The sequence below is a fragment of the Rhynchophorus ferrugineus genome, unplaced genomic scaffold, assembly GCF_030347505.1.
Source record: "Rhynchophorus ferrugineus isolate W39M unplaced genomic scaffold, kcgeb_rfMv2 rfM2, whole genome shotgun sequence".
Taxonomy (NCBI): Eukaryota; Metazoa; Arthropoda; class Insecta; order Coleoptera; family Curculionidae; genus Rhynchophorus; species Rhynchophorus ferrugineus.
The window spans coordinates 40,881,905-41,012,722 of NW_027472581.1; the positions used below are offsets into that span (position 1 = coordinate 40,881,905).

At 32.4% G+C, this 130,818-nt stretch overlaps 1 protein-coding gene and 47 non-coding genes across 48 annotated transcripts; 45 read left to right on the top strand and 3 right to left on the bottom strand.

The window, feature by feature from the left end:
* Positions 1–19,077: 19,077 nt before the first annotated feature.
* LOC143192074 (venom serine carboxypeptidase) lies at positions 19,078–20,628 on the top strand. Its single transcript, XM_076397562.1, has 2 exons — positions 19,078–19,142; positions 19,199–20,628. Coding segments are annotated over exons 1-2 (1,365 nt in total). The 5' UTR covers positions 19,078–19,141; the 3' UTR covers positions 20,563–20,628.
* Positions 20,629–23,132: 2,504 nt separating this feature from the next.
* TRNAE-UUC (transfer RNA glutamic acid (anticodon UUC)) lies at positions 23,133–23,204 on the top strand. Its single transcript has one exon. It is a non-coding gene; the product is annotated as a tRNA-Glu (tRNA).
* A 27,380-nt stretch (positions 23,205–50,584) lies between these two features.
* On the bottom strand, positions 50,585–50,656 carry TRNAE-CUC (transfer RNA glutamic acid (anticodon CUC)). Its single transcript has one exon. It is a non-coding gene; the product is annotated as a tRNA-Glu (tRNA).
* Positions 50,657–50,947: 291 nt separating this feature from the next.
* TRNAE-UUC (transfer RNA glutamic acid (anticodon UUC)) lies at positions 50,948–51,019 on the bottom strand. Its single transcript has one exon. It is a non-coding gene; the product is annotated as a tRNA-Glu (tRNA).
* A 14,717-nt stretch (positions 51,020–65,736) lies between these two features.
* TRNAE-UUC (transfer RNA glutamic acid (anticodon UUC)) lies at positions 65,737–65,808 on the top strand. Its single transcript has one exon. It is a non-coding gene; the product is annotated as a tRNA-Glu (tRNA).
* A 1,208-nt stretch (positions 65,809–67,016) lies between these two features.
* On the top strand, positions 67,017–67,088 carry TRNAE-UUC (transfer RNA glutamic acid (anticodon UUC)). The gene has a single exon. It is a non-coding gene; the product is annotated as a tRNA-Glu (tRNA).
* Positions 67,089–81,117: 14,029 nt separating this feature from the next.
* On the bottom strand, positions 81,118–81,189 carry TRNAE-UUC (transfer RNA glutamic acid (anticodon UUC)). Its single transcript has one exon. It is a non-coding gene; the product is annotated as a tRNA-Glu (tRNA).
* Positions 81,190–82,289: 1,100 nt separating this feature from the next.
* On the top strand, positions 82,290–82,361 carry TRNAE-UUC (transfer RNA glutamic acid (anticodon UUC)). Its single transcript has one exon. It is a non-coding gene; the product is annotated as a tRNA-Glu (tRNA).
* A 399-nt stretch (positions 82,362–82,760) lies between these two features.
* Positions 82,761–82,832, top strand: TRNAE-CUC (transfer RNA glutamic acid (anticodon CUC)). The gene has a single exon. It is a non-coding gene; the product is annotated as a tRNA-Glu (tRNA).
* A 162-nt stretch (positions 82,833–82,994) lies between these two features.
* Positions 82,995–83,066, top strand: TRNAE-CUC (transfer RNA glutamic acid (anticodon CUC)). The gene has a single exon. It is a non-coding gene; the product is annotated as a tRNA-Glu (tRNA).
* A 624-nt stretch (positions 83,067–83,690) lies between these two features.
* Positions 83,691–83,762, top strand: TRNAE-CUC (transfer RNA glutamic acid (anticodon CUC)). Its single transcript has one exon. It is a non-coding gene; the product is annotated as a tRNA-Glu (tRNA).
* Positions 83,763–83,924: 162 nt separating this feature from the next.
* TRNAE-CUC (transfer RNA glutamic acid (anticodon CUC)) lies at positions 83,925–83,996 on the top strand. Its single transcript has one exon. It is a non-coding gene; the product is annotated as a tRNA-Glu (tRNA).
* A 632-nt stretch (positions 83,997–84,628) lies between these two features.
* On the top strand, positions 84,629–84,700 carry TRNAE-UUC (transfer RNA glutamic acid (anticodon UUC)). Its single transcript has one exon. It is a non-coding gene; the product is annotated as a tRNA-Glu (tRNA).
* A 165-nt stretch (positions 84,701–84,865) lies between these two features.
* Positions 84,866–84,937, top strand: TRNAE-CUC (transfer RNA glutamic acid (anticodon CUC)). The gene has a single exon. It is a non-coding gene; the product is annotated as a tRNA-Glu (tRNA).
* Positions 84,938–85,099: 162 nt separating this feature from the next.
* Positions 85,100–85,171, top strand: TRNAE-CUC (transfer RNA glutamic acid (anticodon CUC)). Its single transcript has one exon. It is a non-coding gene; the product is annotated as a tRNA-Glu (tRNA).
* A 162-nt stretch (positions 85,172–85,333) lies between these two features.
* TRNAE-CUC (transfer RNA glutamic acid (anticodon CUC)) lies at positions 85,334–85,405 on the top strand. Its single transcript has one exon. It is a non-coding gene; the product is annotated as a tRNA-Glu (tRNA).
* Positions 85,406–86,029: 624 nt separating this feature from the next.
* TRNAE-CUC (transfer RNA glutamic acid (anticodon CUC)) lies at positions 86,030–86,101 on the top strand. The gene has a single exon. It is a non-coding gene; the product is annotated as a tRNA-Glu (tRNA).
* Positions 86,102–86,263: 162 nt separating this feature from the next.
* On the top strand, positions 86,264–86,335 carry TRNAE-CUC (transfer RNA glutamic acid (anticodon CUC)). Its single transcript has one exon. It is a non-coding gene; the product is annotated as a tRNA-Glu (tRNA).
* A 558-nt stretch (positions 86,336–86,893) lies between these two features.
* Positions 86,894–86,965, top strand: TRNAE-CUC (transfer RNA glutamic acid (anticodon CUC)). The gene has a single exon. It is a non-coding gene; the product is annotated as a tRNA-Glu (tRNA).
* Positions 86,966–87,366: 401 nt separating this feature from the next.
* TRNAE-CUC (transfer RNA glutamic acid (anticodon CUC)) lies at positions 87,367–87,438 on the top strand. Its single transcript has one exon. It is a non-coding gene; the product is annotated as a tRNA-Glu (tRNA).
* Positions 87,439–87,600: 162 nt separating this feature from the next.
* TRNAE-UUC (transfer RNA glutamic acid (anticodon UUC)) lies at positions 87,601–87,672 on the top strand. Its single transcript has one exon. It is a non-coding gene; the product is annotated as a tRNA-Glu (tRNA).
* A 165-nt stretch (positions 87,673–87,837) lies between these two features.
* TRNAE-UUC (transfer RNA glutamic acid (anticodon UUC)) lies at positions 87,838–87,909 on the top strand. Its single transcript has one exon. It is a non-coding gene; the product is annotated as a tRNA-Glu (tRNA).
* A 165-nt stretch (positions 87,910–88,074) lies between these two features.
* On the top strand, positions 88,075–88,146 carry TRNAE-CUC (transfer RNA glutamic acid (anticodon CUC)). Its single transcript has one exon. It is a non-coding gene; the product is annotated as a tRNA-Glu (tRNA).
* A 401-nt stretch (positions 88,147–88,547) lies between these two features.
* Positions 88,548–88,619, top strand: TRNAE-CUC (transfer RNA glutamic acid (anticodon CUC)). Its single transcript has one exon. It is a non-coding gene; the product is annotated as a tRNA-Glu (tRNA).
* A 165-nt stretch (positions 88,620–88,784) lies between these two features.
* TRNAE-CUC (transfer RNA glutamic acid (anticodon CUC)) lies at positions 88,785–88,856 on the top strand. The gene has a single exon. It is a non-coding gene; the product is annotated as a tRNA-Glu (tRNA).
* Positions 88,857–89,020: 164 nt separating this feature from the next.
* Positions 89,021–89,092, top strand: TRNAE-CUC (transfer RNA glutamic acid (anticodon CUC)). Its single transcript has one exon. It is a non-coding gene; the product is annotated as a tRNA-Glu (tRNA).
* Positions 89,093–89,254: 162 nt separating this feature from the next.
* On the top strand, positions 89,255–89,326 carry TRNAE-UUC (transfer RNA glutamic acid (anticodon UUC)). Its single transcript has one exon. It is a non-coding gene; the product is annotated as a tRNA-Glu (tRNA).
* A 165-nt stretch (positions 89,327–89,491) lies between these two features.
* Positions 89,492–89,563, top strand: TRNAE-UUC (transfer RNA glutamic acid (anticodon UUC)). The gene has a single exon. It is a non-coding gene; the product is annotated as a tRNA-Glu (tRNA).
* Positions 89,564–89,725: 162 nt separating this feature from the next.
* TRNAE-UUC (transfer RNA glutamic acid (anticodon UUC)) lies at positions 89,726–89,797 on the top strand. Its single transcript has one exon. It is a non-coding gene; the product is annotated as a tRNA-Glu (tRNA).
* Positions 89,798–89,962: 165 nt separating this feature from the next.
* Positions 89,963–90,034, top strand: TRNAE-UUC (transfer RNA glutamic acid (anticodon UUC)). The gene has a single exon. It is a non-coding gene; the product is annotated as a tRNA-Glu (tRNA).
* Positions 90,035–90,199: 165 nt separating this feature from the next.
* Positions 90,200–90,271, top strand: TRNAE-CUC (transfer RNA glutamic acid (anticodon CUC)). The gene has a single exon. It is a non-coding gene; the product is annotated as a tRNA-Glu (tRNA).
* A 401-nt stretch (positions 90,272–90,672) lies between these two features.
* Positions 90,673–90,744, top strand: TRNAE-CUC (transfer RNA glutamic acid (anticodon CUC)). Its single transcript has one exon. It is a non-coding gene; the product is annotated as a tRNA-Glu (tRNA).
* Positions 90,745–90,909: 165 nt separating this feature from the next.
* TRNAE-CUC (transfer RNA glutamic acid (anticodon CUC)) lies at positions 90,910–90,981 on the top strand. The gene has a single exon. It is a non-coding gene; the product is annotated as a tRNA-Glu (tRNA).
* Positions 90,982–91,143: 162 nt separating this feature from the next.
* TRNAE-UUC (transfer RNA glutamic acid (anticodon UUC)) lies at positions 91,144–91,215 on the top strand. Its single transcript has one exon. It is a non-coding gene; the product is annotated as a tRNA-Glu (tRNA).
* Positions 91,216–91,377: 162 nt separating this feature from the next.
* On the top strand, positions 91,378–91,449 carry TRNAE-UUC (transfer RNA glutamic acid (anticodon UUC)). Its single transcript has one exon. It is a non-coding gene; the product is annotated as a tRNA-Glu (tRNA).
* Positions 91,450–91,614: 165 nt separating this feature from the next.
* TRNAE-CUC (transfer RNA glutamic acid (anticodon CUC)) lies at positions 91,615–91,686 on the top strand. The gene has a single exon. It is a non-coding gene; the product is annotated as a tRNA-Glu (tRNA).
* An 868-nt stretch (positions 91,687–92,554) lies between these two features.
* On the top strand, positions 92,555–92,626 carry TRNAE-UUC (transfer RNA glutamic acid (anticodon UUC)). Its single transcript has one exon. It is a non-coding gene; the product is annotated as a tRNA-Glu (tRNA).
* Positions 92,627–93,260: 634 nt separating this feature from the next.
* On the top strand, positions 93,261–93,332 carry TRNAE-UUC (transfer RNA glutamic acid (anticodon UUC)). Its single transcript has one exon. It is a non-coding gene; the product is annotated as a tRNA-Glu (tRNA).
* Positions 93,333–93,497: 165 nt separating this feature from the next.
* On the top strand, positions 93,498–93,569 carry TRNAE-CUC (transfer RNA glutamic acid (anticodon CUC)). The gene has a single exon. It is a non-coding gene; the product is annotated as a tRNA-Glu (tRNA).
* A 396-nt stretch (positions 93,570–93,965) lies between these two features.
* On the top strand, positions 93,966–94,037 carry TRNAE-UUC (transfer RNA glutamic acid (anticodon UUC)). The gene has a single exon. It is a non-coding gene; the product is annotated as a tRNA-Glu (tRNA).
* A 396-nt stretch (positions 94,038–94,433) lies between these two features.
* TRNAE-UUC (transfer RNA glutamic acid (anticodon UUC)) lies at positions 94,434–94,505 on the top strand. The gene has a single exon. It is a non-coding gene; the product is annotated as a tRNA-Glu (tRNA).
* A 1,104-nt stretch (positions 94,506–95,609) lies between these two features.
* TRNAE-UUC (transfer RNA glutamic acid (anticodon UUC)) lies at positions 95,610–95,681 on the top strand. Its single transcript has one exon. It is a non-coding gene; the product is annotated as a tRNA-Glu (tRNA).
* A 402-nt stretch (positions 95,682–96,083) lies between these two features.
* TRNAE-UUC (transfer RNA glutamic acid (anticodon UUC)) lies at positions 96,084–96,155 on the top strand. The gene has a single exon. It is a non-coding gene; the product is annotated as a tRNA-Glu (tRNA).
* Positions 96,156–96,557: 402 nt separating this feature from the next.
* TRNAE-UUC (transfer RNA glutamic acid (anticodon UUC)) lies at positions 96,558–96,629 on the top strand. Its single transcript has one exon. It is a non-coding gene; the product is annotated as a tRNA-Glu (tRNA).
* A 399-nt stretch (positions 96,630–97,028) lies between these two features.
* TRNAE-UUC (transfer RNA glutamic acid (anticodon UUC)) lies at positions 97,029–97,100 on the top strand. Its single transcript has one exon. It is a non-coding gene; the product is annotated as a tRNA-Glu (tRNA).
* A 402-nt stretch (positions 97,101–97,502) lies between these two features.
* TRNAE-UUC (transfer RNA glutamic acid (anticodon UUC)) lies at positions 97,503–97,574 on the top strand. Its single transcript has one exon. It is a non-coding gene; the product is annotated as a tRNA-Glu (tRNA).
* Positions 97,575–98,202: 628 nt separating this feature from the next.
* Positions 98,203–98,274, top strand: TRNAE-UUC (transfer RNA glutamic acid (anticodon UUC)). The gene has a single exon. It is a non-coding gene; the product is annotated as a tRNA-Glu (tRNA).
* A 392-nt stretch (positions 98,275–98,666) lies between these two features.
* On the top strand, positions 98,667–98,738 carry TRNAE-CUC (transfer RNA glutamic acid (anticodon CUC)). Its single transcript has one exon. It is a non-coding gene; the product is annotated as a tRNA-Glu (tRNA).
* The last annotated feature ends 32,080 nt before the right edge of the window (positions 98,739–130,818 follow it).

The following is a 130,818-nucleotide window of genomic DNA, read 5'->3' on the forward strand; positions in this document are numbered from 1 at the left end:
ATGAACATATATTTATGTATAATATAATATTGTTTCCTATCTACTACTTATTTTGATTAATAAAACACTTGTTATTTATATATTTATACCAAGATAATAATGTTGAGTTCGATGCAATATTTTTTGGTTTGAGAGGCGCTCGATTCTACTACGGTTTTGTCAGTTTAATAGTTTATACTTTTTGATTTGAATAACATCAACATTAATTTAAGATCGGTTACGGGATGATTCAGATGTTTTTGTTTCAGAAAAATTGGACCTCTCACATATTCCTCTCCTCCTGCATACTCTATTGTTGTCCATAACTTCATAATACTGATACATATAGTATGTGATCAAGCTCGGTTATTGCTTGAATTCAATGAATAGAAATAAATCTAGCGTTAACTTAACATTTACAAAAATTCCTTGAAATCTACAAAATCAAAATTAATTTAAAAAACGTTATTAAGTTTTGTAGATTCAATACTTCAGAATAAATTGAAAATTTTCCAAAAGGAAGGTGACTAAAAATATCAAAAAGAGTTATGTGGAAGAAAGCGGAAAAAATATGGAAATATAACGCAGTAAATATCTCGATGATGTAGATGATTTGATGTGTAATGAGTGGAGCTTTTTCGAATTTTAAACGGATTATTTACATTTCCAGATCACCTAAGTCATCCCCCAACACAAATAGTAACTGTTTAATTAAAAAGTCCCCGGATTGACGCATAGATGACGCTACTAGAATTAAATCCATATGTTTTTTAGTTAACCGTAATCCTCAGAAGATGCGTGTATAAATTTGACAGCTGTCGGATCATTGGATTGTAAATTACTGTTATTATGAAAAAAGGGATAAAAAAGAATTTAGCTTGTTGATAAAATATTGCTTTTTGAAGGAAAAAATTACAGTTGAAACAAAAAGTTGGCTTGATGCCAGTTTCTGGACATTGTCTCAGGAAAATCAACCATCAGGTATTGGTAATTGAATGAAATAGCAGACATTCTAAACATATTAACTGAACGTAGATATCATATCATTTACGAAATATTCGTATGATATGATAGAGCTCTGTGCTCTGTACCGCGCGAACTCACTTTTGACCAAAAACAACGACGAGTTGATGATTCAGTACAGTGTTTGAAGATGATCAAGCGTAATAAACCCGAGTTTTTGAAACATGACTCCATCATTTCACTCCGAAGTTTAATCGAAAGTCATCCGAGTGGACAGCACGCGATGAACCCGCTCCAAAGCGTGGGAAAACACAACACTCGGATGACAAGGTTATGGCGTCTTTATTTTAGGATGTCCATGGAATAATTTTCACAGCGAATATTACATAGCGTTATTGGACTGATTGAAGAACGAAATCGCCGAAAAACGGCCGCATTTGAAGAAAAAGACAGTGCTGCTTCACCAAGACAAAAGCACTCTCTCACAAGTCAGTGAAAACGATGGCCAAAAACCATGAATAGAGCTTTGAATTGCTTCCTCATCGACAGTATTCTTCAGATCTGGCCCCCAGCTGGTATTTCCTGTTCTCAGATTTCAAAAAAATGCTCGCTGGGAAGAAATGTTCGTCGAATGAAGAGGTGCCCACTGAAACTGATGCCTATTTTAAAGCAAAGGACAAATCGTACTACAAAAATGGTGTCGAAAAGTTAGCGGGTCGCTATAATCAGTGTATCACCCTTGATGGAGATTATGTCGAATAAAAAAAACTAATTTTGGCAAAAAAAATGTGTTTTACTATGGTAGGCCGGGGACTTTTCAATTTACGTCTTATATGGTGCTTTCAGAATGATATGAATCGTTAATGCCTGATAAATATATGGTGATGAACCAACGCCTTTTGACAAAACGATGTGTAGTACTCTAAATAATATTGCTTGTTTAATTTGAAGAAATGAATTTTTGATGATAATAAGATTTCTTCAAAATTACCTTAATATATATTCGATAATAAATAGGTTATCAACAATACTTTTAAGTAATACTCTTGAACTAATCTCTTATTTAATGCAGCAATAATATAAATTATATATAAAAAGGTAGTTTGATTATTTGCAACATTTTACTTTAAAAACGTATAAAACTAAAAAAATATTGCAGTTTTGCATTTAGGATGTTGAAGAGGTGAGTAATACAATCATAAGACAAAGTTCCACGAATATTTAAACCGGAACACGTAAAAAGAACTCTTGATATGATGATGCGGCTTTGTCTTTAATATATGACCATGATTTCTATATATATAGATTTTTTAATTATCAGTGATGTAACTGTATTGTCATTTTATTGCTTAAAAGAAAGAGAAATGTCATAACCTTCTCAGGTGTATTTTTTTATTTTTTCCGACATTATCGTTTTGAACACGATATTCCCCGTAGCAAGATGCTTCCTGTTTTAGGTACAATACCATTTGTGACGGAATTTATATTCTTGTAATATAATAAAAAGAATCTCGTTGAAAATGTATTCAATAATCCGTAAAATGTACGTCGATTAAGATAGTGTTTATTTTATGCAAACTAGAATATTATTATAAAATAAAACTCATTTTTTCGAGATTATAAATGCATTGAGGCAATTTTGGCATTCATTTAAATAAAGTAAGACTTAAGGGCATTCTACATCAACCACATACAGAGAATAGCTAGACTTCTTCTATACGGCGAGTAGAATGTTAATTATTTCGCAATATGAAACTGAGCGTTATGTTATTTCTATTGTTAACGTCTTATATTTGTTGTCTAATTAGAGTTTTTTCTCAAAATACAACACACCCTTTTCATTCCACCTATTCAATTGCAATTTACTGCTCATTTCACGTCACCAGACACCAGACAAATAAATATCTTAAAGTATCCACTACCCTATTAATCACGATATATAACACCACTTATCTTAAACAAAGGAATATACGTGGTCATTAGTCCGCACAGTTTACTATTATGATCAAGTTATATGTAAATATCGCCTGTAAGTTCGCTCGCCAATTTGCATTTAATAATACTCTGAATAACACTGCTTTTGCCCAAATATCCATGGTATCGCCTGTATGGAATAATTTTCCAACTTTTAGCGTCTTTCAACCCCGATAATCTATGGTTAAGCAATTGAGTTACTGCAATCTTTTGTGGCGACAGCCACGACCCTTTAGGCCACCACGAATTCCTCAACAAGTACAAAGGTTGGCAACGCCGGTGGATTGGTACCATGCAGTTCCAGGCGATAAAAGACCATCACGGCGACGTCTCGCTCTCTTTTCTTTTCTCCATCCCCTTGTAATAGTACCACTTCCACAGCGCCTTACTGCCTTACCTAATATCCTTTCAATTCTCCCGTCGACCACATGTATCATTTAACATTGAAATAAACAGTATTTCTTCAACCAGTGTTTTCAGTTCTCGTGCAAATTCCTTCCAAAAATAGTAGTGAGTGTTCTGACAAATAATCGCAGCGGCAGCCACACATTTTGACCGACTGACCGACCCGACGAACATTCCTACACTTTCTGTGGTGGTCATTCTGAACTGTAAGATCCTATCCTCAGACTGTGTAACTTCATAGCAACTTTCCTTACCTTTTTCGGTGGCCTTTTGGTACCTGAACACCCTGAATGGCGTACCAAGAACCCACAAACGACTAGAATACTTTGAATGTCTTCAATCTACTTTTCTTGACCTTATATATATATATATTATTATTAACATTATATATAGACTATACTCTAAAAAAATATCATTGTAAAAATTATATTATTGTATTATAATTATAAATTGTATTATATATATATATATATATATATATATATATATATATATATATATATATATATATATATATATATAATTACGCAATGTTTACAATGATATTTCTTTTAGACTATAGTCTAAATATAATGTTTGAAGGAAATGAAGAGAAAGAGAAAGAAATCCTTGACAGCTTTTTATAACCAAACGAATTCTATATTACCTTAGGCTCAATAAAGTCAATAAAGAATCAAGTAAGACCACATCGTCACTCGACTCAATACAAAGCACAAAAAATATTTATAGAATGTTAATCGAAATATATCCACTGGCTTATAGTTAGTTAAATAGTTATCGGCTTGATGGGGTGTATAGAATCGATTACCACGCAATTTATTTTAAATATTCATAAATTACACTATAAAACCCAAGATCATTTTTGTATATATTCAATGTCCAAGTAAATTAATATTTGGGTCAAATGTATTTATATATTACAAATACTAAGCTTAAGGAAATAATAAGTAATATAATATATCTTATTTAAGTTTCAATTAAGCAATATGCTGCATTTTTATTTGGTTACATAGATTTAAGCTTAGTATTGCAGTTTACTATATATGCGATAATAGTCACTTCATCGGTATAATTGATGCTTTACTAAAAATATTTATTCCTTCTAAAAGACTCTAGATAAAAGTAATATGTCTGATGCAATGTATATGTATCTATTTAGTCTCTCTATTATATAAATGAGTAATAGCAGAATGAAGAGATGCTCAGTAATAGAAACTAAATATTTTCGGTAAATGTTGTTTGAATATGAATGTTATCAGAATATGGCTCAAGGTCATAATATGAAATTATGCTTAAATTTTAATGATCATTTAAGTTTACGAAAAATAAATTATTATATTATAAATATTGTTAGAAATTAATTGCTTTAAATTATCACTTATTGCATTTAATGATTTCATGAACTGAATTAACCAAGTCGTCGGTCGTATAAACTTTACATTTTGTTAAAAACACATCTGAGTCATTTTATCCGAAAACATCACGTTAAACAAAAAACAGAGCAGATTAGACTCAAAATCAAAGTACTATAGGATTGTTGTATCGGAAGACACTCCTATCTTCACCTAAAACTAGCGATCTAATTAAAAGCCTACTTGCACTCATGGAGATCAAGTATAAGGTTGCAGTAAAATATCAAACCAACTAGTAATCCAACGATTCCAAACTAAAATTCTTCAATTAAATTCAAGGTATGGTCTTAAGACATGAAATAATATTACTAAATGACATAGAAGCAATACAGCTACTGGACAACACACAACAAATTAAAAGATTGAAACTACATAAACTTGTATAGTGTATTAGTGTTTAACCTTAACTTTAATTTAAATAATCTAAGTAAGTTTTATATATTTAATATGACATCAAGATGCTAGTTCCCTTGAAAAGAGTAAAATAAAATAATGAATTACTTTATGAATTACTTATTATAATGAGTACTGTTCACTTACTAACATACTTGTGTAAATCATGATAACTATAACGCAATGGAATGTTTATGCCCTACAGTCAATGGCCATTCAAACATTTTTTTTTTCAATTATCAAAAATATATACATCCACCTACGGGCGAAACATTTCTTGATCCCTATATTTTCAAATAATAATTTAAATTCATTTTTAAAAGCTATTCTAGAGCTGCTATTTAAATTCTATTCTAAAAATTCGACACCATTTTATCATGTCCTATTTCATAAAATCAAATGCACTGCACAATTATATTATATTGTATCAATATTATGTTATATATATATTGGTATTGTCGATAAAATTTCGTATATAAGGCTGTTATCTTTTGAATTGCTTCATTTAATTGAAATCAATTTACTTATCAAAAAAAAGCGGGTGTAGACAGATTGTCGTTGGATTGGAAATCGTTCCTCAGTTATTCGAAACATCCCTTGATATAGTTTAGTCGAGTTACGACAAAGCATCATAGTTCAGGCTATATATTAAAGTCGCTTTAACCAAAAAAGTTATTTAATCACTAAAGCTAGATTAGAATTGCTAAAAGTCCTTAAACATGGAACTAGCATTAGGAAATATCTATTTAATATAATATCTATGCTTTGAGAAAAAGTCGATGAATTCCTAAGGCCAAGCATTAGAGTTTAAAGTGTTATTCTTCCAAAGGCAGGCTGAAATTGTTCCGAATCATAGTAGTCTACTCGAATTTGAGCAAAATCTTACAGAAAGCAGCAGATTGTATTACCTGTTGCTCAACAGTGAACTATTGGACATTGGGAATATAGGGGGAGGGAAGGATATAAATTGGAATACAATTCCATACTGCCTATGGAAATGTACATATATTTAAATATATTATAATATTGTTTCATATCTACAAAATTAAATTCATTTTTAAAAACTGTTCTAGAGATATTAAAAATAGTGTTACTTTATTGAAAGAGGTTTTTCACCCAATCCGTCGAGCTGCAGTAGTAGAACTAAAAACGACGCCATTTTATCATGCCATATTTCATAAAATCAAATTTGGATCAACACCGCAGGAAATTGGTTGTACTAAAATAATTAAATTCTTGACAAAAAAAGGGTTTTGGAAATCAATATTCGATGCTTCTCAAGCAAATGTATCAATAACCAAAATCATCGCAAAAGTACAGGATATTCTTTTAGTAAATCATTTTAGTAGAACCTTTGGGTATATGGGCTTTGTGTAGTACTGTATGCATAATGGATGCTCCATTAGTGAATGATGAAACAACTACGCCTGCCATATTTGAAAGAAGTTTTTTTCCTGAATTACCTCTAAAATGGTAAGACGAATTTTTTTTACTACTGTAACGACAAATTGTCGCCCAAATTTGCAATGATGGTCGGCTTTGTTGGCGCAGTGGTAAAGGCGACAGAAAGGTCCTCCTACTTTTGCGATAGTCGCCGGTTCGAATCCTTCCTAGACAAAAGTGCAAAATCTGACAATGATAATTCTCCCGGTGACGCCAGTAACTAGTTTGGGTGTTTCTGGATGGACGGAAGACCGGATGTTTTCTGGGATGATTTCTAAGTTGGCCACTCTCCAGTCGGTAGGATGAAGACCATAGTTCGGAGCCCACGTTAAACTGTAGGTCCAGTCCAGATCCTTGTTCGTAAAAAGGAGATTTTAAAATATTTTTTAAGAAATTGCCATGAAACGAAGAGTGGTTACAGAGGAGTACTTCTCAACAGTTTTAACACACCGGTAGAGTTATGGAAATCATATATTTAAGGATCGTTAGGATTAATGCATTGAAGGTGAAGAAAATTGTACTAAAATATAATTAATTTAACAAATTTTATTGTAAATGACTTATCGAGGACGCCAGTGTAAATTTTATTTAAAAGGTAGTAGTATAAAACCGTTATTTGATCATATTTTTTAATATATTTTTTATTTTACTGTGTGTATCAAATGGTAAGCTATGAACAAAGTATTCCAGTTTTCTATTTTTAATTCCCATTTATTATTTATTATATCTACATTTATTTTTATCTATTTATTATTTTCTTTTCGTTATTCTCTCTTCGTTGTCCTTTACCTGTTTATTTATTTATCCATTTATATTTTATCCGCTATATATTTTATTATTTTCTATTTTATTATTTCTCCGTATCATCCTGTATTATAATACTTAAATTGTTGCAAATCAAAGGCAATAGTCATATGATTGCAACTATAAATATAAATTATGACTCTTTTATTAACCAGAAACTAACGCTTAACGAGAGTTACTAATGTGTAGTTATGATCTCTTTATAACTTGAATCATACATAACCGCCACCAAAAGTGCTTTTGCTGACTCTTGGTGACAGCGTATGGCATTTGGCTTTTTCCCTTATACGCATTGCACGTTCATGATAGCTTCTGCTGGAGAAGCGAGTGCATAATAACAACAGTATTGCTTATTTATATATTGGAATTTTAATATTTGCTCTCATTGCACGTCCATTATTGTTAGTGTTAAGACATAACGTACGTCGTGCTTTATCTTTCCTTCGTACCTGTACACCCTGTACACATGTCATATTCCATCCTAGCATAGTTTACCATTGTTATCAGTAACCGTTAATGCCTGTTTTATAATTATTGTCCATCAATGTTATTGACTACTATAGACTAATATTGTTGTTATCCATCCTGGTTATTCCATCACTACTATTTATTGCCATTTATTAGCCATTGTTATCGTCTTTTATTGAGATTATCAATGATACCCATCATCAGTATTTGTCGATACATGTATTTATCGATACAATTATTTATCAGTATTGTGATCCGCCATCATAATTAATAACCCGTACATTTGGCTGCTAGTGTATCAACTGTGAATACTATACTATCAATATTACCTGACATTAGAAGTATCTCTCGCAATAATCATCGACTATTTCATTATATTTCATGTATATTTTAATTTCAAGGGTCATTGAAAATTAGTTCAGAACTGTCCTCCGACCATCTCGTCATCAAGATCTCACACGCTTATTTGCTTTATTTATTTTGCCATTTATTGAGTAACTAGTTGTTATATCATTTATTTTGATCTCTGTCTTTATTTATTGAAGATGTTAGATTATTTTATATTGTTTTATTAAATATAATTTTTATTTTACGTCCTGGGTTTAAAAATAACCCTACAGTAGTTGGGGAATGAAACAATAAATACCAATTAAAGCTTAAACGTAGATAAATCTTTGTGAGATACGGCACAACGGACGGCTTCCTTTATAAATATTTTATACTCTATTGGAACGCCAATGGCCATTTCATTGGCTGAAAACTAGTTCATCCATAAAATGTCCTAGAGCATCCCCGGCTTGAAATGCAGTGGTCCATCTAATGCATATCGGTTCAAATTCCGATTAAGGTCAGTAGCCTGCAGTGAAGCAATATTGTTTCTCGTCTAACGGCACCGGCCGCGTAAAAACCGTCTCCTGGCCGCCAAAAAGTTGTTAACTCGAAAACGAAACGCATTGTGAAAAAAAAAAACGATCGCAAGCTGATGAAATTACAACTATAAATTAGCTCACGTACGTCCGACGCTTTTTGTAACAGTCAGCTCTCTTTCACGATGAATAGAAGTTACAGTTAACTTTTTAAGTTGGAAATAGATTGGAATATTGTCAGGAATGCCATCCGTTTTGCCTTTTGGCCAAATCAGCCGGCAAAAACAATTATTTTTTATCCCTCTCCTAGAAACGGTCATGTTCTGATCGTTCAGCGAACGTTATAATATTAACACAAAACTTAATTACATAAAAATGAACTCCCCATAAAAAACAAGCATACACAAATATCTAGTTTTGGAGAGAAAACAACAAAAGTGAAATGTGTAAAATTAGGCTATCAAATATATTCAAAAATTATTTTAGAATATAAAAAATAACTTATTAAATAAACAAAAGCTCTCAGTCGAACATTCAATAACATTCAAATTTTGTTATGGATGGATAAAATGCGCCAAGCATTTTAAAAAAATTAAATTTAGTTCATAGTTTCAGTCTCATGTATTAAGTTTTAAAGAAACATACATTTTAAAAGCTTATTTAAATAAAAAATAAATTGAATTTATTATTTAATAAAAAATAATAAAGGGAATTTTGTAATTCATTAGAATTCATTCAATTCATTAGAAGTAGATTCATTAGAATTTTGTAAAACAAAATTTTTTACAATCGTCAATATATCCTTCCAAGCCCGTTATTTTTGTAATTTTCTTCCAGAATTTCATAAACAATAGTTTAGAGATGTAATTATTTCCTTAGACAAGGATCAATACTTCCGGCTTCCTAATTTTTTCGAGATGTTATGCTCAGATCGTAGCAAAAATCTCCTCTATAGCTATTAGTCAAGTAATATTCTCTATGGCATTGGTAGTGGAAACCCATGTAAATTTTAATAAAGCTAATTGGAATATCATGCTCTGTCCACGAGCAAATATTTTATCTGATTGGAAAGAGACAAGATAGGGATCAAATGATTTGTAATTTGATTCCACTTTTTTCCATCATTCTAGCAACCATCATCATGATACACTGTGGAAATACATGTGTTAGTTTGGCAGCGATCTGGCCATATATCCAATTTTGCGTTATTCCAGAATATTTTTCCGGAAACCGTTTACTAACCAAGCCAAGCTGTATCGATATAATAAAGTAGTAATGATAATCGAAATCACAACTTTTGCAATATGTTGCCGAGCATTATCCGACTGAGCAAAATTATGCCCTTTTTAGCCATAAGTGGGTTAATTTGTTCACTTGACGTTACCAGACATCTGCAGGCTCTGCTAAACTAACCCATGACTTATTCCACCAAAATTATCATAATAGATCCACTAATCGCTACTAACTATACGCCAGAGAAAACTTTTCTTTTTTGGATTGCCAAGCAATGAAACTAGAGTGGTAAAACGGTCATCAAATGGCATTTTCAGTTACTTTATGTGGTAGTAATTTTCACTATATTTATATATTTCCCATAACATGTAAACGTCTGATATTCATCATGTATTCATGAAATGTAATACTATCTAAAAATTCCTTGCGAATTTCAGCATTGTCTTCAAATTATATGGCCATCCAGACAAAAACTCTTTGGACACACTACTTACATCAAAATTGCTACTTTTAAGTCATTTAAACCAAGATCAACAATTGAAATATGACGAACCAACATCTTCATCGGTTTTTAAAGATATTTGGTGAGCTTTAGCAGCAGATTTCTTCAATTCAAATCACATAAATAATGAATATCGAACATGCAATTTTAAACATTTCATAATTAGTGTCTTTATGTACATACAGCTTAATAACACTGATTAAAAAAGTATCACCGTCAATTGTCAAAAGTATTGAATTTAACTGTTAGTTTAGGTTGTTTGACAGTTGCTAAAATTGCATGCTAATTGCATGCATAGTTAACTGGATGTGTATAACTTCATTCATCTTTAGTGAGCTTATAACTAACTTTTTAGCTTCTTCTTATTTACTTAAAATGTGTTATGAAAAAATCACGAAGAATTAATACTGTGTAACTAGAACGACGCATAATACTAGAATAAATTTATTTGCCATCTAATGACTATACTTCATAATAGGATTACCTTGTAATAATTGTCGCTTGTTCTCGCCATTCAATTGGTCCGTTTAACCTCTCCGTTAAATATAATATAAATAAATAAAATAAATAATATTTTCAAATAAATATAAAGTTATTGTTTTCTAAACCCTTTCACATATAATAGCTTTATGTTATATGCTATTATTTTTTTAACCGACTACGAAACTTCCACCTATGTTCGGCTGTATAATTTTTCTTTCATATTTTTTATATAATATAATCAGATATTTGTGTATAATGTTATTGCCGAGCTGATATGACGGAAAATAAAAAATCGTTCAGTGCAAAAGCCATTCAGTTTTCTTTTTAAGCATCAACTGTTTCATATAAGACCTCGTAAAAATATTGTAGAGAACTGCTTCTATGTTATTGTTAAAGCGTTTAAGTCATTAAAAAAGGTCCCAGGTTCGATTACTGACAAGGACAATAACTTTTTGTTGTTGTTTAGTTAAAACATTAATGAAATCACCTAGGGTAGGTGGCAGACCCCGGAGCCCGAAGCACTCCTTATTTTCAATCATTGTTTCTTTATTCCTATTTTTCCTCATATGGGCTGCACCTTTACTTGGCCTACCTATTGTAATTTTAAATAAAACAACTGCGTAATTTATTGAGTAAATATGTAACAAAAAAAATTAATCGGCTTCAAATAACAAATAAAGAACACACTAAAAATGAAAAAATAATCAACTTACTAATTAATCAACAAAATTTACTCAATAATCGTTGTAATATCTATATAAAAATAAAGAGTCCAAAATATACAAAAATAATATTATAATTTTGTGACATACAAAGTAAAATTACAAACACAAAACATTAAATTACCAAAAATTTACAATTAATAAGCATTAAACCTAAAATTACATTACAAAACAAAGCTAAATTAATATAACTGTTTGCGTTTGGAACCGACTTCAGAGTAGTCAATTGGTAATATTTAAAATAATATTGTAAATAGATAAGTACGCTTAGGTAGGTAGTAAGGTAAATGGTGTGTATATTATGGAATATAAAATGGATGTAGTAGATAGGTTAAATAAGGTTCTTGTTTATTTTTATTTGGTTATTACAACGATTATTATGTACATATTTTTTTTTGTGTTAAAAATCTAAGTTTGGTTATTTTTTAATTTTAAGTGAGTTCCTTATATACTTTTTGAGTCGATTAAATTTATTTGTTAAAAATTATCGAATATTAGATTTTTTTAATTAAATGGTAATCACTAAGTGACTTACACTGTGTGTAACTATTAATTATCTCACTAAGTTGTTAGCTGAACTTAATTTTAATAAAATGTACAGTACTATTTGTAAAATATTTAAAGTTTCTGTAAAACTAACTTCCGCAAAATGTCATAAAACGGTCGAACAGTTGCGGTTCATAGCATTTATTAATTATCCGCTAGAATGACATAAATTGCTATGGATTAACGCTATTCACCAAACTCCGACAGTCGTAATGCACGTGGAGAATCAGTTAGGTTAAAATGGCCTTCGTTTGTAAAAAAACTACAAAACCATTATTACGCTGGCAATGTCCTTTTACACGATATAACTTATCATAACCATTATACCCTATCTATAATATTGTTTTTTTTTGTTAACAGTTAACGATATATTTCTTAAATTCTCGAAAGTATGAGATCCTATGGTATTGATTTTTATTATTTATATCCATTGTTTAAAATATTTAAAACCCTATTTATAACCCAAAATGACAGTTTTTTAAAAGTATGTATCTATATAAAGGAAAATATAGAGTTTCGTTTACTCAAAATGGAGAACCCAAGTTATGCAACATTTCAAAATATGCTTGCCTTCAGCATACCATCTTATCATTTTCAAATAAAATTTAGTGATGTCTTGGCACTAGCAAAATGAAATCTTTCATTCGAATTCAGCCGACTGAATGGTTAGCTGATTCATATAATTTTTGTATGTTTTATCGTAAAACATAACTGGATGTATAAAATTTTAAACAATTTTAATTCGGTTTTTTTTCGTTTTAGAATGTTAATACAATTTTAAAGACTTTAAATAATTTTAAACTGACAAAAGTGCCCTCCACATATCTAATGTAAATAGAATGTTAATTATAATAAAATATATGGATATGTTCATATAACTAGTCCTGCGAATGAAATATGGAAGAATCACAGTGTTTTACGAGAAGGCGAATATTGCTAAGTATTTTCTTCGATATTTTATTATGTTTAAAGTTTCATTGTTAGAATTAGTATTAAAAAAGAAGGCTACGTCGAAACCGATATATATGCCTCTTGATAGATCTTGAAAGGGATTACTTGGGTGTTTAACAAAACCGTAGATTTATCCTCCGATGTAGCTGTTAATTGCACTATTCGCTTTTGTTCTTGAAATTTACACTAGAAGATTAACACCGTTTACATTTTACTTGTTTACTTGATTTTTATTTAATATTTGAAAAATATGTAAGTATGTTAAGTCCAGAAACAGACAAAGATTACTAGCTACGGAAATTAATTAATTAATTAATCCTATAAAGGCTCCTGGAATTTATGATATTTCACCTAGATTATTGAAAGAACTACCACTAACAGCAATCATCATGTTGCCACACATATCAATGCTTATTTGAAAAAAAAAATTAAAAACCGGCAAAAAAATATATAAGTATGTTAAGTCCAGAAACAGACAAAGATTACTAGCTACGGAAATTAATTAATTAATTAATCCTATGAAGGCTGCTGGAATTTATGATATTTCACCTAAATTATTGAAAGAACTGCCACTAACAGCAATCATCATGTTGCCATACATATCAATGCTTATTTAAAAAAAAAACTTAAAAACCGGCAAAACAATTCGAATCTTATAGGTCTAATTTGCGTTGTTAAAATTATTTGAGTAACCGCTATTAAAATATATTAAAATCATTTATAGAAATACCATATTTCCAGTTTGAATTTCGAAATCACCACTCGACAAACGACCAAGTGCACAGACTAACAGCGGTTGTTGAAAAAGCATTCGAAGAAAAGAAATATTTATAATAATATTGGCCGCGTATGGCATTTGAGAAAAATGTACAAAATGAGCAAATTTCTACCGTGGAATTACTGTCGATTGCTAAAATTATATATTTTTGAGAGAAAATTATATAAAGTATCACATGAAGGGGAATTCTTAACACTTAAATCTATTTCGGCTTTCGGCTATTAAACCTATATTTGGAGTTTCACAGGGTAGTGCCTTGTGACCACTTATGCTCTATACTGCTGATATACAAACAAAAAAACAAACAGTCCTTGGAAGTACTTGAGGCGACGACACAGAAATGACAAAAGAAATATCTTAACAAGATCTACAAATGGAGCTCTAAATCTCTCTCTGTAAATTTTACGTTGCGGAAAAATGACGTAAACCTAATTATATCACTTGAGAGATGCCCGATTCCTCAAGTAAAATGAGCTAAATACCTAGGCATCCAACTTGATGGTTGGAAATAGAGCTTAATAGCTCTAAATCTCTCTCTGTAAATTTTACGTTGCGGAAAATGACGTAAACCTAATTATATCACTTGAGAGATGCCCGATTCCTCAAGTAAAATGAGCTAAATACCTAGGCATCCAACTTGATGGTTGGAAATAGAGCTTAATAGCTCTAAATCTCTCTCTGTAAATTTTACGTTGCGGAAAAATGACGTAAACCTAATTATATCACTTGACTTGAGAGATGCCCGATTCCTCAAATAAAATGAGCTAAATACCTAGGCATCCAACTTGATGGTTGTAAATAGAGCTTAATAGCTCTAAATATCTCTCTGTAAATTTTACGTTGCGGAAAATGACGTAAACCTAATTATATCACTTGAGAGATGCCCGATTCCTCAAGTAAAATGAGCTAAATACCTAGGCATCCAACTTGATGGTTGGAAATAGAGCTTAATAGCTCTAAATCTCTCTCTGTAAATTTTACGTTGCGGAAAAATGACGTAAACCTAATTATATCACTTGAGAGATGCCCGATTCCTCAAGTAAAATGAGCTAAATACCTAGGCATCCAACTTAATGGTTGGAAATAGAGCTTAATAGCTCTAAATCTCTCTCTGTAAATTTTACGTTGAGGCAAAATGACGTAAACCTAATTATATCACTTGAGAGATGCCCGATTCCTCAAGTAAAATGAGCTAAATACCTAGGCATCCAACTTGATGGTTGGAAATACAGCTTAATAGCTCTAAATCTCTCTCTGTAAATTTTACGTTGAGGCAAAATGACGTAAACCTAATTATATCACTTGAGAGATGCCCTATTCCTCAAGTAAAATCAGCTAAATACCTGATGGTTAAATTGGAAATATGATGTTAGACAAAAAGAAGGTCAAGTTAGACTCAAAGTCAAGCAACTGTACTGAAATCAAAAAGATCGGTTTATCAGTCTATAATTTGGGTCTATAGGATGCAAATATGAGGTTGCACTAAAAGATCAACTAGTAATCCAACGAAGCCGAAACAAAGTTCTACGATTAATTACCAATGCTTATTGCTACCTAACCAACAGAGAATTGAAGGATGACCTGAAAATCTGTTTTTGTATAAAATAAATTCACTGCAAATTTCGTAAAAAAATAAATAATTGTCCTAGCATATACGTATTGATAGATAGTTTTTTTATCTATACAGATGTATATCTTCTTATATAAACCCATTCAGACTTTCAGGATGACTTTATTTTAAGTAATTCATCTTAATGAAAAACTAATTATTTTTTAAGTTAATTAAAGAAGTTTATTGCAAAACAAGAATAAGAGAAAAACAATTTTACAGGCTCTCTACCTAGCAATAGCTCCTTGAGTTGTACAAAACCATTAAAAATCATTTACGAGTACTAAAATGATTTCAGAGAATCTACTAATAAAAAGATACTTTATGATCCGATTAAGAGTACAAGTTACGGGCATGAAACATCGAGAATAAAAGTTATTGTTAATTCCGTTATTTTTTTTTATTTTTTATAATACCTTGCTATCTATAATATTATTTATTGATTTCAATAGTTCCATTGATTGGAAAATAGCGGATATATACATTAACACTAAAAGCGATGAAAGCGATGCGGTTTGTAATTTAATTATTAGTTAATTAAAATATTGAAGGATCATCGAAAATAGAAAAATCAAAAAATAAATTAAATAAAAGCATTTGCCTTTATATAATTTTATACTTTGTTATTCTAGGTTATTCAATAAGCTTACAGAAATGAAACGGAAATAAAAAGAGCCGATTTATAGTTATAGAAATGACTTTATTGCTTAGTGTAACATTTATGAATTTGTTGCAACAATCCTCTAATTTATGATGCTGCCTTTAAGACTATACAGTACTGGAGATGTTTCTTGACGGATCTTCTTTGACTTGGATAGGGAATTGTGTAGGATATCCAAATGATGAGTTAAATGCCTTTATTAATTTCTGACTTATTAATTTGAGACAATTCGGGAAAGGCATACTTCTTTTAAAGATATAATTCAACCTTTCTTAATTAGTATTAGGTATACTGTTGAAAATTTTGACATGGTACTACGACAGTAGAACCAGAAGGGATTAAATTAAGCTATTATTGGTATGCAGTTCCTCTTATGAGTATTTCGGTATTGTGTTTGTGATCGATATATTTCATTGTTTCTGTCAGATCATGGGGCATCCAGATTGATATCAATTAATGAAAGTCTTATTTTTCAACATTTGCAGTTTTCTTGATCTCAGTCAGATTATAGAAAGATGGCAGTTTCATAGGCATAACACGCCTATTGTACTGTTTCCTATCTATCTATATATATATATATATATATATATATTTCAAAATTCTTTTTCACTCGTAGCCCACTTCCGAGGTGGTCCCATTGGAACCAAATCAAGGTCTCTAGGAGGGAAGCAGACAAATCGAGGGAAGCACTCAAATTTCAAAGGAACATACAAAGTTTTTACATATTTTTATTTAAAATAATGAGATATTTGGGTATAATGTTACTGTTGGGCTGATATGACAGAAAATCCGAAGTTGTTCACTGCAAAAGCCATTCAGTTTGCTTTTTAATCATTAACTATAGCATATAGGACCTAGTAGAAAAATTATAGACAACTATTTCTATGGTGTAATGGTTAAGGCGTTTAGCTCCCAGGCGGAGGTCGTGGGTTCGATTTCCAGGGTCGACATTTACTTTCTGTTGTTGTTTAGTAAAAACATTTGTCACGTCACCTGGGTGAGGTAGCGGACCCCGGGGCCTGAAGTGTTTTTTATTTTCTATCATTATTCTATCAATTTATCTGTTTATAATTCTATCTATCAGTTTTTTTATTCCTATTTTTACTCATAAGGCACATTTCATAATAATTAATAAAATAACTGAATGGTTTTTTGAGTAAATATCCAACACTAAAAAGAGAAAAATAAAATAATAGATAAATAGGTTTAAGTAGGTATTAAGCTAAATCGTGTGTATAGAGTCGAATATAAAATACGTGTAGTAGATAGGTGAAATAAGGTTTTTTTTTATTTTTATTTAGTTATCACAGCTATTATTATATACATATTTTATTTGAAAATGTTTTTTTATGTTGAAAATCTAAGTTTGATTTTTTTGTAAGATCTTTTTTTTTGAAGTGGGTTTAATTTTTTTGTTAAAAATATTTTATAGAAGTTATTATCTTAACGGATTTCTGTTTCATTCTCAATATATAATAATACAGATATTTCATATTATTATCCCCGTATATTGCCAGAAAAAAATTAAAAAATTAGCCTGAAAAGTATTTAATAGTTTATATTTAATTTAATTTTATTAGTTGTTATAATTACATCCGAATGAGCTTTCAGTATATATTCTTTTAAAATAATTCAGAGAATTTTTCCATCTAGCAAAGAAATTAGAAAAACAAACAAAACAAACAACAACAAACAAAAACAAGAGTCGAATTTTTATTTTGCAATCTAAAATTGTTGTTATAGATTTCTTGTCCTTACACATATCAAGATTTATGCCATTTGGTGCACATCCTTTTGGCCCTCTTTGTATTATTAAACTATAATTCTCTCATTGTAGAATTTTTGAGATTCCTGTACAAGAAAAACGGAACCAAGTAATTTTCATAAGCCTCTTTATAAAGACGATGTTTAAAATAACCTTCTGAAATCTCCATTTTAAAAATTTTGACTAAAATCTAAAGAAAAAACGTTTGACTAAGTAAACGTATTACGCTACTTTTATAGTATATAGGGCTCTAGGGACTATCAGGGTTTTATATCAAACACACAATGCCATATTTACACACACACACACACATATATATATATATATATATATATATATATATATATATATATATATATATATATATTTTAACCCAGTATATAATTTATTTAATACTTTTAAACCAACGTGTTATATTTATTCAATGAACTGCAAAAAATATGTTTATTTTTCGGATCTAAGAAGTGTTCATTGGAAGGTATAAAATTTTTCATGGCCGGCTTGGTGGCGCAGTGGTAAAGGCGATGGGACGGTCCTCCTACTGTTGCAATAGCCGCGGGTTCGAATCCTGCTGGGGCACGGTCGTAAATTTATGTTTGTGATTGTTTAAAATTTCTGAATGTTCTAGGCAAGAATGTAAAATCCAAAAAGGAAAATGATATCAGTCACGCCAGTAACCAGGCTGGGTAAGACCGGATGTCTTCTGGGATGATTTCTCAAGTTGGTCACTCGCCAGTCGGTAGGCTTAATGCTGAGGACCGTGGTAAGGAGCCCACGTTAAACTTTTAGGCCCAGTCCAGTTAAACCCATAGTTGGTAAAAGGAGACCTTAAAATATAAATTTAAAAAAAACTCATGATTTAACAAAATTACCATAACCATACAGAACTAAAATTCAGAATCTTAAGAAATATGAAAACAGTCAACAAGATAATTATTTTTTGTAGTTTCTGCGTAAAATAAGATTACTAACCGGTTAATTGCCACTTTAAATTGAATGTTACGTTTGTTTATTTATGTTTTATATTGTCTCAATTACACATGACAAGATATCATCATAAGTAGTATGGATTGTTAGTACTTATGATAAATATATTATTGCATCATTAAAAATTAGTATTTTAAAAGTAAACTTTGTGTCGCCGAAATGAAAGCCATATCAGTCAGTTATTGTTAGTTGTAACCAGTAAGTATTTATTATAGACATTTATACTAGACACCTAATTATTATTAATTTTGTAGTGAATTCACAATTCGCCATTATATATTTTGTGCTCAGATTATGTCTAATTAATTCTTCTGGTGATTTCCTTAAATCACATCAAGGATTTGAAGGGGCTGGAGAGCCTCTGATACTTACCCCCTTTATTGAAAACGGCTCAATAAGTGAAGCGCGTCAAAAAGCAGAAGTAACATACCCAGAACTTACCAAGAACAATCTAACAAGCTATTCCGGTTACTTTACAGTGGATAAAACCTTTAACTCGAACTTGTTTTTCTGGTTCTTTTTATCCGAAAATAACCCAAGCGAGGATCCATTAATTGTATGGTTGCAAGGAGGACCAGGGGCATCTAGTTTGTTCGGTTTATTTACCGAAAATGGACCTTATATTGTCAGCGAAAATCTAAAATTGACTTATAGAAACTATTCATGGACTAAGGATCACTCGGTATTGTACATTGACAATCCAGCTGGTGTTGGCTTTAGTTTTACTGATGGTGGGTTTGCTCAGAATCAAACAAAAGTTGGAAATGATTTATATAGTGCCTTAATTCAGTTCTTTAAGTTATTCCCTGAGTTACAAAAGAATGAATTTTACGTAACTGGCGAGTCCTATGGAGGAAAATATGTTCCAGCTATCTCTTATACTATACACGAGAACAATGTGGACGCAGATCTCAAAATTAATTTAAAAGGATTTTCTCTCGGAAATCCTATAAGCGATCCAATTAATCAAGCTGATTATGGTTCTTACATGTATTACAATGGCCTAATGGATTCCAATTTAAAAAATTACTTAAAATCGCTGCATGAGACTTTCGTTGCCGCTGCGCTGAGGGAAGACTATCGGCAAGCCACTATTATACGGGAAACTATAAGAGAAAAAATGCATGAAAGCAATGCTTTGCCAAATATTTACAATCATCAGGAGACAAAAGAAGAGGATCCAGAATATTTTGCTACTTACCTGAGTCAAAATATTCTTAGAACACAAATTCACGTTGGTGATGTAGAGTATGCTGTAAATAAAGATAATGTTTATAACAATCTGTATGTTGACATATCAAGAAGTGTTGCGCCGTGGATTGAAGAACTACTGAACAATTACAGAGCGTTATTCTATAACGGACAATTGGATACAGCAGATCCTTATCCTCTAATGGTTAACTTTCTCAGAAAACTATCTTTTAATGGAATTGATGAGTATTTAGCTGCTGAACGACACATTTGGTATGTTGACGGTGAAGTTGCTGGTTACTGGAAATCCGGTGGTAATTTAACAGAAGTTTTAGTGCGTGCTGCCGGCCATATGGTGCCAACATCTCAGCCCAAATGGGCCTATGATCTTATATATAAATTTATTAGGAATGTAACTTTAGGATAGAAATGGAATTTTTGTTAACTATTTAGGGCAACTTGGTATAAGCAAAATAAAATGAAATTGCTATAATTTTTTTTAATATTTACTATCATTTCATCATTTCATTCCTCAAACCTGTCTAAAACATCTGCGACTAGAAGCCTCAACATCTATATATGTGTGATATAAGGCTATTATCAGCAAACATTAGATGAATCAAGAAGTCTGTAGCATCATATTGAACGTTATATCACTTTTTAAAGGCTTGTTGTATAACTGCACGAGGTGATAACATCACACCTGCAATTCGCTGAAAATCTTCTGTTCTTTCTGTCTGTTCCTACATCATGAATAATACATACATATATGCTGATTCATTTAAAGGATTTATAAATGGAAACAAAAATGTTTGGTGAATAAAGCATATAGAGTGTGACTTCCCAAATAACTGTTTCAGTTATAATTGTCACACTGAAAAGAAATACGACAAGCTCTTGCTTGTACAACGGTGATTTTGCATTCAATGTTCGCATTATTTTCATCAATAGCAATCAATGGCTTTCTTTCTTTCTCAAGATGATTTTTTTCTTTCTAAAGATCGACCAGATCGATCAGGATATTCTGCCACTTATGTCACACTGTGGTCAAGGCAACAAGACGGTCTTGCTATTGTTGCGATAGTCGCGGGTTTGAATCATGCTGGGATATGATTGTAAATTAATATATGTGATTGTTCATGAGACAAAAATGCAAAATCCAACAATGAAAATCGCCAGTAGGCAGGCTGGGTAACCCCGGATGTCTTTTGAGATAATCTCTCTCTAAAGTTGGTCACTCTGCCAGTCGCCAGTCAGACCGCTTCTGAGCCCACGTTAAGCATTAATTCCTTCCAGATAAACTCTAGTTGGTAACTGGTAGAAAAATTTTCGGAAAACTATCCATATGGTTATCTTATCTTATCCTTAGGGTAAATTATCAGTTTGCTTAATGTTCAACTCATCATTAATGGCAATTAAAAGTGCTTTCACAAGATAGAATTTTGCGGAATTTGTGTACAGACATAGGTGTATCAAAATGGAACATTAGGCCGCCGTTGGCAAGACGCTAATAAAAAGAGTGTAAAGAAAATAAGAGTTGATCGAAAATGGTAAACGTTTTGAAGTAATTCAAATTGTCACGTAGTAAATATAAACGAAATGTTCAAATGTGCTTTATGTAGTTTCCTTTTTTAGAAATAGGTATAGAAAAAATTACACAGTAGACCTTTAGGTTAGCTGAATAATATGATCAGGCAGTGTAACGTTTTCCTCCCTATTACTACATGTTCAATCAAATTCGATGTGGAAAAGAATTGTACAGTAGATATGTAGGTCGAGATAGATATACATTCAAGAACTGTTTAGATATGTGGAAAATATTGTCTACAATAACACCTATTGGTTTGGATGAACTCCATCAGGCACACAAAAGAAAAAATTAACAAATGGTGGAATAGTGAATAAGTGTTAGATAGAATGGAAAATAGCAACTTAGTTATTGGCTTGAATACTGGCTCAAAATTTGACAGTGAGTAAATGAATCATGGGATTGCGATTCGATCTGACGATACATACAATTAGGTAATAAAAGAAGAAACTAAGGAGAAATATAGTGATATCAAAATGTTTTGATAAGAAGGTGGTCTAGAAAAGGGTTTAATGTAAAGTTAGTAAAATAAATTACTTAAATTACAAACTATTGCGGATTAATCGCTCCATGTGAGTTTGATGAATTTATAACATATGACATTATTAATGTTTTTGGTGAACTATAATAGTAAGTTTTATATTAAGATTTGATGCTGCGATTAAAAACCGCAAGGCGTAGAAATCATATTGTAAATCATAACTATCCTATTTGCCCGATTCAGCTCTATTGTATATATAACATATATACAACATCTGTATGAGTATGAGTCTGTATAAGGCTTTAAAGGCCATTTCAGAAATACATTACATCTATTTCAAAGATTGCAAAATAACTTTGAAAGGTACAAAATATATTGAAGAAAACAAACAGTTTAATCACCACTCTTAATCACTCGGGTCTATTTATGATTTTAAATAATAGATTAAAAACTATTTATGACTTAGTTAAATGAAGCTCGTTCCCTATTCTGAAGGTCAAGGCCCTCTCCAGCCACCGTTTGTGCTACGGACACGTGTGGCCAGCTCGCCTGTTTAATATTTGGGGTGAGGGCTACGAAACAATTTGCTACACCTGTCATCGCATACTAATTTGGCGTCGCACTTAACCTAGATCAGTTCGCGGCGGCCCAGCTCCCACGCTTTCTACGGTTTGGGACGGCTGATGCATGTGGGAATGACCGTCGCTCTACACATGACCGACGGTGGCCAAGACAGGAATCGTTAAACATCGCGACTGGCGTAGAAAGACAGGCCAAATGACCAAATTTTAATTGACGTCAATAGCGAATCACGACTCTTCAGTAGGTGCGGACGAATGTATTAAACTTAATTCAAGTTATGTAAACCTTATTGTTAATTCAAATGTCCGCTTCTTAGCTTACAATCTATAAAACAAAACACACCATCTCCGATATGGTCTAGTGGCTAGGATACCTGGCTTTCACCCAGGAGGCTCGGGTTCGATTCCCGGTATCGGAAAAATATTTTTATTTAAGTTAAATGCATTTTGAATATATATAATATCGTGTTTGGAATATTTAATAAACCTCTGATTCCTGTAGTGATAAAATACGATAAATTGTTGCAATTGATTAATACTATTTATATGCCGTCGAATATTCTTAAATGCATAAATGTGGAGTTATGATAGATATATAGAATAGATATTAGTTTCATTCGTAGCGCGAACCGTATAATTGCAAGTATATTATACAGGGTAACTCAAAAGAAATTTTATATTTAATATTTAAATTTTAAGATGTTGGTCTCATGCTTTCCTTTCTGTTAGTTTTCGTATCCATTTAGAATAATTTAAAATTCATCTGAAAACAAGATAACAGTAAACTTGCAAAAGCACCCAGCTGTCTGGTTAAGTTATTGAGTAGCAACTTGAGGCATTAATTACTGCATCTTATTACCTAATACTACCTTATTAATTATCACTATTGCCGCTACTAATTGGTTAACTAATTAGTTAATGTATCTTTTGTGAAGTCAAATTTTTTATTTTTAACCCATTTCGACAATTTTCGAACGACTTATTGGGCGTGAAACGAAAACTAATATGATAGAAGATGAAACGGATGTGGGATGAAAATATCTAGATTAATACATATAGTCTATACAAAGATATAGATTTGTAGACACGTCATCTAAATTTGTGATGCCAAAACGTCGCAATATTGCCGTATCAACTCTGAGTTTTTGTTCAGTTTGACTTTGACATACAACAAAATTCTAATCCAAATAAAATAATTAAACAAAAATACTGTCATTATATTTGATTTATATTATAGTAAATCTAATGAATATATCATCGAAGGACTTAAACCTATAATTAAGTACACAGTTATAATAGTTTGTAGGTTAGGGTTCTGTTTGATTTTTACAAGCACATAAAAAACGCGCCTAGAACTCTAACTCATATGTGTTATGGAAAAGAGTTCAATGTAAATATAGATTTAGAGTTCTAGGCGCGTTTTTTATGTGCTTGTAACCACTGGAGGTCCAATACACCTAATTAACAATTGTATATCCAATTTTACTTTCATTAGAGGGCATATTTACCTTTTACGTATTTTAGTTTCTGTGTCTTTCGGTACAGTGTTTCCTTGTAAAGACATATCTTTCCTGGTAAAACTAGATTTAATCACTGCATTCTCCTTAATTCATTTGTCATATCTTCAAAAGAGTTACTATTGCTTCTCTCCTGACACATTTTAACCAAATGCTTATGTATATTCTGTATTTAACAACTACATACATATCTGTTCAAATAAATTTTATCAAAAGGACTTTATATAATTTTGTCTTCCAACAATTATCATATATTAATTATACATTCACCTTTACTTGTCTCCAGTCTCATTACCCTGTTTTAGAAATTGGCAACACTGAATCATATCATAATCAGAAAGTGTGATTCAAGTGAATAACGAAGCTATTAATTTCCAATTTCTCTGACATTTGTTCACAATTCCATCATTTGTCAATTTCTTCCTCAATGTGTCTGTTCAGTATGAAGTACAATAGATCTATAATAATTTGTTAATAAATATTATGACTAATAAAATTTAATCAATTGTTATTTAACCAACGTTTAATTTTCTCCATCACTATTTTTAATATCATTCATATCATCATATCATTGGATATATTGGTTCCATTCAGAAATATACAATGCCTAATTTAAATACATAAATAGAAATAATAAGTCTTCCTTAATTTTATTACATGCTTTGAAAAATGCATTGGCACATAAATAGTTGAATTCCTTAAATATATATATTTTATTTGATTAATTACTTGGAACAACCAGTTTAGTATTGGTCTCCCAATTACAGCCGATTAACACTTATATCACTCAAATCATTATCATCAATCTCTAGCCGGTACTAGAAGATAATAGCTACTCTTCATCCAATGTGCTGTTATTTAGTATCGGCTATTGCTTATCTTGTGTCAGATCTATTGTTTAGTTATCAATCTCTGTAATATTAATACATGTAGCTTTGGTTATATTTTTTTCAATATGTTAACGTTTTATCGGACAAACATGTCCAAACTATATATTTGACTCATTTTTACGAAAATGTAATGATTAACCTAACTTAACCAAATAAAAGTATTTCTGATACGATATCAGAGAGAAATAGCTTTCGCTGTATTACATATTGCCCTGTACTTATTATTTAAAATTTAGCAGTAGAGCATGTGGATGTCAAACGGTGTCCAAACCTCCCATCCAAATATACTTACAAAAAGCGTTTAGAAGGGAATGATTGTAAATTTCCAACCCGAACACCTTAACTATTTCAGCCAAAGATTTTTTTAAATCGTTTTTCTCTTGAATTGTGATTCCAAGTACTGATTTTAAATACTAGCACTTGTTCTAATCTGATGGCAATGGCCTGCCTATTGTTTATATCATTCATTATTAAGTCACATAGCTCTGCGATACGAACATCCATAACTATTTCGAAAAACAGTGAAAATTCAACATCTTCTCGGCAAACATAGCTTAAACGAAAATAATTTCGTACCTAATTCCAGGTGGAGCTCACTAAGATCAGTTAACACAATTAAAAGTCAATATAAAGTGTCTCAAAAATAGTTTCTATATATTTATAACAGAATATTGTCCTATTATTTTACCAAAAATATTCGTCAATTCTTCAATAATCTTAGAGATGATCATTTACTCTTCAGTCTCTGCTCTAAAACACCCCATAAATGTTCAATTATTTTGAGGTCTGGCGATTGTGCTGGTTAGAGAAGATGTTTGATGATGCTCTTCAAACCAAGACAGGAACTTTTTGGCTGTATGAATTGGCGCAATATCAGTCTTTGGAATATGGCAGTGTTTAGTAGCTACAGCTAAGCAGTAACCTGGCTAGTGATATTGCCGCTTAAATTATAAGAAAATCTCCTCCATGCTTGACTGTAAGAAACAGGCAATCCGGAGCGTAGACTTTTTTTAGATTTTCCAATCTTAAACATGACCGTCTGTAAGACAAAACACTGTAAACAGTGTGTGTAAATGATGATTGATCGAATCATACTACATTATCCCAATTATCACACATTATAGCACCAGTTCTTTAGCAGCTTAACGTTTAAGCTTCCGACAAGACAAAATATACGCATCGCGTTATTTACACGGGAACAGCATTGCTAACATGCGACAGGATGTATTATATTGCATGGTGTTCATATTCTTTTATCTATCCCATCTAAATACATTCTCGAATTGGTCAAAACATTTCTGTGTCTTCTCGTTTCTCTTATTCACAAGTTCTCTACTCTCTCAATTATATTATTAAATAAAGATTTAACTAACTTGTTCCCCAATAATTTTTTCGACATTAATTTGCGCTCTTTTTCGATATATATTTATAATCAATTACTAGTTATTGTCACTAATAGCTGTTAATAAGGGCCGCATAAATATATTACAGTATATTTTTAACACCTCTTTAGCGGGTTATTTACTAGTACAATCCAATCAGTAATACAATCATTGAGTAATTTTGTGTTAGACTCGCTTATATATAATTGAAATCTTGAAAAAGGTATGATTCCATTCAGTAATATACCTGCAAGTTTAATGATCTTATTATTCAATATCGAAAATGAAACAATATCACATAATGTTCTGTGTTTAAGTTACAACCATTGTTCTTCATGCTTATTAATATATATCAATGGTTCTGTTCTGGAGATTTGTTGCAAAAATTTAAATAAATATAAATATTTGAATGTTTTGAAAATAATGTTATATAAAGCAAATTAAACAAATTTTGTTATTCTTTTAGATTAAATATGAATTTAATGAAATTTTGTTTATTTTATTCTATTCAAAACAAGTCGTTGCTAATACTAAAAACGGCTTATATTAATAATTACAATGATACATCTTGAGAAAAGCTAAAGCATTTATAAATTAGATCATTTAACAGACATATTGACTTATCAAACATAAAAACTGCACGTATAATAATAATAATCATTAATAATACCCTAGAAGGGTGAAAAAACTAAGTATCTTGAGATGAATATGCGTTCGTAACAAAAAAAAAATCAAATATCCGTACATAACTCAGCACACAATTATTAAAACTCTATAGACCTATATAATTCACAGAGATATTCCGCGGAAAGTTGTAAAAAGACGACATATTAACATATACGTTAAAATAAAGTCTTAAAAAGTACAACATATGTGAACTATCACATGCGTAAAGCATTAATTGCAACTAGGTAAAGCATTGGCCCCAATGCACATCCTTCTTGCACACCTGTTTCAACTTTTTTATTTTAGAGTTGGCTACTTATTGTTTGACTCAAAACATCCTGGATGTGATGAAGATTTCGATATATTAATATTTTAAAAAATGTCTTTAGTATACAGTATATCTTTTTCGATATTTTTAAAATATCCAATTTACATTTTTAAAAAAATATCGATATACCGATATATCGGACGGAAAAAAATCAAATAGTTTTTAACAGCGATATTTTAAAAATTCCTTTAAAATTAAGCTCCAAAATAACTAAACATTTATAATTAAGTACCACTTTTATAAAGTTTTTTATGTTTATAAAGTATCTTTAATTTTTTTTAAATATCGAAAAATATCGGCCAAAAATATCGATAATTTTTGAAAAAATATATATCGATATTTTTTCGGCATCCCTAGTTGAAGATTACATATACTTTTTTAATGAAATCTGTTATCAATCTGAAATCGCCTGATCAATTGTTAAATGTTTTTAATAAATTTAAACTGGTGTCTTATTTTAAAATGGTACTAATAAATAAAAATATATTCTAGCAATAGTTATATTTTCATTTCATTATATTATTTTAATGTTTTATCATAGAGAAAAAAAACCTAATATCAACACACCAGTTTTGGTTTATTAACAAGCACTCAACAATTGACCAGGTCCACAGAATAACGGATATTATTGAAAAAGCCTACGAAAGTCAAAAAGTATGCTCAGCTATATTCTTAGATGTAGCGCAAGCCTTCGATAAGGCTTGGCATAAAGGCCTTGTTCATAAACTACAGAAAATGCTACCAAAACAACACACCGAACTGTTAAAATCATACATTACAACCAGAATGTTTAGAGTCAAACAAGAAGAAGCTTACTCTACAATAAAAGAAGCTAAAGCAGGTGTACCACAAGGAAGTGTACTGGGACCAATGCTTTATCTACTCTACACTTGTGATATACCACAAATGGAAAATATCACGATAGCTACATTTGCTCATGATACTGCGATTATAGCTGTCGGAGACAATAGTGAAGAAGCCTCACGAAAATTACAACAGGTAAGTGACAATATAAATAATTGGACACAAGCTTGGAAAATAAGAATTAATGAAAGTAAATCTATACATGTGCAGTTCACATAAAAACAGACCGTACAAGCACCAATAACATTAAATAACACTATACATTATCAAAACTTCGCTGGAAGGAACATATAAAGAAGAAAAGAAAAGAACTGGAATTGAAATATAGGAAAATGTACTGGCTAATTGGAAGAAAATCACAATTATCAGTACATAATAAATTGCTATTATATAAGCAAATATTGAAACCTATATGGACATACTGAGTTCAATTATGGGGATGTTCTGCAAAGAGTAACATAAATAAAATACATGTTTTTCAGAACAAAGTCCTGAGAGGTATTGTGGGTGCACCCAAACACTATAGGACTGATTACCTACATCGAGATATTCAGATACCCTCAGTCAGTCAAGAAACCAAGAGAATTGCAAGGGGGCATGAGGAAAGACTCATACATATTCTCATACGAATATTGAAATATTGCAACTTTTATATACCACCAGAACAGGACACAGACTCAAAGGAATCAAACCATCTGATCATGTGTAGTATTGTGTAGTGAGGTGCATATATTAAAAAATTCTGCATTGAAATGTATAAACATTATTTCACCAGAGACTGAGTTAGGACCGATGGGTCCTCCCAGTTATATATCTAGATTTAAGTTAGCATAAAGACAAATTGTAGGTTAGACGGAAACGACTAGTAACAATGTATTAATTAAATAATAATTTTTTTTTATTGTTTCTACCGAAAATATTTTTCATTATATTTCTAAACAATGTAATTTATTACTCTATAATTATAAGTAAAACTATGCAAAGTGTAGAATAATATTTTCAAACATTTCTTTCTGCATATGTCATCAACAATAACAAAAACTAATCATCGCCGACGCCCCTGGTCCAATCAACCAATCAATGCACCTGTGGCGCCATTTCAATTTTTTCACATAATAGCAATTGCGGTTTATTTTTAACGTGTCACATCTCCCTGCAATTACGACGGCAGTCTAAAAATAGCAGTTCAACTTTTTTCTTTCGGTTATTTTATATTCGCCTCCTTATCTCGCGAATTATCTAGGGAACGAGTTGAAGCGACGCGATATCTAAAAAAACTAATTAAATTAACGCGTATTATTGCGATAAAGCGACCAGTAGGCGATATTTAAAACACCATTTGCAACATTGAAACGATTATTTTCGGCGAATCGTTTAATAACATTGAGAGGGTAATTGAAATTGAACCAGTTTCAATCGAGCGAATGATTATTAAGAGACAGAAAATAACAATTTAAATGACTTTCAAATATCGCTCTCTTTATAACATGACAAATGGAGTTTTTTACAACCGATTATCAGATAGTAAAGTATACATATAAAGTCAATATCTAAATATACAAGGAGGTTTGTTAAAGACGGGTTAATAGTATTTGGAATTACGAGGGTAGCCCCAGATGTATATTGTAGATGGATGGTTGTATTTTTGACACTTATTAAAATAGGATCAACTAGAAGTTATGAACGCATCAAAAACTCTTAAAGGAGTTATATTTTTTGAAAAACAGAAATTATACCAAATTATTTTTTTTTACCAACTGCTACTAATGCGAATACCTTTCTGATACCTCTGAAATTCCAATAATAGTTATACACTGCATGTGATGTAATAATTCACTTTAGATCATCCTTCAATCTTTATTGCACATTAATATCCAATCAGTCATCCAATCTTCATGATTGTTTGGATGACCCATATGGCTTCAATATATTATTATATATATTTCCATGTATTTTGTAAAGTTATGACACGTGTAAAATTTCAAATAAAACTTTTAATTTACTAGAAAGCTACTGCTTTATTTTAACAGACAAAGTAGCAGCTTGATGGAATACTGCTGAAGCAATCCTAATTTAATCACATGTCACAGTTAGACTAAAAGACTTGTTTTCGAATAACACCCTCCTAAAAAAAACTACCAAAGAGATAAGAAAGAGTATAGCTTGAATGGAATGGGTTCTAGTGTGCAACTAAACTAATGCAATTTGCCTTTTGTGATCATATACTCTAAATTGCAAACTCCTGTACAAATTCCAGTAGACTAAATTAGATAACACCAACTCTGACATTGGTGGCCAAGCACCCACTTTTCACACATTTAGTTCATATTAAAATGAATAAATGAATAAATGAATTTAAAAAGAATGAAGAGGCCTTATTATCTCATCGGAATAATACTGACTGCACCAGTTATGAAACATGTAAATGTTTCATATGAGTGTAATGAAACTTAATTGGATCTAAAATCCAAAGTGATAATTAGACAGATGTAAGCATTGAAAAGGGACGTCAAGAATTTATTTGTTTTTTTTGATTCCATAAGCTGACCAGTAACTATCAATAGACATAGATAGATACTGAAAAGAAAATTATTTAATGCTTGAAATAAATGGTTAGTCAGATCATGGTAAAATGAGAAATAAACTTACGTTCCATAAACTCCATAATTCTATTTTCTAAAGGTATTTCAACTGCATTTTAAGCGTAGGTGTCTAAAATTAGATGGAATGAGCAAAGCAAGGCAAAACATGTTTCAATACTTAAGCCGTAACATAACCAAAAATAGCAGTTAACAGTTGGCACAGTTTACATGAGACTTTATGAGTTACCAAATAAAATATCGCGATGGTCCTCTAAATAAGGAAACATTGACCATAAATACTTTTAGGGTAAATGATGTGGCTCGGTGAATGGAGGTAAAACGAAGTGAAACAGTGGTGTTATGTGACCGTTATTTATTGGATATATAAAAGAAATGTGAAAATACAATTAGATAAAACGGATGGCAGCGGTGTTACCTGGAGACGACGCTTGGGCAGTCGATGGTGGCACGTCTAAACCAAACGATGGTTAAGCACTGAATGAATCGAAATACCCTTCAATAACATCCCAGATAAACGTCTCGGGATTGCCAGCCATTCGTTATCGGGTTTTAGTTGACGCTGCTGGCACCCCGCCCGTGTTCAACATTATGACCGTTATTCTACGATGTAAAATTCGACATGCCTCAAGTCGCTACATACTGAAGAAAATGCATAAAGCAGAAACAGCCAATAATCAATAGAAGATGAGCAAGCTGGCATGATGGGCCTTTTATAAAAATTATCGTACAAATTGTCTTCCATGTGAAATTAAGAATGAAGATTCAATATAGTTGGATATAGTATACAACTGGAACAAGATATAATATGCTCTAATCGCAGAAATATATATATATATATATATATATATATATATATATATATATATATATATATATATATATATATATATTAAGAATATTGATAGATATTGATAGAAATAGAAAAAACAAATCGAAGGTATTTATTAGATCTAGTTCTGAAATTACCCTCGTACTATATCTGTTACAGTTATATTTTTACATTAATTTAAAAGTAATTTTTAACACAATAGCTATAATGAATGCAGGAATGGAAAACAAAACTATTACTTTGTGTTCTTGGTGATTTTACTGATATCAAAATTGAGAGTATTGTAATTAGCGCTGCTTGAGATTAAGGTAACAAAGGTATTAAACTGATCTAAAGAAATATTTAATTAAAAGATCTTTAAATATAAAAGTTGCTAACACAGAACAGCACCTAACAATTTTACTTCATTAGTTATACAGAAACATATTAATAAAGTATTGCTTATGCACTTATTAATATTAAATGTATTATAATTATTATCACATAATAAAAATAAAACAGACTTTGTTAGTTAAATTTAGAATATTGGAAGAAAGTTAATAAGAACAAAGATTCTACTTCATTATTCATTTTCTTAGACCTCAGTATTAATTTATATCAAAAGAATCATAACATGGGCTGACTTGATAAAAGTCCAGACTTCATAGTCGATTGACTAACGCAATTTCTCAAATTGTCTTTTTTTTCGTAGTACTCAACGACGCGTGTAGTTTAGCATTGTCATGATGAGAAGGATTATCTTTCCAATTAGCCAGTTCTGGTTTCTTTCACATTCATTCTTAACCATGGTGTGCTTTATTGTCGTTTGCTTGAATAGAAGCCGATTATTATAGTACAATATTCAACACAATTATTTTATTTGGCATCAATATTTCTAGGGTAGGAGAATAATTTGGCAATAGGAAGTTTTGCCTAAGCTTCTAAAATATCAAATTAGGAGTTAATAACATATCACTGACAAATTTTATTTTTCTTGACTAATAAAAAGAAACATGCGGATGATAACTCTGCTGCTGTAAACTCCGTTTCTGTAGAACTTAGAAAATATTTTATTGCTCAAAATATTAGATTGCTTTTATGTATTTTAATCAGCAGTGTTTATTGATGAGAATGCGAAGTATAAATGTAAACAATTGTTAAATTCGATGGTTTAAAAACACTGGCGTATTTTCGATATTCATTACTTTTGCTTTAAGGAAAGATTATGCTAAAGCCCATCGAAAACGTTATGAAACTTGTAGAGAAACTGCTCCATCATATCCCAATTATTGATTTTAGTTTAAAGGATTTAAAATCGGCAAACAGACTGGAGAAAAAAAAGGGCGAAGACAATAAATTGCAAGATTTATTGGAGGAAAATTCAACTCATACTCCTAGCAGTTAATGAAGCAATTGTTTTCAGACGTTTACACACAATGAGGTATACCGAAAATTTTTATAGCAGATAATTTTCGACATTTCCAAAAAAATTAAAAAACTTTCTTAAAGGTTTAGTGTATTTTGGTACTTAATGGTTTTTCAACTGCAACAAAAATTCAATGTTTTTTCCCATATATGATATATTGATATTTGTTAAAAAATATTGAAAGCGAAATTTCATAAAGTATCGATATATCCAAATATCGATATTATTCTCGCCGGCCGACACCCCTACTTTGCCAAATAAGAAACAGGACTTTTGTATGGGGTATTGCGATGGGCGATACAAAGTGAATCTACGACACACCCAAGCGCAATAAGACATGGATTAGTCTAGGAGCACCATGTATATATATATATATATATATATATATATATATATATATATATAAAATTGTGTTGGTTTTATATTGCATGAGTATTTGATTATGAGAAAGCTCTGTTCAAAGTGGGTGCTGCGTTTGCTCACTGTCGACCAAAAACAAGAATGTATTGATGATTCTGAGCAGTGTTTGGCCATGTTTAAATTTAAAAAAACGAAATTTTTTCATCGATATGTGATAATGATAATTAACATGGATCCATCACTTCACTCCGAAATCAAAACTATCGTCATCCGAGTGAACAGCAACTGGTGAGCTTCGTCCAAAGCGCCCGAAAGCACAACAATCGCCTGGAAATGTTATGACCTTGTTATAATAGTATATACGTGGTATAATATTCATCAAAGGAGGCTGAAATTACAAAGGATCGACCGTATATGGTAAAGAAAAAAATTCATCAAGACAACGCACCGTGTCACAAGTCGACTGCTGCGACTGCTGGCTGTTCGCAGACCTCAAAAAATGCTCACCGGTAAGGGATATCACTCGAATGAAGAGATTATCGCTGAAACTGATACCTGTTTTGAGACAAAAGATAAATCGTTCTACAAGAGTGGTATTGAAATGTTAGAACGGCGCTGGAATGATTGTGTGACTCATGGCGAAGAATACGTTGATGAATAAAGCCAATTTTGGACACACAAAAACACGCGTTTTCTTTGTTACACTTGGGACTTTTCAACCCATGTCTTAATATTGCTATAAGGAAAACTTATTTTTAACCCTACAATGTCAGTATATGTCAATGAAGTGATAATATTATTTATGTGATGCATGAAAAAGAAAAGCACTACGATCTTCCTTATGCTTATGTTAAACTTTAATAAGAGCAAATTACCATCGACCTGAAGAGGTATGAGGTCTCTATTTCTAAATAGAAACTGCCCTATGTATGATTAAACCATTACCGCGTACTGGCAGTACGTCGGAGTATGTCGGAAATAAACGAAACCGAATAATCAGCTATGCAAAAGTGCAGTAGCGAATGACAGACTGTTATAAAAGTACAGACCATTACATGATCTCGGGCCCGTCAATACATTATTTATGACGTCGCAGCGCCTGTCTCATCTCATTCACCAGATAATATCGGCCTAATCGTATGGCTTAAATAATAATCCGCTTTTATGTTCACCGATATTCTGCGAGATTAGCATCTGAGATACAGTTGCGATGTGGACTCTGCGAGTCTTTGATGTAAGCGGATTGCCGAGATCTATAAATTCAGTTCGATGGAGTTTAATATGTACCATTGACGGAGCAAAATTGCCAAATTATTAACTGGATGCCGAACTCTGTAGGTGTATTAAAAACAACTTCTGTACTGCTAAGATAATATTTATAAATGCCCATCATTCTAGCAACATGGTGATATAGTATTGAAAGAACGACCCATTTTGCTCTTCTTCAGATATTATGCATTGATCTGAATATGGCAATCAAAAGATGCGATGTCTATATATATATATATATATATATATATATATGCACTTAATTCCTAATGATATTCGAAACCTTTCGTTTCTAGAAAAAAAACTAACAAATTCAGGTGTAGCCATTTTTTTACTCTCTAAGCTGAAAATATTGAAGTAAATTCATGAAATAACATTACAACATTTCAATTGAGAAAAGCGGAATATTAGCTATCCTGCAAATAAATTATGCTTTAAACGAAGAGTTTAGAAATTATCCATGTTTCCAAAGTGATTGCAGTGCAATATTTAGGATCTTGACATATAGCGATAATTGTCAGCGAAACCGAAGTTTAACTCGGTCTAAGGAAGTTCGACAGGTGAAACTATACGTCAAGATAATGTCGATTTGTTTTTTCAGTATAACCGGAGTCGTCCATTTGAAGTTAAATCTAAAGGTCTGTTTTTGAAAAGAGTGGATAACAACTTGCGGAAGAAGTATAATTTATAGCATTAAGTTAACTGGCATATTTTCTACAATAAAGCTCAGCCTCTACTCAAACAATCCTATCTATGCATTTTTTACCACCAAGCATAGGTGATTTCAGAATAAATCAACTTTTCATCACCCATCACTATTCAATGTAGAAATAACTTCCGATCATAATTTTGAAGCAGCATTTCAGAGACGATTTTTCGATGTTCCATTTGCCTATCATTCAATTGATGTGGCACCCATTTTCCCATCTTTTAAATTTTCGGTCGTTAATCGTTTCTTGAGACACACTTTTTTCTTCTGCAATCTAATTGAAAACGTAACATATCTCGTGGCAAATATAATCGAAATTGTCTATAGCTCTTTTTCCCTTTTTTTATATATTTTTAGTGCTATCAATTCAAATAAGATGTATTCACGTTTCTATCTTTTTGTCCCTTCATACTGAAGGCAAAGCAGCACAGCTGAAAGTCTGTGTCTTAATATTTTACTTATTTGTTAAACATAAAAATGTATTGAAGCAAGTTATTATTTTTTTACAATGTTATTGCAAAAATTATAGAACAGATAATTAAAACAGCTAAATCGTATGATATGCATCAAAATCGAGAAAACATTCCAAAAAGTAATACTTCAAAAACAGCAATAAAAAATTAAAACATATGATATATTTCAAAATTACTGCTGTGCTCTTATTATGTAAGTAATATAATAATCTAGTAGTAGTGAGCATAATAATCTCCTGTCTATAAAATCAAGCTAATCTTGTTGGTTTGCAAATTGTATTATATTATTTTGTATTAATGTATTTTATTAACATTCTTGTTCAAAAGTTTATCTCGGTTAAGGGGCTTTAAACCAAAATATTTATTATAAGTACCTTAACCAATATACATTTGTATCATGGCACTCTACAAACAACTTTTTAAAGGGTAACAAAAACTTTTCATGTAATATAAAATAATTTACCTTAAATGTAATTTTATCATTGCCTCATTTGGACACATTTTGGTTCTAAAGTGTGGGTAATATTTTCATGATTTCTTACGTTATATTCCTGTAAATAATAATATATATGAACACAAATGCTTTGTATAAATAATTGTATACGTGCCAGATAAAAGCAATGTTAAATCATAGACATCCTTAATCTAGCCAACTTGGGTTATTTCTTGCAAGAAAAACTACGTTTGGTTTTTTATTTCCGCACATACACTGGATACACAACACTTTTGAGAATGAAGATACATTAAAATCAAATATTAGTGATTATATTTAAGACAAAATAATGCCGATCGTACTTTATGTGAGATACACAAAAATGGCGTCATAAATAAATTGAAACAAACAATGGCGTTATAGAAATGAGCCAATGAAATGCCTTTGTAGGCCAATCAAAAAAGTGGTCTCAGCGCCACCGTTGAATGGAAGGTTTCGCCTATTTAAGTAAAACCTCTATATATACTTTATGCAGCAGAATAAAATAACGTATGTGTGAGATCACAACAATGCATACTTAACCCTAGCGACATCTATTAGAAAGACCGGTAATGACTTCCCGGTACTTATTCCTATAAAAAGTAACATTTCTTATGACTTCAAATTCAAGATATTCTGGTCTATAAAATATATACGGAACACAATAATTATAAACCATATCACTTAATGACGTCAATGTTTATTTAATTCTTACGTAATGAATTGATATAACTGATACCAGTTCGAGTCTTGTCTAATTAGCGAATACCAGAAGAAAATCTAGAAGCATCATTAATTTTTTGCTAACAATCTAGGTAATAACCTGGCTCTGTGTCAGCATTAGTTCGAACAATTAGCTGCTATTTAAAATTTTATATCTTGTGATGCTCAGTAATAATTATATTAATAATGGTTAAAGGTATGTGCGCTTCCTTTCCATATTTTGATTCGAATCTAATTAAAACTGTATGGTGTTTGAATCGTCAAACGGTACAGTAAAATGAAAAACTCGGAATCTATTTTAGTTAAAACCCAAATACTATATATATAATTGAATTGTTAAAACGTCTATTACACCAAGAAGTTTTTCAAGAAAAAAAACCAGGAAGAACTATCTACTTAAAAAAATTATTTTTGACTATGTGTACATGTAAGGTATATTTGCAAAGTTTAAATCATATTTATTTGATACTTCTTTATGTTGTTGGTTTATTGTAATCGTAACAGATCAATTGAAAATTCCCCGGCCTACCACAGTAAAACACATTTTTTTGGCAAACTTTTCTCCAACTTTTCGATACCATTTTTGTAGTATGATTTGTCGTTTGCTTCAAAATATTCCTCAGTTTCGGCGATCATGGCTTCATTCGACGAAAATTTCTTCCTAGCGAACATTCCTTTGAGATCTGAGAACAGAAAATAGTCGCTGGGGGCCAGATCTGCAGAATGCGGTGGATGAGGAAGCAATTTGAAGCCTAATTCATGGATTTTTGCCATCGTTTTCACTGACTTGTGACACGGTGCATTGTCTTGGTGAAGCAGAACTTTATTTTTCTTCAAATGCGTCCGTTTTCTGCGACTTCGTCCTTCAAACAGTATGTAGTAGTCGCTGTCGATGGTCCTTCTTTTTTCAAAGTAGTCAATGAAAATTATTCCAAGCGCATCCCAAAATGCAGCTGCCATAATCTTGCCAGCCGATTGTTGCGTTTTCCCACGCTTTGGAGCTGATTCATGATGTGCAGTCCACTCGGATGATTGTCGATTGAATTTCGGAGTGAAATTCTGGAGCCATGTTTGATCCGTTGTCACATCCAAATATCCGTGAATCATATGGTGTACACGTTCAGTAGATATCTTTAGAGTGTCTGCTATTTAATTATTATAAATTTTTTTAATGCTTTCGTCGGTAACAACCTCTCTTTGGCATCCACTGCATTCACTGTCTTCGGTGCTTATTTCACCACGTCTAAACCTAGCATACCAATCCTTGAAGGTTAATTTTTCTGGTACAGTGTCCGAAAACTCGGCATCAAGCCAAGTTTTTGCTTCAACTGTATTTTTTCCCTTTAAAAAGCAATATCTTATTAACACACGATATTCCTTTTTATCCATTTTTTCACAATAACAAAAATGCAAAATTCACAATCTAATGATCCGACAGCTGTCAAATTTATACACGCATCTTTTGGGGGTTAAAGCTAACTAAAAAATATATGGATTTAACTCTGGTAGCGCCATCTATGTGTCAGGCCGGGAACTTTTCTATTAACCTATTATTGGCAGTACCTTAGTCCGATAGAGTGTTTTTGAAATTTTTCTGAATGGCACTATTTTTACCAATATTTCCAAGGTATAGCCTGTAAAGAACATAAACTCTAATATAGCGTTAACTGCGATGCTTGTGGCATGAATACACAGGCTCTAGATATATTCTAAAAAACGTTTATATATAATATAATTTTGAGTCGGTATTATGAGATTCTACACTATTGTTGGCCCTGTTGTTATTATTATTATATTTTAGAGCAACAAGTCTACCGGCTAAATTGAAACCAATTCAGATACCACTCCAAAAAACAACCAATTTTACTCAATCTAGATTGTTTTATAACTAAAGGGAACAATCACCCTGTCGAAATTTTTAATGATTAATTTTGAAAAATATCATAAACCAATTTTTAAAAGTTTCTTCACTCGCTAGATTTAACAATATTATTTTCTACTAGCAGAGCACTAGCGGAGAACAGAGCATGTTTCGGTAAGAAGAAACTATTGCTTTCTCTGTCAATTCAAGTTTCAATAATATTTACAAAGACAATGTGAATGATTCTAAACTAAGAAAAAGCAAAAGAGCTGAGTATCACTGAGAATGAGTATTATTTTAAAGGGAAATTATTTGAGATATATTTAAAATAAAATTTGACAATCCGACTTTCGTACAAAGATCATTCCATACAAAAAATAACGAAAATGTGCACTTGATTTATAAAATTGTATGATTTGTTAATGCAGAATCGAATATCGAACCATTTCTATATCGGTTGTAGAAAGAATGTTGGTTTTTGGTTCTGGTTTTGATCTAATAACACCACAATACATATGTTATGTATTACGGCCCTGACTATCCTGCTGTATTTTAAAACTACCTGAATGGCGAACAAGTGAGATGGGTTAGTCTGTTTTCTAATAGGATAGAAACTTCAGTGTCGCTTTGTTAATTTTTTTGTATATTTAATTAAAATAATATTTTTTTGTTTAATGCCCTATCACATAATTTCTTAACGGATGTTAAAGATATTTCAACATAGTTAGTATTTTTCTTGATTGATTTTGCGATTTTACCAGACAAGAACATTTAACCTATGGAATATTTAACAGTGTTTAAGATATCATAAAAAAAAGGTTTATTACGTTTTATTATAAGCTTGATAGATATAGTTAGTCGATGAATCTGTCAGTTTCGATTATCCGCTATGGAAAAAATCGAAACCGTCCGCCAGCTTCTCGACGGTATCCCCATTTCGACTTGACGGAACCATTTTCTAGGCTAAACCACTCTCGCACGCTCAATTTAATCAACTCCTCAACGTCGGAAGCGGTCCGGACTGGCAGATTTTAATTTCCACCTTCGTCGGCGGAAAAATCGCCAGGCTTGGACCACGATCGGTACCGTTAGCCTTAACGTTTGGTTTCTAACTTTATTGCTAATGAATATCATTTATAGCCACCATTTCGTAATAAAACTGCTACTTTATTATGCTCACAATAGCATAACGTAAAGGATACTTGTTGGCTGCTGAACTGCTTGCCTGCTGAAACCAGATCCTATCTTTAATATTTTCGAATTTTTTATCTTTACCGAAACCGGTGCTAAACGTAAAGATAAGTGAAGGTTTATTTTCTTCGGGTTCGACGTTAAACTGTATTTACTTTTGTTCTGCCGTTGGTATGTCGCTGTATGGCATTTTTTGTCCCCAATCGCGCAATGTGATTTAATAAACATTTTCCATTACTGATTCGGTTATATTTGCCTCACATTTTATTAGTTGTCATCGTAAATACAATTTTCGGATCGAATTATACTTGTTAATGTTCAAATTATAATAGAAAACATTTTTAATATTAGTGGGCATATTGAGATACAATTATTTCAACACGTACTGATTGTATTACAATTGTGAAAAATTGGTTGAATGTATTTTATTCAAAGTATTATCTATGGAAAGCCAAACTTTTTCACAACTTTCAAACAATTTACGGATACCCTCTCGAAAGAACGATGTATTTTTGAAGCCATCTACGTGTCGACATATTTTTTGGTATATTCATAGAAGTAAAGCGCTGCACAAACAGCTCACATATCAGAACAAGTAGTCATTAGAAGGAACAATTCTAGTAATTCATAGTATATCACAACAAGCTGATCCGGCCAAATACGGAGCATTAGCTTGGAACCATGGATATTTGGCCTTACCATTGATGTTAATGCAAAAAATCGTTCCGATTCTGCCGTTGAAGCAGCGTCTTATACGTGATCAAACTTTTCAATGTCTCTTGACTTCAATTCATACAGCAGAAAATATCTAAGCTTTTGGTCCATGCCTATATTCTTCAAGCGATTGGAAATGGTTTCTTCTGTTACTCCAAACAATTCCGTATGTTCTTCCGATTTACACGGATAATCATCGAGTAATGATTTCAAATGGTCGAGTTTAAATTTGAGAGGACCGCGCAGGGGACTTTACGCCTTATATACTCTTAAAGCTGGAAATTATTAATTGGGGTAATAAGCAATAGAGCCGTATAGATGATGCACCAACCAAGCCTCCAAATCTCCTAGAAGTAGAACAGTCATATTTTCCATTTATATGGAACAATCTGTCATTGAGGGTAGTCATCTAATAGAAAATCTATCGTTATTATAGCCAACGCCGGTCAAACCACCCTACCAGTTATGCAATCGTGGTGAAAGATAATTCGTGGTCGAACAACACAAGTACGTGGTGAAACGATCAATCTATGGTGAAACCATCAGTTTTTGGTGAAGCAGACCCTTTTTTCTATAAAGCACTATTAGTAACTATCAAAATAAAGAGTCGTACATAGAAAAACCCGGTCAGATCAACCCGGTCACAAACCAAAGTGGTCGAATCACCACCGGTCAAATAAATAAACTACTAGGAAACCTACCGATACTAGGTCATCAAACATCAAGAATCTACAGGTCGCCGAGAAAAGAAAAAGTCGTAAGTTCTGTACCATGAGGAAGCGCATAGCGTACCGTCTGTAACAGCAGACACTCGTCTGAAATCACACGTCGTATGGTCATCTATCAAACAGTAGGTCTAAAACTCTTTGTATTCATCAATTCTACAAAATTTTATGTACGCATTTACTTCTCGTCATCATTAGTAAATTAGTATATTAGTAAAAATCTTAGGTTAAGATTGTTTGTAATTTAACTTCTGCATAATTTCATTCTAACTAATATTTATAATTAATATACATTATAATTATATATAAGTATGGTAATACTTTCTTCCATGCATTTCTATATCTTCAATTTTTATAACTGAAAGACCTAGCGATCAGCTTCTGAAAATACATGGATCAAGACTATAGAAATCGATCTAAAAAATAGGAAACTATTATTTTCTGATGCCAAAAAGGTTGCGGCCAATCGCCAACTGTGGCAATATTTGGTGAAGAATATTGGAATACAACAACATCAGCGTATTGGTTGAGAAATAAATAAGTTGGTTGTACCGTTATACAGTAATTGTCTGATCAGTTCGTAATGGTGCATAATAAAACACGCTCTTCATGTCCTACCAGTCACACAGAAGAACCTTCTTTGAGAGTATGAGCTGGGTTTCGTTCGATAAGTCTTATAATTCATAGTCTTTGAACTATTTTGGTCCTCCAGGCCTTTTGTACTTTTTTTACCATTGCGATCAAAATCACCACTTTTAAATCGTTTAAGCCAAAATTGAAAATTGGGATATAATGGAGCAGCATCAGCATATATTTTTAAATCTGCTTGACGGGCTTCAGAAGTAAATTTTATTTAAAAAAATGCAACAAAAGAAAAAACAACTTAATGAGTGTAATGAAATGTCAAAATCAACGAATTTTACGTTTAGTTTAGATTACATAACATTAACAATCAATTCTAATGAATATTACTGATCTAAATACACGCAAGCACTCCATATTTCTCAATACTGTCTTAGAAACCTGGATGCAGAGACAATGTCGATGTTCAGCTAGCGGAAAGCCCTTAATTTACATAATTTATATAATTGTTATACGTTAATTCTAATCTAACAATCAATTCTAATGAATATTACTGATCTAAATACACGCAAGCACCCCATATTTCTCAATACTGTCTTTCAAACCTGGATGCAGAGTCAATGTCGATGTTCAGCTAGCGGAAAGCCCTTAATTTACATAATTTATATAATTGTTATACGTTAATTCTAATCTAACAATCAATTCTAATGAATATTACTGATCTAAATACATGAAAGCATCCCATATTTCTCAATACTGTCTTTCAAAACTGGCTGCAGAGACAATGTCGATGTTCAGCTAGCGGAAAGCCCTTAATTTACATAATTTATATAATTGTTATACGTTAATTCTAATCTAACAATCAATTCTAATGAATATTACTGATCTAAATACATGGAAGCATCCCATATTTCTCAATACTGTCTTTCAAACCTGGCTGCAGAGAATAATTGTTATACGTTAATTCTAATCTAAAAATCAATTCTAATGAATATTACTGATCTAAATACACGCAAGCACCCCATATTTCTCAATACTGTCTTTCAAACCTGGATGCAGAGTCAATGTCGATGTTCAGCTAGCGGAAAGCCCTTAATTTACATAATTTATATAATTGTTATACGTTAATTCTAATCTAACAATCAATTCTAATGAATATTACTGATCTAAATACATGGAAGCATCCCATATTTCTCAATACTGTCTTTCAAACCTGGCTGCAGAGACAATGTCGATGTTCAGCTAGCGAAAAGCCCTTAATTTACATATTTTATATAATTTTTTTACCTTAATTCTAATCTAACAATCAATTCTAATGAATATTACTGATCCAAATACATACAAGCACCCCATATTTCTCAATACTGTTTTTCAAACCTGGATGCAGAGAATAATTGTTTTACATTAATTCTAATCTAACAATCAATTCTAATGAATATTACTGATCTAAATATACGCAAGCACCCCATATTTCTCAATACTGTCTTTCAAACCTGGATGCAGAGACAATATCGATGTTCAGCTAGCGGAAACCCCTTAATTTACATAATTTATATAATTGTTATACGTTAATTTACTATTAAGATTTAATACAATACAAGAGGTATATAATAAAGAATAATATAATATTGTGTTACAACACGCTTAAAAATGTTAAAAATGTAACCAGGTCAACCACATTCTGAAACAGAATTTTTCGATCATAAAAATATTAATATGATATAGCCAATTGTTGATGAATCAAATTACAGGAAATGGCGATTCGATACCCCACATCTAAAGTACCTTATTTCGTATGAGATTTTTCGCGTTATTATAGTCTACCATTCTAAACCATAATGGTGTAAGAAAATTAAATCCTTTTACTTAATCGATGACCCCAATATTCGAGTGCTAAACCAGAAATAGGCTCTTTAAAAATAAACTTGGTTATAACGGGTCTAAATATGTTTCCTGAGTGATTTTCACTGCAGGTCACTTGTATATTTTAAAAGTAACGAAAAACACATTATAGTGTCTACAAAACTAGTAATGGCATCATCCACTTTGGTACAGAAACAGTAAAACATCTATTCGCTCCAAATATAACATGAAGCTTCAAGTATGTTATTAAAAATATAATGATATAATGATATTATATTGTTTCTTTAATGTTGAGCACTGGGATACATATATTTTGATTGGGCTATTAGTTTTGTGCCGAGAAAGTTAAACTGGCTGTTAGCATATTCTTTAACAATTGCAAAATAGCTAGTTTAAAACAATGAATAATTTAACATTAACAATTTAAAAATTGCTAATACAAAACGACAATGAAAGGACCACCGATCTTTGTTACGCTTATTTGTTATTTAAATGCAAGCTTAATGAAACATTTTCATGAAAATTATTTTTTAGCCTTTAATACCACTTAAATGATCAGAATAAGGGTGATTGTAATCATTAAACAATAAAATATTATCTAGTGAAATATGATTAATGCATTTATAAATTTTTTATGTACTCTCAGCGGTTGAACAATCATTGGGCAGATTGTGTAATAAGTATTTATTATTATAAATATTGTGTACATGACCTGTAAAAGTTTAAATCGCATGGCAAGATGATTGCAGTGCACTAAAGCTCTTTCAAATTACCTTTAAAGCGCGTTTTTGCTGAAAACCTGCAGTAATTATATACTTTAAGAAATAGTAAATGTATTAAAATATAAATTTATATTGACTTTGTTTATCCAAATTTTATTTTAAATTGTTAAACTGCTTAATCTGTTTGTTAAAATTATTGTAATATATCATTATTATAATATATATAAATCACAAAAATATATAACTATTAAAATATATAATTAATATAATATATAATAAGGCAATATTATGATAAGGATATTTTTAGGATAAAATTAGCTACAATCATTTTGCCATAAAATTCGCTTTTACAGTTTGAAATGTCACCATATTCCATTTGCAATTGATGATTCATTTGCAGAATTCTGATTTATTTTCCTCAATCTGAGTGACATGATTGTTTTTTGTCGCCTCATACATGCCTGTAATGAAACGCTTTAACATTACTCAGTTGCGTTTGCTTAAAAATATTGACTACGCTGTATTTAGTAAGCACCTCCGAACTCATATTTGTCAGGCTTTAAGTAAATTAATATGACGTTTAAAAACCTCCACAATTACTTGATGACGGCAGCACGCCAACCACTATTAAATGTTAAATTTCTAAAACAACCACAAATTAAGTAGAACAAAAAATTTCACAATAATGCAATAAAAATTAATCGTTATTGTAATTGAAAACATAAGTTTTCCGATACCGTGAATGGATCTCGAGCCTCCTGGGTGAAAGCAAGGTATCCTACCCACTAGACCATATCGGATTGGAAGTAGGGGGAGTATCAAAGGAGTATTGTCAAAACATCTATATGATCTCAAAATTATAAGGATTAGTTTATATATGATAATTAAAAGATACATATTAATTTGGCTAGCAGAATATGGTTTGAATTATATGCCACTTTAAATAGTATATTTTAAGGGTAGTTTCTATGGTATTCCTATGCTATCAACATTACAATAAAATTACACCTAAAAAAACAGGTCGTTCCAAAATGATTTGTTCACCAAGCCTTTCTCGAAATTCATAGTTCCCAAAGCTACTCCTTGCACCGGACCTATTTAATTTGTTCATGGACGAACCTTCAGAAATAGAGTCAACATAGTAGTTTTCGCTGACGACATCGCGTACGAAGACTAGCGAACTTCTGGAACCAATTGTAGCTCCAACTGAATTAAACTCTCAAATAGCTCAGATTCTATAAAATACAGGTTAACTTAAGAAAACCCCAAGGAATGGTTTTCTAATGCACGAGGGATCGCCAAATCGCCAGGTTTACTATCTACAAGGTCAAAATTATCCATTTTCGCTTCGACCGTAGACTCTAATAATCTAAGCAGATACAACTAGCAATTCAGCATGGTTCATTAAGTCTCATCTATAAATAAGACCCTAGTAATATAGAAAATACATAAGTTAGGTTTCTAAATACGGAGCGATTAAAAATGAGGTTATTCACCAACCATTTCACAAAGAAACCACACAAGTAGCAGAGCGCAAAATATATGACTGACTAGAGTAGTACTATAAAAAACAAAAACAAGTTACTATTAGTTCTAGAGCATACGCAGTTGAAGTGCAAGTAGAAAACCAACAATTTTAATTAAATACAAATTAGTCGGTAGTAAATTAACAAACAAATAAATTAACAACGATAATAAAAATAATCGAGACCAATATGTTGTGACCAATGTTACCAATTGGTTGGCGCAGTATTTATGGCGATAGGACAGTCCTCCTACTACTGCGTCAGTCGCAGGTTCGTATCCTGTTGGGGTATAGGCGTAAATTTACATTTACTATAATTTCTAATTGTCGTCGTCCAAAAGATAAGAGTGTAAAACTCGAAAAATGAAAATTATCTCGGTCACGCCAGTAATCAAGCTGGGTAAAACCGGATGTCCTCTGGGGTGATTTCTAAGTTAGTCACTCGCCAGTCTGTAGGTAAGGTTATAGAGGAGGATTTTGATTCAAAGCCTTCGACCAGATAAACACTAGTTAGCAAAAAGGAGACTGAAGTATAATAAAAAATAAAATAAATAAATATCTGCAAAAGATTAAACCAATAAACAATTCAAATAATTCATTCAATTAAAAAATATTCATATATATGTTAACAACTTAATTTGTTTGATTAAATATTTTCGTGGTAAAGAAATGTTAGTAGAAATAGAGCGCAGACATTGCAAACAATTCATTTATTTTTTCTAATAATTAGATGGTGTAAAATCTTAAATATAAAAATCTTTTATATGTATATCATAGCATTATTTTAGCAAATGTATTTAAAAGAAGCAAATTGTCTTACCAACACCTCATTTTATTTATATCCCGATAAAGCATTACGTGTAATGATATCTTAACTTTTATCAAAGATGCTATTTACACATTTTTGTAATAGCCATATTCTCACTGGAATAAAATTATTGCATTGTGATATATATTTTTACAGGATTAACTTATGTTTATTATTGTAATTCAAAGTAAAAACTCTGTATATTATTTTATTGATATTTTAGTGACTTTTTAAAATAATATTGTTAAACGATACGAAATAAATGTAGACCGAGCAGTTTCCATAAATTTTCAGAATTAATTATATATAAAAATAAAATATATATCCGATATGGTCTAGCGGTTAGAATACCTGGCTTTCACACAGGAGTTGGGGTTAGATTCTCGGTTTCGGAATGCTTTTTAATATGTATGTATATCACTACGATTTTATTTTAAATTTAACTCACCGCAGTTATTTGTATTTATAAAAAATTGGTAAACTATATAAACCGTTTGGTCTGCTCTAATTCACATACTCGGACCAGGGTTCCCTCACTACACGTTCCGACATGGTCTAGTGGCTAGAGTACCTGGCTTTCTAGAACTTTGAACTCAGAAATTTGTAGTTCACAGTGTACTATCAAAGGAGGATTGCATTACTTTCTCATCCGTCGACTATCGGAATATGGATCATCAAAACAAGGGAAAGCATTTCATACAGAATATACCATGGAAATTTAGGTACAAGCAGTGTTATTGGGAAGATCATCAAAGGCAAATTGACACACGAAGGTACAAGCCTTGCTCACAAATAATTTTAAAGTCATAAGCTGTCCAAAATGGATAACGACCACATACATTCCTTTGCTCTTTCTTAGCAGGGAGGTGATATATCGCGTAAATAATACTGATATTTGCGTCTACAGAGGTGAGTTTATGTATTATTAGTTTTAAAGCCCCACTATCGTTAGTTATCCCCTCCCTAGAAAACGATACTTCTTTCCATAAAGTAAACTAGTATTCCAAAGTAAATTAAGAATCCTTATGGTTTAAACTCGTTTGCTTTTCTTAACTTATATCAAGATCCTCCACTAATCGAAGACAGCAAAACAACTATTTTACTGGGTTCTGAAATATACCTGTTTGCTGTTGCCATATAGTTTTTAAGTGGGTATATTCTTCATTCTTATTTGGTTACAGATCAAGTAAACCTTTCAGTATTAATTTTATCATTTTACCAACAATATATATCAACTAGCGTTGGGATCGACTGAAAACAGTCGAAACAGTAGATAGTCGCAAAACTAGAGAATGTAAATAGTATTTACTATATTAAGTGGAAATAGTAACTGAACTGAACTGAAAATAGTAATTAATATTTTCAGTCAAATGTACGGGTCGAGTGTTTTTTTCAATTCCTGATATCAGACGAATATGTGCGAACCCTTTCCTCTATAAAGTGTGAGAGAGGAAAGGACGGAGATAATTACTTGGATCAGTTAATTTTACATTTTAGTACTTCATGGAATAATACCCCACAAATGTTTTATCGTATTTTAATACGTTAATTGCTATTTTTAAATAATATACTATAATAAATATATAAAATACAATAGAACTTAAACAAAACCTAAAAACTAAAGATGTACAATTACTATAAATACTAAATAAAAATTAAACATAACGGAAATATTTTTTAACGAAAATCGGGAGAGTAATCCAAATTTACCTATTATTGCCATAAAAAAAGTCAAAAGTATTTTACTATTTATAATTAACAATTTTAATCTTTTTACCTTATTACATTAACTATCTTGAAAAATATCGAAATACAATACTGCTAATATAAATATATTGTTAATTACAAGCAAACTACCAAAAAAAATCATAAAACTATATATATTACATATAAATCTATATAAGCATAAATTGGGTACATTTTTGTCAAGATCGGGGCTATGACAAGAGAACCAGAACGTTAAAAATCAGTCGAATGAAACTAGTAGAACCAAAAATAGTACCTAAAATTACAGGAACTTACTGAAACTCTCGATAGTAAACAGTAACAAAATCAGTCCGACCGAAAATAGAAACTGAAAACAATCGACTGAAACAGTCACTGGTAAAAAGTAGTAAGATCAATAGAACCAAAAATAGTGACTGGAACTGTCGATAGTAAAAAGTAGTCAATTACTAAACAGTCGGTAGTTGTTTTCAGTCGATAGTTCCCAACGCTAATATCAATCAAAAACTATTTGATATTTCTTATTTCGTCAGCAGTTAATATGTTATTGTACAACAACACTGACTACAATACAGTGGAATATAAGCGCGTTTCATCAGGTATCTTTTCGAAAAGTTGAAAAGGAATAAATTGACCAATATTTAAATTGGTCAATTTACTCAAACATTGATCTAAGATTAAAAATCTAATAATTTCAATTTAAGTTATAATAATGTTAATACAATGTTCGCAAACAAGACGTTAAAAAATCCGTTTTGGATAGGATTTGCTCTAATAATTCTGTCAAATTACAAATCAATGAAGGAAATAATTTTGGAAATCTCGAGAATATCCATAATGAGGTAGTAAAATATCCAAATATAGTCATTTCAATAAAATAGGCAATGCATGTCATAGATACTCTTGATTTAATAATCTAAAAAGATACAGAATGCTATATGATGCGTTGGAACGACCTTTTTATTAAATGTCAACAATGTGTTAAACTTTCAAGTCGTCGTTAGTGATAATAATTAGAGGTTATAAACAGGTTGTAAATGATGTTTTTAGATTAAAATCGTGTTTCTTCATGTATTATTTGCTTTTATTTTATGATATTAGTCTCTTCCTTACTTGAAATATAAATAAAACAGTCCAGTATGGTCTAGTGGCTAGGATATCTGGCTTTCACCCAGGAGGTTCGGGTTCGATTCCCGTTATCAGACTATCCTTTTACAGATAAATACACGGATATTTTTATCCTGAATATAACATATTCTTAAAATATTAATTACTATTTTATAGAATAGCAAGGTTTTTCGCAATCGTCAATATTTTATGATTATTCAACTATTTTTTATGATTCAAACAGGACTAATATTAACTAATATCAACTATTAATTTATGTGGTTTACAATAAAAAAAATTATTTTTATTATGTGCTACTTTGCTAAATATTAATAACTTATCCTTTCTCAACACCAAAGATATATTTACGAAGCAACGAAACGCCATACTATAAAAACAATAAATCAAAAATAATTTAATTTTTCATTATTTCAAATTCGTTCAATTTTATCTAGTTTTAAAATACCAAAAAAAAACTAAAAGTTATTCCGGTACCGGGAATCGAACCCGAGCCTCCTGGGTGAGAGCCAGGTATCCTAGCCACTAGACCATACCGGATGATGAAAGTTTGGTAATCTAGAGATATAATAATAAAGAGGATCGAAGAAATAAAATTTTTTAATGATTTCCTAATATTTTTTATATGGAAAATTTAAATGTAAAAAATAAAATAAAATGGGTTTCCAATGATTAAAAATACAACAAAAGTAATATATTAATACAACAGAATTAAAAAATCAATCGAGAATATAAACATTTTAATGTTATGTATAACTTTTAATTCATTATTGGTTATTATCCACAAAATGTTAAAGTGAATTCTAATAACATCATTCAAAAAACAAAATTTTCCGATACCGGGAATCGAACCCGAGCCTCCTGGGTGAAAGCCAGGTATCCTAGCCACTAGACCATATCGGAGATGCTTTAATTTTTATTTATGTAAGAAGTCAATAATGAGATAGGTACCGCTAGCTTAACATCCATAATAATTTAAGTAATATGGTTATCCTTTTTTAACCACAACTGTAATTCGAAATTGATATTTTCCATTGATCCATTGATTCGTAATTATGGAAAAGGAACAATCATGCCAGTAACCTGGCTGCATGTTTTTAGATGCTCTCTTGTTGATTATTCATTCCCAAGATTTAGGGGTAATGCCGAAGGACTGTAATTATTTTTAATAACAATTTATTAAATATAATATACAATAACAGCTTATTATGATGCAAGAGCTGTTTGTGTGTTTAGAAAAAGCTATGACAATTAAATGAATAAGATAAAGAAGACATTTACTTCCTGTAATTCTAGACATTGAATTGTCTCTCTTTGTACTTCTACATATTGAACATTGACATTAGACATTGAATCAAAAAAAAATGTGACCAAAGATGGATTGAAGGTGCTCGAATTGCCCTAGCGATGAACTATCAGAATATATCTAAGCTTTGAACCACCAAAAGCGGACTGAAGTTGCTGTGAAGTAATCTAGTGTACTGAAATTTGGGCAGAAGCTCAAAGTTCAGAGCGTTTGGCCATCCAATACAGATTTCATCAGCTTAGTTACTCTCTCGGGGACTATTGAAAATTGGAGATACCGCTTGGAAAAACATTGCATACAGACTATGTAATGAAGAGTTGAGTAAAAATAATGCAATTCAAGAGTTCATCAAAGGTAATCTAAATGACGAATCAACCAAGTACATAGGTCGTTCCTTCAGCACTAAATCAGCGTTCTGTATGATGACGTATTATGACGAATGATGAGTTTAATAAAAGTACCGGTAGAGATTGAAGCGGGTGTGTTGTTTGTAAAGTTCTTCTAATAAGCTATCACTCCTTTTAAATGAAATATTTTTGTGTTATCCGTACATATTATATAACACAAATTTATCAATTAACATTCAGTTAATTGACCTTGATTCCTTAGACCTTAAACCTAACTATTTTATATCTTACATTAGATATGTTTAGCACAATCTTAAGATACAAACTAATTTATTATTACTGTTAAGTTGTACTCCCATTAATACTCAAGCCAGGCGAGTTCGGGATTAATACATCAGTATGTATATCCCAAATTAAAATAAACCTAAACTATCTGAATAATACTTATAATAAGAATAACACTTATACATTATACAAGCTCATGTGATTTGGTTCGCTTCAATGTTCTCATTTCCTACGTGTAGTCCATCAACTGTACTGCCTCCATGTTGATGTAGTTTAGTAATCTTATTTTATGTTTTAAGGCTACGTGTAGCTCTTCGTGGGTTACTTTAATACGCATTGGTAATTATTCCTAGAACTTTTTTTTGGCTACGCTGAACTATTAATTGGTTTGGTGTTTAAGTCCAACTCTATATTTGCACCCCATAGGTTCAAATTAGATTTATGATTAACTGATAAACTAATGTCTTTGTTTATGGATCGATCTTCCGACTAACCTGTACAGCTGCTTCTATAACATGATGTTTCCAATTTGACCTACCATCAAGATCGATGCCGAGGTATTTGGCTGATTCTTCTTGAGGAATTGGGCATCCGTTAAGTTATATAATTAAATTATTGTCGTTGCGCAGCAACGCAAAATTAACAAGGATATATTTGGATCTATTAAGCTGTATTTTCCATTCTCTAGTCCATTTGTAGATCTTGTTGACTGCCACTTGTATTTTTTCTGCAACCTTGGGCAGAAACTATTTCTCAATTTAATTTAATTTGGAACTTTTATTTACCGTCTAAATGATTTCCGTTAGATCAAACAAAACTATAAGTTGCCTGAAAAATATCTCATATTATATATATTAAAAATTAGGTCTACTCTGGTATAATCTCAAAGCATAAAGCGTAGAGACAAAGCAAAATGAACGATAGATATAACTAGCGACTAAAAATATTTTGAATAAAACTTTAAGCATTATATAACTGCAATCTCTTCTTTACTTAACACACATGATCAATAAACATTATTAAATGTAACATTAAAAATATTACTAAAGTGCTTGGAATGTAAAATAATAAGACACACCAGCAAATATAAAATTGGAAACGAAATTATAATCATAAGCTATTTTGTTTTAAGTGCGGCTGTTAAAAGCACGACAGGCGGAAAGACGAACCTACAAGCTTAATTCATACGCCCATTTACATAATAAATAGTGCATTTGTGCTGTAAAATTACGTTACACACCTTTATTTAATGTATTGCCAAATGTAGGCATGTGCGATAATAATTAGCAGACACAGGCTTGTTTTAATAAACCATTCCAATTTGATATAACAAGTTTTTACTTCGAAACACCCAGCAGGATGTAAAACCGGTCACTCGTAAACCAAACTTTATCACTCAGACCATGTGGTGTTAAAGGATTATAGTTTAAGTGAGCGAAACCTTTATATCTAACAGGAAAGTATTTTCAAGGGCAAATAAATGACGTATGAGAGCTTCTAATCTGCTTCTGATAAAGCTCATGACTGGATATGACATTATATGAAATTAAATTTATGTAGTTTATAAATACAATATTTTAAATATTCGTAATAGTAATTCTATCGAGATTCAATATTCGTATTTATTAATAATTTTTAATACACTAAAATATTGACAATTGACATATCGCTTGCTGTTAAAAATTTCCCTTTTATCCATTGTCTACTGTATTTTCCATATTTTTATTTGCCAATTTATAACGTTGACATAATGTAAACGATCACCGTTTTATTTCATTTTACTTCCATTCGCCGAGCCATATAATCCCCAAAAACTTATCAAAATAATCATAATGTATGTCTCTAAACTAGAATACCCTATCGACCTTTTGGCGGATAATTAATAATGTACGTCAAATATTATTACAATATCAACATTTGATTTTGAAATTAACATTTTTGGATTTCGGTATTCGGATTATATTTTGCAAACGCTATTAGACAGACACGGCTGAACCACCACCATAACACATCATATAAAACTTTCTAATAAGTTGAAACTTCGTTTCACATATTTCTAAATTATATAAATTGGATCTCATGTAGTGTCATGAACTTTGTCACAATTTCAAGTTATAATGTCGGTTATTCGCCAATCAGGGATAATTCAAGTCATGAAAGATCAAATATCCGACAAGAAACGAGTTTTTTGTCCCTAAATTCCAGTTCACAAATGGGAACAGTTTTGATTATTTCGGAATCAAGAACCATCATCTTCCTGAACCTGATTACTTTCCATTTGACCCGAGGTTCATAACGCGCGTCACCCAAATACACGATTTCGTCGTCCACCGAGCGAACTGGTGGTGTTGTCGATGGCGTTGAGATACAGTATTCCATTTTCTCGTAAACGTTGAATATTTGTTGGAACACGAACTTGACATACTTGTTCGTTCGTTTTAGCCGCCCGTGATATAGTTTTAGACAAAGTAATATAAATAGCTGTTATTCTAGCTCGTATAAGATTATGTTAAATATATTATGTGCACCATTGTGCATTAAAGCGTTTCTATCTGGCATAACATATGACAGTTAGCAGGAGAATTTTATCTTATGTATCAGGTCTTAAAAATACGATTACCAATGCAGGAAACATTTTAAACTTTTTTTTGTCCAGCAAATATATGTCAGTGTCATAGATAATGAATGTATAAAATAACGGATTTTATATTTGATGACTTCAAACTATAAATCAACTGTGTTAAACCGGTAATATTATTTTAAGAAATGTCGAGATTTCTAATTTCTGTGTTTTTCTTGACTTTTGAGTTATATTGTCTGTTAAGGCTTATCTCTTTGAATAAATGTTCTACACCAAGATTTATATTTGATTAATTTTAATGGAAGAATAGGAATAATTAATTAGTATAGTTATTAGTAAAAATGTTGTGATTTTCATTTTCACTTCATTAAAACTTTTAATATACGCTTTAAACCATTCAGGATTTTCTGAATGAGAGTCGGTATCTGAAGGTCTAGGTATCAATAATCAATCCTGTAATATATGAGTGTACCTGCAATAACACGTCAATTAAAAAATCCCAGGCCTACCATATTAAAACACATTTTTTGGCAAAATTAGTGTTTTCATTCAACACAATTCCCTTCAAGGGTGATACACTGATTATAGCTACCTTCAAACTTTTCGATTCCATTTTTGTAGTACGATTTTCCCATTGCTATAGGCCTCAGTTTTGGCGATCACTTCTTCATTTGATGAAAATTTCTTCCCAGAGAGCATTCTTTTGAGATCTGAAAACAGGTAGTAGTTGCTGAAGGGCAGATCTGGAGAATACGGTGGATGAGGAAGCAATTCGAAGCCCAATTGATGGACTTTTGTCACCATTTTCACTGACTTGTGACACGGTGCATTGTCTTAATGAAGCAGCACTTGCTTTTTCTTCAAAGGCGGCCGTTTTTTTGGCGATTTCGTTTCAAGATAGTCAATGAGAATATTCCATGCGCATCCCAAAATACAGACGCCATAATTTTGCCAGCCGACTATTGCGCTTTCCCACACTTTGGAACGGGGAACTTTTCATCGTGTGCAGTCCACTCGGGTGACTGTCGATTGGACTTCGAAGTGAAATGATGGAGCCATTTTTCATCCATTGTTATATATCGACGCAAAAACTCGAATTTATTACGCTTGGTCATCTTCAAACACTGCTCCGAATCATTAACTCGTCATTGTTTTTGGTCAAAACTTTAACTTTTGGCTTTAACTTCTTTTATTGTAAAGGTTTCCTTTTAAATCTAAACATCTGGCTGTAAAGTAAGATTTCAATAGTTGTTTTTGATAATATTTACTATAGCTTATGAACAAGGTCGTCTTGCCATACCATATCGAGAATTTGTGTTACATCTGAGAATATAGCTGAGCATACCTTATTATAGGGTTTTCCAATTACATCTGTTATTCTATGCACTTGGCTAATCACCGAATGTTTGTTAACCAACCTAAACTGAAATATAGGTATTATTATAGGTAGCTACATAATTTTCTCTATAATCGGTTTTATTCTTTTCAGTAGGATATTTTCATGGGTTAGATATTACTGGTGGCAGTGAGTAGTCTACAGGTAATAGGTAGTCTATAGGGGGGCAGCATAGTGATCTATAGGCTTTTCTCTTTTATTTTAATGTAATAACTCGTTAAAAATAGTTACCGGATATATAAAGAGAGGCGTCATACTATGACAAAAAGGGAATCATTTTGGCTTCAACACACCCAAAAACATAATGGTTACGTCACAACAATCTAAGAAGATTTTAGATTTTGTTTTGTAGATAAGTGTAATTGATAATTTTTCGTCAACTGTAGGAATAGGACTAGATGTTAAGTTGTAGCAAATTTTTGAAAATATCTGCGTAAGATAAGATCCTGTGACCAAAGAAAGAAAATCCAATAAAAAGAAAGTATCTTAAACCACTGATTTAATTCTGATTTTGACTCACAAAATGGTCTATTAAAAAGGGTACTTAAAAATTAATATAATTTTAATCACTTTATAGGTAACGTACCAAATTGAGTTGGGCCATATAATATACCACTATTACGGTACTGAATTTTATTATTGTAAATTAAACGCAATTAATAGAGGTTATCGTATACGTTGCTAACTGGTATCGGAGAACGATATCTTGAGATATGAGAAAATACTTTTCAGCAACCCTGGCCAGGCACCGTAACAGTTTAACTATGAACCTGCGCATATTTATTTATACCGTCATAATTTTACATCAAGAATGCCCATTTAAGATATTTTACCGGAATGCAATATTTATAGTAAATTATTTTATGAAAAACCAACATAATTTTATCTCGCATACCTAATTATTCAATGTATGCGGTAGCCGCTAACAGTACGTTATCTAATAAAATATATGGATGAGATGCACGCCACTGATGCAGGGTAATGCGACGAACTATCTCTGTCATTGTTGCACGCCCGCTCCAAGAAGAACATAAAACATCAAGTGAACATCAATAATGTCGCTTTAAATTATTATAGTAATTGTAAAGCGTTGTATATTGCGGGTAAATACTCATACATCAATTTGTAAAATGGGCTCTATTCGCGAACGAACGAATCCGTTCTGGATCTCAATCATCCACGCCATGCCAAATCGTTCGCGTTTGCGTTTAGTTTAGGAATTATTTAATAATGCGGACCTGATATTGAGACTTTTCAAACAAAAAGATGACTTGCAGACAGGATGGCGATTCATTTATGGGATATTCCGGTATGAAGCGGTTACTGCCGTAATCCCAGAATATTATGAAATCTATGAATGATAAATTACATTCATTATTTTGATCAAAAATGTTTATTTTAAACTGTTTGAATTGCTTCTAAAATATCCAATATATTATTCTTAACTATACTTTGTATATGTCTCAAGATTAAATGATCATAAACTTCCGGATTCTTTAAGTTTTGAAGTAACAACATACTCATTGTTGAAAGGTAGGAAAGGATACAGTTTTTATTAAAAAATGAATGTATATTCTCTGTGTACGTAAATTAATTCACAAGGATATTTTTATTTCAAGTGAATTATTATGAACAACATATTGTTACAAATCACTTTAACAAGTTACAAAATAAGAGATACATGATTAAAACAGTTATAAATTCATACAAAATGGAACAAAATGATGAAAGAATTGTGTGATGTGTTGTTTAAGATAAATAACTGGTAAAAGGTTGAATATTGAAATGTGAATGTTTGTGTTTTCACTTTGTTCAAAATAATAAAGATTAGGCTTGTGAATAATAATATGTAGTCTATCCAAAGTTTTTTTGGACATACGTCATCAAGATATTAAATGTATTGCCTGTCGCAGTTTGTAAATTCTTTTTAGAATCAGACAATATTTTCCTTCTCATTTTATTTTGGTTAAAAAGAGACACAATGCTGTCTGATAAGTTGCAAGGTGTAACCGAACTAATCGGTCAAAGTCGTTCGGTTGTCAAACGTATGCAAAATTCCTCAAAACAATAGTAATTTTAATGCTCTGCTTGTTTTAATAAATTTAAAATCGCTGCTTATTATTATTAAATTAAAGAGAATTAGGTGATTAAATCTAATTTTATCACGAACATGTATGCAGGTATTAAGAGAACAAGCGAAAAAGAAGTATACACTGTAGGGAAGGACATAAGAACTAAGCGTAAAAGGTACATATGCACTCTAAAGAAAATAAAATATATTATTGGGATATACAATTGTTAATTAGGTGGATTAGGCCTCCAAGAGATGCAACTACAAATGCGTCTAGAACTCTAACTCATACCTGGTATGGAAAAGAATTCAATGTAAATATAATCACACAACCCTATCCTACAAACTATTTAACTGTGTACTTAATTGTAATGTTAAAATAAATTATATTTGATAACAGTATATTAGCTTAGTTATTTTATTTAGATTAGAATTTTGTTGTATATCAATGCCAAACTGAACTAAAACTCAGAGTTGACACTGCAACATTGCGACGTTTCAAATTTATATGACGTAGGTACAAAATAATTTTGGATGGGCTACACATTATTTAGAACGGAGCAATTAGTTTAGCCCATGCGAGCAGTCAGCAAGTCTTTTCTTAGCATTCTTTCTCTAGCCACAGTATGCCTAACTAGGATACGTTATTTAGGAAATTAATTATTTTTTTACTTAAAAACTGATTTATTTTGCGGGAGAAAGAAGCGACTTATTGGTCGGCGATACAGTGCGATACTCAGGGTTCTTATCTAATAGAAAACAAACCGACGCATCTCGTTCGTTCACTATTCAATTAGTTTTTGAAACTGATAGTCGGATAGTCAGGGTCGTATTATATAATATGCATACATTGGGCTCCATTTTATTTTAGAGCGTTCAAAAAGGAATTCGATTTCGGCGCATGCGCTGCACATAATCCTTTAGAATGCATATATATATATAGTAATAAATTTAATAAACATTTAGTTTAATTTATTTTCGATCAAACTATATATAAAGAGGAAAATAAACATGGGAAAAATTTTAAATTTATTTACTTTTATAATTCAAATTCATTTTATTAAAAAAATTATTGAATAAAACGATATAACAAAAATATAATTAATATAGGCCCAACATTCCTATCTTTATAAAACCACCAAATTTAAGCTAATAACATATTAAATTAATTAACATCTCCAGCCAATAGAGTTGAAACAAAACAAGAAAGCTACCAGGACCATTATACATGAAAGCAGTGAAAATATCCTAAAAATTTCCAAATATAATGAACTATGATCTCCACTGCTATTTTTTATATTATACATTTACTAGCTATAATAGCATGAATGGTTATAACAAAATGTGTATGAAACTAATAATTACTTTTAGTTTTACTTATAGTACAATTGTATATTATTTCTGTCATGCCCTTTTTTTATTTGAACAACAAGCAATCGGGAAAAAGTTGTCCAATTTAACGTCCTCTAAACTCCCACTGTCGTCCCACTGTAAACAAAACTGATGTTATTTGGATTTAATAACTTTTAAAAATGTAAACTTAAGTTCTGAACTTTGTTATACCACATTTTACAACCAATATATGTTAAACATACTGTAACACAAAATTTAAGTATTCTAGATTTTTTTTTGTTTCTACGCCATGAAAATACAGATATGTTTTATAAATTACTAACAAAAGCGAAAGAAAAACAATTTTTTTAAGTCTGTAAAACACCTCTATCATATTTATATTTAAAAATGCTAAACTTTTTATTAGAAACGTTTTATGGCGTCAATCAATATTTCCCAAGGCATAAAATATTCTTCGCAAAATGTCATTTGGTTGCTTTTTATTTGGCAAACTTGAAAACATATTCTGAAAATTTCTGAAAATGAATAAACGTTTATACTCAGGACTTGTACCTAGATACAATTGTAATCAATACAAGGTCATTCAAGGTATATTCTGACGAATTTCAACGGAAGGAGAGTTTCCTGTAGATTTATACTTAAACAGCGACTCCTTGAGGTTAATATACCATTAATGACATTAAAATTAAATAAATCATTTTAGTTTTAATATGCTTTATAGCTGTTAGTTCATAAAATTTAACAAATTATAGTTATAATTATTATTTATTTTAACTCTATGTCTTTTATTACTCTAGTATTAACGTCATCTATTAAGAATCTAAAAGGAAATTAAAGCTAAAAAAATTCTATATACCAAAACAATACTAAATTAATTAAAGTGCTTTCAAATCAAAATGTTTAAAAATCGTTATATAATAATTGTTTTGAAACTCTAGTCAATGTATTTTCTATTATTATAACTACAGAAAAATACATCGGTATACAATAATGTTGCATATTTATGATTCTTTATTTTTGTTAAATTTACCTACAAAAGTGTAATATGTGTAATATTTTTTTCTTAATAAATATATTATTGTTAATTTGATGAAAAATAGAAAAAAATACAACAGTAATTTATAGACTTATATCTGTTTTAGTAACGCTGTAACTTCCTTATTTTTTGGATGTTTTGCCGACCAGACAAAATCGACTGGCAAATTTATATTGACATAATTATTAACACATTATAATATAAAAAAGGCATAATAGCCGTTATCTATAGCATAGTCTATAAAATAATTGGGAAAAACTAATGATACATCCCTTATAACCCTAGGCATACCATGAACTTCCATGAGCAGAGGAGGGTTCTTCAAATACTGAGGCACTAATAATATTACGATAGTTGCTGAATTTATTGAATTAGTCTCTAATCTTGAATATGACATTATATACTCATAATACTTTATCGGTATATACCACATACTGACAGAAGAAGTTAAGTCTTACCAGCCTATCTTGCTACCACATCCAATATCGAAATTATTTGAAGAATTACTATAAAAACGTGTTACAAGAGTTTCAGTTTTTTTTTTCACAATCACCACTTAACAATCAAGCAAGCGCAACATTGGATATTCAAAAAGGGTTTAGATATAATCCAGAAGATAATCCGAACTTGAGGCAATATCAAAGGGATTGATTTATTAGTTAATAATAAAAGCTTGAACTTATGGGATGCCACTATAAAGTTCGACAAAGTCATTTAAACGACTATTCCAAATCTGGCAAAACAACTTCTTCGGTTAATTATCAATGCTTATCCCTGCATAGCCCATGCAGAATTGTACCATGAACTCTACTTGTACATTTTACACGAAATAATTTAATAAAAAGTTGGTCACAACAAAACGTCACTTATTTTCACATAAGTATATAATCCATAACCAAAATTATCTTGTGATCATCAGACAGGTTAGTGTTAAGTAATTAACTAATGGTTAACAACAAATTGGCTATAAAAAATTAAGATCTTTACTCAAACAGGCACACATATTAAGCTGTCATGGAGCATTAAACGTTCTTGATACGAAATAGAGATAGCAACATATTGAAAAGGTGAACGCCCATCTATTTACGAGAGTCTTCGATTCAATTAAGAATTTGTCAAGCTGGAAGCATGGGTTTCGTGTTTGCAACAAAATATAGCCTAGTTGTAAACTCGGTTAAAGACAGCAACGAATATCATGAACGTAATCCGACATAAATCTAATTATTGCATAATTAACTGTTCCGTACCTCCCACATTAACGAGAGAGCGATAGGTGATAACCAAGGCCGCGAAACATTAAAAATAGATAATTTTTTTCAAACACGCGCCTGGCTATAAATAGAATCTGTATATGCGGACGATTTTTCTTCTCTCGTCTTTTCAATATCTTGTATGAATATCATAACGACATACATCCTCTACAGGATTTTCTGTTTAGTTGTGTTTTATTTGAAGTTGGGGCAGTTAGAAACAGCGGCGTAGACGGGCGAACGTTTCCTTTGGACTCTCCTAGTTCTTTGGCATTTACCTCCTAATAATATTCATTTGGAAAAATATGTTGATGAGCTTTGATTAAGTTTTTAATACCGTTGTATATTGCTGAAAATGAAAAGTATTCCTGTATCAGAACAATTAGAGATAACAAAAATCTGAATTGGTCCTTGTAAATAGTATGGTGTTCTCCATGAGACAAAAGGATTTTACAGAATTATGGATTTCCCAACACTAAAAGAGAAAACACCCAAGTCCCGCCCTCAATCGAGGACCCAACACCTATAAAAATCCCTATACAGATTTCGACAGTCCCCTCCCACACAAGCAGCTCTTGAAATTAACAAACATCATAAATCCCATCATGCGGCTGCAACACTTCTCAAAAATTTGGAAACATGCACACATAGTCATGATTCCGATAAAAAGAGCAAATTCTTCTCCTTCAGACTACAGGCCCTCGTGAGACATCAGCCTGCTTAGTTCAATGTCCAAGATCGCTGAAGAAGCGATCCTGTTTGCAATCAACTGGTTCACTGAGTAGAACCATATCATACTAGATGAACAACACGTGTTCAGAGCCAAACATTCATGTGCACATCAGGTCACTAAATTGGCCGCAGAAATTCACTTCGCCATGAAGAAAAAGCACAAGCTATGCGCGGTCATTTTAGACCTAACAAAAGCGATTGACAACGTTTGGCACGACGGCCTAATACACAAAGCCATCGAAGCAGGTTTACCCGAAGACCTGATAATTTTACTGAGTTCCTTTTTGTCGGATAGGTCCTTTCAATTAAAGATCGGCAATACACTCTCCAGTCCTAATAAATCAGTCAAAGCACGAGTGTTCAGCAGTATTCAAACATCTCATGTCAGTTATCCCAGTGAAGAAAGATGTTGAAGAGGCCCAATACGCGGATGACACAGCTTTCTTCACCATCTCTCTTTCTGTAGATGCCGCTCAGAGAAAACTTCAAATTCAATTAAATGCCACAGTCCACTAGTTTAATTTCTGGAGGTTGCAAATCAACCCCCAAAAAACCCTGGCCACAATCTTTCACAATCAGAAAGACATCCGCGTCTACCAGCTGAGAGTGGAAAAAGTCTCAATCTCGTGGCGACAAAAAGCCACATATCTCGGCCATCTTTGACCGTAGATTCCTATGGTCAACACGGATAAATAAAGCAATTTTCAAAGGCTACGGTGTCGCCACAGTCCTTAACCCTCTCATCTGAAGAAAAAGTACATTGTCTCTGATTATTAAAGTTTTGCTTTACAAGCTGCTTATCGGACCCGTCATGTTATATGGATCTAATGCTTAGTATCGGTTTGTCAGGTCGGAACTAGTCGAAAAGCTTCATGTAATGCAAAATAAACTTCTCAGGCAAAATCTGAACGCGCCATGGTTTGTCAGAAATACTCAAATTTATCGGGAAACTGGCACAACAGAAATAAGTTGGTTAGTTTTCTCCTTATACAATAAATTACATGCAACCTCAGCTCTTTTCAACGATTCCCAAATCAGATCTCTGTCAGAGGCGTTCCCAATCAGGTAACCCCGAAGAGTATCCCCCAAAAAGCGGTTCTTCAAGCCGCCAAAGGTTCTCATACCCCAAATAAAGTGCCCTCACGGGCAATCCTCTCTTATAAATTGAGTTAACATCAGCAAGGAAACTTTTCAGTTCGTAAATAAGGCTCAAAAAAAAAATCGACGGTCTCTTCTTCTGCGGGCTCTCTCGAATTGCTATGTCGTCAACTGTAAATTGTCAATCACTCGAATAAACCACAAATAATCCCGTTAGTTTCTATGATTTTGCCACGTGCCCATCCTCAATTCTCACATATACATGCCAGAAACTCAACTGGGAAGAGGAGAAACTAATCAGTTTTATTAAAATTTCGTATTTCGTCTAAAATAAATGATACATTTACTTTTATTCTGTCAGGTATTTGTTTTGACAGGTTTGGTCAAGTATACTGGGGCAAGTGTTTGCTTTATTGAGATGCATATATTTTGCAGACATCGCGTACACTGCTGTTCAAAATCTAGCTTTAAGGTCTTTTGATATTGATCAAAATGCAGTAGAGAGTCAAGAGACTCGAAGCCATCAAATTGTATCTACTACACCTGTTTTATAAGAATGTATTGCGTCCGTGTCGACTAATTTAGAAAAAACACAATTTGAGATTCCTCGCATTTCGAATATTGCTGAAGTACGCCACTTACTAAGTTCTCTTTTATGTAGACGTCACTATATGTGGATTGAGTGTACAACTTGTAAGTCTTGGTAAGACGAAGCGTGGATCAATTACGAATATGGCTTTTTACATACTTGAATAAGTTCCCAACTTGAATACACTTTGCCGCTCAAGTGTCCGCTCTTTCTTTGATGATTGTATATTAAAATCAACATTATTATGAACTAAACAACTAGCAATCAACTAAAATTTTTATTTTGGAAATTTCGTACGGTTGCTCCATATGACTATTACAATATCACACCTCGAAAGGGAAGTTCTGTTCCTTTCAGTGTTGTCATTAGACATAGTGTCTTCTGATTCAGTTGTTCAGATTAATTAGTTCGAGCTTGACTGACACGCGATTTCGTAATACTGAAATAGTGCGAAAATGAATGGATGATTGTATCGCTGCTGAACCAGTATCGTTCTTTCTACGCGATATTGCCATGTTTTGCGATATTGTCCAAAAATAGGAAAACATGATAGAAAATAAATGAATATATTGTTATTAATTTGTATACAATATCTATGTAATACAATATAAAGAAAAGTATATGAATTTATAAGAAGTATATGAAAATTATATGAAAAAGTAATCTGAATACATGCAGTAACTTAATTGTAGAAACGTCTTCAATAATGTGATGTGTAATTACCTGAATTATCATTAAAAAACGTTATCTCCTCTTCCTTTGAGAAAAACGTTGATTCAGGTAGCCTGTAACATCGCTTTAACAGCCCTTTAAAATTTTAATGAGCTACTATTTGTTGATCAGGTATGAACAAATACGGTCCACATTCTAATAGCAACAAATACATTCTCAAAATCAAGTTATCAACTATTTCATGCAACTTAAATATTGCTATATCCAAACTAATTTGAACTTATACCGAACCGATATTCAGCAACTGCCCGGTTTGTATACCCAATTTAAAATTCAGCATACTAGTCAATAATAGTTGATGCAGAATATTCATAGCGCTTTTCCAATCTATATAAAGCGACCAGTTAAGCTTGAACAGTATTTAAGGATCACAAAACGACGGTGATTCATTTTTCTCGCTCACAAATTTATTTTTATCTGTTATTTTAAAAATAACAATATTATTATTATTATTATTACATTTATTACGAAAAATTAAATCAAGAAAAAAACACAACCATAAAAAATCTGTGTAATCCAGTAAATACCTTTAAATATATTATCGTGGCTAATAAATAATAAATAAAAGAGATTTTCATGCGGTATCAAAATATGTTAATGTTAAATCTTATATTTTAGATGGTACTTTATTATTTATTTATTATTAAGTAGCAGTTGATTTTGCTTAGATACATGATTTATAAGGTTATAAATAAATATAAAGTTTCGGAAAAAAATTATTTGGTATTATTGATAACATTTTATAGTTACCACATTTTTGAACTTTGTGATAACAAGGTATTATAAAATAATTCTAATATTTATAAATGAAATTGAGTAAATTAAATGAACAAAAATAACTCAATCCGATATGGTCTAGTGGCTAGGATACCTGGCTTTCACCCAGGAGGCTCGGGTTCGATTCCCGGTATCGGAAAACTTATTTTGATTTGTGTTAGTTTGTAAATCTGTCATCAGGCATTTCTCTAAACATTTTTATTTATATGAAATTTATACTGATACTGCATTAGTTTTGAATTTAAAGATGCTCTGGTGAATATATTGATGAATGAATGAATGAATTAGTTGCAATTTTTTATCACAAAAAATAGCTATTTATTATGTATTGTTGGTTCAGTTACTTCAACCCTGAATTCTCTCCATTGAAATGTTAAATCCATGAAACCCGTCAAAAATCAATTGCTGTGCCAAACATGGATATTAGTTATGTAATATTGCTGCAGCGAAAAGTAATATGAGGTATCATACATGTATCCAGATGTTGTGTGAATTACATATTCAGGAACTGTCATCCAGAAAATCAAGTTTCAAATAATACTTGACCAGACAACAGACACAAAAGAATTAAACCACTTGATTATTTAGTGGGGTTAAGTGTATTTAACAGAAAAATCAGCAATGTTAACTTAACACATGAACATTATTACTGTAATGATTAAATAAGTATCGCTGGGTTCTCCTAGATATATATCTCGTTTTTAAGCAATAATGTGTTAAGCAATAATTCGAATTCATGACTCTTAGAGCAGCACACTTTGGCTACTAGAAAATTCAATGAATGAAACATTATTGTTGACATTGATTAAGTGACCATTGTTTGTCTCACTAGATCAAACGTTAATTTTCATTTTTATTACTGCTATTTCATTTCAACATTTGCTGTTGATTGATTTTCCATTTTGATTATCAGTAAAATGTATTCCACATGTATAAAATATAGCCAGCAGTCGTTGTTATATTTACCCTCGTTAAAGCGGTTGAGCCCGTACAATAATGAATGGTTCTCAAACTTGAAGCTGTTGAAGGATATTGGACAATACTCATCAAGAAGTATTATGATCACGTCTTGGGATGCATCTAATAAAAAAAACATTATCTATATCTTAAATTTCAAAATCATAAATAAATAAATCGCAAATGGAAATAGTTAAATATTAGTGATTTCTTTCATATTTATTTTTACTATTTAAATAATATGAGATAATTTTTAAAATATCTAAAATTTAGCAGGATAGATGCATCAAAGGCTATCCTGTCCGAAATGGTATTAAATTGTTAAACTACATATACCGTTTTTTCTACTCTAATTCACGTTCCCCATCCCAATGCTCAATTGCTATATACTCCGATATGGTCTAGTGGCTAGGATACCTGGCTTTCACCCAGGAGGCTCGGGTTCGATTCCCGGTATCGGAATACTTTTTTATATTTATTTACATTTGGTCTATAAAGTCAAGGATAATTTTCATTTATACATTTAACTCCATAATGTATTAAGAAGTTCTAAAATGTTTAATTTACATGAAATGTATCAGTTTTCTTTTAGGTATTTTGTTTTACACAAACTACGAAAGCAATCTGCCATGAAAGGGTATTGATTCAAACTAAGAACTCACTTTGATTAAATTACAAATTTACCATTAATTGATTCTAAGCTTTTTTATACTATAACGTTTTAAAATAATTTATATCATAATATTCTCTCACTAAGACTGATATTTTCCATAATATATTATTCAGAAAAAAATGACTAGTGTTAAGGCTAGAGGTGATTCCGATAGGGTTTAATAACAAGAAGAGTCAGGTTTGATACCTGATATCGAAAATCAAAAAAAAATATCGAAAAAAATTGTACAATTGTATGTAAGCTACTCAATATGGATATTATAATATTTTAATTAGTTTTCATAAAATATACATCACCTTCTGTGCTTAATAATTATTTTTCCTTAAAACAATATGTTTTCCTAAAGTAAATCTAAATCGTTTGACGTGATAATTAAAACATTAGACATTTTTCAACATTTAAAAAAAATTATCAAAAAAGTGTCTTGCACATTGAAGAAAATAAATGACGTTCGTAAAATCAACGACGAATATGACTTATATGAATCCACCCAAATAAAATTAAATATTTGACCGAGAACCTAATTTTATAACTTATTTTACCACTTATTTTATATTTTAATTGTTATGACAGATAACTAGATCTAGCTCTATAAATATAATATTAGTGTCCCACATTGAACTATTTAATTTTTGCCGCCCCTATTGACTTTAGTAATTTATTATCTCAAAATTAATTAGTAGATAACAAAATTACATCAATAATATTTGTTTTTAATAAAATTGCAACTTTATAATTTGTGCTCTCTGATCAATTACATCAGCATATCCAGTTATTAGTTTAACTGTGAACCAGTTGATCGATCTAAATTATTTTTACAAAGCACTATTTAATAAAACTTACACAATAAGTAGTTATTAGGTATAATTGTAAGCTAATAAAAGCTATATAACTTAAGGTGGAGTAAGGTATGGCTTAAAATTACTTAATGAAAACATTTTATACAAAATAAAATTTGGTAATAGTTGTTAAATGATTTATTGCCCTCATAGTTAATATTCTTATTAAATTATGTGTTAACAATCCAGTTGATGATGAAAAATTTTTGTTTATGTAAGGCAAAACATATTTTTTGAATTTGCTACCTTTTAAAATCTGTAATCTTAGTCTCCAGCCTTATCAACCTAACAAGTTAATTAAAAAGCCCCCGGCCTGACACATAGATGGCGCTATTAGAATTAAATCCATACGTTTTTTAGTTAGCCCTAACCCTCAAAAGATGCGTGTATAAATTTGACAGCAGTCGGATCATTAGTTTGTGAATTTCGCGTATTGATAAAATAAAGCTTTTTGAAGGGAAAAAATACACTTGAAACAAAAATTTGGCTTGATGTCGAATTTCCGGACACTTCTTCAGGAAAATCAACCATCAAGTATTGGTATGCTAAGTTTAGACATGGTGAAATGAGTACCGAAGACGTGAACGCAGTGGCCGCCCAAAAGAGGTTGTTCCATTCCACAAAATAATTTTGAATGACCAGAAATTGAAATTGAATGAAATAGCAGACACTCTAAAGATATTAACAGAATATGTACATCATATAATTCACGAATATTTGGCTATGAGAAAGCTTTGTGAAAATTGGCTACCACGCGAGCTCACTTTTCACCGAAAACAACGACGAGCTGATGATTTGGAGCAGTGTTTGAAGATGATCAAAAGTAAAAAACCCGAGTTTTTGCGTTGATATGTGACAACCGATGAAACATGGCTGAATCATTTTCACTCCGAAGTCCAATCGACAGTCATCCGAGTTGACTGCACACGATGGTCCCGCTCCAGTCGGCTGGAAATGTTATGCCTTCTGTATTTTGGGATGCGCGTGGAATAATTTTGACTACCTTGAAAAAGGAAGGACCATCAACAGTGACTATTATATAGCGTTATTGAACCGTTCGAAGGAAGGGATCGCCGAAAAACTGTCGCATTTGAAGGAAAAGAATGTGCTGCTTCAACAAGACAATGCACCATGTCACAAGTCAGTGAAAATAGGCATGAATTAGGCTTTGAACTGCTTCCTCATTCACCGTATTATCCAGATCTGTCCCACAGCGACTATTTCCTGTTTTCAGATCTCCAAAGAATGCTCGCTGGAAAGAAATTTTCGTCGAATGAAGAGGTGATCGCCGAAACTGGGGCCTATTTATATTTGCAAAGGACAAATCGTACTACAAAAATGGTATCGAAAAGTTTGAAGGTTGCTATAATCAGTGTATAACCATTAAAGGGAATTATGTTGAAGGGAATTATGTGGAATAAAGAACTAATTTTGTTAAAAAATGTGTTTTACTATTTAGGCCGGGGACTTTTCAATTGACCTGTTAGTGGCAAATCCGCCACTGAAATCGGATATAACCTTCATATAAAAGGTTTAGATGCAATCATTAGAATCAGAATATAACTTTAGCTAGTTTACCGCGATCAAGATTAGATTTTTAGTATTATTTATAATTCAATATACGAGTGTTTAATGTTTATTTTGACTATATTATATACAACAATTATCTAATATATTTAAAAGAGAATAGTTTAAAAACAACTGAGTTGGATCAAGATCTTAATTATAAATTATAACTTAATTAATCAAACTATTTAAAATGTATATTTAATTCATATATATCTATGTTCACTTTCCATTAATTACGTGCTATTATAATTAAAGAAAAGGTGAATAATAATTTTAAAAATTTTTACCAAGTCTAGATTTTATACTATTAACGCTTGCCGGAAACAACCATAAATAACAACGATAAAAACAAACTGGACGTGTAGCAACTAAATAAACTTTGTGGTATTAAATGCAACTAATTTACCACCCGATGAAAGTGAGTAACCTGCTTGTTCCTTCAGCAGGCGGCCAACAGTTGAACTTCAAGGTACAGGTAGACCGTGACCAAGACAAGCCTCAGGTTCACTGCTACTCGTACATGGGCCACAAGTAACCCAGTTTTATTTCAATATAATCATATAGCAACTATGAGCCAATGCGAACACGATTCAGGCAAGACGATGTATTTGAATCGAGTTGGCAACAGCCTATGCACGTATAATTTCTATATTTATGTAATTATTTTTTGTATTGGCTGTATTTTTGTAATTATTATCAAATCTTACATTTCTATTTTAAATCACTTATAAAATAATGCATTTTAAATTTTAAAATATTTAATGGTCTATATATTATTATACCTAACGTTTTGGAAAAATCTACTACTATTGCTTCTTATAACTTATATAACTTATATTAACTTATAACTTAGATTATGCGAAAATAATACTTAATTTTGGTAATATTTTCAAGCAAATTTAATGGTAAAAAAATAACTTAATTAACGTTTAATTGATAGTATTTGTATTATTATCTTTTTGTATAATTATGTGTAATTATATAATTTTTATGTCTGTGTGTCTGTAATTGAACTCTTTCAAAAAAAAATTTTTATGACATTTTTGTGGGTGTGTTATAGTTGCAATTAAACCCAACAGAGGACTGTGATAGGGTTTCAGGATTTTCTAAATTTGATTTCAATTGGCCTCTATCTGCCAGATTGACGTTTTCATGGTAACCACCGCAATAATGACGGATGCTATTATTTCTACACATTACACTACAATATTTATTAGAACTAAATATTTATACATTCTATAAATTCAATATTATATTATATATTAAATATTATATATTGATAAAACGTGATGTCTTCGACAGATTAAAATCAAGTGAACTTAATTCCCAAAATACTAATGTGTTCATCTGGCCTTGCAGATATTTGCTGACTTTGCAGTTTCGTGGGATATATTGTGTGTAAATATGCTTGATGGCTTTAATAATGGAACCACAAATCCGGCTTGGTTGCCGCAGTAGTAAAGGCGGGAGGACGGTCCACCTATTGTTGCGATAGTCGCGGGTTCGAATCCTGCAGGGGCATGGTCGTAAATTTACATTTGTGACTGTTTATATTTGTGATTGTCCTTGGCAAGAGTGTAAAATCCGACAAGGAAAATCTCAGTCACGCCAGTAACCAGGTTGGGTAAGACCGGATGTCTTCTGTTATGATTTCTTTGTTGTCCACTCGCCAGTCGGTAGGCTTAATGCCGAGGACTGTGGTTCGGAGCCCACATTAATCAGTAGGTTCAGTCCTATGTCCAGTAGATAAGCCCTCGTTGGTAAAAAGGAGACTTTAAAATACATAAAACAAGAACCGCACAAATATTGATTTATGATGATAATATGCTACAGACATATTATTACAAATACATTTATGTTGAAATTAAAAGTGGGATTACTAAGATTTTACCAGAAATAAAAACACAAAATTTAAAAATTGGCCATTTTAAGTTAAACACCTGTTACAATAGATTTTCAAAATTCCTTCTTTATTCAAAAAAGTGCACTTCCGAGGTGGTCTCATTGGAACCAAGTCATGATCTGTTGGTGGGAAGGGGGCAATCGTATGAAAACTTCAAATTTTAAAGGTACGTACAAAGTTTTCCCATATTTTTTGTAATCTGGAATAATCAGATATTTGTGTTTAATATTATTGCTGAACTGATGTAACGGAAGACCGGAACTCGTTCAGTGTAAAAGCCGCTCAGCACTCACGCGGAGGTCGCGTGTTCGATTTCCAGCGGTGGCAACGACTTTTTGTTGTTGCTCTAGTTTGATTAGAACATTTGTCAAATCAACAAGGTTTAGTAGCGGATCGCGGAGCCTAAAGCGTTTCTTATTTTCAATTATTGTTTTTTTATTCCTATTTATCCTCATACGGGTTTACTTGGCCTACCCATTGTAATACTTAATAAAATAACTACGTAATTTATTGAGTAAATATCTGACAGTAAAAAGCAGTGAACAAAAAAACTGACCCGACCTCAAAAAATAAATAAGGAACTCACTAAAAATTAAATAATAATCAAACTTACGAGCAACAAATTAGATTTGTTTTGTTCGTAATTAAATTTTTTGTATATATCACAAAATTATATTATTATTTTTATATTGTTTGGGTTCAGCACCGACTTCAAACTGATCAGTTAGTAATAGTTAAAATAATATCGTAAATAGATGCATATGTTTAGTTAGATATTAAAGCTAAATTGTGTGTAGATAGTAGAATATAAAATACGTGTAGTAGATTCTACTGTTGCGATAGTCGCGGGTTCGAATTCTGCTTGGATAGTACATTTATGTTTGTGATTAATAGTGATTTGTGATATGTTTGTATAGGCCCAGTCCAGATAAACCCCTAGTTAGTAAAAGGAGACTTTAAAATTCATATAAAAAAATTCTCCTAGCCATCATATCCGCAATCCAACATTAAAACTATTTAGCGCTCGTCGATATTTTTGGGTTATTTATCTATCTTATATTTCACAGTAAGAAAAATCTTTTATGCAACCAACGATTTATCAAGGCAAAAAAACCTAAATTTGCACAATCGGTTCGTCGATGGTGATTGAACCTGAACTAATAATTTTAAAGAGAATACTAGAAGTTTTATAGAGTGAGTGGGTATTCCAAACATACTAACCATGAAAGGTGGTAGCATATTAAAAAAATTAAGTAATAACACCCTCAGTATAATACTTGGCAAAAAAAATGTAGGTAATAATTCTAAGGAGTAAGCAATAATAGCACAATGGCCACTTATAAACTGTTTTAATAGTATTTTTGAAATCAAGTACTCTATATTTGTTAAGACAAATCAACATTGTCTCGATGGTAACCCTACTGAAATATTTTATGATGATAGATTAAAGATACAGATGGAAATGTATTTGATAGGGCCACCAAAATAGTCATATTACGTAATTGAACAAAATTATTAGGAACTTATATACTCAATAAATAAAATAAGTAACGACCGACCTAAAATGTTACCAACAGTGTTATTCAGTCCAACACAAAAAAAGGTTTCAATTATAAACAATTGATGATGCAGCTCTGTATTGTATCAAATCACCGTGTAATATCTGGGTAAATAGAATTCACTAATTGTAATTTTGAACAATCTTATGAGCAGTAGTTGCACGTATAATAAATAATCAAGTACTTTACAAAATATGTGTTTAGATCAGTTTTAACATATCAAGTTTTTCTATAAATTCTTCAACCAGATATCTGCTTAGTTTATTTTACTTACTTAACTTCAGTGACAGCATTGGGTACCAGACATTGTCCGTACGTAAATATTGTTCGAAATGTTTGAAATTTCTGTTTGCCATAACATACCAGACTGCAAAAATTTGAAAAAATAACATTGTCAAATAAAATATATGACTCATACCCTTAACCTAATGAAGTATAGAACATCGAACTATTTCATTTACAAGAAACCCTATATTTGATACTGGCCTTCTAATCATAATCGTAATCTAACCATGATGAGATTTGATTGACACTTGCTGAAGGCTTGATTTTAATTTAAAAAATTTCTATTTTGAGAACAAAGTAAGAATGTTATCACTGATGTGGTGCCAACAACCTCGATAAATTCAAATAAAATGAATGATTGAAGATTGAAGAAAATGAAAATTTAAGTCAGTTCACTTTTTCGAGAACATGTCAGTATCATGTGTGTATCAGTCTTCTTTCAGATAAAATTGCCATATGGATACTTTATATATTCGTATATTTCTAATTTATTTCGATGACTATTATGATGATAATTATTTATTACTATTACATACTCTTTTCTTTGGGAATTCAGTTCATGTTACTTTTTATACTAAAGATTTTGTACTTTTTACAATAATTTCTTATAAAATTATTTTATATTTAACTGACTTGTTTTAAAGATGATGATTTTAAAGATGTTTTGCATTAGCTTTATACCTTAATATAGTTTATAATGTTTCTGATGAGTATTCAAACTGTAAACGAGCAATTTTTGTAAAATTTCTTCTATTAACTTGAAATGAAATTCATGCGCCCGAGGTTGATTGTTCTTAGTAACATTAGCCAATCAGGAAATGATTTGGTCTAAATTTACTTGTACATTATTAGTAATGACAAAGCCCGGAAATTGATTGTAGTATATTCTCTATACGTAGGATAAATATAGCCCGGCTAAGTAGACGTCTGAAGGAGCTAGCGGAACTCTTCAGGTAAGTTTGTGAAATAACAGGAAACGAAAAATAGTTGATTTGTTGGTTGTTCGAATGTTGATATATAGATTAAAGAATGTGTTTTAAAATTAGTAATACATTTTTAATACAAGACAAAAAACAAAAACTAAATTTGTTGAAATCTAATTTAATGGTTTAGTAATAATAAATACATTTTCTTTCGAGAAATTTAAACTAATTTGAAATAATGATATAAGAGTGGAATATATTACTCATGTTGCGCATGTATCAAAATTGTAAATAAAAAGTTCTATTTTTATGGATTCTGTAATGAGACATGGTGATTTTGACATGGCGACATCTTGTGACAGCAGAACATCCTGCTTAAAACACTTGAGGAAATTTGTTGTAAACTGAGAAAGACATTTCCTTGCGGTGTTTTCTAAAGTAGCAGGTCTATGCTAATTAGCCGCAATCGATCTATGCGCCAGAGTAACTGAAAATTTGGAACGGCTTCATACTCCCTATATAATCATTAATCATAAATTAATTTGTTTTATTATTATTTATTTATAACAATTATTAGTTTAGAGGTACAGTAGTTATTCAATGATAAATTGTATAGTTATATTCCTATATTATTTTACATCCAATTGACTTGCGTAGAATTACACAAAATTCCGGCGTTTGGTCTTCTTCTGTTCTTCATCAGTACTGCGAACGATATGTTGTCCATTAGATAGATTTGAAGGAATGGATAACAGTGGAATCTCTGGGTTTTCATGGAGTCTTGAAAGCATCCTGGAAAATTTGATCGTCACCAAACATCGAATCCACCTCTATCCAGGTGAAAACTCATGATCGTCTAATCGTGATCACCTCCATGTACAGGAAATGCTCCACGCATGACTCGTCTGCTTTCAATACTTTCTTCGACGACCCAATCTCAAATATAATTAGTGAAGACTCCAACGCTCCATCCCATGTGGGATTGCTTGCAGACAACGATATCGCAGCACTGAGCGCAAACTTAGGGCTCGGTCTCGCCCTGCCGGATGAGCCTACCCATCAATCCGCTATTGGACAATGGGACACTCCATGGGGTTCTTGATGAGTTACCATCGTCCGACTATATTAACTGTCAGGGACTGTTGTGCAATCTAAATTCCTCGCTTCAAAGCTAGAAAGAATACCGACTGGAAGAGATCCTAAGTACTAATACCTAGTTACTATTTTTAGGGTAAATGATGTGGCTCGGTGAATGGAGGTAAAACGAAATGAAAGAGTGGTGTTTACATTATGTGACCGTTATTTATTGGCTATATAAAAATGTGAAAAACACAAATAATAAAACGGATGGCAGCGGTGTTATTTGGAGACGAGGCTTGGGTTGTCGATGACGGCACGTCTAAACCAAACGAGGGTTGAGCACTGAATGACCGAAATACCCTTCAATAACATCCCAGATAAACGTCTCGGGGTTGCCGCCAGCTATTCGTTGTCGGGTTCTAGTTGACGCTGCTGGCACCCCGCCCGTATTCAACATCTGGGAATATATTTCTGGGTATTTTGTAGACCGTTATTCCACGATGTAAAATTCGACATGCCTCAAGGTCGCTACAACTAAAATACTCACGCCAATGGTCAGCAATATTTGGAAGAAGACGGCCCCGGGTTTCGATAATATCTCAATAGCCCATCTCAAAAAGCTTGCCTACAAGCAGCTCGCCAAACTAACTAATATCATCAACGCCATTCTGAGGCTGTAACACTTCCTATCCACATAGAAACATGCATTCATCGCAGTTATCCCCAAAAAAGGAGCTGTTCTCACCTTTTGACTACAGATTTACCAGCATATTAAGTTCCATTTCCAAGCTTGCTGAAGTAGCAATTATTTATGCTCTTAATGGTTTTACAAACACAAACAATATCATTCCAGAAAAAATATTCGGGTTGCGCGTCAAATACTCGGCCATTCATCAGGCCCATCAGCTGGCTGCAAAAATCAATTGAGCTTTAAACTGACGCGAAAGACCTGGAGCAGTCTTCTTGGACCTAACCAAAGTCTTTGACAAGATCTACATGATGACCTAACAGCTCTTATCAAATAATTTCTGTTAGGACCCTCGTTCCAGGTGGCGATTAAAAATATTTTCTATAGTCTGGCACCCGTTTTATTTAACATTTTTCTTTCATATATCCCTGGAAGGCCACAAGTTGAGGCAGCTTTTTACACTGACGACACTGCTTACTTTACTTCTTCAAGAGTAGCACCGCACATCCAAGGCAGACTCCAAAAATAACTCTATGAAAGGGTTCAGTTCATTTCTGGAGATTGTAAATTAACCCATAGAAAACCCATCTTCTTTCACAAGAAACGCTTTGCACCGAGCATTTTGCGTCTTAAAATCGAGAACGCCGAAATACCATGGTTAGAAGAAACCAGCTATCTCGATTTTAACATCGACCGCTAGTTTAGATGAAACTCCCAGATTCAAATGTCCTTCCTGAAAGGTAAAGTTATTTCCAATTTGCTGTTCTCGCTCATCAACAGGGCCAGCCGGCTTCCTCTCTCAAAAAAATATCTCCTGTACAAGATGCTGGTTCGTCAGTTCGGTTAGTCGTTCCATATGGCTCTAGTGTTTATTTCAAATACCGTCTATCTCAATAGCCAAATGGAACGTCTTCAAGTTTTTCAGAACAAAATTCTCAGGAGAACAACCAATTCCCCCTGGTTCGTCAGGAATCAAATTCATAGGAAACAGACGTCCCCCAAGTTTATGATTTTATATCCGAACTCTACTCAAGATATTACTCCACGCTTTGTCTCTCAGGCAATATGAGCTGGCCGATATTTTAGGTCAATAACCCGTTCTGCTCTTCGTGGTCGACACCGTCCCATCGTGCTCTAACTCCAAATTGTCTCAACCTTCTTCCGCGAACAGTTAACTTGGGTACCGCGAGTTGCATGGTGTGATAATGACACCATGTCCTTGCCTGACCCTTGTGGCTCTTAACCGTGTTATCGGTTACCGCCACTCTCTTTGCTATCAGTAAGAAATATTAGTTAGGGACATAGGATCAACTGATAAGGTAGGGTTTAGTGGGCAGCCGAGAGGCAGTCTCCACGTAACCAGTCCAACTCGCTTATTCTTGCGAGTCTCCCCGACCAGGTATTCGTAACAGGATTCCCCTTCCCGGTTTTAGGCGAAAAAAAAACAGGCCAACCTTCTAATTTCTTCTTTGACTGTTGAGATTCCTCAATATCAATGCAATCCTTCATTGCATATATTTTAGGATAGGTTCTCTGCCTTACACAATACCCTGTTGTAATATTTGTACACTTACAGTTATATTGGTTTTAGTACCTCGATTAACCCCCTTTGAACCCCATTTTAATATGGTTCTGTTATTTTATTTTGATATCGTATATCATACCTAAATATTTGACACTATTACTTAATGCTGCCGTAGTTTCTTGTAAACCATTTCTGGTTCTTGCCCACTGCTAATAGTGTTGTATAATCTACCAACGTGGCCATAGTAATTCACTTCACTTTTGGTATATCACTATAAAGGATGAGTTCCAAGATGCTCCCTTGCATGCCGATTTTATTCAGTTTAGTATTCATTTATCCAACTGTTTAATTTTATATATATATATATATATATATATATATATATATATATATATATATATATAAATGTATGTTCGCTGATTTCTCCGTCAATTATGGGTGGTCCCATTGAAACCAAATCAGGATCTGTTGGGGAAAATGGGGGAAATTGAGGGAAACCCCCAATTTTCAACGAAACCAAACTATTTTTGGTTTTTTGATTGAAACAACCTGCCTTTCTTATCTATCGGACAAATAAAACTGTATTTTTTGGAATAATATCGATCAGTTTGCGCTACACCTACAAAAATTTAAAGTATATTTGATTTTCTTCCACCGAATGTTCAGTGATGTTCGTTAATTTTTGGACTTGGTTGGGAGTCGTACCTGCTAAATTGGGTATGTAAGATTTAATAACTTAATTCAGTTACTTCCCATGCTTCAATCGTGCTGTACATGTTTACATATAAAAGTGTTTTATATATTGACCATAAAGTATTCCGTTGTATCGCACATTGTGTGACTGTTTATTCGGTTTCAACATGAACATCAACCCGCTCTTATTAGAGGATACTATAGTAAAATAAGCCCCAAATTCGATATTATATCAACATTACTATCAAGATATAAAGTAAATCAACTTTAGCTCGATAGCTTAAATATTTAAAAATCGTCTTGCGTTAATGTGTTTGTTTTATCGAAAAGTTCTCAAAATTGCAGCTGAAGGTATCCCTTTCCCTTTTCAGTCCATAAATAATCTGATATTTCCTCTATATTTATATTAACTAGTTTTGTTAATTAAATGTTCAAATATTTACTTGGAAATGATAGTTTTCTAGACGAAATTAGCGATAATTGCATCATTATTTGGGATTGTTCAATATAATAACAGTTATTTTTAACTAAAAGCTTTCTCAATAATTTGCATAACATTTTCCGTAAATTAATGAAATCGTTCGTTTCTATAGGCACCAAGGCCCCGTAGGATGCTTAATTTATAATGTAATCGAAATAAGTATCCCACAGTGCCTAAACTAATGCAAGGGTAACTTTCTTTATGGTCTTTGAAGAGATCCTTTTTGCCTACAGCTTTAAACCATTAGATTTCCCACATTACCATTACAATTTCCAGTGCCTTAACTTTTCCATTAAAAGCCAGCTTGCGAGTTTTCCCACTATTTACTTATGGGTCTTAACTAAAACAATGGCACATATTACGTAAAACAGAATAATTTGTTTTCTTTTACTATTAGGAACTACTTTACTATTTGGTTCAATGAAACAACAGCTATAGTTCAACGCGGCTTTTCTAAAGTTCCCTCTCTTACCAAGTGATAGTCTTGCGAGCATACATCTTTTAGTATTATACCTCTAATTATTTTCTAATTTTGTCTTAATTGCATTTTATTCTTGCCGTTATCCTGTGTAACCGATCTAGCCTGCCAAAGTCGCCTGACAGAGTCGTCCAGTTGTTAAAGGCATGCAGAATTCTTCAAAACAGATCTGAAAGAGGTTATAAACCGGCAAACGTATGTCAAAACCAAATTGAGTTGATCCGGCAACATTGCGACGTTACGTAACATAAGAAACAGTACATACAACAAAATTATAATCTAAATAAAATAATTAAACAAAAATACTGTTATCAAATATAATTTGTTAACATGAAGTACACTATATCTGCAATGAATTATTAATAAATGTTATGACTAATAAAACCTAATCAATTGTTTTTTCAACGTGTACCTTTTGCTATACCAAAAATGCTTATCTCTCTAAGAATTTTACTGGCAAGAGGGGGCCTCCATTATCTCGTTGCTGTTGAAGTAACTGATTAGGGACTCAATCTGCTCTGTCTGCCTACTGCATTTTCAGTTAGAGTAATAATGAGCAGCGGTTTGAAATTTATCAAAACAAGCAAAACATTAAAATAATCATTTCCCGATTATAACCCCTAGTCACCATTGTTTCAAAGAATTTTCAACATTTGACAAGAGGACGAACTTCGCAGACTAGTTCGGTTCGAACTTATCAGAAAGCATTGTGTCTCTTATATATTCTAGACCTAGAATAAAATGAGAAGGATAATATTGTATAGTTCTAAAACGAATTTACAAAATGCGACAGACAATACATTAAGCATCTTGATGTCGTTTGTACAAAACTGGATAGATTGTTAACTAGTTTATATTGTTTGATTTAATACACTAACCAATTAATATGTATTCAGTTATAAACGAGAAATGTTATAAAAATTTATGTAGAAGATATTACGATTTTTTGTAATAACATAGGAAAGATCAAAGGAGGTGGTACCAAAGAATACTCCTGTTTCCTGTAATTAACACTTATTAATAGCGCACCAAATGCGTGTGACTGCGACTGGTCTTTAATTTATATTAATTTATACCATTCAAAATATCTATTAACAATGACAAATTACTTTTGGTTCCAATGTATACTAATAAACCCTAAGTACCCCCATACATTTATGAATCTGCATTTATTGGAATTAAATATATAATTGAATCAGTCGCGGAACTGCTCGATCAATTATGGTGAGTTAATACGGACTGGGTCCCTTCCAATTGAACGAAATTAGGTTTAAGGCATCTTACTTCAATATGCTTTCGAGTTCTTATTGATTATAAACAGAATTGAATGCAGTTTACTCATTATAATGCTTAGTATGTGAGATAAGCCTCTAGTTATTAAAAATATAGTTTTCAAAGGCATACAAATTTGAAATATATCCATATATAGGCAAAATGGTTATAGAAAATTTGAATAAAGTTCGTATGTGTAATAAACATTATTAGTTACATAATATATGTACTTTCTTATTTTTAAAGTTAATACACAGTATACAGAAAATTAATATCTTCAATTAATTTGAAATAAAATGTGTATAAAATGGCATGCACGCGTTTTAAAAATTGCCTGACAACCTATCACTATACCATATCGGAATGTATAGTGGGGAAATCCTGGTTTAAAAAAGTCATTTAGGACAGATGGAATGGTGTATATAACTTAATCATTTATTATAAAACAAAAAAAATCAGTACGGTTAGTTAAATTTAATATAAAACCATTATGATGCACAACCTCTATATCTAATAAAAAATATTCCGATACCGGGAATCGAACCCGAGCCTCCTGGGTGAAAGCCAGGTATCCTAGCCACCAGACCATATCGGAGTGTATAGTGAGGAAACCCTGGTTTGAAGATGTCAATTAGAACTGAACAAGCGGTTTATACAGTTGAATAACAAATTCTTATTAAAATGTTATTAAACCATATAAACCGCTTGTGCTGTTCTAGTTGACATCTTCAAACAAGGGCTTCCTCATTATACACTCCGATATGCTCTAGTGCCTAGTATACCTGGCTCTCACCCAGGAGGCTCGGGTTCGATTCCCGCTATCGGAATATTCTTTTATTTGAAACCGCGAATGTGTAACGCAACGGATTTATATTAATTTTAAGTAACCATACGGAATTGTTTATTTTTATTAAAAATTTATTAAACCATATAAACCGCTTGTGCTGTTCTAATTGACATCTTCAAACAAGGGTTTCCTCACTATACACTCCGATATGGTCTAGTGGCTAGGATACCTGGCTCTCACCCAGGAGGCTCTGGTTCGATTCCCGGTATAGGAATATTTTTTTTAATTTGGAACCGCGAATGTGTAACGCAAAGGATTTATATTAATTTTAAGTAATCGTACGGATTTGTTCATTTTTATTTAAAAAATATTAAACCATATAAACCGCTTGTGCTGTTCTAATTGATATCTTCAAACAAGGGTTTACTCACTATACACTCCGATATGGTCTAGTGTCTAGGATACCTGGCTTTCACGCAGGAGGCTCGGGTTCGATTCCTCGTACTGGAATATTTTTTTTAATTTGGAACCGCGAATGTGTAACGCAAAGGATTTATATTAATTTTAAGTAATCGTACGGATTTGTTCATTTTTGTTTAAAAAATATTAAACCATATAAACCGCTTGTGCTGTTCTAGTTGACATCTTCAAACCAGGGTTTACTCACTATACACTCCGATATGGTCTAGTGGCTAGGATACCTGGCTTTCACCCAGTAGGCTCGGGTTCGATTCCCGGTATCGGAATATCTTTTCATTTTGAACCCCGAATGTGTAACGCAACGGATTTATATTAATTTTAAGTAACCGTACGGATTTGTTTATTTTTCTTAAAAAAAAATTAAACCGTATAAACCGCTTGTGCTCTTCTAATAGACATCTTCAAACCAGGGTTTTCTCACCATACACTCCGATATGGTCTAGTGGCTAGGATACCTGGCTTTCACCCAGGAGGCTCGGGTTCGATTCCCGGTATCGGAATATTTTTTTTAAGTTTGGAACCGCGAATGTGTAACACAATGGATATATATTAATTTTAAGTAACCGTACGGATTTGTTCAATTTTATTTAAAAAATATTAAACCATATAAACTGCTTGTGCTGTTCTAGTTGACATCTTCAAACAAGGGTTTCCTCATTATGCACTCCGATATGGTCTAGTGGCTAGGATACCTGGCTTTCACCCAGGAGGCTCGGATGCGATTCCCGGTATCGGAATATTTTTTCATTTGGAACCCCGAATGTGTAACGCAACGGATTTATATTAACTTTAAGTAACCATACGGAATTGTTTATTTTTATTAAAAATGTATTAAACCATATAAACCGCTTGTGCTGTTCTAATTGAGATCTTCAAACAAGGGTTTCCTCACTACACACTCCGATATGGTCTTGTGGCTAGGATACCTGGCTCTCACCCAGGAGGCTCGGGTTCGATTCCCGGTATCGGAATATTCTTTTATTTGGAACCGCGAATGTGTAACGCAACGGATTTATAGTAATTTTAAGTAACCGTACGGATTTGTTTATTTTTATTAAAAAGATATTAAACCATATAAACCGCTTGTATTGTTCTAATTGAGATCTTCAAACGAGGGTTTTCTCACTATACACTCCGACATGGTTTAGTGGCTAGGATACCTGGCTCTCACCCAGGAGGCTCGGGTTCGATTCCCGGTATCGGAATATTCTTTTATTTGGAACCGCGAATGTGTAACGCAACGGATTTATAGTAATTTTAAGTGACCGTACGGATTTGTTTATTTATATTAAAAAGATATTAAACCATATAAACCGCTTGTATTGTTCTAATTGAGATCTTCAAACGAGGGTTTTCTCACTATACCCTCCGATATGGTCTAGTGACTAGGATACCTGGCTCTCACCCAGGAAGCTCGGGTGCGATTCCCGGTATCGGAATATTTTTTCATTTGGAACCCCGAATGTGTAACGCGACGGATTTATATTAATTTTAAGTAACCGTACGGATTTGTTAATTTTTATTAAAAAATATTAAACCATATAAACCGCTTGTGCTGTTCTAGTTGACATCTTCAAACAAGGGTTTCCTCACTATACACTCCGATATGGTCTAGTAGCTAGAATACCTGGCTTTCACCCAGGAGGCTCGGCTTCGATTCGCGGTATCGGAATATTTTGTTTTTAAATTGGAACCGCGAATGTGTAACGCAAATGATTTATATTAATTTTAAGTAACAGTACGGATTTGTTTTTTTTATTACTAAACTATATAAACCGCTAGTGCTGTTTTAATTGACATCTTAAAACCAGGGTTTGCTCACTATACACTCCGATATGGTCTAATGGCTAGGATACCTGGCTCTCACCCAGGAGGCTCGGGTTCGATTCCCGGTATCGGAATATTCTTTTATTTGAAACCGCGAATGTGTAACGCAAGGGATTTATAGTAATTTTAAGTAACCGTACGGATTTGTTTATTTTTATTAAAAAGATATTAAACCATATAAACCGCTTGTACTGTTCTAATTGAGATCTTCGAACGAGGGTTTGCTCACTATACACTCCGATATGGTCTAATGGCTAGGATACATGGCTCTCACCCAGGAGGCTCGGGTTCGATTCCCGGTATCGGAATATTCTTTTATTTGGAACCGCGAATGTGTAACGCAACGGATTTATAGTAATTTTAAGTAACCGTACGGATTTGTTTATTTTTATTAAAAAAATATTAAACCATATAAACCGCTTGTGCTGTTCTAATTGACATCTTCAAACAAGGGTTTACTCACTATACACTCCGATATGGTCTAGTGTCTAGGATACCTGGCTTTCACGCAGGAGGCTCGGGTTCGATTCCTGGTACTGGAATATTTTTTTTAATTTGGAACCGCGAATGTGTAACGCAAAGGATTTATATTAATTTTAAGTAATCGTACGGATTTGTTCATTTTTGTTTAAAAAATATTAAACCATATAAACCGCTTGTGCTGTTCTAGTTGACATCTTCAAACCAGGGTTTACTCACTATACACTCCGATATGGTCTAGTGGCTAGGATACCTGGCTTTCACCCAGTAGGCTCGGGTTCGATTCCCGGTATCGGAATATTTTTTCATTTTGAACCCCGAATGTGTAACGCAACGGATTTATATTAATTTTAAGTAACCGTACGGATTTGTTTATTTTTATTAAAAAAATATTAAACCGTATAAACCGCTTGTGCTGTTCTAATAGACATCTTCAAACCAGGGTTTTCTCACCATACACTCCGATATGGTCTAGTGGCTAGGATACCTGGCTTTCACCCAGGAGGCTCGGGTTCGATTCCCGGTATCGGAATATTTTTTTTAAGTTTGGAACCGCGAATGTGTAACACAATGGATATATATTAATTTTAAGTAACCGTACGGATTTGTTCAATTTTATTTAAAAAATATTAAACCATATAAACCGCTTGTGCTGTTCTAGTTGACATCTTCAAACAAGGGTTTCCTCATTATGCACTCCGATATGGTCTAGTGGCTAGGATACCTGGCTCTCACCCAGGAGGCTCGGGTTCGATTCCCGGTATCGGAATATTTTTTCATTTGGAACCCCGAATGTGTAACGCAACGGATTTATATTAACTTTAAGTAACCATACGGAATTGTTTATTTTTATTAAAAATGTATTAAACCATATAAACCGCTTGTGCTGTTCTAATTGAGATCTTCAAACAAGGGTTTCCTCACTACACACTCCGATATGGTCTTGTGGCTAGGATACCTGGCTCTCACCCAGGAGGCTCGGGTTCGATTCCCGGTATCGGAATATTCTTTTATTTGGAACCGCGAATGTGTAACGCAACGGATTTATAGTAATTTTAAGTAACCGTACGGATTTGTTTATTTTTATTAAAAAGATATTAAACCATATAAACCGCTTGTATTGTTCTAATTGAGATCTTCAAACGAGGGTTTTCTCACTATACACTCCGACATGGTTTAGTGGCCAGGATACCTGGCTCTCACCCAGGAGGCTCGGGTTCGATTCCCGGTATCGGAATATTCTTTTATTTGGAACCGCGAATGTGTAACGCAACGGATTTATAGTAATTTTAAGTAACCGTACGGATTTGTTTATTTATATTAAAAAGATATTAAACCATATAAACCGCTTGTATTGTTCTAATTGAGATCTTCAAACGAGGGTTTTCTCACTATAACCTCCGATATGGTCTAGTGACTAGGATACCTGGCTCTCACCCAGGAAGCTCGGGTGCGATTCCCGGTATCGGAATATTTTTTCATTTGGAACCCCGAATGTGTAACGCGACGGATTTATATTAATTTTAAGTAACCGTACGGATTTGTTAATTTTTATTAAAAAATATTAAACCATATAAACCGCTTGTGCTGTTCTAGTTGACATCTTCAAACAAGGGTTTCCTCACTATACACTCCGATATGGTCTAGTAGCTAGAATACCTGGCTTTCACCCAGGAGGCTCGGCTTCGATTTGCGGTATCGGAATATTTTGTTTTTAAATTGGAACCGCGAATGTGTAACGCAAATGATTTATATTAATTTTAAGTAACAGTACGGATTTGTTTTTTTTATTACTAAACTATATAAACCGCTAGTGCTGTTTTAATTGACATCTTAAAACCAGGGCTTGCTCACTATACACTCCGATATGGTCTAATGGCTAGGATACCTGGCTCTCACCCAGGAGGCTCGGGTTCGATTCCCGGTATCGGAATATTCTTTTATTTGAAACCGCGAATGTGTAACGCAAGGGATTTATAGTAATTTTAAGTAACCGTACGGATTTGTTTATTTTTATTAAAAAGATATTAAACCATATAAACCGCTTGTACTGTTCTAATTGAGATCTTCGAACGAGGGTTTGCTCACTATACACTCCGATATGGTCTAATGGCTAGGATACATGGCTCTCACCCAGGAGGCTCGGGTTCGATTCCCGGTATCGGAATATTCTTTTATTTGGAACCGCGAATGTTTAACGCAACGGATTTATAGTAATTTTAAGTAACCGTACGGATTTGTTTATTTTTATTAAAAAAATATTAAACCATATAAACCGCTTGTGCTGTTCTAGTTGACATCTTCAAACAAGGGTTTCCTCATTATTTTTATTAAAAATTTATTAAACCATATAAACCGCTTGTGCTGTTCTAATTGACATCTTCAAACAAGGGTTTCCTCACTATAAACTCCGATATGGTCTAGTGGCTAGGATACATGGCTCTCACCCAGGAGGCTCTGGTTCGATTCCCGGTATCGGAATATTTTTGTTAATTTGGAACCGCGAATGTGTAACGCAAAGGATTTATATTAATTTTAAGTAATCGTACAGATTTGTTCATTTTTATTAAAAAAATATTAAACCATATAAACCGCTTGTGCTGTTCTAGTTGACATCTTCAAACAAGGGTTTAATCATTATTTTTATTAAAAATTTATTAAACCATATAAACCGCTTGTGCTGTTCTAATTGACATCTTCAAACAAGGGTTTCCTCACTATACACTCCGATATGGTCTAGTGGCTAGGATACCTGGCTCTCACCCAGGAGGCTCTGGTTCGATTCCCGGTATCGGAATATTTTTTTAAATTTGGAACCGCGAATGTGTAACGCAAAGGATTTATATTAATTTTAAGTAATCGTACGGATTTGTTCATTTTTATTTAAAAAATATTAAACCATATAAACCGCTTGTGCTGTTCTAATTGACATCTTCAAACAAGGGTTTACTCACTAAACACCCCGATATGGTCTAGTGTCTAGGATACCTGGCTTTCACCCAGGAGGCTCGGGTTCGATTCCTGGTACCGGAATATTTTTTTTAAGTTTGGAACCGCGAATGTGTAACGCAATGGATTTATATTAATTTTAAGTAACCGTACGGATTTGTTCAATTTTATTTAAAAAATATTAAACCATATAAACCGCTTGTGCTGTTCTAGTTGACATCTTCAAACAAGGGTTTCCTCATTATGCACTCCGATATGGTCTAGTGGCTAGGATACCTGGCTCTCACCCAGGAGGCTCGGGTTCGATTCCCGGTATCGGAATATTTTTTCATTTGGAACCCCGAATGTGTAACGCAACGGATTTATATTAATTTTAAGTATCCGTACAGATTTTTTTATTTTTATAAAAAAAATATTAAACCGTATAATCCGCTTGTGCTGTTCTAATTGACATCTTCAAACCAGGGTATACTCACTATACACTCCGATATGGTCTAGTGGCTAGGATACCTGGCTTTCACCCAGGAGGCTCGGGTTCGATTCCCGGTATCGGATTATTTTTTTTAAGTTTGGAACCGCGAATGTGTAACGCAATGGATTTATATTAATTTTAAGTAACCGTACGGATTTGTTCAATTTTATTTAAAAAATATTAAACCATATAAACCGCTTGTGCTGTTCTAGTTGACATCTTCAAACCAGGGTTTACTCACTATACACTCCGATATGGTCTAGTGGCTAGGATACCTGGCTTTCACCCAGGAGGCTCGGGTTCGATTCCCGGTATCGGAATATTTTTTTAAAGTTTGGAACCGCGAATGTGTAACGCAATGGATTTATATTAATTTTAAGTAACCGTACGGATTTGTTCATTTTTATTAAAAAAATATTAAACCATATAAACCGCTTGTGCTGTTCTAGTTGACATCTTCAAACAAAGGTTTCCTCACTATACACTCCGATATGGTCTAGTGGCTAGGATACCTGGCTCTCACCCAGGAGGCTCTGGTTCGATTCCCGGTATCGGAATATTTTTTTAAATTTGGAACCGCGAATGTGTAACGCAAAGGATTTATATTAATTTTAAGTAATCGTACGGATTTGTTCATTTTTATTTAAAAAATATTAAACCATATAAACCGCTTGTGCTGTTCTAATTGACATCTTCAAACAAGGGTTTACTCACTATACACTCCGATATGGTCTAGTGTCTAGAATACCTGGCTTTCACCCAGGAGGCTCGGGTTCGATTCCTGGTACCGGAATATTTTTTTTAAGTTTGGAACCGCGAATGTGTAACGCAATGGATTTATATTAATTTTAAGTAACCGTACGGATTTGTTCAATTTTATATAAAAAATATTAAACCATATAAACCGCTTGTGCTGTTCTAGTTGACATCTTCAAACAAGGGTTTCCTCATTATGCACTCCGATATGGTCTAGTGGCTAGGATACCTGGCTCTCACCCAGGAGGCTCGGGTTCGATTCCCGGTATCGGAATATTTTTTTAAAGTTTGGAACCGCGAATGTGTAACGCAATGGATTTATATTAATTTTAAGTAACCGTACGGATTTGTTCATTTTTATTAAAAAAATATTAAACCATATAAACCGCTTGTGCTGTTCTAGTTGACATCTTCAAACAAGGGTTTCCTCACTATACACTCCGATATGGTCTAGTGGCTAGGATACCTGGCTCTCACCCAGGAGGCTCTGGTTCGATTCCCGGTATCGGAATATTTTTTTAAATTTGGAACCGCGAATGTGTAACGCAATGGATTTATATTAATTTTAAGTAACCGTACGGATTTGTTCAATTTTATTTAAAAAATATTAAACCATATAAACCGCTTGTGCTGTTCTAGTTGACATCTTCAAACAAGGGTTTCCTCATTATGCACTCCGATATGGTCTAGTGGCTAGGATACCTGGCTCTCACCCAGGAGGCTCGGGTTCGATTCCCGGTATCGGAATAGTTTTTCATTTGGAACCCCGAATGTGTAACGCAACGGATTTATATTAATTTTAAGTAACCGTACAGATTTTTTTATTTTTATAAAAAAAATATTAAACCGTATAATCCGCTTGTGCTGTTCTAATTGACATCTTCAAACCAGGGTATACTCACTATACACTCCGATATGGTCTAGTGGCTAGGATACCTGGCTTTCACCCAGGAGGCTCGGGTTCGATTCCCGGTATCGGAATATTTTTTTTAAGTTTGGAACCGCGAATGTGTAACGCAATGGATTTATATTAATTTTAAGTAACCGTACGGAGTTGTTCAATTTTATTTAAAAAATATTAAACCATATAAACCGCTTGTGCTGTTCTAGTTGACATCTTCAAACCAGGGTTTACTCACTATACACTCCGATATGGTCTAGTGGCTAGGATACCTGGCTTTCACCCAGGAGGCTCGGGTTCGATTCCCGGTATCGGAATATTTTTTCATTTGGAACCCCGAATGTGTAACGCAACGGATTTATATTAATTTTAAGTAACCGTACGGATTTGTTTATTTTTATTAAAAAAATATTAATCCGTATAAACCGCTTGTGCTGTTCTAATAGACATCTTCAAACCAGGGTTTACTCACCATACACTCCGATATGGTCTAGTGGCTAGGATACCTGGCTTTCACCCAGGAGGCTCGGGTTCGATTCCCGGTATCGGAATATTTTTTTAAAGTTTGGAACCGCGAATGTGTAACGCAATGGATTTATATTAATTTTAAGTAACCGTACGGATTTGTTCAATTTTATTTAAAAAATATTAAACCATATAAACCGCTTGTGCTGTTCTAGTTGACATCTTCAAACCAGGGTTTACTCACTATACACTCCGATATGGTCTAGTGGCTAGGATACCTGGCTTTCACCCAGGAGGCTCGGGTTCGATTCCCGGTATCGGAATATTTTTTTAAAGTTTGGAACCGCGAATGTGTAACGCAATGGATTTATATTAATTTTAAGTAACCGTACGGATTTGTTCATTTTTATTAAAAAAATATTAAACCATATAAACCGCTTGTGCTGTTCTAGTTGACATCTTCAAACAAAGGTTTCCTCACTATACACTCCGATATGGTCTAGTGGCTAGGATACCTGGCTCTCACCCAGGAGGCTCTGGTTCGATTCCCGGTATCGGAATATTTTTTTAAATTTGGAACCGCGAATGTGTAACGCAAAGGATTTATATTAATTTTAAGTAATCGTACGGATTTGTTCATTTTTATTTAAAAAATATTAAACCATATAAACCGCTTGTGCTGTTCTAATTGACATCTTCAAACAAGGGTTTACTCACTATACACTCCGATATGGTCTAGTGTCTAGGATACCTGGCTTTCACCCAGGAGGCTCGGGTTCGATTCCTGGTACCGGAATATTTTTTTTAAGTTTGGAACCGCGAATGTGTAACGCAATGGATTTATATTAATTTTAAGTAACCGTACGGATTTGTTCAATTTTATTTAAAAAATATTAAACCATATAAACCGCTTGTGCTGTTCTAGTTGACATCTTCAAACAAGGGTTTCCTCATTATGCACTCCGATATGGTCTAGTGGCTAGGATACCTGGCTCTCACCCAGGAGGCTCGGGTTCGATTCCCGGTATCGGAATATTTTTTTAAAGTTTGGAACCGCGAATGTGTAACGCAATGGATTTATATTAATTTTAAGTAACCGTACGGATTTGTTCATTTTTATTAAAAAAATATTAAACCATATAAACCGCTTGTGCTGTTCTAGTTGACATCTTCAAACAAGGGTTTCCTCACTATACACTCCGATATGGTCTAGTGGCTAGGATACCTGGCTCTCACCCAGGAGGCTCGGGTTCGATTCCCGGTATCGGAATATTTTTTCATTTGGAACCCCGAATGTGTAACGCAACGGATTTATATTAATTTTAAGTAACCGTACAGATTTTTTTATTTTTATTAAAAAAATATTAAACCGTATAATCCGCTTGTGCTGTTCTAATTGACATCTTCAAACCAGGGTTTACTCACTATACACTCCGATATGGTCTAGTGGCTAGGATACCTGGCTTTCACCCAGGAGGCTCGGGTTCGATTCCCGGTATCGGAATATTTTTTCATTTGGAACCCCGAATGTGTAACGCAACGGATTTATATTAATTTTAAGTAACCGTACGGATTTGTTTATTTTTATTAAAAAAATATTAAACCGTATAAACCGCTTGTGCTGTTCTAATAGACATCTTCAAACCAGGGTTTACTCACCATACACTCCGATATGGTCTAGTGGCTAGGATACCTGGCTTTCACCCAAGAGGCTCGGGTTCGATTCCCGGTATCGGAATATTTTTTTAAAGTTTGGAACCGCGAATGTGTAACGCAATGGATTTATATTAATTTTAAGTAACCGTACGGATTTGTTCAATTTTATTTAAAAAATATTAAACCATATAAACCGCTTGTGCTGTTCTAGTTGACATCTTCAAACAAGGGTTTCCTCATTATGCACTCCGATATGGTCTAGTGGCTAGGATACCTGGCTCTCACCCAGGAGGCTCGGGTTCGATTCCCGGTATCGGAATATTTTTTCATTTGGAACCCCGAATGTGTAACGCAACGGATTTATATTAATTTTAAGTAACCGTACAGATTTTTTTATTTTTATAAAAAAAATATTAAACCGTATAATCCGCTTGTGCTGTTCTAATTGACATCTTCAAACCAGGGTATACTCACTATACACTCCGATATGGTCTAGTGGCTACGATACCTGGCTTTCACCCAGGAGGCTCGGGTGCGATTCCCGGTATCGGAATATTCTTTTATTTGGAACCGCGAATGTGTAACGCAACGGATTTATATTAATTTTATGTAACCGTGCAGATTTGTTTATTTTCATTGAAAATTTATTAAACCATATAAACCGCCAGTGCTTTTCCAATTGACATCTTCAAACTATGTTTTACTCACTTTACACTCCGATATGGTCTTGTGGCTAGGATACCTGGCTTTCACCCAGGAGGCTCGGGTTCGATTCCCGGTATCGGAATATTTTTTTTTTAATTTGGGACCGCGAATGTGTAACGCAATGGATTTATATTAATTTTAAGTAACCGTACGGATTTGTTCATTTTTATTAAAAAAATATTAAACCCTATAAACCGCTTGTGCTGTTCTAGTTGACAACTTCAAACAAGGGTTTCCTCATTATGCACTCCGATATGGTCTATTGGCTAGGATACCTGGCTCTCACCCAGGAGGGTCGGGTGCGATTCCCGGTATCGGAATATTCTTTTATTTGGAACCGCGAATGTGTAACGCAACGGATTTATATTAATTTTAAGTAACCGTACAGATTTGTTTATTTTTATTGAAAATTTATTAAACCATATAAACCGCCAGTGCTCTTCCAATTGACATCTTCAAACTATGTTTTACTCACTATACACTCCGATATGGTCTAGTGGCTAGGATACCTGGCTTTCACCCAGGAGGCTCGGGTTCGATTCCCGGTATCGGAATATTTTTTCATTTGGAACCCCGAATGTGTAACGCAATGGATTTATATTAATTTTAAGTAACCGTACAGATTTGTTTATTTTCATTGAAAATTTATTAAACCATATAAACCGCCAGTGCTCTTCCAATTGACATCTTCAAACTATGTTTTACTCACTATACACTCCGATATGGTCTAGTGGCTAGGATACCTGGCTTTCACCCAGGAGGTTCGGATGCGATTCCCGGTATCCGAATATTCTTTTATTTGGAACCGCGAATGTGTAACGCAACGGATTTATATTAATTTTAAGTAACCGTACAGATTTGTTTATTTTCATTGAAAATTTATTAAACCATATAAACCGCCAGTGCTCTTCCAATTGACATCTTCAAACTATGTTTTACTCACTATACTCTCCGATATAGTCTAGTGGCTAGGATAACCTGGCTTTCATCCAGGAGGCTCGGGTACTATTCCCTGTATCGGAATATTTTTTTTTAATTTGGAGCCGCGAATGAGTAACGCAAAGGATTTATATCAATTTTAAGTTACCGTATGCATTTGTTTATTTTTATTAAAAAAATATTAAAGCGTATAAACCGCTTGTGCTGTTCTAGTTGACATCTTCAAACAAGGGTTTCCTCAATATGCACTCCGATATGGTCTAGTGGCTAGGATACCTGGCTTTCACCCAGGAGGCTCGGGTTCGATTCCCGGTATCGGAATATTTTTTTTAAGTTTGGAACCGCGAATGTGTAACGCAATGGATTTATATTAATTTTAAGTAACCGTACGGATTTGTTCAATTTTATTTAAAAAATATTTAACCATATAAACCGCTTGTGCTGTTCTAGTTGACATCTTCAAACAAGGGTTTCCTCAATATGCACTCCGATATGGTCTAGTGGCTAGGATACCTGGCTCTCACCCAGGAGGCTCGGGTTCGATTCCCGGTATCGGAATATTTTTTCATTTGGAACCCCGAATGTGTAACGCAACGGATTTATATTAATTTTAAGTAACCGTACAGATTTTTTTATTTTTATAAAAAAAATATTAAACCGTATAATCCGCTTGTGCTGTTCTAATTGACATCTTCTAACCAGGGTTTACTCACCATACACTCCGATATGGTCTAGTGGCTAGGATACCTGGCTTTCACCCAGGAGGCTCGGGTGCGATTCCCGGTATCGGAATATTCTTTTATTTGGAACCGCGAATGTGTAACGCAACGGATTTATATTAATTTTAAGTAACCGTGCAAATTTGTTTATTTTCATTGAAAATTTATTAAACCATATAAACCGCCAGTGCTTTTCCAATTGACATCTTCAAACTATGTTTTACTCACTATACACTCCGATATAGTCTAGTGGCTAGGATACCTGGCTTTCACCCAGGAGGCTCGGGTTCGATTCCCGGTATCGGAATATTTTTTCATTTGGAACCCCGAATGTGTAACGCAACGGATTTATATTAATTTTAAGTAACCGTACAGATTTGTTTATTTTCATTGAAAATTTATTAAACCATATAAACCGCCAGTGCTCTTCCAATTGACATCTTCAAACTATGTCTTACTCACTATACACTCCGATATGGTCTAGTGGCTAGGATACCTGGCTTTCACCCAGGAGGCTCGGATGCGATTCCCGGTATCCGAATATTCTTTTATTTGGAACCGCGAATGTGTAACGCAACGGATTTATATTAATTTTAAGTAACCGTACAGATTTGTTTATTTTCATTGAAAATTTATTAAACCATATAAACCGCCAGTGCTCTTCCAATTGACATCTTCAAACTATGTTTTACTCACTATACACTCCGATATGGTCTAGTGGCTAGGATACCTGGCTTTCACCCAGGAGGCTCGGGTTCGATTCCCGGTATCGGAATATTTTTTTTAAATTTGGAACCCTGAATGTGTAACGCAATGGATTTATATTAATTTTAAGTAACCGTACGGATTTGTTCATTTTTATTAAAAAAATATTAAACCGTATAAACCGCTTGTGCTGTTTTAATTGACATCTTCAAACGAGGGTTTCGTCACTATACACTCCGATATGGTCTAGTGGCTAGGATACCTGGCTTTCACCCAGGAGGCTCGGGTACGATTCCCGGTATCGGAATATTTTTTTTTAATTTGGAACCGCGAATGTGTAACGCAATGGATTTATATTAATTTTAAGTAACCGTACAGATTTGTTTATTTTCATTGAAAATTTATTAAACCATATAAACCGCCAGTGCTCTTCCAATTGACATCTTTAAACTATGTTTTACTCACTATACACTCCGATATGGTCTAGTGGCTAGGATACCTGGCTTTCACCCAGGAGGCTCGGATGCGATTCCCGGTATCCGAATATTCTTTTATTTGGAACCGCGAATGTGTAACGCAACGGATTTATATTAATTTTAAGTAACCGTACAGATTTGTTTATTTTCATTGAAAATTTATTAAACCATATAAACCGCCAGTGCTCTTCCAATTGACATCTTCAAACTATGTTTTACTCACTATACACTCCGATATGGTCTAGTGGCTAGGATACCTGGCTTTCACCCAGGAGGCTCGGATGCGATTCCCGGTATCCGAATATTCTTTTATTTGGAACCGCGGATGTGTAACGCAACGGATTTATATTAATTTTAAGTAACCGTACAGATTTGTTTATTTTCATTGAAAATTTATTAAACCATATAAACCGCCAGTGCTCTTCCAATTGACATCTTCAAACTATGTTTTACTCACTATACACTCCGATATGGTCTAGTGGCTAGGATACCTGGCTTTCACCCAGGAGGCTCGGATGCGATTCCCGGTATCCTAATATTCTTTTATTTGGAACCGCGGATGTGTAACGCAACGGATTTATATTAATTTTATGTAACCGTACAGATTTGTTTATTTTCATTGAAAATTTATTAAACCATATAAACCGCCAGTGCTCTTCCAATTGACATCTTCAAACTATGTTTTACTCACTATACACTCCGATATGGTCTAGTGGCTAGGATACCTGGCTTTCACCCAGGAGGCTCGGGTTCGATTCCCGGTATCGGAATATTTTTTTTAAATTTGGAACCGCGAGTGTGTAACGCAATGGATTTATATTAATTTTAAGTAACCGTACGGATTTGTTCATTTATATTAAAAAAATATTAAACCGTATAAACCGCTTGTGCTGTTTTAATTGACATCTTCAAACGAGGGTTTCGCCACTATACACTACAATATGGTCTAGTAGCTAGGATACCTGGCTTTCACCCAGGAGGCTCGGGTTCGATTCCCGGTATGGGAATATTTTTTTTAAATTTGGAACCGCGAATGTGTAACGCAATGGATTTATATTAATTTTAGGTAACCGTACAGATTTGTTTATTTTCATTGAAAATTTATTAAACCATATAAACCGCCAGTGCTCTTCCAATTGACATCTTCAAACTATGTTTTACTCACTATACACTCCGATATGGTCTAGTGGCTAGGATACCTGGCTTTCACCCAGGAGGCTCGGGTTCGATTCCCGGTATCGGAATATTTTTTTTAAATTTGGAACCGCGAGTGTGTAACGCAATGGATTTATATTAATTTTAAGTAACCGTACGGATTTGTTCATTTATATTAAAAAAATATTAAACCGTATAAACCGCTTGTGCTGTTTTAATTGACATCTTCAAACGAGGGTTTCGCCACTATACACTACAATATGGTCTAGTAGCTAGGATACCTGGCTTTCACCCAGGAGGCTCGGGTTCGATTCCCGGTATCGGAATATTTTTTTTTAATTTGAAACCGCAAATGTGTAACGCAATGGATTTATATTAATTTTAAGTAACCGTACAGATTTGTTTATTTTCATTGAAAATTTATTAAACCATATAAACCGCCAGTGCTCTTCCAATTGACATCTTCAAACTATGTTTTACTCACTATACACTCCGATATGGTCTAGTGGCTAGGATACCTGGCTTTCACCCAGGAGGCTCGGGTTCGATTCCCGGTATCGGAATATTTTTTTTTAATTTGGAACCGCGAGTGTGTAACGCAATGGATTTATATTAATTTTAAGTAACCGTACAGATTTGTTTATTTTCATTGAAAATTTATTAAACCATATAAACCGCCAGTGCTCTTCCAATTGACATCTTCAAACTATGTTTTACTCACTATACACTCCGATATGGTCTAGTGGCTAGGATACCTGGCTTTCACCCAGGAGGCTCGGATGCGATTCCCGGTATCCGAATATTCTTTTATTTGGAACCGCGGATGTGTAACGCAACGGATTTATATTAATTTTAAGTAACCGTACAGATTTGTTTATTTTCATTGAAAATTTATTAAACCATATAAACCGCCAGTGCTCTTCCAATTGACATCTTCAAACTATGTTTTACTCACTATACACTCCGATATGGTCTAGCGGCTAGGATACCTGGCTTTCACCCAGGAGGCTCGGGTTCGATTCCCGGTATCGGAATATTTTTTTTAAATTTGGAACCGCGAGTGTGTAACGCAATGGATTTATATTAATTTTAAGTAACCGTACGGATTTGTTCATTTATATTAAAAAAATATTAAACCGTATAAACCGCTTGTGCTGTTTTAATTGACATCTTCAAACGAGGGTTTCGCCACTATACACTACAATATGGTCTAGTAGCTAGGATACCTGGCTTTCACCCAGGAGGCTCGGGTTCGATTCCCGGTATCGGAATATTTTTTTTAAATTTGGAACCGCGAATGTGTAACGCAATGGATTTATATTAATTTTAAGTAACCGTACAGATTTGTTTATTTTCATTGAAAATTTATTAAACCATATAAACCGCCAGTGCTCTTCCAATTGACATCTTCAAACTATGTTTTACTCACTATACACTCCGATATGGTCTAGTGGCTAGGATACCTGGCTTTCACCCAGGAGGCTCGGGTTCGATTCCCGGTATCGAAAAATATTTTTTAAAAATTGGAACCGCGAATGTGTAACGCAATGGATTTATATTAATTTTATGTAACGGTACGGATTTGTTTTTTTTTTAATTATTAAACTATATAAACCGCTTGTGCTCTTCCAATTGACATCTTCAAACCAGGGTTTCCTCATTATGCACTCCGATATGGTCTAGTGGCTTGGATACCTGGCTCCCACCCAGGAGGCTCCTGTTCGATTCCCGGTATCAGAATATTTTTATTTGGAACCGCGAATGTGTAACCCAACGGATTTATATTAATTTTAAGTAACCGTACAGATTTGTTTATTTTTATTGAAAATTTATTAAACCATATAAACCGCTTGTGCTGTTTTAATTGACATCTTCAAATTATGGTTTTCTCACTATACATTCCGATATGGTCTAGTGGCTAGGATACCTGGCTTTCACCCAGGAGGCTCGGTTTCGATTCGCGGCATCGGAATTTTTTTTTAAATTTGGAACCGCGAATGTGTAACGCAAACTATTTATATTATTTTTAAGTAACCGTACAGATTTGTTTATTTTTATTGAAAATTTATTAAACCATATAAACCGCTTGTGCTGTTTTAATTGACATCTTCAAATTATGGTTTTCTCACTAAACACTCCGATATGGTCTAGTGGCTAGGATACCTGGCTTTCACCCAGGAGGCTCGGGTTCGATTCCCGGTATCGGAATATATTTTTTTTAATTTGGAACCGCGAATGTGTAACGCAAAGGATTTATATTAATTTTAAGTAACCGTACGGATTTGCTTTTTTTTATTATTAAACTATATAAACCGCTAGTGCTGTTTCAATTGACATCTTAAAACCAGGGTTTGCTCACTATACACTCCGATATGGTCTAATGGCTAGGGTACCTGGCTCTCACCCAGGATGCTCGGGTTCCATTCCCGGTATCGGAATATTCTTTTATTTGGAACCGTGAATGTGTAACGCAACGGATTTATATTAATTTTAAGTAATCGTACGGATTTGTTTATTTTTATTAAAAAAATATTAAATCATATAAACCGTTTGTGCTATTTTAGTTGACATCTTCAAACAAGGGTTTCCTCATTATACACTCCGATATGGTCTAGTGGCTAGGATACCTGGCTCTCACCCAGGAGGCTCGGGTTCGATTCCCGGTATCGGAATATTTTTTTTTAATTTGAAACCGCGAATGTGTAACACAAAGGATTTATATTAATTTTAAGTAACCGTACGGATTTGTTTTTTATTATTATTAAACTATATAAACCGCTAGTGCTGTTTTAATTGACATCTTAAAACCAGGGTTTGCTCACTATACACTCCGATATGCTCTAGTGGCTAGGATACCTGGCTGTCACCCCGGAGGCTCGGGTTTGATTCCCGGTATCGGAATTTTTTATTTGGAACCGCGAATGTGTAACGCAACAGATTTATATTAATTTTAAGTAACCGTACGGATTTGTTTTTTTTTTTTAATTATTAAACTATATAAACCGCTTGTGCTGTTCTAATTGACATCTTCAAACAAGATTTTCCTCACTATATACTCCGATATGATCTTTTGGCTAGGATACCTGGCTCTCACCTAGCACACTTGGGTTCGATTCCCGGTATCGGAATATTTTTTTATTTGGAACCGCGAATGTGTAACGCAACGGATTTATATTAATTTTAAGTAACCGTACGGATTTGTTTTTTTTATTATTAAACTAGATAAACCGCTTGTGCTGTTCTAATTGACATCTTCAAAAAGGGTTTCCTCACTATACACTCCGATATGCTCTAGTGGCTAGGATACCTGGCTGTCACCCCGGAGGCTCGGGTTCGATTCCCGGAATCGGAATATTCTTTTATTTGGAACCGCGAATGTGTAACGCAACGTATTTATATTAATTTTAAGTAACCGTACGGATTTGTTTACTTTTATTAAAAAAATATTAAACCATATAAACCGCTTGTGTTGTTCTAACTGACATCTTCAAACGAGGGTTTCCTCACTATACATTCCGATATGGTCTAGTGGCTAGGATACATGGCTTTCACCCAGGAGGCTGGGGTTCTATTCCCGGTATCGAAAAATATTTTTTAAAATTTGGAACCGGGGATGTGTAACGCAAACGATTTATATTAATTTTATGTAACCGTACGGATTTGTTTTTTTTTAATTATTAAACTATATAAACCGCTTGTGCTTTTCTAATTGACATCTTTAAACCAGGGTTTCCTCACTACACACTCCGATATGGTCTAGTGGCTAGGATACCTGGCTCTCACCCAATAGGCTCGGGTTCGATTCCCGGTATCGGAATATTTTTTTATTTGGGGCAGCGAATGTGTAGCCCAACGAATTTATATTAATTATAAGTAACCATACGGATTTGTTTATTTTTATTAAACTATTATTAAGCCGGCTTGGTGGCGCAGTAGTAAAAGCGATGGGACGGTCCTCCTACTGTTGCGATACCCGCGGGTTCGAATCCTGCTGGGGCGTGGTCGTAAATGTATGTTTGTGATTGTTTAAAAAAATTGTGAACGTTCTAGACAAGAGTGTAAAATCGGACAAGGAAAATGATCCTAGTCACGCCAGTAGCCAGGCTGGGTAAGACCGGATGTCTTCTGGGATGATTTCTAAAGTTGGTCACTCGCCAGACGGTAGGCTTAATGCTGAGGACCGTAGTTCGGAGCCCACGTTAAACTTTCGGCCCAATCCAGATGAACCCACAGTTGGTAAAAGGATACTTTAAAAATACATTTAAAAAAACAATTATCAAAGTATATAAACCGCTGGTTTTCTTTTTATTCACGTTCTCAAGCCTTTATTTCAATACACTGTGCCCTCCGATATGGTCTGTGGCTAGGATAGCTTGCTTTCACCCGGGAGTCTCGGGTTCGATTCCCGGTATCGGAATATGTTTTTTTGGAACCGCGTATATTTATCGCAACGGATATATATTAAATTTAAGTAACCATATGGATTTGCGTGTTTTTATTAACAAAATTAGTCAGAAAATTGGAGAATCTAAGAAAACTGAACTAGTATTTTAGCTATAAACTGAAACTCTATCTCTCTCAGATGATGTGGAAAAAAGTGTAGATATAATAAAGTAACTCTAACCTACAAACTGTTGCGGCTGTTTAGTTAACGTTAAATCCATCGGATATATATGCATTAGAAGTACTGCAATGATAAAATAAATTATATTTTAAAACATTATTTTGGTTTCATTATTTTATTTACATTAATATGTGTCTTTTTGTTATGTCAGAGTCAAAATAAGTAAAAAATGCGACATGGTGACGTAATTACGATTGAAAACGTGCATTGGCTGTTCTATTTGATGAACTATAACAATATTGTTGCATCTAAAATCATTACAATAGAAGCAATTTTTTTTAAATTAAAATTATTTATTCCAGTTCAATTTGAATATTCACAGCTCAGACAGGACAACTTCTGTCGGGTCAGATAGTTGCTTAAAATATTAGGACCATAGGATATGACACCCTTAAATATTTTGCCTTATAATATATGTTCACACAAAAAATTGTGTAAATGACTATTTCTTAATAAAATAAGTAAAGAAACTAACCTTTATCCTGCAATCATTCCTTTATTAATTGATGCAAGAAAAATGTAAATTGATCAGTAGTAGAATGCTCTCGTAATGTGGCTGTTTGAAATAAGCATTAATACAGTAAAATTAATGTTCGGTAATTATTCAACCATACAACAGATTCTCGCAGTCCACATCTGTTAATTTAGACGTGCTAAACCTTCTAATTTAAAGGCCGCCGTCAGGAAGTTTGCAATTGCTTTTTTTTGTGTGATCGTGTTTGTTCAACTAAAAAGAAATATTATACACGTCATATTTTTATTTAAAAGGTAAATAACATCGGAATGATTAATTGAAATATCTTTCTTTTTTACTCGTCGTTTGGTGCTGATTGCATTCATTGGAATTCTTCGTGCTGAAGATTATCGTTTTTTAGTATACGATGTGACTATTATATATAGATTAATTTGTCATATATGAACACAATTAATATAAAAAGTATGTATATAATTAACACTAGAAATAATATAAACAACTTGTTTTTTTATAGATTTAAATTTTCGAGTTTCGAGTTAAAAAAGATAATTGATTTTTTACTTCTACTTTGTTTCAAATAATATAAGATGTTTGTTCAAATAAATACTTTGCCGAGAACTATAAGTAGTTTTATTATTCACTATACGACACAATTATTACTAGTTCTGGGTTAAGAAAAATAATTTGACAAGGAAATGGTTTTAATAGCTACATATAGGTTTTTGAATATACAAAAGATGAAATTTTGTCAATAGATAAAGTACTAAATATTACTTACATAGCATTTAAAACTAGCATTATCTAAATTTTGATCGTTTTTCTTTTATTAACATTTACATTCTAAATTGTTGAAGAAACACTGACAAAGGATAATATTTCCAAAAATATTCCAGTTAATAAGTCGCTGTCTTTTAGTTTTCTCTTGCTATTGACTTCTGGGAAATTCCTAAATTTAAATCAACCGTAATTCATAAGCATTTTTTCGACCCTGTTGCTCTAGTTTTAAGCGTGATGAGTTTCGAGTAAAAAAAATTGGATAATTTGCTAAAAAATTTACACTGTGTCTTTGTTTTAAAATAATATAAAATTCTTGTTGAGGTAAATGCTTTGTCGCAGACCATAGCTAATTTGTTTTAGTTTAAAGCCTTTAAACATGGTTTGTCTGGATTGAGCCTACTGCTTAATGTTTGCTGCAAACTACGGTTTTCGCTATTAATCCTGTCGACTGGCCGATAACCAACTTATTCAAAAAATATCTGGTCTTGCCCGTCCTGGTTACTTGCGTGACTGGGATTGTTCTGACTCATTAATCCTTGTCGGATTTTAATCTGAGACATTTACAATCAAAACATAGCTCCTCCTTCTAGTACATCCACGTTCTGCAGGATTCGAACCCACAGGTGTGTTTCCCTGTCGTCTAACTATGACAATTCAATCAGATATAATCTATAGGTGCTTTATTAATGGCACTGTATATTCGAGATAGAAAATTTAAATAACTTGATGCTTGAAACTAGAAACAGGTGGAATTATTTCACGCAGGGTTATATTAGGATTAGTCCGAATACAGTAAATAAATGTTAGATGACGTATCAAATGAAGCCATAAGAAAACGGATGAGACTTAAGTTAAGGGATATAACAGATCAATTGAAAAGTCTCCAGCCTACCATAGTAAAACAATTTTTTTTTGTCAAAATTAGTTTTTTTTATTCAAAACAATCAAGAGTGATACTATTCATTCGACGCAAATTTCTTCCCAGCGAGCATTATTTTGAGATCTGAGACCAGGAAATAGTCGCTGGGGGCTAGATCTGGAGAATACGGTGAATGAGGAAGCAATTCGAAGCCCAATACATGGATTTTTGCCATCGTTTTCACTGACTTGTGACACGGTGCATTATCTTGGTGAAGCAGAACTTCTATTGTTCAAATACGGTCGTTTTTCAGCGATTTTGTCCCTCAAATATTCCAATAACCCTATATAATAGTCGCTGTTGATAATCCTTCCTTTTTAAGGTAGTCAATGGAAATTATTCCATGCGCATCCCAAAATACAAACACTATAACCTAACCAGCCGACTGTTGCATTTTCCCACCTTTGGAGCGGGTTCATCGTGTGCAGTCCACTCGGGTGACTATCGTTTGAACTTCGGAGTGAAATGATGGAGCCATGTTTCATCCATTGTCACATATCGACGCAAAAACTCGGGTTTATTTCGCTTGATTATCTTCAAACACTACTCCGAATCATCGACTCGTCGTTTTTGATCAAAAGTGAGCTCGCGCGGCACGCACTTTTCACAGAGCTTTCTAATAATTAATGATATGATGTGCACGTTCAGTTTATATCTTTAGAGTGTCTGCTATTTCATTAAATTTGAATTTATGGTCGTTCAAAATAATTTTGTGGATTTTTTAAATGTTTTCGTCGGTAACAACCTCTTTTGGGCATCCACTGCGTTTACCATCTTCGGTACTCAATTCAACACGCCTAAACTTAGCATACCAATACTTTCCAATACTGATTTCCCTGAGGCAGTTTCCGGACAGTCGGTATCAAGCCAAGTTTTTGCTTCAACTGTATTTTTCCCCTTCAAAGAGCAATATTTTATAAACACGCGAAATTACTTTTTATATATTTTTTTTCAATCCAGTAATAAAAGTTGCTTCATTCAAAATACTATAATTCACATATTTTGAGGGTAGGGCTAACTAAAAAACCTATGGATTTAAATCTAGTAGCGCCATCTATGTGTCAGGCCGGGGACTTTTCAATTGCCTTATTAGATGTGAATATCTGCTTCAAATACAAATGAAATGGATTCTATGTATGAATCTATTGCAGCTGGTAAAAGATGTATACACTACAATAATACTAAGGCAAGTAATTTATTTATTATATTGTTACTAATTGTTAACGACTAACTCACAATTTGTCTTTACAATAACTTATATCTAGATATATAACTAGGAGGACCCATCGGCCCGATTCTAGTCTGTGTTGTAATAATATTTATGTATTAACACTTCTGCTTTTTCTATTAAATACAACTCACTACACTACACTATACAAGATCAAATGGTTTACTTATTTTGAGTCTATGTCCTATTCTGGTGTTATCCACGAGTTTTATTACTTCGATATTGACTATATATATATATATATATATTAGTTTTCGCGAAATATCCCCATAATTGACTTTCATATGTCAATTTCAATACTTGCTCGTATAATTGTAATTTAGTATGTACCGATATTTGTGATTTTCTTCCAATTAATTAATACATTTCGTTATATTTGAACTCCACTTCTTTCCTTTTCTTTTCTACATGTTCTTTCCAGAGAAGCTTTGCATCAAGATTCATTCCAAGATGCTTATAGTTGCTGCTATATGGAACTATATTATTATTTATTGTTATTGGTGCTTGTGCAGAGTATACGTGAACTACACATGCCCAGATTTACTTCCGTTAATTTTTAATTCCCAGTTTGGACCCAGTTACTTATATTGTCACTTACCTATTTCGTAATTTTTCCGTGGCTTCTTCACTAGTGTCTCCGACAGCAAGAATCGCAGTGTCATCAGCAAATGTCCCGCTGAAAGCAAGGGTAGGGGGTTTTGGTTTTCATTTGGTAGAATCAACTCAATATGATATACTGTGAACTCGAAGTCTACTATATGATTATAATTTACATTTGGCAGCCATATAATACAATTGTTTTGTTTGAGTCGATTAATAAAAGAAACTAATCTTCAGGTGGATAAAGACAAGATGATCTATATTGCAAAACTACACTGTTATTGTACTGTTATTCTCCTCGGAAAATATTGCATTACTTTATTTGGAAACAATATTTTTAGTAAATTGTTTGCGGATTTACTACAGTTTGCTCGAAGCAATAATTTAAATTAATATGGTCGGTGGCTTATTAGCTTTTAGAATCATTCTTCTTTTATATTATTTTAGTAGTATTAATTATATTATTTTATTAATTATATTTTTCTTATATTGTTTCAATTTGTTATCCAGCGTAGCAGTGTAGTAGTGTAGAGCGGCAATATTATATGTTAAAATGTCATAGTATAAGATACATATCGTAAGCCTGGATACAACATAATCTTAGTGATATAACCTTAATGCCATAACCTAAATGGTAGCCATTTTGTATTAGCTTGTAATTATTCAATTCTTCTTAAACGTTTAACGTTTAACTTAACCTGAATGATAAGTAACAAAACCAGTGGCGGAAAGTAAATTTAATTGAGCACCTGGAAGTTCAAAATGAACGAATATGTCATGGGAAATACCTATAAGAAATTAACTATTCTTATACTTAATTCTTTATTACTGTTTCAATCAGCTCAACAAATGTCTATCTTAGCTTAGAACGCCAATATATATATAATGCGAAAAAAATAATCGCTAAAATCGAACGAGATTCGAACATTTCCAGTGTTAAGTCCTAGTTGATAATGGACCGAGTGACCATGTCGATTATGTTTTGGATAAAAACCTTATTTTACATCATTTCAATTCAATTCTTGATAATATTTTGGTGTTTATAAGTTTCAAAACCCTCGTATTGTTTTCTCTAAAAATATTCCTTTGAAGTGGCTAAAACCAAAATATTCTTGTGAAGTGGCCAGTATCCATCGAATAGCCAAAACTAGCTGGTTTAGGTGAGATTTATTTAAATCATGCCATTATTATCGTCTAAATTTCTCACACTCACTACAGCAATATAGTGTTAGTAAACTGCTGCGACATCTTGCGTAGTTTTGATGTTAAGTTCGTTTAATATCATTCCAACACGGGATTTTTTTTGAAGGAACGGCATATCTAGAGATTTTTCAGTTTTATCTTTATTGGTATTGTTGGGTAAGTATATGTAGATTTTTTTTTAAATTATATCTCACAAACAGTACCCAATTAAGGAAGAACAAATCTAATATAATTAAGTTAATAAAAAAGATCTGGACATAATTTTTAGGATATGTGTGGGTTTCCTGTAAACTTGATATTCAAGCTGACTATTGTCGTTTCGTTCAACTAAAACGTTAAAAGAAAAGAATCTTGGGATTATTTTTAATACCCATGGTGAATTGGATATATGGAGGTTGGGAATTCAGATGAGCCATAAACCGGTTGAGTTTGTCAATTCTATAATTCCAAATGACAAAGTCAAGGTATCGTTCACATTTATAAATCAATTATAGGTCACTGGTTCAGATAATAGTGTCATCAGTGACAAGTTTAAGATAAACATTTTTTAAATCAGTAACACTGACTTCATTGTGAGTTATAGTCTTGATAAAACAAGCTTATAAGATTTATTGAACATGTTTAACTCAAGAGAATTTTATTAGTGACATACTAAAAATAAAACAGGAGAACATAGTAGCACAAATGTGTGTGGCCCAATAGTGAATTATAACGTTCATATAAAAATATACTATTTTCATTTGTTATTTATTATATTTACGTAATAAAAATAAATCATACTAGATGTATAAAAAAGTGTTAACATAAGAATGCCAAGAAAAAAGAATGTCGAGTTATAAAAAATAATTTAATAGCTACCGTAATCCATTAAATTTTATTTTTTCAAGCTAAATGAGCTATAAAAATACAATTTTAAGCTTTTAACTAGTTTATCAAACGTAACGGTGCATTTACAATTAAAAATTATACATTCGTAATCTCGTTTCAAGAGGTTGTATAATCGCAGGAATCTTACACCACAAATTATATCGAAAAAAAGCGGCTTCTGTTGTAGACCGTCATTATCCAGATCAATAAATTATAAGAAAATTTATACGGAGTTCAACGTTTTCGTCAAATAATGAATGAGACAGTTCTTGGAAGTTTCACGAGACATTTACGAGGTGTGTTCTGTTTATTTTGTTCGGTTCTTCGGGGACAATTATAGAAGCGACATTCATTAATTTTAACTCTTGTCTGAAATGAGCTAACTACTAGCGAGACGAGGTATTTAAAATAAAAGGGGCGCCATAAAACAGGAACCAAAAATATTTAGTGACATAAAATGAAAAAGAAATAACGTAAAAATCAAACTATAAAATTAAGTAAATAATAGGAAAAAGCTTGATGTAAATAACTTAAACACAACGGTGGTATATATGGTAAGATGTAGCACTAAAGATATTTTAGTTTTGCATAAAAGTTCTTTTTAAGAACTTACTAACGAAATATCTTGTAATCTAACCAAAATAACGATATAAGTTTATTATGTTCCTCAAGAAACATTGATAATGTGTTTCCTCACTAGAGAAAACCTAGGGGTAGAGTATTCAAAGAGTCATTTAGTACCTCACATGATCACTCTTTAAGTTTTTTCTTGTTATTTAATTCTGGAGCATCCCTACATTTAAATCACCAACTTTTCCCTACGCTCGTCACTGACAGCTCTAAAATTCGGTAAGAAAAATTGAGATGGGAGTGGATAAAATGGATTATTTAGAGCCACTTTGCATCCGAGTAGGTTTATTTCTATTTATTCGTCAGAAATCCAAATAGAACTTTTCAAGTTTCCTTCATTTTTTTCTTCCAAAACTGAGTTGAAGCCAGAATCCTTTACAAATTTACGTATTTAAACTTGTAACACAGTTTTAATATCTACATAATAAAGACTGACATAAACATAATCAAACATTCAAACATTTTCTGATCCACAACTTATTTTTTAGTTGAGAAAAAATTTTATTGTTGAGCCGAGTAACATATAATAAATATATATTAATTATATGAGAAACATATAAATATAAATTTTATTAGGTGATCTAGGTTACTATTATAAAGAAACTATAGTTTATGGAATTAGAATTCATTAAAGCAAGTATCAAAATGCAAGTGCCAAAACTTCCGTGTAAGTATTCTAACAAATAATGTAAAAAATTGTAACTGTTTATAGATGAAAACAAACTTATAAAAAGATAATAATAACAAGAACTTATAATAATAAGATAAAATACTTTTATAGCAGGTTTATATTAAAATTCTGTAACAGTACATTTTTTGGTTTTGCTCTACTGATTAATTTAATGAAACTTTTGACTGCAAATCATCGTGAAATGTAACGTGTATCTGAAGAAACTCGATGAATTAACTTCGCTCTAGTATTTGATTACCTTCTATATTTTGGAAGTGGCGATTTTGATGAAGGAATATAAAAGACTATGGATTTCATGGTTGGTTGCGTTAACCAAGCCTAGCACTGAAATTTTCACTCTCATTCGACAAACAGAAACATAAATCCCGAGAGTTGTATATTACGAAATTTCTGAAAATACCAAAAGACGTCTGACAACGATTTATTTTCACAAATATGAAAAGAATCACTAGGCATCGACACTTAAATAATATTTAAAATTAGTTGGTGGGTAATTATTTAATATTAATATATTTATAAGTAAGTTTGTCGATAACAACACAACTTTTATATCGAAATATATTTTATTAGTCAATATAATTTTATTCGGCTTTAACGTATTTGTTAATTTTTTATTTAATCCTTAAAAAATAGTCGTGATATTTCCCCTCCTTCTAACTCAAAATTTAAGAACTCTTAGATGTTAAAAATGTTTTTTACGTAATTATATATCTAGCTGGCATAATAGTTTACAATAATGATATGCGTTTGTTATTGTATCAGTTTTGAAATAATCCTTGAAAAATTATAAAAAATATTACTTCATTTATATAAATCTCTGATAAATCTTCTTCGATTTATTGACAATGAGAACCTTCTCTTCATCAGTCTTAAATCTTATCCAACAACTTATTACATCTTTAATTCAATTGCGAAATATTGTGTTAATAATGTTGAATCAGGCGCGAGGAATACGCGAAAAACAATTACATAAATAAATGTACATTATATATTAAATTGCAGTAATTTTTGTGGGAATCCTGAAACATATCTTTCAAATAAAACTATCTATCTAAGAAATCGACTTTGTCACAAAACTGTAAAATTTGATATAACATTTTATATATAATCTAATAATTTCGTATTTATAATAACGCCCATAGCCCATTCTACTGAATATATCATATCGAATACTTCTACTTCACTAATAAAGTATTTATTTTTGAGGTCTAGATAATGTTGACTCTTTCCAGTAAATGGGTATATTTTTCGAAATAAACGTAATCTTAGAAAAGTGCACTAAATCACTGAACTAACGAATTTGAAAGTTGATCAATTTGGATAATTATCTTTTGAGAATTCAACCAAGACAGACTCAGACTGAACATGGTTAGAAGAAGAAGAAGATCTTGAAAGACAGAATACTAGCCTAGAGATAAATATTGAAAATTAATATTACATATATAATTATTGCATACGTAAAAATGTATCTACTACTTAACGTGGGTTTCGAACCAGTTTCCTTAGTGCTAAGCTTACCGACTGGCGAGTTACAAAGCCAGTTTTACCTATCCTGTTAACTGTTTGGAACGGTTTCCGTCATCAGACTACACAGCAAACATGAGTTTCAACCAGTTCCTGTACTTTTCTTCCTACATAATCCAAGTACACAAGGTATTTAGAATTTATTACATTTACCACTGGATTAATAGCATAAAGCATAAGCAAGGTAATAATAGAATAAGTGATAACTTAGAAGTGCAACTCTCCTATCGAGATCTATTCACTAAAATAACCTTCATAACATATAGATTAATTATTGTTAATTACTGAAAATTATTGAATATTATGAAAATTTAATAATTAGTTAGTTCATTGATTAGGGCTGATTTATAAAATATAATATATCATTTGGATATGATTCCGTATTTCTAGATTCGATCGATTTTATCTTCTTAAAATTATATACTTATAAAGAGCTTTCATAATTTATGTTTTTATATGATTACCTCAGTAAATGACTTTTGAGCAGTAACATAACAAGCATAAGTACTTGTCCCACTGTATATTTGCTTCAGTTTCCTGAATAAATAATAAATAATGAATAGTTTATGTATTATTAGCTTTTAGATATCTTAATTCATTTTTCACATCCAAGTAAATAGGCTTATTTTCTTGTTGATCACTAGCTAATTGATCAACAAAATGTGCAACGTCATAAATGCTTGTATTATTTCGCTATGCTGATCGATGATTATTTAATAATTAAAATGTCATTATTATTTTCTACTATTGTAGCTGAACACGTAATAGGCCCGCTTGTGTTCTTTAAAAGATAGATATTATCAATTGTGTCACACAATGTGTCAGATATTATCCTTTACACTCCAGGGCAGTTTCCAGGGCAATGGAAATATGTTGCAAATGTAAATATATTTTACTAGTGTAGCAATACCCCTTATCGCCTATATCACTTGCGGAAACTTCGTAATATTGCTCAGTGCTTGTGAAATCCCACATTCTTATATTATCAATTCAGTTAGCACACTTTACTTATACACACTTATATTTATATTATTTTAAAAATCTACATTACTTTTACGCACCTTCTATCTTTTGTTAATCTCTTCAAAATATTTGTAATATCAGAAATATATAAGTATAAGCTATGTAAAAGCATATACTGTTTGTACAAATATGAACATTTTTCACTATTAAATTACAACATTTTACTAATATTTCATACCTCACATATTTTTGTGTTTCCTGCTGTTAATTTTCTGTATTAAGTAATAAATCATTATGTAAACTAATTGAAGAAAAATGTAAACATAAGTTCTTAAAAAATACCACCTAACGACTACTTTCGTAAGCAAAGACGCGTGGCCACCGCGCCAGCACCACCACCTAAATCTTGGCAGAAACAAGAAAATATCTGAGCATGCGCAATGCGTAAAAGAGGCCAGAAACTGGTGGGAATTCTGAAATTTTTTAACTTAGAGACACACCTAGAAGATACATGGCCTTACTTAGATAAAATTGGAAAGAATAATAGGTCAATTGAAAAGTTCCCGGCCTACCATAGTAAAACATATTTTTTTGGCAAAATTAGTTTTTTTTTATTCAACAACCCTTGAAGGATGATACACTGATTACAGCGACCCTCCAACTTTTCGATACCATTTTTGTAGTATTATTTGTCCTTTGCTTCAAAATAGGCCTCAGTTTCATCGATCACGTCTTCATTCGACGAAAATTTCTTCCCAGCGAGCATTCCCTTGAAATCTGAGAACAGAAAATAGTCTTTGGGGGTCAGATCTAGAGAATACGGTGGATGAGGAAGCATTTTGAAACCCAATTCATATATTTTTGACACATTGCATTGTCTTGGTGAAGCAACACTTTCTTTTTCTACATATGCGACGGTTTTCGGCGATTTCGTCCTTCAAAGGGTCCAATAAAGCTCTGTAATAGTCGCTGTTGATGGTCCTTCCTTTTTTCAAGGTAGTCAATGAAAATTATTCAATGCGCATACTAAAATACAGACGCCATGACCTTGCCAGCCGACTGTTGCGTTCACCCTCTTCGTTGCTCATTTCACCACGTCTAAACTTAGTATACCAATCCTTGATGGTTGATTTTCCTGGGGCTGTGTCTAAAAACTCGGCATCAAACCAAGTTTTTGCTTCAACTGTATTATTTCTCTTCCAAAAAGCAATATTTTATCAAGACGAAAAATTCCTTTTTATCTATTTTCTTTCACAATAACAAAAGTTGCTTGACTCAAAATGTTATAATTCACAAACTAATGATCCGACAGCTATCAAATTTATACACACATCTTTTGAAGGTTAGGGGTAACTAAAAACATATGAATTTAATCTAGTAGCGCTATCTATGTGTCAGGTCTGTCGCTTCGAAATCAAAATGTGATCAGAACTTAATTTCGAATCCTGTTGGGGAATGACTGTAAATGTATGTTTATGATTGTGTATTGACAAGAGTATAAAATCCGACAATGAAAACCATCTACACATCAGATTGGAATATTCCAGGTCTTAAAGATTACGAATTGAAAATAACATATTTCTAAAAAAAATTATTTATTACATCATTGCCAACTAATCTACAACTTATTTTAGAATAGCGTAAATGTTTAAATGTGTATATCTAGTAGGACCCATCGGCCTTAACATAGTCTCTAGTCTAATCTGTTTATGTATTAACATTGCTGCTTTTATTCTATCAAATGAACCTTATTACACTACACTATAGATCAAATAGTTTAATAGTATCTGCGTAATGGAGTCGGTGCCTTGTTCTGATATTATCAAAGAGTTGCTATAATTCGATATTAATATAAGAGTGGAGGCTCCCCTCATGTTTTCTTGTGATTCTGTTGATTTATTGCACTCCTATCTATGTTTGTAATCTATGTAATCTATCTATGTAATATAAGTATGAATGTAAAGATAAATGTCCAACCATGCCTGGATGGAATTGAACCTGCGACTATCGCAGCGGTAGGACGATTGTCCTATAATATTACTATTAGATAACCACTAAAGCCAAACAACTTATAACAACAATATTGTTCATATAAATCATAAATGAAGTCTGTACATCATTTTAGATTATTTATCACATATTGTTACACCTACATACACATATTTTACTATTGATAAAACACATGTTTCTAAATATGCGAAATAGCCATTATTATACTATAGAATCGTCGGCATTCAAGTTGACGACAGTTCAGTTACCAGGATGTGCATATTAAAGTGGCAACGGGAATTTCGGCAATCCGCTGTACAGGCAATTAAAAAGAGTTCATCAAACAAGCGTAGACGGACGGGGCGAGGGCAGTGTCTTCTTCACGGGCGGATGTGATGGATATCAAACAGTTTCGGTTCGGTGGTTAGCAACATGCCGTATCAGATGACTATTCAGCGTTCGCTTTCTGAAACACAAGAATTGCGAGACAATTCCTGTTTTGCCTACGTATTTGCTGAGAAAAAAATGTAAACATTATTTCATTATAATTTACTGAACTTTATTGATGTAAATTAGTTTAAATATTGTTCCTAATTTATTAAATGTGGATTAGCAGAGAATTTCGATAGAATTCTTAGGAAAATCTAATCTATTTACAACTAGATATCCATTATTGTGTACAGAAAAACCTCTAGTGCTTCTCAATAAATGACTTGACCTGCAAATATTAGACTTCAAACAACAATAAGTTAAACTACTCTCGACTTAAAATATAAATTTAAAAGTCAAATTTGTCATTCTTAAATGTACTTTTGTATAGTTTTTGCTTCAATGTAAAGAAATATGAAATTGAAATTTATCGTATGTTTGCGATAAGACAATGTTTCGTGATATATGCATCGAAAACACAGAACATAGATCAATAACGAATATAGAAGATAGATATAGAAGTTTATAGAAATGCCATTTTGTAAGCCCAAGCGATCACGTTAAATTCTAAAATAAATCAATTTAAACAGGGTGCTGAAAAATGATCAAAACTGAAACGCTTAGACAGAAAATTTTAACCAATGCAAGAGATCATGCACTTCAAAATGTATGGAACCAGCACCATTTGTGGACAAAGCATTATATCATATGTATATAATCAGTTTTTTATAATACTTTATTTAAGACAAAAAAAAACGGAAAAATGTGACATGACATTACAAACAAACATCTACTACGCTTACAGCATATTTCTTCAAACGAGTACTTGTTGTGTCACTTAAAATTGTTGAATCACGATTTTTAGTCCACATGCAGCTTGCTTTACAAAGGATGATCCGCAGTTTGAGTTCGGTCGGTTCACACTCTTGTAAACAAAAAGTTACGTAACATTGTGGTCATATTTCTTATTTTATGTTCAATTACTTCAAATGTTCAAGATTTTTATTGAGCTCCGGTGGAATACAGCTTGCACACAAAAGAGAATCCCATATGGTCTCACGTAGAAATTGCTTCTATTATTCTTGGGTAATAACATACTTCAGTTTCCAATAGTTGTGATTATTCCAAAGATTTTCGATAAAGTTTCACCAAGCATTGTGTAAATAACGCGACGCGTGTGTATTGCATCATCTTACTTGCCCATTCTTGTTTGTTATATTTCAACATATTATACGTTTTTTTATTAATTTATTTATTCTGCGACAACCGCTAAATTGTTTAACGAGCGACAGTATCTATGATAATGAGAACTTACACAGAACGTGATAAAACATCATCGGCGAAGAAGAATAATGTGCAAGACTCAAAGTTAACTAATAGAGACCGACGAAGATTAAAAGTACTGTGACCGGATTATATAAAACTACCAAGGCAAAGATTAGAGAAAAATTCAGTACTCACTTGAGTAATATTGTTATAAATAAAAAAACAGTATTATGGGAGCTCCAGGATGCTAATATCTATATAAGGGGTGCAATTACCAAACCTTTTATAATGCAAATCAACGATAAGATGCAGAAGAAATGGCGCAACAATCTTAAAACCTGATCATTTGATGATTGGAAAAATGTGTGGTGATGTGTTAAAATGGTTTATATGTGGAGAACCTCAAAAGAAGTTTACGATCTGGTTACATTCACATCGCATGCCGGATTATTGCGAATTCTGAAATTCTTATTACCTATGATTAGCATATTAAACCAAACACTGGCGTATACCAAGATGATAATGTGACCATACATACAGACAAAAAGATTTAGGTTTGAACAACAACATAATTGAACTGTAATGGGTAGTTTTAGAAGATAATGAGGAGTAAATCTCCGTCTCCAAGATCGTCGAAGCAATTGGTCCATATTTTGTCAGGAGTGGTACAACATTAATCTGTATCCTGTCCTGGTGCAATCCAAGAATTGCAATATTTCGGCATTAACATACGAATGGAGACTCTCCTTATATCTTCTTTTGATTTTCTGAGCAACAACCAGTATCTGAGGGTTTCGGCAAAAATAATCAGCCCTAGACGTAGAGTAATAGAGAGAAAATCCAATAGGGGTCTCTAGAGAAAAGTTTTGGTCTACCCAATATCCAGATGAGGTTATATCGACCATTCAAGTAAGTCGATTGGTCAATTATAGGCACCAGTAAGAAAAATATTTTGCTGTGAAAATATTTGATTGGCTTTTTGATAAAGTTTGACATGCAGGTGGAACACCTGACAGCACTGACGTCACGTTTAATTGACCAGTAAAAATTAACAAAAAAAACTTGATTTCTGAAATAAATGTATTAAATAAAATTCAGTTAATTGATACAACAAAATTCAACAATAATTAAATAATATTCAATTATTAATAATGAAATGGTAATGAAATAATAAACAATAATTTATGAAATAACATTTAATTCATGAAATAATAAACAGAGAACGTTGGAACAAATTAAAATTATCTTTTCTGTCTTTTCTTTTTTCATATTTATTTAGTGCTATCAATTTAATTTGATTTGATTATTTGCTGTTAAAAGTATGTTTAGCAGTTTTCTATAGAAGTATATGGCGCACCATGTTATTTTTAATGCTCTATCTGGAAGATCGTTACAATTAAAATTTTTCAAATTTACATATTTAAAAGATATTAGACAAAAAATATGTTATATTATCGACGTGCTAATATCGCTGGATAAAATGGAAGAGATAGCTCGAAGACCTACTGACAGTATAATAAAACAATTTTCTGGGGTATAAGATCTTGGCTTGTCTCGTTTGTTCGAATAAGAACATCTGAAATGGAAGGAATAGAGTCAAGTTGTAAAGTCTCAACTCCTGGTAATACCTCCCCCGCTAGTACGTAATGTAAATTATCTGAAGGGCCCTCATGTTAATCCTCTCCGCTCACAAATTCATAAAGACAAATGAGACTAAAATACTAACTTATTATGAGCGCTTTCATGATTTCTCAACATACTAGCCGAAGGATTTATATATTCCTGAATCCATGAACTCTAACTGATTCCTAAACATAAAAATAAAATTCCTAACTATAGTTAGGATAGAGTTCCTAACTATCTTGCCTTAAGCTGATACAGTTATTCGGGTAATTATGCAATTTTTTTTCTTTAATGAAATGAAACCCCTCAACTTTAACAAATTTGTTCTTAATTGGAGAATAAAATTTTAGCACTATTTAAGTCCTAAATCGCTTTACACCAAAATTACTTTGAAGATTGGTTAATCCCCTCTTAAAAGGTTTGTATTCAGTAGCTGTTATTTTAGTGAAGTTGCAATTGTCAAATCCAAAAATAAAAGTATATCGCCGTTTGCATAAATTTGTTAGGAAGAGGATTAATTTACAAAATTAAAAAATATACGTTTGATATTTATATGATCATTACTATGAATAAACTTACACCAACTTACAACCACAAAACACGCTGTAAAGATATATTATATATATGCAATATATTTCTTTGATACTTAATCCAATTAGTTTGGGATTTTTAACATTACCAACCATTTGTTAAAGACTGCCAAATACTTCTTCGAAGGAATACTATTGTGCATTTCTTTACTGTCTTTGCATCCGGGTACACAACACTTCCTAGATCCAGAATTCACTTTACTTGTTGTACTGCCGACTTATATATACTAACTAATAACATAATCTCTAAACGTAATAAAAATGTAAACGCACTATGTCTTACGTTAGGCACACTGAAAACGTCGCAGAATCAAATAAACAATAAACGTACTATAAATTAATTAAGAATATTTCAATTAAAATTTCATCAGACGGTTTTATCATAAAGCTCAGCATGTTTAACAAATATATTACGGTTTTCAGTTCTAAAAGAAATAAAACAATAACATAAATTATACTACAATATATTATAAATTTTATTTTTTATGTTACAACGTACAGTTATTATTACAATTAACAAATATGGAAATCGAGTAACCAACCCAACGGTGGTATAAAATACTAGTTATTCATCTTCATTACAATGTGAAGTGACCTGAAAAAACTGATATATGTACAATAAAACATCTGACCTAACAATATCTGAATTAACATGTGGAATATTTCTTTAAAATGTGAAAATCACCTTACTTTGTTTATGTACGGTAAAGCTACACCTTATGTTTTAAGAGGTTTATGACCAAAACTAAACTTTTGGTACTCATTTCGAATAAGTTTCTATTAATTTGACTATTTAGTCCTTCTTTCTTCTTTCTGTTTAGTCAAATTCTTTTAAATAATTAATTTTCATTGGTGCTGAACGTAGACAATTATATTTAAATCTTTACATTTTTCAAATTGTTATTATCTAATCCTTGAAAATTACTTTAATTAAAATTATAAAAGATTTTTTTTTATTCATTTTTGATTTTTTAAAGATTTTACTAAGATTAAATTAGAATCTTAGTTATAATATAACTTCATTAATAGAGGCGTAACTTGGCAACGGATACCATTGCAGTGTAACTATAACAAATATCTTTAATTGGTGACCTTGGGACCACGTTTGTACATGATTCAGAAATACCAGAGGGCCGGGGTTATAAAAGACGACGGAATGGATAGATTTACCTTTCGTCAACGACACTCTCCCCTCCTTGAAAAGTAGAAAATTTCCGTCAGAACATCTTCTAAAGATCATAGTCTCTATCAGAGACCTTCAATCAAACCCTCAATAAAACGCCTTTGTAAAAAAAGCTCGAGACCCTAATGGTATCACAGTAAACTATCTGAAAACTTCACCAGCAAGCAACTTTCAGAGCTTCTCAACATCATCAACTTCATCCTGAGGTCAAAGAATATCCCAAATAATTGGAAACATGCGCTTATCGTTATTATTCGAAAAAAGAAATCCTAATTAATCATCAGCCTGATTGGTTCATTCTTAGAACTTTTCGAAAAAGCGATTTTACACACTTTAAATAGCTTCACTGACGAACACCACATAAGTCCGAAGGAACAACTCGATTTCAGTACTAAGCATGCAAACCTCCATCAAGCTGTCCGCTTCGCAGCAATCATCTACCAGGCACTTATAAAAGGTCGCAAAACTGGGGTCTTTCTAGATATTTCTAAAGCTTTCGATTAAATATGGCACAATGGTCTAGTCTATAGAGAGAAGTAGCTAGGGCGACCGAATGCCCTAATCTCCCTGATTCATTCATACTTGGACGCTACATCCTTTCAAGTAAAGATCAGCCACGTAGTTTCCTCTCGAAAACAAATAATCATAGGTGTCCCGCAAGGTGCTTCACTAGCCCCAGCCCTGTTCAACCTTTATATGGCTGATTTCTCACTTCACGAACATTCACACACATCATTTTTTGCGGATGGAACACCTTTCTTCACTACCTGTTACAGTCCCGACGCCATCCGTGACGGACTCTAAGTCTAACTAAACCAGGCGATTGCGTGGTACAAATCCTGGCGGCTGCAGATTAACCCGAGCAAAACTCAGGCTATTCTGTTCTATCGTAAGAAACAGTTCCGCGCTTATCGCCTCCAAATCGAAAAAGTCCCTATCCTCTGGCTCCACAGGGTATCGTACCCCTGTCTCCAGTTAGACCGCAGGTTCCAATGGTCAGCTTAAATACAGCATGCTATTTGCAAAGATAATGGTGTGTACAGCCTACTATTCCCACTCCTCTGCAGAAAAAGCAAACTCCCAATCCCAGAAAGCGACTCTGTATAAAATGCTACTCCGTCTCGTTCTCCCTCGGTACCCTAGAACACGAAAAGTACCCAATCAAATCCCTACCCATCCACAAACTAGCTACCGGGGGCTAAATCAACTACTACAATCGCGGTTGTATCTCAGGGTCTCTGTCGCTCGCAAAATTTCATCATGTCGCAGCAAAAGACCATTTGGTTCTAGCTGGCAATCTGGAATAAGAAAAACAAAAAGCAGATTTACCTTATTTGTCATATACCATGACTGAAATTTAACCGGTTAACATCTTTGGTCAACGATTGATTTTATAGCGTTTACTAAAACATAATTACTACTTGGAAAGTTATTATTACTAAAATACACTAACTAAAGTATTCTCGTAATAGGTTTTTGGTAAAAAGCAGTAAAATCAATCTAGCAATGGTATAACACATTCACCAACCGTAGAATGATCACATGTTCAAAAATGATTAATGATATATATATATATATATATATATAATCCCACATTATGAATTTCTTTGTTCTTAAATAGAGAGAAAAAGAGATCATCATGACCCTAAATTGAGATAAGGTGTTAAAAACTAAAATTAAAAAGGAATATAAAAACATGATTTACAAAAGACAAAACTCAACATGAAAATCATTTAATTGAAAAATAAATTAAGTTATATGCAACATTCTGATTTACAAAGACTACAGAATATTAAATTATAATATTATTATATTAGTTTCTAATTTCTTGATAGTAAAGTATATAAAACATTATATTTTGCAGTTTATAATTTTATTATAATTAAGTACATAAAAGAATCAGTAAAAACGACTATTTTATATAAAAAGTTCTTTTTTATTATCTTTATTATTTATTATATTAAATATACAGATCACAAACATAGAAATTACCATCTTTGATATATTAAAAACCTCTTGTTAATGCCAAGCTCTTGGTGTAATGGATAGTTTTCAAACTGGTGCTTAACATTTCAGACATTCACTAACTCCTATTTTCCTATTTACGAGCACTACAATTTTCAATGATCTAACATTTAAATCTTGACTAAAGTAGAATTTCTGCATTTTCAAGAATTCCGCCGTAATTATTCAATTACCGGCCATAAACCACTCTTATTTTCGCATACGTTTAAATAGATAGATTCTATAGTTAAATATAATCGTCATTATATTTGAAATAACAATCAGTATAATAGCCCATTAATATATAACAGAAAATAAAGTGGATAGTAGTTGATTTTAGTCTGCGGAATAATATTATTGTCTTTTCAATATCTAAGGAAATTGGAACTTTTGATAATTTTAGGCGTTTATTTTTCGTTTTTCTTCTATTAATTAAATAGCATTTCTTTCATTTAGAGGTTTTTCATCGAACATCTTCACAATACAACTCAGATAAAGCAACTATTTTCATTTTTCTACATTAATGTAAAAGTACCAATGAATTATTTGTTTATTAATTATTAAACAATTAAATGAATAATTAAAAAATATATTCTGTTAAAATGTTATCGAGATGTGATTTTGGAAATGTAATGTATATACAATAACTGTATCTGTAATAATAAGTATCTGGATTAGGCTAAGCATAGCGCTATTAATTTCTAAAGGGTTATAATATTTTATGTAAGTTTAAATTATGCAAGATATGTATATTCAGTAATGAAGAGATATTTTAGAAAAGAAGCCCATAAACTTTTTCTCCTGTCAGCAAGGTTAAAACTTGCTATATCTATAGCATAATCCTACCAGCCATATTCTCCAGACCTTATTCCCTTTGATTTTTACTTGTTCATACCTCATATTGTGACCTGATGAGCAACGCAGCAAATGAAGTAAAAGACGCAGAAGCGACAACACATGGAGGTAAAAGTAATTTCATTTTTTTCTCATATTTTTAAAAACCTAATATTTTCATATTGATCTCAAACGCAAATATGATATATATAGTCTGTTCAAAGTTATTTTGTATATACGTCATTTAAATTTGTGACATCAAAACGTCGCAATGTTCCTGCATATACTCTGAGTTTTAATTCAGTTTGGTTTTGACATACAACAAGTACTAATCTAAATAAAATAATTAAACAAAACTGTTATCAAATATGATTTATTTTGACACTATGGTACATCTAAAAATACAGACAATTATATAGCCACAATAGTTTATAGGTTAGAATTATAACCTCTTATCACTATTGCCTTCAAGAATTTTGCATACGTCTGACAACCGGACTACTATGACAGGCTCATTCGTTTACATCTTCGAACTAATCAGACAGCATCGTATCAATTTTTAACTGGAATAAAATGAGAGGGCAAATATTGTCTGATTCTAAAACGAATTTACAAATTGCGGCAGGCAATACATTAAAAATGATTTATATATATATATATATATATATATATATATATATATATATATATATATATATATATATATATATATGGCCTAGCCAGATAGGTTTTGCTCTATGTTTTGAGGGATTAGCAAAAATCTCTATAATTTTAAATTATAAACTCTATGCAATTGCATTGCATGAAGGAAACAGTCCCCAAAATTTTCAACTTCGCCACTAAAGCAGAAGTTGTGTTCCACCAAAACAACACTGTGCCAACACATCTATAGTGATTCGCCAGAAGCTCAGAAACTCAGAAAGCTTATTTAGGAGGTTCTTATGTATTCATCTTAAAGTCCGGGCCTGATATTAAGTGGTTGGTGAAAAATTTGATTGGTGAAAAATTCACTTCAAGAAAGGTTTATGACTATTCTATCGACTATTTCAGCTTTTTGAAAATAGATAAAATTTTGTATAAGAAAGCCTTAATTGAATTATCTTCAAAATGGCAATACAGCATATGTTTTATCTACATCAGGTCATTCTAGATACGTTTTAAAACACTCTGTTCGAAAAGCTTAAAGGCTTATACTTATATCTTCTATAACAGGTCAATTGAAAAGTATTCGGCCTACAATAGTAAAACATTTTTTGGCTAAATTATTTTTTTTTTATTTAACATAACTTCCTTCAAGAGTAATACACTGATTATAGCGACCCTCCAACTTTTCGATACCATTTCTGTAGTACGATTTGTCCTTTGCTTCAAAATTGGTCTCAGTTTCGGCGATCACCTATTCATTCGATGAAAATTTCTTCCCAGCGAGCATTCTTTTGAGATCTGAGAACAGTAAATAGTCGCTGGGGGCTAGATCTAGAGAATATGGTGTCATTGTCTTGGTGAAGCAGCACTTCCATTTTCTTCAAATGCGGTCGTTTTTCGGCGATTTCGTCCTACCAATCCAATACCGCTATGTAATAGTCGCTGTTGATGGTCTTTCCATTTTCAAGGTAGTCAACGAATATTATTCCATGCGCATCCAAAAATACAGTGGCCATACGCTTGCCAGGCGACTGTTGCGTTTTCCCACGCTTTAGAGCGGGCTCATTGTGTGCAGTCCACTCGGATGACTGTCGATTGGACTTCGGAGTGAAATGATCGAGCCATGTTTCATCCATTGTAATATATCAATGCAAAAACTCCGGTTTATTACGCTTGATCATCTTCAAACACTGCTCCGGATTGTCAACTTGTCGTTGTTTTTCGTCAAAAGTGAGCTCGCGCGGCATCCACTTTGCACAAAGCTTTCCCGTACCCAAATATTCGTGAATTATATGATGTACTCGTTGAGTTGATATCTTTGGAGTATCTACTATTTCATTCAGTTTCAATTTACGGTCATTCAAAATCATTTTGTCGATTTTTTTAATGTTTTTGTAACAACATCTTTTGTCTCACCACGTCCAAACATAGCATACCAATTCTTGATGGTTGATTTTCCTGGGACAGTATCCGGAAATTCGGCATGAAGCCAAGTTTTTGCTTCAACTTTATTTTTTACCTTCAAAAAGTAATATTTTATGAATACGCGAAATTCCTTTTTAGCCATTTTTTTCACAGTAACAAAAGTTGCTTCACTCAAAATGCTATAATTCACAAACAAATGATCTGACAGCTGTAGAATTTATACACGTATCTTAAGAGAGTTAGGGCTAACTAATAAACATGTGGATTTAATAGTATCGCCACCTATGTATCAGGCCTGGGACTTTTCTATTGACATGTTATATTAATTGGCTTAACGAAAATTTTGGCTCCCTTTTGGAGGAAAACTCTACAAATAAATATATTCGAATAAAACGAAAAATTTCCAAACCAACCAACCTGTAATAGCCGTGAGATCGGTGACACAAAATGTATAAACAAACCCAGCGGGTAGCCGTGCGGGCTAAAAGTTTAGCTCGCTGACAATAACGTGACGAATAAATAACGAAGACTTTTTTATGTTTATAAAATAAAATAAAGTTAGTTAAATTTAACTGATTTTTTGTTTTTTTTTACACTTGAAAGCATATGAAAAAGGAAAGTGAGTGATTAAAACATTATTAAACAAAGTTGTTTAATTTTAAGTCATATTTTGTGTTACTTTCGGTTATACCCGTATTGTTGGAATTATTAGAGAGTTACGGCAAGTTTGGATAAAAAAAACTGTTAAGACTAGTATGGTCACGTAAAGCTATATTTTACATTTTCTGTAAGGAAAGCAAATTTATATGCCCACTTTATCGGAATGTATATACATCTATGGAAGAAAAATCCGATATATGTGAAAAGGTCATCCCAATATAGATACAAACTTTGAGAATAAGTATCGTCTCTTTTCTTTGCTTACAAGATATTTAGATTTACGAAATCACAATATTGAAGAGTTAAAATGAATTTCGAATAGAATATTAATATGGTCATAAGATATAGTAGAAAGCAATAGATACAACAGAGTTATAGAGTTATCTGCAATTATATTATATATATATATATATATATATATATATATATATATATATATATATATCAGAAATATATTATATATACATATAATATATATATATATATATATATATATATATATATATATATATATATATATATATATATAATATATATAATATATATATATATATATATATATATATATATATATATATATATATATATATTATAATAAAAATTATTAATATATATTTAATATATTAATATATTAAAATATAAATTAATAGGAAAATAAGACCAATTATATACGTTTTCATTTTATGCAAAAGAACAAAAGGTTAAAGTCCTTATTGTAATAAAAATGAATGTACTTTTAAGCCGTGCGTTATCGGTTAGGACATCGCCAGTCCAGATCAAATATTCAACGAATGCCATTTGTTCAAAATCTTTCTTTCTCTCAAAGCACGCAAGCGGTATCCTTTGAACGAAATCTAAACACATAAAATATTGCACAGCAATAAAAAATGGACCAGTGTGAATAATTTTTCGTGTATACTGTGCGTTGTACGTTCTATGAATGTATGATGTCCCATCGTAAAATAATAGATACCGTTTGGTGCCATAGGATAGTTTATTACCATAAAACAAATAAAGAACCGTAAAATATAAACATATGCATGCTTTGGGTTTTTATATATAATATACGGCAAATATTCAAAATAATTTCATCTCTTTGGTATGTTGTTAAATGTAATTAATTTTTGTATAATTGTAGTGAAATAACTGCTCATTACTGAATTCGTAGGAAGAAATATAAAAAATACAAATTAGAAACAGGAGTTAATATTTTAATGCCTACATATGATATATAATAAATGATTAAAAACAGTTAATTGATCTTGATTTATGCGATTTCTACTAAATATATACAAAAAAGTTGACTTCGTTCGAAAATTTTAAGCACCCAAATTTTAACTATCATTGATTAGGCTGAATTGACAGATGACATAAATAATATAAATAAACATAATACTTAAGTTGTTATTGAGCATGTGATTTATTATAAAATAGCAACCACAGTAATGTAAGAATGTAACATTTATTTTAATTTAGATAGGCACGAACTAAATAATGTTTTAATGTTTGTAAACAATTTCTAATAAGTTATAAGTCTAAGTCTAATAAGTAATAAGTAAGTACTATTTCTAATAAGAAATGTTGATTTCCTAAAGAGTAACTTGCAATTTCTTGATTTTGAAATTGAAGTTGTACAAATGCAGGACAATGTAGCGACCTTAAGGCATGTCGAATTTTACATCGTGGAATAACGGTCCACCAAATACCCAGAAATATAATACCAGATGTTGAACATGGGCGGGGTACCTGCAGCGCCAAGTAGTACGGGATAACAAATGTCTGGCAACCCCGAGACGCTTATCTGGGAGTTTATTCAGTCACTGTCCATAGTTCAATTCAGATGTGCCACCATCGACTGTCCAAGCCTTGACTTCAGATAACACCACTGCCATTGATTTTATTTACTTGTAATTTCACTCTTTTATATAACTTCCAATAAATAACGGCCACATCATGTAACAACCACTGTTTCATTTCGACCTACTTCCATTGACCGAGCCATGTGCGTGACATCAACGTATGAAAATCCTTGCATCACGAAACGGGACACGTAAGGCACCACACTTATAGTGTACTTATAGTATGTTATACTCTAAAACAAATCGGAACGCCCCAAGACGAACTACATCCTGCTATTTCTTCGATGGCAGCTGATTCCGAAAAGCTGCGGATTAGGGTTGGATCCCCATCTCATATAGAGTCCCTAGGCGATTGATTGCGTGATTACGAGTGTGCTCAGGAACCTGCACCACATGGAGGTACGTTCCACAGCAGCTCTACTAGGAGGGTGGTGATGTAGCGACCGCTATATCCTGTCCATCGTCCCGTTGAACACATGTAGTAATTTAGATAGAATAAACAAATTTTTATTCTGTGTGTTCTGTTCCCGTGCGAATTCCTTCCACAAAAATAGTATTGAGTGTTCCCATAAACAATTATGTCGACAGCCAGACATTTCGACCAACAAGACGAACATTCCTACAACACCATTGAGATTCTATCCAAACATTTGAAAATGCCGAATTACAAATTCCAATTAAATTCTTCAGATGCTAATCCTTCTCATGGTCAATTGTTTCTGTTACTTTCTGATTTTTAGAGGGAATGGAATTCACCTATGCAATTCAAAAAACAGCAAAATTATTCATTGTTTTTTACTTATTGTCTATTATTCAACCAACATGCTGCCTTTAATACCAAAATTGTATTTTGTAAAATGGTTTAGAAAAATATTTATTTTCTTCAAAATATTATTTTATTTAACGGAAAGAAAAGGCGACTTATTGAATAACGATTCAAAGCGAAGAATTGAAAAGGAACTGAGGCTTCATATTTATTATAAAATATAAATAAGTAGTTTTTTAAACAGATGGCCGGATAGTCAGGAACGTATTATGAAACACCTCCCTCGTAAAGAAACGCCACAAGGATGTAAAAAAACTTTTTTCGTCCGCCAGATCGCCTTTGAAGATCTTCGAAATGCCACTATTTCTATTTTTCTATATTTTGATGACTCCAGATTCCAATAATCTACGGCTAAAAAACTGAACTACTATAATGCGCATTTGGTGGCCGTTCACCCGAAAAGGTAAGTTGTGTCCAAATTCCAGTAGACTATGTTAATTCACAACAACTTCATTCAGTTTTGGGTAGCTTTACACCTTGATCTGTGAAGCATGTGCCGGGAATCCACGGAATAGAAGTGTTTTTCAAAGCTTAAATATTTCTTACTTGGAATAGGTTATGGCTAGGGGCCGTTGAGTATCTCCAATGTACCTTTTATGACCTTTTAGTTTCAGCAGCAATACTTTTACCCGAACTCGACTTAACTGCATTAAGAAACATTTCAAATAATTGGAATATTTTATGGCTAGGGGTCGTTCGACATCTTTAATCGACCTTTTGTAACCTTCCAGATTCAACTGTAATAATATTGCCCGAATTCCACTTAACTACACTAGGAAACACTTCGGGTAACTGCGGAACGATTGCCAATCCAATGTCAAGCTGTCTTCTTTTCTTGATAATTAGTTTGACTCCAGTTAATTGAATTAATTCAAAAAAGAACAGCGTTATGATCTACTCGCACCCCTACTTACTGCGCCAGGTTTTTAACCAGAATTTCGGAAGGTATTATAAATATCAGAAACAGAGAATATCATTATACGAGGTTTAACAGCAATTAAATAATGAATGTAGAATAAGGGCCCAAGATTAGTAAAATTTATAAAAAATAAAATATCAATCAATAGATCCGAGAATAAAATGATTAGAGCAATTTACTTACAAGGACATGTTTTGTATTTGAAATATGAATTATCATAAGCTGAGTAGATTAGCTTAAACCTATTAAACAAGGCCAATTAAGTTGACTGCGCCAGTTTTGATATAACATTTTTGCTTTTAGAGTGATAAACGAATTTGCCACTAAAATTTAATCTAATTTATACGTAAGCATGGCCTTTGATCTTAATTTTTTAAAGGAGGAACCGATACGCCAAACATTACATGAATTATTAGCTCTGTTAATATAGATGCTATCAAGAATTCATGCGATGTATCTACATTACTATTTTACGGGCGTTAAGTGAAGAATGCACATGTGTACGATATATTTTGTATCCATCAAACCACTGTGTGAGAGGACTTATTATCTAATTCATCATTATTATCCAATTATCTGTTATTATGTACCTAATTATTCACCTAATAGCGAAGGTAATATGATCGTAATTTTAAATGGTGAAACCGTAAACATTATATCTTATTTGGTAACTCTCTCAACAGACAACGCATATAATGTGAAGACGTAACGCATTAACTTGAAAAAAACACCTTTCGGTACCGTTACAATTGCGTTCACGAATATTTCTTCGACAACATTTTTTTTAGATTTTTGCTTTCTACTGTCACACTGACTTCCTTCTCATAATTTGTCCGTCCGTTCCGAAAATTGGCGGTACCATTCAGCCAGGACTTTTTTCAGGTGTAACCCGTTGACCAATCGACTTAAGAAACCAGTCCGGATCTAGGACAGATTTGTGCAAAACTGAGGAAGACCCGACCCGACATTAAAGCAACAATTTCGGAACGCTATCGGTCGTTTTATTGCGTAAGGAACGTGACGAACGTGATGTACTCAGGCCTTATTTCTAGGTTAGTTTGCTTAGTTATAATCGTTTTAACTATCATATCAGTTATATAGCTGGTGTTGGCTATATAATATCAAACTAAAACAAGGGGTTAGACTTGAAGTATCGATAAAGTTTAATTGGAGCGCTTCGTTTATATTTGATAAAAATTAAATTAAATATTAAACTTGATTTAAGGAAATTCTGCAGACTGTATTAATTCAAGCAAAAAGTCGAAGATAATTTAAGTAGAAATTAGTTAATATTTACAATTTGTTTTATATAATATGAGTGTAAAATATCTCATAGCCCATAGTTGGACAGTATTTGAAATACTTGTGATTATAATACGTAATTGAAAAACAAATACATATTTGGTATTTGTAATTCAATTACTTCTTAAAAATTTCATTTCCTGCTAAGCATTTGAAATAATGAAATATTGAATACGTGCTAAAATGATCCGAATCTGCATGTGATATACCTATTGTGATCGCACGAGACGGTTAATACGTATATATGATTATATATATGATTTATAGTGATCTTATAGTAAATAATCTTAAATAAACCCACTTTATATTTTAAAATAAGCGTATTTTTAATAATATCTGTACAGTATATTATAATTCCTGATTCTTTATTACAGTCATATAGCCAATTATGGCTTCAAAATGCATTTAAACATAAAAAATTAACGATCTTAATAGTGAGTGTTTTCTTCAAAAAATACCGCTCGACATACTTCCTAAGCAAAACGGCGGCAGCTAAATATGTTAATCTATAAAATTAGCAAGATTGTACTTGTACTGTACGTCAAATTGTCAAGTTAATTTTTAAACGGTCATTTTCACAAAATTTGTATATATTAACTAAGTTTATTAGTACAAATATCACCATGGATGATCAAGTTCACTCCACATGTAAGCCTACTAGCCCAGGCGATAGCGGCGATGAAATGAAAGCTATGACGTATCCAAGATTGCAATTGGAGGCATTTTACTATTATCGTATATATATATATATATATATATATATATATATATATCACAACTAAAAAAGAGTTTAGAAAAAAGATTTGTTTTTTTAAACTGTCACCTGAAATAACTGTCAGAGAGTCAATTTGTCATTATGCGATGAAAACGTCACAACCCATAAGGAACAAAAAAAATAAAATCTTACAATTCATGATTTACAGACAAATTATAAAAGACATGAAAGTGATGAGCATTTTACTGTTTTTGCAAGCGGGAATAGTAATCAACAACACATATTGAAAATAGAGTTAAAATTAGTTATAGAGAGAACTAGAGTTAGTCTAAATGAAAAACAGCAAAAAGCTGAACGCCATCCAAATATAAAAAATGTGTTCATATATTGTAACACAAATTTGTACCCACCAGGACCTAAGAAATATTGTTTTTTAGCCTGACTATATTTTGTATTTTGTATCTTGTACTTTAAATAAATAATAAAATAGTTTGAATTTTATATTACAAATATATGACTCAAAAATATCTTGTGAATCATATTTTAATTACATGAGAGCAAGTCTTTTCTGATTTATGTTATATTTCAATTAAAGTAAAATATATATCACTATACGAATATATATATATATATATATATATATATATATATATATATATATATATATATATTGCCCAGCACTGGCAGAGATCCATAGTCTTTTATCCGTTCATGCCAATTTAGTTTGTGAGATTTATATAGATAATTTTTATGAAATATTAATTAATATGCTCATCAGATACCATAAAATTAAAGTTTCTTGCAAATATTTGCGAATAATAATTTATTCTAATTTTATGAGTATGAATATCAAATCGGTAAAATGCTGTCAGACAAGTGCATCTGAATCTGAAAGCATTGTATATATGAATAAATAATAGTTATTTAACAATAATAATACGTATTTTTATTTTATGTTTGCGATTGCTTATGAATGGCTAAAGGCAAAATTGCAAAATACGATAAGGATCAGCCACATTAGTAATAAGGCCGGGTAAAGTCGCATATTTCTCCCACCAGTCGGCAAAATTAATGTAAATAATAAGTCCAGACTGAAACTAAGAAAAAATTATTCTATATATAATATTAAAATGTATCTAAAATATAAATCACTAAAATTTAGTTGTATCTAGCAAATTGAATCATTTCTATTCATAGTGTTCGTACGAACTTTGAATTACGATTGATGGTAACAACCGAAATATATCATATAATACAAGTATTCCTCCTTATGGCAAATAACTTCCGTGATAAATCCACAACTAAATATTCCCAAGTGTCCTCGTATTTTATCCCCTACGAGAGAACAGACCTTATATAAAAACACTGAAAGCTACCATTCACTTAAAATAATACATCTAGGGAAGTTTTATATCAATTTTGTCTTTGAAAGATTTAGGCTCTTTGAGTGAGTTAGATGTTATATAGGGAATAAGCGACGTAAGATAATACTTCAGGGAGAGAAAAAGCCCGATGTTATAATATGTGTGTTCAAGTAGTATAGGAAAATATTTCCTTTATACATAAGATTTTTTGAAAGAAATATTAAATCCAAATATCATAGAATAATATAACAAATACTATCATTATTCACAATTTGATATTATTATACGATTTTTATTTTTGATATTCCTAGATCACTTTTTTTATACATATAATGTTTACATACATGTAATTGTTTGTAATGCTTTTATTGTTCCAACAACTTTTAAAGCTGTAGAAATTGCTTAATAATATTTCCTTAGTATATTTAACGAAATTACAACTGTTTAATCATATAAACTTGTGAATGGCTTGTGGTAGTTAATGTAGAATATTATCGAATAACTAATATCCGAGAAAATACAAAAAGTTAATACGTGATGATGATAGATTACAGGTAAATGAAACAAAAAACATTAATTTCTTATTGTTTTACTATAAAACCTTCCTTTTATCTTAGC